This window comes from Nelumbo lutea, chromosome 1 (assembly GCF_056320005.1).
Source record: "Nelumbo lutea isolate HS-2025 chromosome 1, American lotus-T2T, whole genome shotgun sequence".
NCBI classification, from domain to species: Eukaryota; Viridiplantae; Streptophyta; class Magnoliopsida; order Proteales; family Nelumbonaceae; genus Nelumbo; species Nelumbo lutea.
Genome location: NC_142684.1, coordinates 217312480 through 217456658, shown reverse-complemented (window position 1 = coordinate 217456658; position 144179 = coordinate 217312480). Strand labels below are relative to the sequence as shown.

Here is a 144179-nt window from a genome sequence, read left to right as displayed (position 1 = left end):
GGCCGGTCGCAAGCATCGCAGGTAGGGGAGCGTGTAGGTTTGTCGGTACAACCGTTCATCTATTATGACATATTTGGCTGCCTGGCGCTGCACCCTCTTGGCTGCATTGCGGTCCGAAGGGAGGGTTCCGTCTAGCAGGAAGCTCGCGAGTGGGTCGATCCAGCTCGGTTCTGCTTTAGAGATGGGAGCAACCTCTTCTGCCCCACCGAGAATACTAGGTCGAGGAAAGTCCTCTATGTACACGGTTCTCATGGTGTTGTGACTCGTGCTGGCTAGTCGGGACAGGGCGTCGGCCTCAGTGTTCTCTGACCACGGGATTTGCTTGATGAAGTATGACTGGAAGTTGTGCAGAGCCTCTTTTACTTTTGCCAAGTAATGCAATCATAGTGAGCTCGCGTGCTTCATACTCGCCTGTAACTTGGTTGACCACAAGCTGGGAATCACTGCAGATAACTACGTGCTTTGCTCCGACCTTGTGCGCTAGGTTCAGCCCGGCTATCAGTGCCTCATACTCCGCCTCGTTGTTGGATGCCGTGAACTCAAAGCGTAGTGCGTATTCCAACTTTGTTCCGCTCGGGCCGCGTAGCACTATTCCAGCCCCGCTGCCCTGCTGGTTCAAGGAGCCATCTACGTGAAGGATCCATGACTCCTCATCCCAGTTCGCGCTTGGTCTAACCAGGAGAGATGCTACACTGGCTGCTACTTCACGGGGTTCAGACTCTATTGGCTTGGGAGCTCCGAGCTCGCCCAAACTGAGGATCTCGGGCTCGACCGGCTCAGGAGCTTCGAGGCTAAACGTGCACTCGGCGATAAAATCTGCCAAGGCTTGGGCCTTAATAGCAGTTCTTGGCTTGTACTGGAGGTCATACTCGCTGAGTTCGATGGCCCATTTCGTTAGTCGACCGGAAACCTCGGGTTTGAGTAAAACTTGTCTCAAAGGTTTGTCAGCCAGGACGATGACAGTGTGAGCCTGGAAGTACGGGCGGAGTTTCCGAGCTGCTATCACCAGTGCGTATGCTAGCTTTTCTATCTGCGGGTACCTTGTCTCTGCTCCCTGCAAAATTTTACTAACATAATAGATGGGTCGCTGGACCCGGTCTGTTTCTTTTATTAGTACCGAACTGACCACCTCGTCGCTTGCCGAGAGGTACAGTTCTAAGACCTCGCCCTCCTCGGGCCGGGCCAAGGTTGGCACACTAGCGAGGTAACCTTTTAGCTCGTCAAATGCGAGCTGGCAGTCCTGGGTCCACTCGAACCCTTTGCCTTTGATTGCTTTGAAGAAAGGTAGGCAGCGGTCTGCTGATTTGGACATGAAGCGGCTTAGAGCGGCTATGCGGCCGTTTAGCCTCTGAACTTCTTTTACTTTCTGAGGTGGTCTCATATCTAGAATGGCTTTTATATTGTCCGGGTTAGCCTCAATACCGAGCCGATTGACAATGTAGCCTAGGAATTTGCCCGAAGTGACGCCGAAGACACATTTGTTGGGGTTCAATTTCATGCTAAACTGACACAGGATTTGGAAGACAGAATCTAAGTCTTGTATTAATTCTTGTGAAAATTGTGTCTTGACAACCATGTCGTCCACATAGCACTCTATCTTCGTGCCAATCAGGAGTCGAAACAGCCTATTTACAAGTCTTTGGAAGGTCGCCCCGGCATTTTTTAATCCGAAGGGCATGACCTTGTAGCAATATAGGCCGAACTCGGTTATGAAGCTGGTTTTTTCCTCATCGGATTGGTCCATCCGGATTTGGTTGTAGCCCGAGTAGGCGTCCAAGAAGCTTAGCAACTCATGTCCCGAGGTCGCGTCCACTAGGCGGTCAATTCTGGGGAGGGGGAAGCAATCTTTCGGGCAAGCTCGGTTCAGGTAGGTGTAGTCGACGCAAATGCGCCACTTGTCGTTCGCCTTTTTTACCAGCACTAGGTTGGCCACCCAGCTCGGGTAATGGACTTCCCTTATGAAGTCTGCTGCGAGGAGCTTCTCAACCTCCTCGTCGACCGCCCTCCAGCGTTCAGGGGCTATTCTTCTGTCTAACGGGTCTGACTACAAGGTCAGTATTAAGTTTGTGAGTTATCAGGCTGGGGCTAATGTCGGGCATGTCAGCCGCGGACCAGGCAAAAATATCTACATTTTGAAATAAAAAACTCACCAGTTCAGTTCGTAGGGGTTCCTCGACGGAAGCACCGATCTGAAGTGTGCGAGCTGGGTCCGTAGCCGAAGTCGGGATTGCGACCGTTTCCTCTGTGGGCGAAGCTCGTTCCTCACCTAGCTCCACAGGCCGCTCTAGTTTGAGGTCGTCGGCCGCCTTGGTTTTTCCCTTCAAGGCGGCAACATAACACTTGCGAGACTCGAGCTGGTTGCCCCGCGCTACCCCCACACCGAAGTCCGTAGGGAACTTCATGGCCAAATAGTAGGTGGAGACCACCACCCGTAGGATATGCGTGATCGGCCGCCCTATTATGGCATTGTATGGGGAGGGGGTCGCGACCACCAGGAAATCATGGTTGAGTCTGACCGCACAAGGCCATGTGCCGACTTCCACAGGTACTGTTATTTTTCCGAGGGGCCTGACTTCCTCTCCGCTGAAACCCACCAGGGGAGTGTTCGCGGGCTTCAGCTCGCTCCTCTGTAACTGTAGCTGGTCAAATGCTGATTTAAAGAGGATGTCCGCTGAGCTGCCCGAATCTACGAGTACGCGTCTGACCTCGAAGTCACTGATCCTTAGTTTAATGACAAGCGCGTCATCATGGGGGTAGCGGACCCCTCGCGCGTCGTCCTCCGTGAAGAAGATTGGTTCTTCGGTCTTTGGTCTCTTTGGGGGGTTCCGTTCCTCGAGGGCCGCTTCGTGAACTGAAGTTCGGGCCGCTGCCGAGGTACACCCTGCTACCACCGAACCTCCCACAATTACATGGATGGTTCCCCGAACTGGCCTCTCTTCCGGAGGCTGTCGCTACAACGGTTCAGTAGGTCTGCTGCTAGACTCGGGGGCATCCTTTTCGTGCTCCCCTTGCCGACCTGCCTTAGTGTTATTATTGTTGTGCTGTACAAAGTTTCTCAAGTATCCGCGACGGATGAGCCCCTCTATCTCGTCCCGGAGATTATTACACTGCTCGGTACTATGACCATGGTCTCTATGGAAACTACAATATAAATTCTTATTTCTCTCATTCGGATTTCCCTTTAGGCGAGGTGGCCACTTCACGTATGGGGCGTCTTTGATCGTCATTAAGATCTCGGTCCGCCTTGTGTTTAACGGCGTGTAATCCTTCCGAACTGCTAGGGGAGCTCGGAACAACTGGTTCAGCTTTGGCTCCCGGGCCAGGTTTTTCCTGTCGATTGGGTTGGAGGGCTCGCCTTCCCTCTTTCTTTTATCGTTCCCGCCTTTGGTTCGTTGGTTGATTTCTTCCTCTGTGCTCATGAACTTGTCCGCAAGCTTGAGGAATTCAGCCACGGTTGCGAGCTGGTTAGCTACCATGTGCCATTTGAATTCTTTGTGCGTTACCCCTCTTCTGGCCGCCACGAGCTGCACCGCAGGGTCCAACCGCGGTATCTGCAAGCATGCTTCATTGAATCGCTTGATGTAGCCCCGGATGGATTCTCCTTCCCTTTGGACTACTCCGAAGATGCTTTCCTCTGTTCTGGGGCACCGTTTGCTGGTGACAAAGTGTGCGGTGAAGACCTGCACGAACTGGGCCCATCACTTTATCGACCCGGGGGCCAGGTTCCTGTACCAAATGCGGGCTACCCCCCTGAAGGTGGTGGTGAAGGCCACGCACATGCACAATTCGCTGGCCCTGGCGAGGTGCATTTGGGACTAGAAAGCGTCAACTTGGTCGTTGGGGTCGAAGGACCCATCGTACTTGTCTAGAGGTGGGAGCTTGAAATTTCTGGGTAAGGGGACTGCCAGGAGTTCTGAGGCGAGGGGGGAAGGAACCGAGAGAATCGGGGCAGCTCCTACCTCGTCCGAGCTCGTCTCTTCTTTGAATCTGAGCTCTAACAAGATGGGTGGCGGTTCGGCGACTTCGCCGGCGCCTTCGTTGTTGAGTGGGCCTTGTACTAGCGCTGCTAGCCTCCGTGTTGCCGAGCTCGATGGGCCCGGAATGCTGGTAGTCTGCCACCAGGGCGCCGAATCGATTTTCCGTGAGCGGGAACTCGGGCTTGGAGCGCCGAGGTGCCGATCTCGCAGGCGAGGTTCCCAACCCACCTGCGAGCTGCGAGGCGGGGATGATTTTTTTCTCTCTTCGGCCTGGGGACGAGGCCTGGCTGTTAGGGGGGTTCTGGGGCCGGGAGGCCTTTCCTTGGTGGGGACGTCCATCCTGTGGGGAGGCCTTGACCAGCCTCGGAGCGGGGTGGCGAGGTGAAAGTAGTGGTTGGTTCAATGGCAGTTGGGGGAACTGCTGTTGATAGTGATACTGGGAGATGTTGTGCAGCACTTGGTGCTGGTGAAGCTGGTGCTGCTGGAACTGTTGCATTTGGGCTTGCATTGCCCGCATGCACTGCATCAGGTCGTCCAACCGGTTTTGGCTGGCTGCCAGGGGGACGGCAGTCGGTTCAGTAAAGGTTGTCTCAATAGGGGGAGGAAAGGGGATGCTTGTGGTAGGAAGGTTTACGGGCGCCACTGCTTGTGGAACATTCAAGTTGGGGTTCTCATCCACCGAAAGGGGGATGGTGAACTGTCCAACGCACACCACGGGGACTTGAAGTTGTTCCCTGGTGGTGTTTGTCTCCGTGCCACATCCGGCGTTGCTGGAGGAGGCCATGAGTGTTGGGTTTTTTGAAGAAAAGGGGTTATGGAAGTTTGGAGGGAGGCTTTTTGAAGCGTTCCCACAGACGGTGCCAATTGATGATGCGCGATCCGGCCGGTCTTAGCTGTCAACGACCTTGCTTCTGAACTGAATAGCAGGGAACCTGAAACGGAGGAGATGAGGAAGCTCCGGGGGGAACCCGATGTAAAGTTTCCGAAGCTTAAGTTAGAATCCTTCAAAGGCAAGATAAAACCAGATAGCGCAAAGTTTGCATACCTCCTCTTTGGTGGAGTGGAAAGCCTTTTATAACCACCTCGCGCACTCACTCCTAGACTCCCCTCAGGTCGGGAATGAGTATTTCCGTGCTTCTGCCAATTCGGGCATCCTCGCCTCTGCTGGGGCAGAACCGTCACTGCTCTTTTTGTCGGAGCCGTCTCTGTAACTGGAGGTAGCGGTGACAGGTGACGGTGGCAGGTGGCCATTTGTAGTGCGGCCGTCAAGCGTCAGATCCCAAGTCAGTCAGGTGCGCCGCCCCTGGATACGGACTCCTTCGGTGTCAGGTACGGTGTGGTTCGTCCAGTTCAATGCTCTGGAAGCAAAGTGCCTGGAGCGGTACGTGAGGCGGTCTTGAGTTTGGATAAGGGGGAGGTTTCGAACTGTCATAAGACGGGCCAGTTAGGGTCTCTGCTTTGTGTGACGGGGCCAAAGGGAGAGTTCGGGCTCCTCGTAGGGAGTTCGGGCACCTTGCAGGGAGTTCAGGCTCCTCGTAGGGAGTTCGAGCTCTAAGTAGGGAGTTCGGGCACCTCGTAGGGAGTTCGGACCGCTGGTCTCTTCCCTTTGATGTTTGTACCCTCGGTACGCTGTTTTAAATGCCGAACTACTTGTTTTTTGCCACGTGGCATGATTTGCGAGGTCGGACCAAATCTTCCTTCATCACAATGGTTTATTTCTGCCTAGCTAGTAAGTTATTAATGATTATGAAGGTGGTAAGTTTCTTAATTGCGAGTTTACACTCGAATATTTTATTTGTAAAATTATTTTATCCACTAAAGACAGTAATAAATCATTACATTCAGTCACTTAAGCCAGTTCCATAGAAGTGAAGCCTAAAACGAGAGATTCCCGCATTTCATATTCAGATCCTAAAGCTTACACATCAGAGGTTTTACATCATAATACAGTACCGAGGTCGAGGTGCTTGAGTTCAATACCTTTGTACAATTCATGATTTCTGACTTCAAAATCATAGAATTGGTTTAATTGAAAGTATAAGAGGTCTCCAAACAACAGTTCGGCTTATTTTTTACTGTTTCCCGAATGTTTGCCGGTGGAAAATATAAGGGTCCTTATGGTAGTGGATGCTTGTTTATCAACTAGGAACATTTAATTCGACCAAATCTCATTCCAACCATATCGGATTAACAAGACAACTGTTCCACCATTCCACTTTCCACTGCTACAACTTTTGAGTGTCTTAAATATGTTGATTATACACAGGAGCACCCAATATTCAGAGGGTTGGTTTGTTTGATCTGAAGTATATTAGTATTTGTAAGTATAATAATTACATTAAGAGGTATATTAATATTTGTAAATTTTTCTTTCCTTTGAATTCTGAATGTAAAAAATGTTCTGAATTCTAAAAATTATCAAATATCTATTTTGACCGCATATATGAGAGTTTTTGTTTATCTATTTGGAAATATCATTGGAAAACAAAAGTTGTATGATTACACTTAAGAGATAAGAGATTAGAGAAAATAAACAACTATTTTTCTCTTAAACTTAAAAAATTCCACTTAGGATATAAGAGTTTAGAAGAAACGAACAAGCCATGAAGGCCCATTTGATTTGCAAGAATAAGAATCTGGAAGACCTTTCGGTTGGAGGGAATCAGAACCTCATTCCCATTAATGGCAGAATGGCATTCCCCTATTTGAGGGAATGGCCATCCCCTCCCCCTCCTTTGGCAATGATAATCCATTCCAGTTGATTTTGATCGAGGAATAGACCATTCCAATTCTGACTGTGAACTAAAAGGACCCTGAAACGATTAAATAAAGACCAGAATGGCAGGATTTCATATCTGTGAAATGATAAGATCCAACATATTGAAATTGTCTCTTCTATTACCAGTGATGGGCATTTCCTCCCCCGGAAAATACAAAATTGGCATGCCACAGATCCACCAGAACATTAAGTAGACTGTCTACCAGAACCAGTCCTCCAAGTTAATCCAAGTACACATTTGCTAATTGGGTTACTGAAAATTGGTAGATTATATCACAACACCATGTATGCAAGCCTCTCATCCCCAGTATGTTTGCGTTACAATTTTCTAGGGCTTTACGAACCAAGTGTGTTGATTCAGGGACCGGATATAGTAGGCACAACATAGTAAGCATCTGTCAAAACTCAAAAAATCGTTTTTAATCTTGGGGTATGTTAACGGAAAGGTATCAAAAAAATTTAATTCATTGAACGTGCTTACATTCTCTGCCTACCTGATCCGGATTGTCGTGGGTGTATTATTTATCTTGCCAAATAAAAAAAAAAAATAGCAATAACATAAAACAGGTGATACTTTATAACATAGGAAGAACTGAATAAGCATCCAAATAAATCTAATGAAAACAAAATAGTTAAGCTCTGCACACTAATTGAAATAATTAACAAACGAGAGTATCATCTGCACAGGAAAACCAATAAATGATGGAGAACAATGTGCATAATAATTTATATATGAAGTTTATTTTATGCAGCAGTGCTGAGGTGTAAAACGTATACATTTACAAGATATAGACATGTATGGAAATCTATGTCAACTTTATGTATATTACCAGGAAGGATTCAAATTCACAAAGAAAGAAAGGACAACATCCAAATTGCCAGAGACACTATACCAATAGTTGCAAAAGCTTGGCCTATTTCATATACAAAATTTTGTTGCTGAAGAGGTACGCTTTGCCAATCCGTCCGCCTAACAACAAGTTGAAGCACACATGGTTCCAGAAAGAACAAATACAATTCAAAACCATTGAAAGTTTTAACCAAAATGAATAAGAAATCAACTTAAGGGCACAATGACAATGAAATAATGTTTGACGAGAGAAGAGCATAGAGATCTAGAGTGAATTAAATAAAGTATATCTATTTTAACAAGGAAAACATTATCATCAAAAAGAAACCATTGGCAATACTCTCCTGCTTGGCATGGACTTGGAGAAATAATAGAAACCATCAATTAGTCACTAGCATAACCGCATAGCTGCATTTAGGGGCTTGCCTACACAACTGCCACCTGACTCCCTCACCGAGATGTTTAGTCACAAATGGGAATCCCAAGACCCCAAAAGGCAAAGATCAGTGCATAGAATAAATCCTGCTTTTACATGATATTAGCTCATTGGAGATAAAATATGCAAATATGATCTTCGCATTACCCCATTCCCATGGGCCAAGTTTTATTCTAAAAAGCCCCTGCCTTAAGAAGAAAAAGAGCCATTTCACCATTTAAATATGATGCTAACACTAATATTGACCAATCCAGAGGATTAGCAAGAAAAATCTTCTGTTACTTGGAAATGGGCCTTCTATATACATGCACATGTGAGCATGTGCACACATACAGAGACAAATTCTTGATTTTGGAAACAAGATTACAAATTTCCACATATGTGATCATAAAGCAGGTACATACCCCAAATCTGCTATGGCGATGCTAATATTATCTTGAGAGCGCCGATCCTGCAGAATGCATAAAATTGTAGGTCAGTCTATCTATCTAAGTTGCATTTCCATTGAACCACCCTCAAGCAAGCTGAAAACGGAAAGATAAAATCATCAAAAGGAGACCAAATATAGAATCAAGAAACATTGAAAAGAGAAACCATTACCAGAGCTGCTTGCACAAGTGCCTCGCAAGCTAGCTGAAAATAAAAGGAACAAAAAGTTAGACCTTGTTACGGATAATAAAAGGATCTGGAAGAAAACAGGAAAAGCTGAGACTAGTCTCTGGATATAATTTGGACCTGAACATCACCATGTTTCCGAAGTTGATTCCTAACAAATGTTATTGCATCTGAGCTGAAAATATAGCCATAAGCAATTAGTGATCCTTTTCTTGGTAACAATCAGCAGACAAATAAATAATTTCTTCTAAATCAAAATATAATAGACCAATATTAAATTTTGATAGCCCAACAAACCTGTTCATGTAATCCCATAAACCATCAGATGCTAATAATATAAATTCTGTGTCTTGTCCAAGAGCTACTTGATAAATATCTGGACAAGAAATAACCAAGTCTCCATTGAATTGCACTCTGAGACAAGAATAAATGCATTAAATCAAAGCCATCTTGGAGTTGTAGGCAGGTGCAGTTAGGAGTTGCATTGCAATGGAAGATTCTCTAGTTTGCACTACACAGCCAACACTTTTTACACTTAACTACAAAATCTAAAGCTACATCTCCAGGAGACATGACATTTTACTATGCATATTATATAATCAAAGGATATGACCTCTTCTTAATTGTTAAAAATTTGACTGATGGAAATGGTGGAGAAAAATTGCTCCTCTGATGTGGTAATGCCATAGCACCTTATGCCAGCCGGTTGAAGTTAGGAAATAGTAACTCCATAACAAGGTTTATGACATCAGCATTGGCATACCAAGTGCAAGTGGAACGATGGTATTATCACAAGTTTATGTTATCGCTTGCCATTGCCATGCTAGGTATATATCTATTCATTTAAGTTTGACAGAACTAACGAGTTTTGATGCAGCTTTGCATACAATCAGGTGATAAAGAGGCAATATTGAAAATGTAATTGATCATGAAACTGCATCTCCATTCATACTTTACACGAAAACTATAATACAAGTTTGACTCTCCCTAACGCAGTATCGGCTAACCAGGAAACTACATAGCTGATAAATGTATGATTTATTGAATTGATAGGATAAAAAAGATGCACATTATACCACTTCAACATGCATTGGATATAACCATAATTTTAACAAAGAAAAACAAGAATAAATAGAAGACTATACCGAGAGACAAATTTTTTGGACCATCTGCCCTCTTCAACTCCTTTCTCCAGCATCCTTTGCAGATAGATAACAGGCAGAGGATGTCAGGAAATGAATAAAGTTAATACCATAACCATGCAAGATTAAAAGTTCACCAATAAAGATGAATAACAAGTCCTAAGGATGCACAGGAAAAAGGAAAGTACAAGGGACGAACTCATTCTTCCTTGTCTTGAACCGCAGATCACCAAAAGCACGGGATACAGAGATGTCTCCACAAATCCTTCCATTTATAATCTGCACGCATTAAAACTCTACAGAAGTTCCTCAGAGAACTTTACCAATTTAGAATTAAATTCCAGTACCCAAGCTAGTGTTACAGACCAACATAGAAACAATAAAGCATGTTAACTTAATCCATCAATCTTGTCCACTGAAATTTGCCAAATCAAATATCAAATATGCTAGTAAGATGCAATGCATTAAGACAGCCTACTCTGTTATGTATGACTTTTTGTGATGAATTCGAAAGACCTAGAGTGATTTCAAAGCTCAGCCTCTAACAGCCATCAAGCACATGAGAAAAGCCACAAGGACCTTGAGTTTCCTAAAAGTTTTCCCCTTTTTGGAATTCTTGCCTTTTATGCAAAGAACATTTGAGAACCCCCTCCATTTTCTCAATGCCCCTCTTTAGTGCACAACACTAAAATCCTCCAAAATAATTTGAAGAAATACCATTCCAATCTCAAGATTTTTTTTTCTCTTCAAAAACTTCTGCACATTCCAGGAATTCCAGCTCCAAAAATAGCTTTAAAATCAAACCACACAACATTATAAATAGTTACCCGTCCACCCTTAGATTATAACAGTCTTATATTACTTGGTATCAAAACAGTTGATCCGAGATCACACAAGTTCTAAGAACATTACAAGAAAAACTTAGAACATACTAATGTTAGTTTAGCAAAGAAGATTAGGTGAACATACTAAAGGATAAAATGTATGGATTTTGTAATACAAAAGGGAAGAATTTTATATTGATTGCTCCAGCGTTGCAAAAGTAAAGGAAGCTGGCTATGATTGATCTCCCAAAGCACACAAAAAGGTTTGAAACCAATAGCAGAGTTTTTTTCAATGTCGACAAATTATTGATGACCTTTCGATGGCCTAAAAAACTAATGCCTGTTATGGACAGACAATTTTAATAGAAAGATAAAGAATTAATAAATTAAAACTAAGAAACTTTAATGTAGTTTTCCCCAAAACAAAGATGGAAAGTTACATGTTAATCATTTGAATGTGCAAAACATGGAAAAAAGTCCAGATATTTACAGCTAACACATCTCAAAGCATTGAAGAGGTGATGGGTCGTGGAGTGTCCAACAACTCAAATTATCTAGTCAGGGGACTGTCTAAATTTGTAATTATAAAATCCTTAAAGGAACTTAAGCCGATGATTCTAGCCAATAGATATCCCTTTGCAGAATGGGGAAGGCATATACAGATTTTAATTTTCACAATATTTGTGAATTTTACATGAAACTTCAAACCCCTCGAAACAAAATAGCTTCTTCACTTTGTGGATGACCATGTCAAGGTAATCAATCTCATGAGATGTGGATTCATATCTCAGAAGTTAAAGTTAAAGGAAGGAAATGTTGACCCACATGGTAATAAATTTATGCAAATAATGCGTGGAAAATACAATTGAAGCAAGAATAGAAAAACACACCCATCCACCTGCTTCTCTGATCCGCCTGATTTCTTGCAGAGAAACCTTATTGCTCCCATAAGGTCGATGAGAGCTGGTCAATACCTCTGCTTTTCCAGAACGTGATAGAACCTGCATTAGCAGTTTAGTTAAGCCATAATGGAAAATTGTTGAGCCCAAAAACTCATATTCCAAGTAATTAAAGAAGTGAAACTCTCTAGGATACAAAAAATTGAAATCACCGTCAACCACAAATAAAAAAAATGGATACATACCGCACAACAGTCCCCGACATGTGAAATGATAAGTGCATCATTTCCAACGAACATGACTGTAGCTGTTGAACCAGAGTCTACTTCCTCCCCAGTCACTTCAAGCCTTCAAAAATTGAAACAGGCAGCACAAATTCAAAATCACATAAAATTTACGAGTTTGAGTTGAGTTTACAATATTATGAGTAACGTTAGTTTGGAAAAGCTTGTGGGTTACCAATTCAACAATTTTGCATCAGCATTTAGGAAGGCCTTCTGCAGTGCTTCTTTAATGGCATTGAAATTCTTCCCAGTCAACAGCAAACCACCTTGTAAAGCCTCAACACACTCTTTGTACAACTCTTCCCTGAATTTCACATGCCGAATCAGCTCGTACAAACCAAAAATATGAACACAAGAGTCCAGTCCAAACAAGAAATTTCACGTTCAGGTTCCGAATTTTCAATAATATTCAGAAAATATATCCTGATAAAATGATTTTTCGCTAGGTACAGTTTGATCGAAGCAAAAAAGAAAAAAAAAGTGATTTCGCTAGAATGTAATATAAACATAAGCAAGGACAAGGAGGCAAGAATTGCGATTCAGTTATTTATATAAAAAAATGATAATATCCTGTGTACGAGAAATCGAAAATAATTGGCTCTCCTATCAGGTAGCTAGGCGTCCTCACCTAAGGAACTTGACGGATGAAAAACCTGCATGACCATCGAACACTGCAGCAAAAGAAAATCCGTCAAGGTTATCTGATCGAATGACGATATCGTCTTCCATCTCTTCACGAGGACCCTGTAACCGACTACATCCCCATCTGATCCCCGCAGCTCCTGCCAGTGATGACGGGGCATCAATGGCAATCGCAGAACAGGATCGGATTCTCTCCCTGAAGCTCTTCTTCCTAGCCTTCAAGCCGGAGCTGCAGATGATTCCGTTCAGTAGGAACCTCTGCAACTGCTGGCTCAGCAAAGCCATGGAGTTAATCGGGTATCTACTATCGTACACACTAACCGAACGTGTCCGGCTGCGGAGTGCTGAGAGGATAAGAGAACGAAGTTAGACCTCTAACATATTTAACGGATTAGATTAATAGATTTCAGATTCCCTCATTCGCCGCCATGAAAGTCCCAATTTCGCTTTTTCCCCCGAAATTATGTGGTATTGTAGTTGTACTGTCTGTAGTAAATAGGGGTGAGCAAATGGGAAGGTTATACTCGTAATCAAATGGAACCCAATTTTAAATCGGCCATGAACCAATCCTATCCTATCTCTTATAGCGTCGTTGTCCTTATTATTCTTTTTTTTTCTTTGTAAACTTGGTTAAGTCTAAGCCCCTTTTACCCTGAATCGAGTTAAGCCTCGAAAGTCGAAACACCTCTTTGCATGAGCGTATCGAGAGGCTCCTGATATGATACGTATCCGTCGATACAGTGTGGTATGGAAAAAACTATGATGTGGAAAAGATATGGTATAAGAAGAGTTTTTACTAATTAAAATCCATCCATGAATTTTGATAAGTAACACCTGATTGGCCATTATGTTTATGATTTCAATTGATTGGTGAGAAGTTTTTTAGATATCATATATTTTTCATATCATAGTCATATCTGTTTCATATATGTCAAAATTCCGTACCTTGACCCTCACTCATGCTGGTTCAGGGTCTATGGATTTATTCTACATGAATCAATCTGATGAAGTGGACTTGGTGGAATCAACCTTGTTGGAAGTTTGGAACTTGCCTTGAAACCGAATTTTCCTAAAATAAACCCCAGAATACATGGGATGTGAAGATTTGAACTCCAAGAATTCATGATTACAAACGCCATGGTCTTACTTGACCATTGAGTTACTCAAGTGATTTAATCATTTGTTTTCATTTTAATATTTGAATGTGTACAATAAGTAGTGTAAAAGGTAATATTTATAAAATTTAAATTTAATTTATATTTTTAACCATATAGTGATAATCTACATATTAAGTTATTCAATTTAAAAAATAACGATAATATAAGTTTTAAATTATATATTATATTTATTAAAAATCTTTTTTTTTGTGAAATGATGGATCGGGAGAGTGAAGAAAGTACAAGTTCCATGGGTTGGCCCTATAACCAACCTTCATGGGGTAGGTTTCGGTTCCAAAAATCTAGAACTGAACCAAACAGGCCCATGCTCACTCCTACATTTCTACAACAAGGAGCTCGGATTCTCTTCGTTTTGTGGGAAGTAATGCCAATGAGTCGGAGTTGTTTTAACCACAACCTGACCCGTAAACCCAACCCTGACTATGCAATTGGAATGCCAAATTCAACCCCAACCTATCAAATGACTAACCTATACTCAAGCCTATTTTAGGGGCTGCAAATGGATTGGATCTTTGTAGGATTTTTGTGTCGGATTCAGATCACCCTTTATCCAATCTGGAAGGATCCAATCCGACATTTATATACTTATAAAAAGACATGTATATATTAATATATATGTATATTTTAATAATATATTAAATTTTTCATAATTCAAATTAGATTGGATAAGATTCGGATATCTGACACCCTTAATAGATTCAAATTTGAATCAATATTTGTGAGATTGATCAGATCTTCGAATCGGATCAGATCTCGGATTTTGTTTGTTGGGCCGGATTCGAATGTACCATAATTCGAATTCGATCCGATCCATTTGCATCCCTATTATTTTTATGAATGTTCTGATGATGGGTTGGAGTTTGGCATGAGAGCAACCTCAATCTAAACCCAATTTAAACCATTGGTGTTTGTCGTTTCGGCCATTTGAACTGTGTTCCATCGTTGGCTACATGATTAGGAACGGGATCTACTCCTCACAAATGGGTGCCTCATAGGCACATCCACCGTGCATTGGGAACATCTCCCGTGAATAATAACTAATAAGTACGGGAGATGTTCCCAATACATGGTAGGATGTGCATGTGAGATCGGTGTGAGGCAACCTGTGTGAGGAGCAGATCTGGTCTCAAAAGATTATGGAATTTATGGGTATAGCTTTCCTAAAACCTAGACTTTGGTCAAAATTCAAAAACAATTGGTTTGGTCAAAAATCATCCATCCTGAGTGGTTGGACCATTGATCCATTCAATGCAGTGGCCGAGTCACAGGTTGCATATTAAATGTGTATGCAAATTTATCATGGCCATAACTTTTATGTTTGATGTCCAACTGGGGTGATTTTTTTTATGGTAAAAGTTAAAGACCCCCTTTTCTATGGGTTGGTTACCCCATGAACTTTCATTTGTGATAAAGACCCCCTAAACTTTCACTTTGCAACAAATACTTTCTTCTATAAGAGTTTTGTTAATTTATTTCAAAAAGATTCTCATTTAGTAGTTTAATTTTTTAAATCCCCAAACTACCCTTTTCTTATTTATTTAAATGACCAATGATTCAGTTAATTTTCTAAATATAATATTGGAATCCTCTCGGCTGCTCCAATAAACCCTTGTAGATTTCTGGCTGGATTTAATATTCAAATGAAAATGGTAAAGGTTTCTTTTTGATAGATATTAATTTAAGGTTTCATATGATTTTTCTTGATTTTATTGAAAAATAGTGTGGATAATCTTTGTATTTTAAGATGAAGAGAGGCATTCATAAACAAGAATTTAAGAAACTTGTTTTTCTATGTCAGTGAAATGATACTTGTCATTTTAACCGATTTTGTTTGGAGAAAACAAAATAGATATTTAAGGAAAAAATTAAAGAGTCATTTATTTGGGATTTTTTTTCTTTTTCTTATTTTGGTTTTAGTTATTTAGGCCCTGTTTGCTTTTTTGGTAAGTTATTTATCTGGGACTTACCCCGAGTAAGTTCATTTATCTATCTTCTTTTATTTTCAAGTAAATAAAATAATGACTTTTCTAGCCATAAAAATTTTATGATCAAAAAGGGCATTTTTGTCCCATCCAAGTGTTGGAAACTTTCCCAAGATGGGAAAGATAATTTACCCACCTAGAAGATGGGTATCAACTCTGGTCCCCACCCAAATCAGAAGAAAAAAAAAGAACATGGGTTTCTTGGTCAATGAGATTCACAATCCCATTGACCAACTTCCCCTCTCTCAAAATCTCAAAAAAGGAATGCCCCCTTAAAGGTAACAACTCCAATAACTTTACATTAGACGGAAAAAAACAATAGGATCTATGGACAAGTGTCCTTCCTTGAATGGGAGGACACGGAATTGGTACATAATCGATGGACAGAGGATCCAAGTCCGGCTTTACTTTAATAAAATGAGATTATTAAGTAAATTACATAAATTAATTAATTACTTATTTTATTGCAATTGCTATATAAAGACCCTAATTATGTTATACCCATTATACCATAATTATGTATCTCCCAATTGCAATAATTTAAATAATTAATTATATTCTTATCTAAATAGATTATTAAGTCACAATAATAATTAATGTATTATTAATTATAGTTAACTTCAATTGGTTTTAATTAATATGGGTAAAATACTTGGATTAATTATTGATTTTAATTAATTAACCGTGGATTGACCACAATATATTGCAGTTGAAAACACCATACTTGCACTGGCCGTTCGGTTGGTTTGTGGTGTGGATTGATCCATACTATCTTATGGGTTGTTCCACACCACAGGCCTACATATCGTCCATGGGTTTTATCGTGGACTGAGTAGCGCTACACCATTTTATGGTTTCAAGAGTGATCTCATGCTTCGCAAGAGATGTTCTACCCTTACTGTTGCAACATCCAGGTCTCACTAGTCATCGTTGTTATTCTTCTTCTCATGCTATTACTAATATCACACCACTTGCTGCTCGTAGCTACTCCTCTGACCACCACTGCATCGGATTGTCAGCGATCAATATTCCTTCTCCGTTTGATCTTACTTTTTTTATCATGTCTTCTGATACCAAATCTCTATTTCAATCGATACTTGTAGCTGCTATTCTGTCTTTGATGGGAAGCTTACGTCCTACCGCCAATGATACAACCATTATTGCCAGATACGGGTTTCAGACTTGTTTTTATTTTATTCTTTTTTTCTATTTCATTACTGTTATTCGAACTGGTGAAGCCATGTTTCATTTTCGTTATACAGGTGTGTTTGTAAAAAAGTTTATTCAAGTGAAACCCAAACCCCTGTTTCATATTCGTTCTACCCCTGTTTCATATTCGTTCTACCCCTGTTTCATATTCATTCTACATGTTTAAGTTTTGTGAAATACCAACTTGTTTTGCAATAGATTTTTATTGAAACGAATGTTGGTGTGGGATTTCGTTTGTTGCTAAGATTATAATTTCAGATCTCAATCCATGAAACCAAACTTTGTTTTCCCAGACATCAAATGAAAATAGATTTTTTTTCATTAACCATGTAAAAAATAACTATTGAAATGAAGGAAAATATTCACACAAACAATAGATTCATCATAAGAAAATTTTGATTTCCGACCCCCGGCCATAATCCCAGAATTCTGCCACCATAGTTCTGGGCACTATGCCAGAATGCCTTGTTTCCGCCAAGAAACTATTGCCCAAAAGTTAATCATCAACAGTGGCCAAACTATGTTTGACTATTTTTGTTTTCTATTCAACGATGAATTAAGGTTGAAAATTTGAATTTGTAATGCCACTTTCATCTTAACTTCTTAAGCAAGACAAATCATGATGAGAATGAAGCATTGAATGGTTCACTATAGCATATGGAAAGAATAACAGCGACAAGGGAGTAAACAAACAGATTCGCCAACGAATCCGTTACCTATTTGGAAGCGAGTGGTTGTGTTGAAGTTGAAGGAATGCTTTGGGGCCAATGAAGTTTGGACTTCGGGGAAGTTTCAATGATCTTCTTCACTACATGAGCATAGGAATCAATGTTATCTATGCGAAATGATCTAACAGAATTACAAAGCTTTGTGAATATAATGAATAGTGGCAACAATTCCCAGAGCTTTGGGGACTGGTGGTATCTTCAAAGACCATGCTAGAAATTAGTTAATACTAGCGGAGGGGCCCCTGCATTGCAGGGGCTAGTGGAATTGTGGAAGTAATTTAATAAAATGATAAAAACAAATACTATGTGCTTGGAAAAGGTGAGGGACAAATTTAGCAATTTCAATAAAATGATAAAAAATATCGAAGTTTTTATCAAAATCGGATTTAGTCGGTGTAAACCCCATTTGAACAGCTTTAATAACTTTGCTTTTTGGAAATCTCTCTCCATGAAATAAAGCATAAAAGTACGGAGATATTCTAATGCAAGGTTGTTCTAACGACTCTTGCACTAATTGGAGGCTAGTCTCATTTTTATCACTATTTTTGTAGTTAAAATTATTTTAAATAATTTTCATTTTATTAATTTTTATTTACCAATAAGATATTTGAATAAAATCAACCAAAATTAATTATACATTTAAAAAAATAGAAACATGACAGAAAGAGAAAGAATAGAGAAATGTACAAAAGAATAAAAAATGTAATACCAGAAAGATACCTAGTATTAATTACTAGTCAATATACCCTAGAAGGCGTTCACACAGGCTAAAGCAGACAAGGCGTTTTTACTTGAATCCCAATAAAGCCCCTGCTCGTTAAATCCCAATAGTCCAAAATTTTAATCACCCTGCTTCTTCCATGGTTTCTCTCCTTGCTTCCATACCTATATCATCTTCGTTTCTGATAATTACATGCAACTTACCTTGGACTATTAGAAAAATGGATGGGCATATATTTTTCTTTTTTATGAGAATTTAATTGCCCAAAAAAAACTGACTAAGAAATAAGCCAATGCACATAACCAATTCTGTGGTAGCTAAAAGTTTGGTTACAAGTTGGAAAGAGGTTCATGTATCAGCTGAGTAAAAACTTGCAACAACATAGCAATATTCCAATTAAACAATACATCAAGAACAAAGGCATTATATTTACAAGTGAGGATTGATACCAAAATAGTGATATGATAATATTACAGAAACATTAATTGCAAAAAAATTGCTACATGGCATGAAACAGTGGATAAAAGAAACAATCAATACCACATGCTGGTCAACAAAGGCCAATCATACAGAATCAGAATGCTAAAAAATCAAAATAGATTGGAAGAGAATAAAAATACAAAAATATAACTAAACAAATACAATAAAGAGAGAAAAAGGACACCTTAGAAATACCACAAAAATCACTACCTACCTTAAATGGAAAATTCATCACTACAACAATTTAAATGTAGTGAAAAGAATTGGTTAGTGGTAAAAAACAAATAATCTTGGTTGGTGAAGCAGGACTCATGTAGCCAACCCCATATAGTTCGGCTTAGATGATGATGATGAGTCCCACCATACTATATATAGAGAGATGTAGATGCAAATGCAATCCCTTTTTTTATCAGAATAAAAGGAATTTTATTAATGAAAGATTAGGAATTACAAGATCTGGGGTGTAAGTTCCATTCCAAATCAGCAAAAATTACAGATTTGCTAAAAACATATGCCGTCTCACAGCCCGTTGTTTGGCCAGAGAATCTGCCATTCCATTTGCTGTTCTTCTTACCCACTTAAAGGAAACATTTAGTTCTCTTGTTAGGCTTACAATCTCCCTGAATTTATACCTAAATACCCAAGGAATCTGGGTATTAACCCCTGCAGTAGACTAACCACTTCAGCTGTCAATGCATCGCTATGCTCCAAGGGTCTTGAATATTGAGCCACCACTCTGCCTTCTTTATCTCTGAAGACACCACCCCTACACCCCGCCATTCCATCACTTCCCTTGCCTTGTCTATAGCCGATAGTGCCACCTCTTTCCAGGTTCTCAAATTATCATTTAGTGAAAAGACTTTGAAATCATCCAAACTTTTCACCCAATGTGCAGCTTTCAGCTTAACTAACTCGAGGATTTCTACTTGGGTCCTACTCTTAAGTCTTATCATTGAAAATACTATCATCTCACTCTTAATATGCGGTTTATCTTAATGCAACAACATGTACCATTTCTTTTAATGGAAATTTATACCTATCAGATTGATATGTATCTTCTAAAGAGTTAACTTTTTAACCAATACCCATAAAATTAATCTCTACACACTTATATTCTTTTTCTAAATTAATACAATGTATGTGACAATTCTTCCCTTTCTTAAGCTTATCTAACAACTATGAAGCAATATACCCTTGACTTGTGATGGTTAGCCTCCCTGTAATGAAGCTAGGTAAATCTTTGATATCCATTTTCTTTTAATGCAGATGCAATCTTTTGAAACTGTTTTGATTTTTTTTTTCATTGATTAGCTGCAGTGCTAATTTTGAGCTATTAGGACCAATTACATGGTATTCTTTCTCTAACATAGAAATGTTCACTATCTCATCTATATCATAGAATTGTATAATCACAAGAAATTCATATATTAAAATAATAAGAAATTGAGGCAACAAATGGACTATTCAGATATCTTATGATCCAGAACCAGCCAAGAATTTCTACTGGCTGGTTAAAGTTGAGGAGCTATAAAAATCTGACTAAACTGTAGACTGATTAGTTGAAATGAAATTCTGAAACAAGTTCTGATTGTAACCAATAGGCCCTACAAACACACATTGCCATGTGCACATACCATGTATAGTGAAAAGAAATACGAGATAAATCATAAAATGACTCAAGTAGCTTTTTGAAAAACAATGCATACTTGCATAGAATAGTTGGATAAGTCCATTACGTAAAAAGGAATATAGTTTTACAATCCCACCAAGGGGGCAAAGATCTTTTGAACCAAAGTTTTGGCATTCATAAGGCGAAATCCATTGTAGCGTTGGGATGACAACTGAGTTTAGAATAAACAAGCTGCAACAGAGAGAAATTGAAAATTTTAAGTAAATTGGTTGAAACTGTGATTAACTTAACCAAGATACTTCATGTGCAATAAACTTTACATTCAACTGAATAATGACCAAAAGAATTAAAAATCTATACAAGTAATTGCATTTGTGCATAGGGTTCCAAAAGAAAACTGAATAGCATTCAGTAAAGGAAGAAAGGGAGTGTCGTGCCACGGGCTAGGCTGGTCCGTGGGCCAAGCCTTGGGCCAGGTCAGGCTGTGGACCGGGCCAAAGCTATTTATTTAAAAAAAACTTAAAATTTTAATTTTATATGAATTTTGATGTATATACAACAATTAAATAAATTAGTATAATAAAATTGAAAACAATTGTTTATTTTATTAATATATTACACTATATATTATTATATAATTATATTATATATTATATATTATATATAACATTTATATATATAATATAAATAATATATGGACCGTATCGGGCCGGACCACGGGCAGCATGACCCGCTCGCTCGTGCCATGCCAGCCCGGCCCGTGGACCTAAAACCCCAGGCCTGGCACGGCCCACAGGCCATCATGCTGGGCGACGGGTGGCACAGCCCCATTTACACCTGTAAATGGGAAGATGAAAGTAGGACCATGCTAAAATATATGTCAAATAAAATTAATAAATTTCTTAAACCATCACCAGTAAATTATTCAGTGAAGAGGAGAGGGCCATACCAGCAGATTTCCAGAAGAAGCAGACTGCGGAGCTTGCTGGAGCACATGCTCAAAGTTGGGTGTAGCCGCTGCAGAGTTCTTATCCTTCGTAGTATGACCAGAAAATGTGCTAGCAACTTGGCCCTTGTCTTAAACCGAGTTCAAATTCCTACTTGGTAAGCTTCCCTGCAATGGGTTCCCAAGAATAGTGGTTTCTGTCAGGGGCACAACATTGAGATTGTATGGCTTGGCCCCATAAAAAGATGCAGAGCCAGCAACTGTATACCAGAAAGGATTCGTCCTTGTAAACTACTGATGACAGTAGATGCTCCGAGCAATGTGGTAATGAGTTGCGCACCTCTTTGGCCGCTGTTGAAAGAGAAACAAATGTGGTACCTAATTTTTTTTTAACACCAGATCACCACAAGATCATTTGAGAACTTTTGGTACATCGCCCAAGTTGACACTACATAAAGAAAATGACACATACCTGGCCAGGCGTCGAAGATCCAGAACTCCCATCCATGGACACAAGGGCTTGAAGTGGTGGCATGTATCTGCTTATGAAGATGGGGGTAATTTCTTAGCTATGAAATATTTATTGTTACGGTTACAATGATAAATAACCAAAACATCTTGGGAAATATAACGAGGTAATCGGATTTGAACCCAGAGAAGTAAACCCGCCTGGCCAGCCCGCTATAGTCATCGGCAACGGAAAAGAGGTGAATTAAGCTAAAATAGAGAAGAAAGTTCCGAGAAAAAGCAAAGATGAGGAGAAAAAAAGGAAGCCACTCAATGCGATAACGTGGGGTCAATAAAACAGACACCCTGCATTGCAAAAATTGGAACTTCAAGTAGGTTTACCAGGTTTCTCCGCCTTCAAATCATTTCTTCTAGATTTTGGTCGGGTTGGCGGCGGAGGAGGTGGCTGCTGCTGTTGAACTTGCTGCGGTTGTTGCTGTTTGGTGCCACCAATACTACAACTTTCCCTATCAACCTTCTCTAAATCAAGCTACAGATCAAGAACCCTCTCCTTATTTCCAATAGGTTTCTGCCACAAAACCTGAAACATTTAGTGGACAATCTCCAGAGAGATTGAAAAAAAAAAAAAGCAAAAGATATGAACAAAATAAAGAGGAGAGATTGAAAAAAAAAAGCAAAAGATACGAACAAAATAAAGAGTAAAAAATTAGAAACTAACCATCTTCTTCCGAGCAGAAGCATTGGAAGATGACGGAGAGATCGGAGCCGGTGATGCCACTACAACACTTGGTCTCGCTGATGTTTCGCCGTTCTTGCATGTTAAAAAATATACCACATTTGCAGGCGGAAAGCTCTTCCGATCACCGCCATTGAGAGAGAGGGGGGGGAGAGAGAGAAAATCGTGAGAGAGAAGGCAAGGTTTGCCACTGTTACTGCTACTGCCGGAAGCAAGAGAAGGGAAAACCTAAAAAACCGAAATAGGGAGAGAGGGGGAGAGAGAGAAAGTGCGAGAGGGGTGATGTGGGGAGAGCAAAAAGACAAAAATAAAAAATAAAGATGATGGAGAGGTCAGAGCCGATGATGCTATTACAACACTTGGTCTCGCCGGTAATGTTGAAGCTTGCCGGTGAAACTGCTAGCATTTTCATTGACAGCCTCTCCTTCGGACAGCCATCGATCGGATCTACGCAAAGAGGAGATAGGCACAAAAGAGCTCTCCCTTCGAACTTGGGAAGAAGCATGTCGAAGAAATGGGAGAAGCATGCACACGCGTGTATCATGCAATGGATACACGCATGAAATATTTGCATGTGAAACCCCTAATCTACTCGTCCGTTTTTCTATAAAGGAGAAATCACCCATATATAAATTAATAATAATTTCTAAAATATTAAATTTAAATACTAATTTTCTTAATATTATTATTTTTATTAGTTATTAATATTCTTAGCAATTTATTAATATTTTTTCTTTATATATATTACTAAAATATAAAATATTATTATGCATACAATCAAAACGTAGGGTGTGGATTATTTTTAAAATATTGTTTATATTTTAAATTAAACGCCTTGTAAGCATACATTCAAATTTTTTTTGTGTGTTTTTAGTAGACTAGTTGTTTGCATTTCTTAAAGCATTTCCGATTTTACAAAAATCGGATCGCTTATGCAATGCCTCAAACAACCTCTTAATTTTTATGTTTAAATTATTAATTTTCATTTTTTCTTATTAATTTCGAATTTTTTTCTTTAAATATAAAAATAAATTTTGTAGAAAAAAGTGTATACCTCTAACAACATCATATTAAACAATGTAATAGAATGGAATAGAAGAGTCAAAACAAAATAGAATTAATATCTAACAAGTGACCTTAGTAATCAATCGCAATCCAATCCAGATCTCTTACCCAGAGTTATGATGCCCCATTGGTAGGGTTGAGAGTTTGTTTGATGTGCAGTTATGATGCCCCATTGGTAAGATTCTTGTGGGTTGGAGAGCTGAGCACAACCGATCAAATAGTTCAATCAACTGGACCATTGATTGAACGAATCCATGGCTTATAGCGAGCAAGCATTTTGGTGACGAAATGGGCCCAAAATCCTGATTAGGTGAGGGGTCAACTTATAAATTCAAGCACAAATTGAAAACAATGATAAAAAATAACATAAAAAAATTGGAATCAAATTTACTTTCAGAATTGATAAATCAATAATTCAAACATTCAAATAAAATAGAAAATAGGCATTTCTAATATTATCTGTTTCGATCTATTTCTATAGAGTCGAAGATCCGGTATATAGGAGGCCTCTCCAAGATCTTTTATGGAGGATTGCTGTGAAAGCCATACTTTTATCGTAGTCAACATTCCTACATCATTCCCAATGAGTAGAATGTCATCTACATACAGAACCAAGAAGGTAACCTTATCTCCACTGTACTTCCTGTAAACACAGGGTTCATCCGGATTCTGCTCGAAGTCAAACGATTTGATGGCAGAGTCAAAACGGATGTTCCAACTTCTAGAAGCTTGCTTAAGTCCATAAATTGATCTATTAAGTTTACATACCATGTTTTCCTGACCCGTAGCTATGAAGCCTTGCGGCTGCTGCATATAGATATCTTCAGTAAAATCTCCATTCAGGAATGCAGTTTTGACATCCATTTGCCAAATCTCATAATCATGGTATGCTGCTACAGCTAGCAGGATCCTAACGGATTTAAGCATGGCCACAGGCGAAAAGGTTTCCTCATAATCGATGCCCTCTTTTTGAGTGTACCCTTTCACCACCAGACGAGCTTTGAAGGTCTCAACCCTACCATCGAGGCCCTTCTTCCTCTTGTAAATCCATTTGCAACTAATTGCTTTTACCCTGGATGGTGGATCTACTAGAATCCAGACTCCATTGGTCTCCATTGAGTCCATCTCTGCTCTCATGGCCTCCACCCACTTCTGGGAATCTATGTCCAACATAACTTCCACGTAAGTCACGGGATCCTCCTCACTAGTCAAGGTTTCCACCAGGTAACTATCCTGGTCATAACCATAACGGACTGGTGGCCTGGATACCCAAGTGGATCTTCTAGGTTGGTCACTACCTAGAACTTGTGGGACATCTCCCACTGCTCCTGAGCTCTCCTCATCAAGAACAATTTCCTGACGATGGGTGTCCAAGATATAATCGGTCTCTAAGAACTGGGCATTTCGACTGCAGAACACTTTCTGCTCACTTGGGTCATAGAAAAGGTAACCTACAGAGCCTTTTGGGTAGCCTACAAATAGGCAACGACTGGTCTTGGATTCCAACTTGTCCGCACTCGTTCTTTTAATGTGTGCTGGACAACCCAAAATCTTCAAGTGTCTGACACTTGGTTTCTTTTCGATCCAAAGTTCATATGGAGTGTTCGGAATCGATTTGGTTGGAACCCGATTCAGCACGTAGATCGCAGTCTCTAATGCGTAACCCCAAAAGGATGTGGGTAACTCTGAGTGTATGAGAAGTGACCGGACCATATCCAATAAGGTCCTATTCCTCCTCTCTGAAACACCATTAAGTTGTGGTGTAGCAGGAGGAGCTAATTGTGATACTATCCCATTGTCATTTAAGTAGTCCCTGAACTCGTCAAAGAGATACTCGCCACCTCGATCAGATCGAAGGGCTTTAATTTCTCTCCCCAACTGTTTCTCGACCTCTTGTCTAAACTCTTTGAACTTTTCAAAAGATTCAGACTTGTGTCTCATTAGGTACACGTAACCATATCGTGAGAAATCATCTGTGAAGGTGATGAAATACACGTGTTGATTCCGTGTCCTAACACTTAGGGGACCACATACATCAGTATGTATTAGGTCAAGTGTGCCTGTACATCTTTTAGGATTACCGTCAAATGGCCGTTTTGTCATCTTGCCTTGTAGGCAAGGCTCATATATAGGAAGATCTTCTACAGTTAGAAAATCCAAAGGACCATCCTTTACCAACCTTGTGATTCGGTCAACACCGATGTGGCCAAGTCGGTAATGCCACAGACACGTGGGATTAACTGTATCACGGGCTCTCTTCTTGGGGATTTCAGCCGACGTAGTTTCGGTTATGTTAGTTTCTAGAGAAGGATGTAGAACATAGAGACCGTTCTCCAGTTCCCCGTATGCGATGAATCTGTTATTTCTTTTAATAGTAATCGTATTACTAAAGAAGACAGAATAACCATCTGCACACAGTTTTGAAACAGAAATCAAATTTCTTCTTAAGTTTTGTACATAAAGACAATCTTTGAGTACGACTTTTCCTTCTCTAAAAATTAACTCCACGGTTCCTATTGCCGCGGCTGCAACAGTTGTAGTAGTCCCCAAGTAGAGAATGACTTCTCCTTCACTCAGCCTTCTGCTTACCTTGAACCCCTGTAGTGAGTTACACGCATGAGTTGAAGCCACAGAGTCAATACACCAGGACGCATAAGCTACCAATAAATTGGTTTCTATAACACATTTTTCGAAATTACCTTTCTTGGATTCTAGGTAGGTAGGACAATTTCGTTTCCAGTGGCCGGTCTTCTTGCAGAAGTGACATGCATCTGATGCTTTGTCTTTCTTCTGCTTTTTGCCCTTGGTGGCTTTCTTCTGAGGCTTCTTTGCCTTTCTCTTTCTCTTGCCCGTTTTGCTAGCTTCAACAAGCATAGCTACAGGCTCTTCCTTTTTAATCAGTTCTTCAGCACTTTGCAACATATTGCTGAGCTCTTGCAATCTGACATTCAGCTTGTTCATGTTATAGTTCATGATGAACGGATTAAAGGAATGAGGCAAAGAATTAAGGATAGCGTCTATCTGGGTTGCGAGGTCTAGCACGCATCTAAGAGCCTCCAGTTCGTTGATGTAACCCATCATCCGAAGACAATAGTCGTGAACTTGTTGGCCCTTGGACATTTGAGTGGTCATGAACTGCTTCAAGACTTATTGCCGAGTAGAACGATTCTGCTCTTCATACATCATCCTTAGGCTGTCCAATATGTCCTTGGCAAGTTCGATCTGATCGAACTGCCTTTGTATTGGGTTGTCCAAGGAAGCGATGATGTAACACCGGGCTAGGGAGTTTTTCTCCTCCCATTCCTGATAGTCTCTCATTCGGGCCTCAGAAGCCTTGTCTCCCGGATGCTCCGGGGCAGGATTCTTTGCCACTTTGTCTAGCTTTTCTGAAGCTAGGACCAGCATAAGGTTCCTGTACCAGTCGGCGTAGTTTGGGCCCTTAAGCTTGTTGTCATCAAGAAGCTTTGCAAAAGATCCGTTTGCCATTTTCTGATAAAAGAGAAAACATCAATCCACAACCTAATTTGATTCATGTTCATTTCATAGATATGGATTTTAATCCATGATCCATTTCCATTTATTCATCTCTGAGATTTCCTCCTTTTTCAGTGACGGAGACTACGGGTTGTCTCTGGAAACGTGGGAAGTCACATAGGGTGCATGGAGCCAACTGTTTCAGCTGCATAACCCCACCACCTTTCTGTGAAGGATCATATCCACTCATCATATGAGTTTTCCCTTTGGCCTCTGTCAGACAAGGTTCAGAGCCGTTTTCAGGTAAATCTTTCTGTCCAGTGAGTGCTTACCCATCATATTCATGAACGCCAAGGTACCGTGAGAGAGTTCCCATTTTCTAGTGAAGCCCCTCCCGCATCGGTCTATGACGCCCCTATCATCTTATGAAACATTCAGACAAGCCCAACAGCAAATGGATAGCCCATTTTCTGGTGTGTTTCCTCATTACTGAAGGACCCATCCTCATGCTAATGATAGAAGGCCTTTAGAGAGTTCATCATATGAATCTCCCTATCACATGCACTCATATTAGCTGGAGGGAACAAAATTACGCCCTAGTTTGATAAAGCTAGATTTCGGTGGGCCTCTAATCGGCTAGGGTTCCGCACGTGACCTCTTGATGAGGTGTGGGGCCCATCACTGAGGGAAGTCATCCAATGACCAAAAGGGACACCATGGCAATGATGTGCATTCAGCCATGGTGTGCACAAGAGCCACTGTCAAATGAGCATGGGCCAAGTACTTATGGCCCATGTACGCAGCACATCACACATCCATACATCTTATGCAGGGATAAATTGATCCAATCAATTAATTATCTGTAAGGCCCGTTGGAAGCCCATTAAAATTCCATAATATTAACCATTAATATTATCTAGGTATATGGGCTGAATTAGGGTTACCCAGTTCGGCCCATATAGCTTTATCCTTTAAAATGGGCTTTTGTAGTTTTAACTATTTAAAACTGGGCCTTTACAGGCTGGGCCGAATTAACCATTTAATTAAATATCAATCCTTAGGCCCATTAGTGGGAAAATTAGGGCTGACTTTCAGCCTTGATTAAACCCTAGAATTGGTCCAAACAGTTTGAACCAATTTTGGTTCGAATGGGTCTAGGGTTTGATTTTTAATTAAATCCTTAATTCAAGAAAATAATCTGAAATTAAATAACTGATAAAAGAAAAACAAAAACAGTTAATCAGGGCTGTTCGCACACTCCATCCTACAAAACAGAGGTTAGATCACAGATTGCAGTTTCTCAAACTGCAAATCGCAAATAGCGAATCTCCCATCTGCGAAATCTCCTTCTCTGCGCCGCCATCTTCGATCCAAAATAAAAAATAAATAGAAATCCTATTTCTATTAATTATCACATCAGATCGAATGCCTATACATTGAGTCTAAAATTAAAAAAAAAATTATTTACAGACCAAATGTAATAAATTCAATTCAAAAACTGCAAATCTTGCAGTTCTCCCTACACAAATCAAGATTTCGATCTCCTCTTGTACGAACAACCCATAAATCCAGAAAATTATAAAGAACTATTCTAAATAATAATCAGATTTATTTAAAATTAATTTCAGATTATTTGCCCATCTGTTTTGGGAGCAAATTTCCCAAAACCCATATCTGCGCAAATTGGGTAGAACACCTTCTCCCTAATTGCGCAGGTTCAGATCTGAAACATAATGGTTCAAGATTTGAACCATGGCTCTGATACCACTGAAGGGATAGGAAACCATCATATGGACGCCCAAGATTGTGAAATAAAGGGGGGGCGAATTTCAAAAATTTTTCTTTCCCTTCAACTGGGAATCAAATTCCCTATTTAGAAAATCATATTTTCAATGATCATTCTTGAACCATAAACTGAACCAGATCTGAACCAAAAGGAGGAGAGAGAGATAATACATGATACAGAGAAATAATATCTCTCAACGGAGGTGTTCACGCCCAAGGTAGAAACCAAAATCTGCTCCCACTGAAGATGGCGCAGTGTAGGGTGGAGCAGAATCAACAGTGTCCTTCCTAAGAACTTGATTATTCACAAGAATCACCTGGGCGGCTAGTGAATACAACTCCTACCAATCTTTTCTCCAAAAGATTGGAATCAAGATCTGATCTTGATTTCTCCCAAGCAATGGAGATCGAACTACTATAGGCGGCGGCTGCAGGAAGGAGGCGGCTAGAGAGAATTTGCATGGTGCAGAATTCTCTCCTCTGTGATCTCAGCTCTGAAGACAAGATTGTTGCTGGTGATTGTGTGTCTAAAGGTTGCCGCCCCCTCTTCCTTTTATAGACTTAAAAGGATAAGCTCCTAATCCCATTAGGAGTTGCTAACCCAAATCATATCTGGATTAGAAGTCCCTTTAAGATAAGGGATAAACCTTATCTTATCTGCAGATTAGATCAGTCAGTTCCTAATCTAATTAGGAAGTTTCCAAATCTAAATCTCATTTAGATCTTGGACTCTCTGAGTGGATAGGGTGTGGGCCCAATCCTATCAGCTGATCTTATCTCAGAATTCGCCCCTTAAAAACTAATCAAATTAGCCCAGTTCAAAATGGGCTTAAGGCCCATTTAGGGTTATGTATTCATTAAACCTTCCAAACTACTGCCCAGTTGGGCTTCCTTATATGGCGTGGGACCCAAACATTGATCTACACATCAGCCACATGGGTTCAGCCCAGCCTTTGTTACAAGGCCTGGCCGAATACACTGTTATGGACAGTGCACCCCCTGAAACCCATCAGATGGGCTCTATGAGCCCAACACTTATCCTAAGTGGTCCCTGGGCCAAGCCACCTTGTAACACCCAGGGACTGTGGGCAGATGCAAGATTAGCCCATCAGGTATTATTTTCAATTGCCTTACACTTAACCTCTCAACCCATAATGATCATACACTGTCCGACAAGAGATGACCTCTCCCTCGGCTGCAAAGAACAGTGTTGCACTCTCTCAAGTATGGATCCCGGGAGTTAAAACCTTTTGCAAACATTTCAAAACCATAATATATATACTTTTTATATCTCATATAAAATATATTTTGCAAAACAAATCTCAACGATTGAAATCGGCTGTCGGCAGTCTTGGTTTCCATCAGTGAGAGTGCATCCCCGATCATTACCTTTGTCCAACAAAGGGGCCGATCCTATCACTATAATCACCCACTCAGATGAATTCTCAGACTGTCCCAACATACCCAGGTTTTGACCCCCGCTAAGGATCTCACTGATTGGTATATCAAAGACAGTCCAATCCGACACCTAGTGCAGTATCATAATCGAGTCTAGGGGTCGGGTGTAACTTTTCAGTCTTGCCCATCAATCTCCAAGGTCCAGGACAATATTGGAAATCTGGTCCAGTTCAAAGATTCAATTAATCCCACACTGTATGTGCCTAGGGTCTCACCCCGGTAGTTGAGACAAGCCACCCCAACCGACTTGGCGGTACCATAGTGTCAGCCTTGTTAGGATATGTCTCCCTAGACCGACCCACTGGCTGTGAACATTCTAAACTAACACGAGTCTTATTAAGTGTCCAGTTTAAGGGTATTACACAGAAACATACAAAGGGAACATGAATCAAATATGCACTTTTATTCATTTACAATAAACTCATAAAGTACATCAATTTGATTGAAGCTAAGGGCATACAAAACTGTCTAACAAACCGCTGAACTGATTAGTTAATCGTTCAAACGGTTTTGACTGTTTTTCAGTTTTTTTTGTCAGAACGGGCCGATTGTTCGAATTGGTAACTGGACCCCTGATCGGTTCAGTTTTAAAAAGCATGATGTAGAGTGTAAAACCTTACATTTTGTATTATTTTGTATGTATTTGCATTCCTTCCAAATTGAGCTTAAAATCAGTGTAAATAAAAAACAATGTAAAAATTTACGTCAATTTGATTTTATTAGTATTTTGGAAGGAATTTATAATCATGATGGATATAAAATTTCACTTCGGTTTGATTTTAGATGTATTTGGATGGAGAGGAATTTTACATTATAAATCGGTGTAAAAGCTTATCAAACTTAAAATTTTACATTAATCATCAATGTAAATACTATAATAATAAAATCGATATAAAACTTTACACCAATGATATCATGATTTTCAAAAAATGTAATAATCACTCTTCATAGTTGAGTGTAAAACATCGTCCGTATGCTTTTACACCAATTTCAAACGCAGCCTAATTAAACATTCATTCGGATTGCGTTCAACCGATCCATGAGTACCCGCACTTGCTTCGCATTCGAATATTGCTCGGGTCGGGAACCGGGGAATGTCACAATGTCTTGAATGACCCGCAGGGCATGCGACTCCACTCAAATTCTCTTTTCTTTGTTTTTGTTATTACAGATGAGAGCAGTAACAAACAGAAATAGAAAGTATACAAACCAATGAGTCCAAATTCTCTCGGGTCTCTCATCTTCTGTCGTGTTTTACACAGAAATAAATGTTACAGTGACGTTTTGTTTATTTAATTTGGATAGCATTTCTGCTGTAATAATACGTATATTTGAAACAATAATAAATTATAATCCTAATTCGGTGAATGTGGCCAGTGTTGTGGTTAAGAAATCCGGATTCATCTTTCGGACGTAACTAATCAGTTTGCACTATGATTATTGACACAAGCACATTTGCACCTTTGTTCTTCAGTAATTGGCACCAAAGCCGAAATTGGCCCATCAATTGGGCCATACGTGGACCTCGTTCGTTTATTGATGATTCACATCACATGTGGTTGTGGGTCTTAAGTCTTAACTGTTTCCTGATTGGTCTCCTTGTGGGTCCCTAGGCCTCAACTCACGTGTGGGTCCTATCTCATGGTCCCTGTGCGGGTCCCTTCTATCCCTGGTCCAGGGCAAAGAGCAAACGGTTAAACCGTAAAATTTCACGTAAACTTTTTTTTTCGTGAAAAAAAATAAGCAAACAATTAATAAACCAGAGTAGATGATGATTATTTATTAATTTTCTTTTCTTTTGTTTTTTTAACTTAATTAATAATAATTAAATATTCAGGCTGTCTGTGTCCGGTGATGAGAAGTCTATTGCAAGCAACTTTCGAATCTTTGAGAGCGGTAGCAAACAATAATCCCTAATTTCTCTCTTTTTACTCTTCACGCCCTCCACCTTCAACATCAAGGGCGTTTCTGCAACTTTCTCCCTCCCTTCCCTTCCCTTCCCTTGTCTTCAGCAAAACAACAGGATTTTGATAGCCAACTTCGAAGGATGCCTGGCCTGGCTTCGGTAAAGACGCCACCAGAAGCTACGCCGCTTCGAGTTTTTGTTACCGACGGCGATCATCAGTTCCAAAGCCATGAAGTGGAGTTGGAAAACCTAAACCCTAAGACTAGATCACCAATTCCGAAGAGAACCCCATCTCCATCCACATCTCGAGCTACACCCTCGCCGGGCCGGAGCTCCGGCAAGAAGAAGACACCGGAGAACCCGAAAATTGACGAGTCATCCCTCGACAATTCCGATCTCGGGCCCTTCCTTCTGAAACTCGCCCGAGATACGATTGCATCCGGAGACAGCCCAAACAAGGCGTTGGATTTTGCGGTCCGAGCTTCGAAATCCTTCGAGCGCTGCGCAGGGGAGGGCGAATCGAGCTTGGAGCTAGCAATGAGTTTGCACGTCGTTGCGGCGATTTACTGCAGTTTAGGAAGGTTCAATGATGCGATCCCAGTGCTTGAGCGGGCGATTGGGGTCCCGGATGTCGCGAGAGGACCAGATCACGCGCTTGCGGCGTTTTCGGGTTATATGCAGCTTGGTGACACACATTCTATGCTCGGACAACTCGACCGATCTATAGCCTGCTATACTGCAGGGTTGAAGATCCAGGTGGAGGCTTTAGGAGAGACAGATCCAAGAGTTGCAGAGACGTGCAGGTAAGGTGCCGTTCACTCCATGCCTCTTTTGCTTTTGGTGCACGTTAGCTTAGCATAGTGCACGTTAGCTTAGCATAATCCATGTTTTTTTTTGGGTAAGGAATAGCATAATCCATGTACCATGTTTACAGAAAACAATCAGCAACGCTGTTCATCGTTTAGCGGGAAAAAGAATTAGCCTTCCATTTTCAAGGCAGTCCGTTCTACCTTTACCCTTTTTCGTATTCTGTTCCTAGTGCCTACACATCGCGCAGATTAGCGCGGCCCCTGAATAAATTTGAGCTCTGGTTGCATTGTATGTATTTGTTATGTTAGAGGAAGAGGAAACGACGAACGTCGGCGGGGGATGGCCTGCGATTTGAGGTGAGTAGCCTTCTCCGGTGCCCAGTGGCAGTATCTCCATTCACCGGCTAGAGATGCCACTGCCGACTCTCGGGCGCATGTTAGTAAAGATCCCTCTTGAAATTTAACGTGCGCCCCTTCCGAATAACGTGATGCGATATATTGCATTTTTGGCTGGATGTGAGCACTGGCCCACTGGCGCGGTTTGTTCATGTCATGTTGGCAGATTCTTTGCCTCGTGATTTAGAATTTCGCTCATATATTTTCAGGAGTTCGGCTTCAGTCAGGGCGAAGCCGATTCGGGCACTTGCACTGAGAATATCTCCGCACTAAGAGATCGGCTTCTATCCGGGTAAATCTGTGCCACAACATTCTATCATTGGGAATATCTCCCATGAAATAAAGCACACAAATGCCGAAATATTCTCAATGCAAGACAATAAAAGTAGGGGTGGATTTGAGCCGAGCCGAGCTGAATAGTACTAGGCTCGAGCTTGGCTCGAAACTATTCTATAAGGCTCAAGCTCGGTTCGAGACTATTCTATAAGGCTCGAGCTTGGTTCGAGCCAGAACCTTGAGCTCGAGTTTGGCTTGAGTCAAGAGTTCATAAGCTCGAGTTCGGCTCGACTCGTTTTATATTTTATAAATATTTTAAAATAAAAATATTTAGAACAAATATTATAAAAATAAAAATTATATATAATTTCTTTTATTTTATATTTAAAAAATTAAGAATTATAATAATTAATAATTATAATATTTTTATTATATATATTATTTTCTATATATATATATATATATATATATATCTGGCTTGCGAGCCTCATGAGTCGAGCTCTACTATATATATATATATATATATATATATATATATATCTGGATTGCGAGCCTCATGAGTCGAGCTCTACTAGGCTTGAGCTCGGCTCGTTTAACAATCGAGCCACTGAATTGGGCTCGAGCTCGAGCTCGAGCAGCTCGACTCGTTGCCACCCCTAAGTAAAAGCTGCCCGAATGGGCTTTGCCCTAACTGAAGCCGAACTCCATATTGATGGGCCACTCGTATGGGCAAAATTTTGATCTTTGGTGTTTTCAACCCAATATTGATCCAGTCAATTGAACCATTCAAACCGTCGCCGGTCAAAATTCTGGGTCCTGTTTGCATGAAACCCATTGTTTGGTAAAAAAACGTTGACATAGTCAAAAACCATCCAATCCGGATGTTGGCATTCTCCGACTGAAAATAGGTCTATTGGCTTCTATCAGGGCAAATCTGTGCCTACACCATTCTAACAGCCTTTTGCAACCTTGTATTGGGAATATCTCCCCATGAAATAAAGCACACAAGTGTGGAGATATTCTCAATGCAAGGCAGTAAAAGCTGCCTGAGTGGGCTTTGCCCTGACTGAAGCGGAACTCCTTTTGGATACATTTCAGGGTTTGGGGAAGACAGGCCTTAAACCGACCCCCTGAACAGGTTTGAAAAAAATCTAAAAACGAAACACTGATCACAACAATTGCTGTATCTTTTGAACTGTTTAGAGAACAAGCTTCAATGTAAGCAGTTTTGATATATCACGTGGCCAAAAAGTTAGCCACGTCAGGCTACAGGTGATTAAATGGCTTTAATTAATGTAACATTTTTTGTGTTCTTGGAACAGAAAAGCAACTATTTTGTTCACGGGAGCCAACAAGCCAATGACTGGCCTAGCCTATATTATACTTGTGGACCTCTTGCCAAGAGAATACGTTTGAAATCTTTTGTTCACATAGACGGGATAAAAGATTTAAGCAGTACTGGTGGTTTGGTATATTTCATTATGACCGTTGTGAGCAGACGAAAGATTGGACTTGGTAATTCATCAAAAAATAAAAAAAGATTGGACTTGGTTTTACAGCAATAGGAATTGCAATAACAAGAACAATACCATCCTCATTAAGAACAACAGCAACAATGGCAATCATAATTTGTCTTATAACGGGGAATTTGATTCTCTACATACAATTTTTATACTGATACCTAATGACCATCGGTACAAAAGTAATAAGGTTAGGTTTCCCATATATTAAATAGCTTTGACAATTTAGCTGACGGAAGTCATGCTATGTAAAATTAATTAACTTATAATTGATGATATAAAGTTCCTTATTTGTAAGTAACTTAACATAAATCTACTGACGAGTGACAATTTGCTACAAATGAGTCACTTTTCTATTGATATACTGTATCAACCGACCATCAGTAGAAAAGTAATTGTTAACAGCATCAGCGTTTAGAATGTAAACTCTACACTTGAAGACAAGGCAATTTGGCATTAAAAAAATAATGCAATTGAACTCCATAAAATAGCATTTTTGTTAACCTTTGTGGAAAGGTTCAGGGAAAGCTTTATTAATGATGCATTGCTGTAGGTGGGCTCTAATTAAGGCTTATCAAATTGAATTTGTCTTTTGGCTTTACAAATGTGTTATCCTATTTGATGCATTTCTGATGAGAAGGCTATTATTTTTCAAGTGTGGTGCTGATAATTTTGTTCCATAAATTCATTACCAGGGAATTAATTTTGAAACTTGCAGGTACTTAGCTGAAGCTCATGTTCAATCAATGCAATTTGATGAGGCTGAAAGTCTGTGCAAGAAAACACTAGAGATCCACCATGAGCATAGTGCCCCAGCATCACTTGAAGAAGCAGCTGACCGCAGGTTGATGGCCCTCATCTGTGAGGCAAAGGGAGATTATGAATCTGCACTTGAGCACCTTGTTCTTGCCAGCATGGCCATGATTGCCAATGGGCAAGACAATGTGGTTGCTTCTATTGATGTTAGCATTGGTGATGTTTACCTGTCCTTAAGCCGCTTTGATGAAGCTGTCTTTTCCTACCAGAAGGCACTTACAGTATTCAAATCCACTAAGGGTGATAACCACCCTTCAGTTGCATCTGTTTTTATCCGCCTTGCTGACCTCTACTATAAGACAGGCAAGTTCCGGGAGTCTAAATCATACTGTGAGAGTGCACTTAGGATATACACAAAACCGGTGCCTGGAACCACAGCAGAGGAAATTTCTAGTGGACTGACAGAAATTTCTGCAATCTATGAAGCTGTTAATGAACCTGATGAGGCACTGAAGCTCTTGCAGAAGGCAATGAAATTGTTAGAGGATACACCAGGGCAGCGAAGCACAATTGCTGGGATAGAAGCACAGATGGGTGTGATGTTTTACATGGTTGGAAGATATGGAGAGGCTCGGAGCTCCTTTGAGAGTGCTATTGCCAAGCTTAGAGCCAGTGGAGAGAGAAAATCAGCATTTTTGGGGATTGTGTTGAACCAGATGGGACTGGCTTGTGTACAACTATACAAGATAGACGAGGCTGCCGAATTATTTCAAGAGGCAAGGAGGATACTAGAGCAGGAGTATGGTCCATATCATCCAGATACTCTTGGTGTATATAGCAATCTTGCAGCAGCATATGATGCCATGGGAAGGTAAGTGTATTTCATTCCAAGCTTTTCTGCACTATGTTTTCCTCGAAGTTATTTAGTTTATTTGTTAAAGAGAGAGAGAAGAAAAAGAGAAGGAAGTGAAAAGATGAGGGGATCTTTATTTGTTCCAAATTGCATTATATGAGGACAATTGCCATGACAGTGCTTTTTGTCATCTGTGATTAGGTGTGCAAGTCGGGTGGGCTGGGCCGGGTTTATGGTCAACCCAGGCCCGGCCCTAAAATTTGGGCTTAGGGCCCGAGCCCAAGGTCTAGCCCAATTTTCCCAACCCGAGCCCAGCCCGCCCTGTAATTTGATGCACTCGGGTTGGGCTCGGGCCTGGGCTAGGCTCGTGTTGGTCAATGAACCCACTCTAAAATTATACATATATAAATGTATTTATGCAAATATATATACATATATTTATGTATGTATGTAAATATGCATGCAAAATATCTATACAAATGTTATATATACAAATATGTATGTATATATATGTAAATATGTATGCAACATTTACATATATACACATATATATGTATAAATGTATATAATTGGGCTGGGTTTGGGCTACCTAAGAGCTAGGCCCTAGCACGGCCCGAAAAATAAAAAAACCCGACTTCTTGGGCCCAAGCCCAGCCTGATGACCAAAAATCCAAGCCCAGCCCATGTAAAATTACGGGTTGGGCTGGTTCGGGCTCGGGCTGGGCCCGCCCAACTTGCACCCCTATCTGTGATTCAAGCACTATGTAGCCAAAGTGTTCCCTAGGCATTCTGGACTTTGTTTCATGGACACTTCAAGATGGGTGCTAAATCTGTGTTAGACACTCCCAACTTTTTGTCTAAATTTTGTGTGGGATTTGGACATCTTGCCTAATCCTTGTCCTTGCTTTGTCCAAGCAACATAGGTTCTAGGTGAACAACTAAGTGGACAGTATGGATATAAACATACTAGCCTAAAATACTGTTTTGGTGGATTATAAATCAGGAAACTCGGCTGTATTCACGTTTAATCTTTCTGTTTTGGGGTTAGGTAGCAAATACTAGCCTAAAATCTTTTTTGGATACATGGCATTACATTTAGTTGTTCACCTAAATGTGGTAGCAAATACCACATTTAGTCATCATCATGTAAGCCTTATCCCAACTATAGGCATACAGGGTTGACTACATGAATCCTGTTATGCCATTTCGTTCTGTTTAATGCTATATCTACATGAATCCTGTTTTACCACACTAGTAAAAGGGACAAATTTCAAAGAAAAATTATTGCTTCAAAATTTGCTGGTTTAGAAGACAGTTCCTTTTTCCCAAGTCCAAGACTTTTTTATAGTATCCTGCTGCTTTGATTGGTCATCCGATGAAACCATACAGTGTAACTGAGCCTTTTTCTTTTTGCTGCTAGTGTCATCTTTGGCTTCCACTCCCATTGAATATCCCTGCCATTCTCTTGATATTGAATGATTTGCGAAATTTAGATTATGGCATTGTTTGATCTCTGTATTTCATTCACTGCAGTTTATATATTCTGTTCCTTTGTTAAGCTTACAAGCTTAAAAGAAAAATAAGAAAGAAAGAGAATGATAAGGTTAAAAAAAGGTTTCAGTGTTGTGTATAACTTGTAAACAAGTACAGACAGAAAATGAGAACCATATGGATGGACGGAAGAGGATGATTCAACAAACAACATGGCGATCTTTTTTGGTCCCATAAGCTAATGGAACTCTACAAGGGCTGAACTATTGGCTATTTAAGAAGGGTTAAGACCAGCCAAAATGCTTGAGTTTAGGGATTTCCAAGGGGACTGCAGGACAGTTGTAGGTTGGTTTCAAGACAACTAATTGGAGTCTTGGATGTATAGGTACACCGTAAGAGAAGCATTATAGCTGGAATGGGAACTAAAAGCAACATCCAACAACCTAGTTGTTGCCTTTGCTAAGCAAGATGTGTCTAGAAGAAATCTGTATTGGAGAATCATTCCCCATGGTTCATGAATGTATAAATTGAATCATTCCCCATGGTTCAAGATGTGACTAGGACTGCCCTATCATTTAAAGTGGTGTGAAGCATATTTTTATGGGAGATTGACAGTTCAGCCCAAGGTCAGAATTTTTAGGCCCAAAGTACAGTTGAGGTAGGTGCCAGCTCGGAATTGATGCCAATTCATGGGCGGGCGTTGGTGTATAGAGTGGAGGTTTTTGACATTTTGAATGTTTATAGATCTGCAGTGGGCCTGTCTGTACTTCTCCGTATTTTTATTCTACTGTAAATCATTCTTTTTGACATATTTACAACATCCCAAGTTATCAATCAAAAAGCAAAAAATAAAAAATAAGTAACTTGAGACAAGATTCCATCAACTGGAATGCATAAACAACTATGATTGGTAAACAAGAACCTTATAGCTGGTTAGACCTGTTCATAAAGATTTCAATTGTAAGCAGATGCCACATTTTTTGCATGTTGAGTATTTATGTTAAAACCATCCTTGTTCAAATCATGCCTTGGAAAACCTAATGGAGAGTTGGCTAACAATGTACGCATTACTTTTATTTGACTTTAATCATGTTGGACCTCACACTTCAAATCTGTAATTCTTTCAAAATGGGTTGTGATCTTCAATTGTAACCAGATGCCACATTTTTTCATGTCAAAGTATTTTAATTAAATCCAACCTTATTATTAAGTCACACCTCGAAACACCTTATAGAATGTTAGCTAACAATTTACAAATTACTTTTGACCTAATCATGTGGACATCATAGTTGGGCATACATTCCTTTCAGATTATCACTTTGGTTGTTGGTACTTGTGATGATCAGGGCTTGTCAATGGAACATGTTCTTATATTTTAGTGTTTGAAAACCCAATTTCTTACACACACACCACACAAAAGGAGGTCTGGGAACTCGATATTGCTGAAACCAAAAGCTTACAGTGCACCTATTTGATCTACTTTGTTAAACGTTTCATGGTTGCGTTATTACAGGGTAGAAGACGCAATTGAGATCTTGGAATATATTCTTAAGGCGAGGGAAGAGAAGCTTGGGACAGCAAACCCCGATGTTGATGATGAGAAGAAAAGGCTAGCTGAGCTCTTGAAAGAAGCAGGCAGGGCCCGAAATAGAAAGGCAAAATCACTTGAAAACCTCCTTGATTCTAACTCTCAGAGGATGAAGAAGGAGGTAACAAAGAGGTGGCCCAGCTTGGGTTTCAGAACTTGACAAAGATCTTTAAGATGTTTTCTAGAAAGAAGCTAAGATGTGGAATGAATAAAATATTTACGATTGAGGATTAATACTTTCGCCATGGTTCATTTCTGTTATTAAAAATACCCTTATACTATGTGGGCTTAGTGACAAATACCCCCCTGTACTTCAATTTGCAATAGAAGTTCCCTGAATAATAAAGTCCCCCTGGCCGATTGTAAAGTCAGTTAATAGAAGGTGCTAAATTACCAAAATACCTTCTTCATAATTCAAGGGGCATGAAATGAAAATTTCAAAAATAATGAGAATGGACAAAGAAATTTTCCTCTTTTGTCTATTCTTTGTCCATTTTCTAATTTTCGTCTAAACCCAAACTTACACAAATGTACCACCGGAGAACCATTTGATGAGTACCCTACATTGTTCTTCGTTGAAAGTTCTTGTGACTATCTCACCGATGAAGAGCTAGCTATCTGGTATTGTTATTGAATATAGAAAGGTCTGGCAATACCAAAAAGAATCAATCTCATCTTTTATGTCATTGTCAAAAAGGTATTTTTACTGCCATCATAGGAGAATAACTTATCTACACGCATGCTACACCAGCCAAGAGAACCATCATTTTAAGGAATTTTGGGTTATTAAAGTGCAAGTGAGGGAGTAGTGCTGTTCACGGATCGGGTTGGGTTGGTTTACTGGCATTTTCCAACCGATCCGACCTGGTTGATTTACCTAAAAATGAAATCGAAATCGACCCAGTATTAAGTAAAACCGACCTGATCGGTTTGAATCGGTTTGTGTCGGTTTTGTGAATGATTCTCTCGGTGTGAATGGTAAAGGATTCAAGTCTAAGAAAGAAAAGGTTGGATGCCTGGAAATTAAAATGATTTGATGGATTAAAATTGATATTTTATATATCAGAAATTTTATATATAATATGTATATTTCTGAAATAAAGCTGAAATATATATATATATATATATATTTCCACAAATATATATCTGAAATATATATTAAAACTGAAATATATCAGATATATATATTGATATATATATATATATAATATCTGAAATATATTATATATATCTAAGTTGGTTCGGGTCGATTCGGTTTCGATTTTCACACATGAAAATCGAAACCAAACCGAACCATTGATTTATATTTTTTATAACCTAAAACCGACCAGTGCTGAAGAAAAGCCAGCCAACTCGGGTTGGATCGGACCGGATTGGTCGGTTTGATCGATTTGGGTCTTGTTATGAACAACTTTATGAGGGAGCAAAATTGTCTGAACAATAATACAAGGGAAATTTTTGGATTTAAAATTGCTTCTTTTGCCAGGACATGCTAAGCTGGCGTTTTCCCCACAGTCGAAAGTGTTGGACAACTACTTGATTTTCACATTTAAACCCTAAAGCCTACATCCTAAACCCTAACACTAAACACTACACTAAATCCCTAAATTCTATATGTAAAATGTATTTATTACGATGCATTTCCTCCAATCAAATAGGAGTCAAATATTTTCTACGATGCGGCAGGGGTTGTGCACTTGTGCTGATCGGTGTTTTCGAATTGTCGTTGATTCAGAGGGTTAGACTGTTCTGTTCAAGAATCGCCTAAGGGTTTCATTTTATCCTAAATCTTGTCATTGGCAAAAAACCGTTGAATTGGTCAGTGACCTGCTGAACCGGGCAGTCAAACCGTCGATCCATTCAATAGTTTTGGCCTTTTTATTTTAATTATTTATTTTTTAAGTTGAAATGGGTCATTCGTTTAAACCAGATGATCGAACTATTGACCTGGAAACCAGTGGCAAGAGGTTTTGGTTCCGGGTCAGTTTTTAAAACCTTGGTGCTGATTAGGGGTGCAAGTCGGGTGGGTTGGGCCGGGTTTATGGTCAATTCGGGCTCAACCCTAAAATTTGGGCTTAAGGCCCGATGTCAAGCTCGATTTTCCCAACCCGAGCCTGGACTGAACTGTAATATGATGCACTTAGACCTAGGCTAGGCTCAGGTTGGCCAATGAACCCACTCAAATTATACATATACTAGTGGGGATCTGATGGGAAAATCTGAAAGATTGAATAATTTTATTTAGTTTTAATTAATTGATAAATTAATAATCAAAATTTGTTGTTAATTAACTAAAAGTCTTTAAAGTTATTGTTAATATTTAAAATTTTAATAATTGTATTTTCATTTAATGTCGATTTACAAAAAAAATTATTGTTAATTTAATATGAACAAATATTTTTTAATAAATTTAGTTTTATTAATCATTTGTAGTAATTTTAATAACTGCTATTATTTCCATTATTTTTAAATGAAATTTTCATTGGCTTTAAATAATTACAAAAGCTAACATTTTTATTAATTTCACTAATAATTAATAATTATATAGAAATAGCAATGGGGCGAATTCGAGGCGGGGCACCCTATCCCTGTCCCACGGCTCCCACCCCGTAATCAAGATACCCAACACCATCCCTAGTGTTAGGTGGGCTCAGGCCAAGGCACCCACTCCACGTTAGGGATAGGGAATCCTTGAATTTCCCCACCTCGTCCTCAATGTCAGGAGAGTTCAGGGCAAGGCACCCACTCCTCATCAAGGATGCGGAATCCTCAAATTTTCCCCACCCCGTCCCTAGTGTCAAGGGGTTCAAAACAAGGCACCCACTTCCCATCAACCCAATATTCAATTTGATGACAAAAATGATCAAACAGATATATTCAAATTTATTTTTAAATTGTTATTAAATGATTTGTTTTCTTTTTGAATAGTTAACTTACAAAATTACACTAATTTAGCTTATATTTTCTAATATAAACTAATCAATAATTTCCATTTTCCAATATTATACTAATTTATCTTAATAATTTGAGTAATTATATATTCAAATTATAGTTTTCTCTTTCCCACACTCATTTATCATTAATAATTTTCAATAATTTACAATAAAAATTACATATTTTTTCAATAAATTTTTGAAGTCTATCAAATGTAACAAATTTTCCTAAAATTTCCAAAACATTCCAAAATTTTGAAAATATTTCAACAATTTGAAATAAACTTTCAAAAATTTTATATCTTTTAATTCCCAAAATGTGATTTTACGAAAATTTTGAAAAAAAAAATATTTGTGTGATTATGGAGATTTATTGAAAATTATTTTAAATTGTTAATAAATATTTATTTTTCTTAGGTAGTTTACTAACAAAATTATACTAATTTATCTTTTATTTTCCAATATAAATTAATTAATAATTTTATTTTCTAACATTATAATTATTTGTTACCCTATCTGCCTTCGGTTATTAACTATAATAGTATCAATAACTAAAATTTTATACTTTTTGGTAATTGTTAAATATAATTCTCAATTTTATAGAAATTAGTTAAAGAGTTTTCAATTTCTATAAAATGTTGTTAATTAACATGAATATAACATCATTTACCCAAAATACTTTAAAAAGTCATGATGAGGTAATTAATAACAACAATATTTAATAATTTTTTGTAGTTTACTAACTGTATTTATTAACTTTTGATAATAACACTACTTAATACTCATTGAATATGGGTTGGATTAAATATTAACCGCATTTAACTATTTATTAATTAATATAAATATTTTAAATGAGAGAGAGTGGATATAGATTGGGGGAGAGAGCTTTTAGGAATTGATTGGGGAGTGTGGTAACATGATACGTTCCAAAAGTTTTAGGGGAGATACCTTAAGAGAGAGATTCTAAGAATATTTTTAGGTAGTTGGGTTGGGAATAGTGACTTGACTTAATGAGAGTGGTGCAATGCACGAGAAAATCTGAAAGATTTAATAATTTTATTTACTATTAATTAATATTAAATTAATAATCAAAGTTTGTTATTAATTAACTAAAAGTATTCAAAGTTATTGTTAATATCTAAAATTTTAATAATTGTATTTTCATTTAATGTTGGTTTACAGAAAATAATTATTGTTAATTTAATATGAATAAATATTTTTTAATAAATTTAGTTTTATTAATAATTTGTCATGATTTTAATAATTTTTATTATTTTTAAATGCAATTTTGATTAACTTTAAATAAATAAAATAATTACAAAAGTTAACATTTTTATTAATTTCACTAATAATTAACAATTATATAGGAATGACAACGACATGGGTTTAGGGCAGGGCACCCCATCTCTGTCCTTGTCCCATAATCAAGACACTCTACCCCATCCCCTCCTCGTCCCTAGTGTCAAGCAAGTTGAAGGCAAGGCAATCACTCCTCAATGTCAGGTGAGTTCAGGGGCAAGGCACCCCACTCCTCATCGAGGATGGGGAATCCTCGAATTTCCCCACCCCATCCCCAGAATTGAGTGGGTTCAAGTAGAGGTGTAAATCAAGTCGTGTTGGGCTGGCACGACATAACCCACGTGTAGTGTGGGCCGTGCCGTGCTAGCCCACGGGGCATCTCGAGCTATGCCTCCCTCCCCGGGGATAATTTAGGGGGTCGGTTTAGCATAGCCCACGACCCAAGCCTGCACGAGCCCGTGCCATGCCATGGGCCAGGCTAGGCTACGGACCGAGCCAAGCTATGAGAGGTCCATTTTTAAAAAAGAAAATTAAAAAAGATGTTTCAATTTTTATTTCATATGATTTTTGATGCATACAATTGTTTATATATACAATTAGACCTATTCATGGGTCGGGTAGCTTAACAGCCCAACCCAGTCTGACCCATTATTTTTCATTCTTTGACAAAATTTTAGGCCCATGGCTTGAGCTCGAGCTTTCTCAAATAAGCTCGGCCCAGGCCCGAGTCTGGCCTGATACTATTACATATATAAAAAAGTACTTATATCAAATATGCTTCTTAAATTATTAATAAATATCAATTTACTATTAGGAAATATAAATTAGTTTATTAATTTATTAAATTATTAGTTTATTAGTTTATAAAAGTATATTGAAAATAAGACATTTTGTATACAAATTGAGCTTTGGGCTTTATATAAGGGTTGGGCTCAGGTTCAAGATCTAGGCCTGATGGTTGGGTCGGGCTTGGTTCAGGCTCGAGCTCCGGCTTGCATAGTTTCTATTGATAGAGTCATGTGTTAATTATAAAGCAATGATTCTTTACAAATTAAAATTTTTATTTAATTCTAGTCTAGTATGAATATGTGTGTATATATATATATATTAATATAAAATTTTTTATTTAAATATTGTATAATAATATTTACCATATATGCATATAACTTTCAAGTTGAGCTTATTAGGGTTTGTTCAGCTCGGGCCTATCGACTAAAGCCATCATTGGACTCCAAAAGTTTGATGCCCTATTAGACTTCGAATTTGATTATCCCTGATAATGTGTGGGCATGGTGCATATCTCAACTAGACCTAACTTAAAAGAAAATAGTTGCTTGAGCCTGCAAATTTATAGATCTAATCAGGTTAGGTTAAGTTATAAACGATTTATTAATTTTTATTATTAATTATTAAAATATTCTTCATTATTAAAATATTGTAATTATTAAATTACTATATTAATTTTAAATATAGTAATTTTTGAAAATTATCGTATTTTTAGAAATAATGATAATTTCATGGCTAAAACTAATTAAATATAATTTTTAGGAAATTAAATATAACCTTTTGGTAATTAAATGTGATTTTCTACTATTTATATCTTAAATTATAATTACTATTAATTACAATTTAAAAATAATTATTGTTAATTATATTACTATTAATAATTAAAATACATTATTATTTAGTATTTTTTGTAATAAAATACAATTAATTTAATTTTAATTATTTTTAGTATTTTAATAAATCTTTAGGTTTTTCATAATTTTCAGATTTTTAATTTTTTTTTGTGTTTTTTCATTATAATTCAATAACTTTTGTATATGAGTATTTTTCAATAATTTTCAGTGTTTTCAACATTTATTTTTGCATATTAGTCATTACAAAATTAATTTGCATTTACTTTCAATAAAAATAAAATAAATAAATAAATAAATATCATAGTTAATAAAAAATATAGCTATTTTTCAATATTTTTTAATAATTTCTGGCTTGGGTATTGTTTTAATAATAAATACTATTAATTGTACATTTTAATTATTTTCAAGAAACACCCTTATTAATATAAAAGATAGTTAATTTTCAATATTTGTTAATTATTTTTAGTATTTTAATTATGTTTTGGTTTTTCAAAATTTTCTCAAATTTTAATTAATTATTGGTATTTTTTCATTATTATTCAGTAATTTTTGTAATAAAATACTATTAATAAAATAGGCTCTGCATTTTAAATTTTCATTGATTTTTATTATTTTTAATGAGTTCATTATGCACAATAAACGTCTCAACTAATAAATATTATTAATCAATTAAAAATGTATTAACACAAAGTTATCTAATAATATTATTAAAACTATCAATTAATATTTTATATTTAAATTTCTTATTTTTAATTAATTGTTAGTATTTCTTCATTTATATTCAGTAATTTTTGCAATAAAATACTGCTAATAAAATGGGTTCTGTATTTTAAATTTTGATTAACCTTATCATTTTTAATGAGTTCATTATGCACAATAAAGGTCTTAACTTATAAATTATCTGATAATATTATTAAAACTATCAATTAATATTTTTATATTTAAGTTTTTTTTTTATTAGTGTTTATTAAGTTTTATTTTTAAGTGGAATTGAAACACATTTTTAATATTTACTAAGTTTTGTTAATATTTATTTTTAGTGGATTTTTAAATTAATAATTTTTTATTATTTAACGTCAACCTATTTATATTATTACTCTCTTTCTCTCTCTCTCTCTCTCTCTCTTAAATGTCTTTTTTAAATGTAACAATAACATGCATTAAAATAAGAGGCTTTGGAAAAACCAAAGGTCTCTCTAATAGTGTGCAGCTTTATTAATCTAATCAAAATAAGCAATAATTATTGTTTTATATTTTTAAAACAAAAAAAATAAGAATAAATGCAAAAAATGGAGAAAATAAATAAATAGCTTCTCTCAAAGGAGTGACATGCTGACATGGATAGACCAATGTCAAAAGTGAGTGATTGTTCATTGGAACTATATACTCATAAGGTTGGTTCGACACTCGCCCCCCGCCCTAACTATGCTTGCAAGTTTCCCCACACTATTCTTCTTTAGTTACGCCCTTTCTCAAAGACCATAAGACCCTGATGGAATTTAAGGCATACAAACATTAGGGGACTGTTCCTCACCCTGCAAATGGAGGAGCAAGTTCAGGTGCCCGCTAGATTGCTCCTCCATTTGCAAGGTGAGAAACAGTCCTTGTTGTTTGTAGGCCTTTAATTCCACTAGAGTCTTTCATTCTCTTAGAAAGGGTCTAACTAAAGAATAATAGTGCTCTTTCTAAGTTTGGGGGAGGTGGGCGTTGACCCAAACTGCAAATGGGCCGGGGAAACTTGCAAGTTTCCTTGCAAAAAGCTCTTCACGCCTACTCTTAGAAAGAACAACATTCTTCTTTAGTTAGGCCCTTTCTTAGAGACTATAAGACCTTGGTGGAATCGAAAGCCTACAGACAATAGCAAACCGTTTCTCACCCTGCAAACGGAGGAGCAAGTTCAGGTGTCTACTAGTACACACACGCACACACACTAGCGAGGACCTGTGTGATGCACGGGCTTTGTTAAGCGAAAGCTAAACAATACAAAAACATAAGAGTATACAATTGTTTTATATTTTAATTTTTAAATAGTTAATAATTATTTATATTTTATATAATACTTTTAATAATTTTTTGGAAATACAAAAAATAACAATAATTAATTTATCTAGTATGGTTCATCAAACTAATGAAACTGGTGATACTGACCAACCCGACCTAACTTCACTTGAATTAAGTCACTTTTACTAATGGTCAGTTGGTTTTGGGTAGACTTGTACACAGGTAGGCCCAAGCTGAGCTTTTCCTCTTTATAAACAAAAAATCACCAAGTCTGAAACCAAGCCTGGCCCGACCATTAGGCCTATCTTGAGCCCAAGCTTGAAGACTGATCTAGACAAATATTTTATATCATATTCATTATACATTATATTTTATAATATTCTATCTATATATTATAATGTGTAATACCTTTTTCATTACTATTTTTATTATTATATAATATATATTTTATGTATTATTAATTTATATTATATTTTTTACTATATATAATATTATTGGGTCAGGCTAGGGACAAGCTTATTTGGGAAAGCTCGAGCCTGGCCCCATGTTTAAAGCCTGAGCCTGAGCCCATGGACTTAAAACATTGTCCAAGCTCGATTTTGAATGGGCCAAGCCAGGCCAACCCGTTGGTCTACCCAACCCATGAACATCTAGTTTCGGGTGACCAACTCCCCAATCCAACTAAATTGGTTTAGTTCACCAAATAGCCTTCAACCAAACCGAAATTACTCATAAATACTCCTAATTTTAGATAAATTAATAGTCTAACCTCTAAATAAATAATAATAGTTTAATCTCCAATAATTATCAAGAATTTATAGCGAAAATACACAACTATTGAAAATAAATTTATAGTGAAAATACAATAAATATTATAAATATATTAAATTAGTTAATAAATAGTGAAATATACGATAATAGTTTAATCTCTAATAAATATTAATCAATAAGTTATAACAAAAATTCAATAAGTATAATAAATACAAAAAATTAAATTTAAAACTTAAATAATAATATTTTAATCTCCAATAAATTATAATTTATACTATTATTATATAACTTCGTAATATTATTAATTCAAATATTATGAAATCTATTATAATTACTTTTCTACTTGTTAAAAAAACTTAAAATTTGTTACATAATTTCGTTATTTTAACTATTTAAAATTTAGTGATGTTAAGTATTTAGTTATTTAAATATTTAAATAATATGTAAAATATTTAGTTTTGAATTTTTATTATGTGAATAACGTTTAAATAATTTGATCATTTAAAAATTTAAAATATTATTTAGTTATTAAATTGAATAATCCATAAAAAATATTATTATTGTGTTTATAATAAATATTAAATATTTAGTTATTGATATATTTAAATAATCTTTTTAGTTTAAAATTTTTATTATGTGAATAACATTTAAATATTTTTGTCATTTAAAATATTATTTATTTATTAAATTGAATAATCCATAAAAATATTATTTTTGTATTTATAATAAATATTATAAAATCATTATATAATTTTATTATAATATTTAAATAATTCTTAAATTTTTTAATTCAAACTTTCTTTAGATAGATATAAATCAAAAGTGTGAGAGGATAAATAGGAATTAGAGATAATTCAGGGAAAGGTGGGGGATAGTGTTGACACTTGCCACATGGCTTAATGAGTGGGCTAGGTAGGGATGAAGAAGAAAGAGAGAGCTAGAAAGGGGTAAGGGAGAAAGGAGAGAGGTTTAAGGGGAGAAGAGAGAAGAAGGAGATGGCCGACCTAATCGCTTTATAATATAGTGTTCATACATACTTACATACATACATCTATCTATCTATCTATTCTATCTATTTATCTATCTATATATGCAAAATTTACATATTTATATATATGTTTGTATAAATGTGTATAGCTGGGCCAGACTCGAGCTACCTAAGGTATAGGCCTAGGCCTGACCCAAAAAATAAAAAAGCTCGACTTCTTGAACTCGATCCCTGCTCGAGGACCATAAATCCAAACTCATCCTGTGTAAATTTTTGAGATGGGCCAGTTTAGACTCAGGTTGGGCCCGCCCAAATTGTACTCCTATTGCTGATTAGGCTCAACTATGTCTGTAATCGAGCTCAATTCATATTAGATCCAGTTTCATCCCAATCTAGTCCAATTATCCAAACCCAAATTCAATTAGATATAGTGGTCTATAATTGCATTTGGATTGAATCTACGTTCGTTTCGTTGTATTTTAGTTAAGAAAAAAAAAACTAAACACACAAAAGAAATCATTTTTTATTTATACATATTGAATAAACATATGTTATATAAAGTTTAATTAGACTTGTATAGAGCAATTTTTAAGGGTAAATTACAAGAATCCTCTATACTATGGGCTTAGTGCCAAATACCCCCTTTTCATTGAGCCCTAAAATTTTATCTTGCAATAAAGAACCCCCCCTTAACATTCAGTAAGATTCTTCTATATCTTACTGAATTGCCTTTTTATTATTTGCTCAAACGATTTTACCTTTCACTTATACTTTAATCCAATAATTTCTGAAAATATTGATTTTTCGTATGGTTAAATATAGGTTTTTCTTCTCCCATGATGGCAATAAAAATGCATTTTTCTTCTATATCTGGCAACGACGTAGTTGTCAACAGCTTCTGACGAGCAACGTAGAGTTCTCATCAAATGGTTTTCCGACGGTATGTGTACGTTATGGTTTAAGAGAAAATTAGAAAATAGGCGAGAAACAAACAAACGGGGGAATGAGAATGACTTTGTCCATTTTTGTTATTTTAAAATTTTGTTTCACACCCCATGTAACTTTGGTAATTTAGTGCCTTTCATAATCAGACTTGACGGGCGGGTAGGAGTCTTTGTCACAAATAAAAGCCCAGGGTTATTTGTCATTGATCCATAGTACAAAGCGGTTTATGTACATATTGAATAAATATGTCATATAAAATTTAATTAGACTTCGGTAGTGTTTGTTCCACATCCAATCTTATTATATAAATAGATTATTCGAATCTAAAATAACTGGATTTTTTAGTAACCTGGGTTCAGCTTGTCAAGTTATTTTTCATGGTATATATGTATTCACTACAAATTATGATACAAGGCAAATATCACTTGAATTAAAAAGAAAATTCTAACAAACAGTTGCATAGTTAGTAAATGCTCTATAGAGTAGGCAACCAAGAAGAAAAAACAAGTGCAATAGAAATGTGTATTCCCTGGTGGATGAGGAATAAGTAGAAAAAAATACAGACAGTTAGAAACGTAGGAATAGTTTCAATAGGTAATAGGTAAATTTATGAGAGACAATAGGTTAATTATAGGTGTTTGGCATCGGTGCTGGGAACATCACACCGTTTTCTCATAAAAATAGTACTGGGCATCTTTGAGTTGTAAGCATCGCTTTCATAGAAAACGGTGCGTATTTTTTATTTGGAAGTCATGCTGCCACATAGGTTGTTTTCTAGAAAATAACACTGGTTTTGTTTGGTACTAGTGCTGTAGAATCATTTTCAAACAACCAAGATGATTATGCGACATCATTGCACTACTGGCAACAACGGGCTATTTTCTTTTTCTGATGTGACATCATTTTCTCAGAAAACGGCATCGATGCCAAACATCTACTAAAATGTCTTGGTCACTTGAATAGAAGACCCATCTGCAGCACTACAAATTTTGTAGGTATTTGGCATTGGTGCTGGAAACATTGCACCGTTTTCTCATAAAAACAGTGCTGGATGGAAAAATGGTGCTTATTGTTTATTTGAAACCGGTGCTGCCACATAAACGTTTTCTAAAGGTCATACATTACATAAAGGTCCATGTTTCCATCTCTTCTAAGCAGTCAGATGCACGTTGATTTCTGATTCCCACTAGTAATTAGTTGTGTCAAATGGAAATCTTATAGATGCACGTTGATTTCTCATTCCCACTTGTAATTAGTTGTGTCAAATCGAAGGTAAGGCATAAAATTGGAATAGATCCATGTTTATTGTTTAATGGTATGGTCTTGATTACTCCTTTAGTGTTCAACGCGAGAGATTGGACCATAACTTGTTAATTAAAACTTATAAATATGGTTTTCAAAATTTTACCAGATGGTCGGATCAAAAAAATCAGAGAAGTACGGATACATACGATGCAGAATTCTGAATTCCAGCCCCCTACTACTAGCCCTCTCTCCCCTATAAATCACATCCTGCCCGTGAATTTGGCATCAATTCACGGTCAGGATGCATTCCCCCTGTACTTTGCGGCTATAAAATTATGATCTGGGCTGATTAGTCATTCTCTCCGAAAAATTGGGAACCAGTTCATTTACCTCAAAATCGTTATTTTGTCAAAAATCATTGGTTTGGTCAATAAACCGTTGATTTGGGCAATCAAATCGTTTGAATCATTCGAACCATCTGACAATTTTAACCGTTATTTATTTATTTTTATCAAAATAGATCGTCTGTTCAATTCGAATCAGACCATTCAACCCAAGAACTGGAATCTTGACCCATTCATTGCTTGATTCAATTTTAAAAACCTTATTTATAAAAGACATTAATTGTCCTATTAATTAAAACTGACAAGAGAAGGATAATCGTCTCAGTCTTTTCAGAGAATTGCTTTCTAAAAGGTATAGTTAATGGTGTGCGATCTGACTATTCCTAGCAGGAAGGCAATCCGAACTCCAATTGGGCGGTGAGCTGGACCGGTCTGCAAAACAGTGAATCAGAGAACCCGAGGTAGCTAACCCAGCAAGGTTGCTCTGATGCTTAAGTTAGTACTTATGCTGCGAATGTGATCTGGATGCTTGAGAGCTTGAGTGCTAGTGAGTAGAATAATCACGCGTACCTTTGCCTTGAGGTTTCATGTCTTTATATACTGGAGTAGTCGTGGGCCTTACAAAAGAGCTCCGGGATCTCCGGGTTGTGGAGATAAGGTTTTGTTCCATTTTTTAAGGAGAATAATATGTTGATAAGGTTTATCGTTTACCTCCGATTCAGGACGAGTTCTCATCATGATCTCGGGAAATTCAGGATCTGTTGGCCCATCGTGATCTCGAGAAATTCGTGATCTGTTGGGGAGACCTTTGGAGTCGGTTATGTAGCATTTCAGCTCATTATCTTTGAGCTGGAACTTCGATTCTTTAGTCCCGAACTGGATTGGGTGTCGAGGTGCCTCTACACCGAGGTGGATTTTGGGACGAGGTGGCTGAATACCCGAGTTCCGAATATTGCAAACTAGGTTCGCTTGGTTGAGTTGTCACCCCTCGATCAGATCGTGCCCACGTGTCCCCTTCTTGCTAGGTCGTGCCAAATCACCCTTCATCAATTGCCCCCCACTCCTCATGCCAGGGGTCTCAACCCGGTGCGGGGAGTTCATGACGAGTCCAGGTGGATTTGGCACAAAGTCTAGATGACTTGAAGGGCAAACTGTTGGTCGGGCCTGTTCAACCACTTGGTTCAACCATGAAATGACCCAGGTCGCGTTTCAGCCACGCGCGGACGTCACACTGTTTATAGACTCCATGGACATCAAAACACGCGCTAAATCGATTTCAACCTCGAGGGGCATGCAACCGGTTTCCTTAGGAGCCGTCGGATCATGTTGATCTTGACCGTTGATTTTCGGATATACTGACTATAAATAGGGGCCAAAGGGCTCATTTTCCTTGCCACAAGTCCGCAAATCCGCAATCTATGAGGCCGCGCTCAAGTCTTCGAGTTCACTATCAACCTTTTCTGGGTCCGAGGTCGCATTCTTTTCTTCGGTCTTCCTTTTGGTAAGTCCCCCTTCCTTTGCTTTTTCCTTTTGATTCCGTTGTCTTTTCCTTTAGTATGTCTAGCCTTAGCTCATATAGTCTTTTAGACGGGAGCGGTGAGTCCGTTAGGGCCGATCTAGGTACCTCGACTCAGACCGTGGACCCCTTGACCTCGACGTCTTTTCTTCAAATATTTCCATTAAGAAAAATTTGTCCTGTGTTCTGCCCAAGCATAGGCGAACTTACTACTTGTCACCTCGTCCTGGATACAAATTGTTGCACGAGCTCCCTAATAAGGTCCCATCCTAGAAGAGGCGTTACTTCGTGGTCCGCAACACCAAGGGGTGGCCCTTCCTGACTCATTAGAGGGCAGCCATTCAAGACCCCGGCGTTAAACTAGACCTGAAGACAAGGGAGGAGGTCCGATCTTGGGCGGAACTCGGCCTGAAGTTCGAAGACTTCGTGACCGAGGAGAAGCTCGTGTAGGCTGGCCTGAGTCCTCATAGTAGGTCGCTATTTGTTATACTTTTTCTATTCGTTTTACTTTGGTACTATATCTGACTTAGCTCGTTTCATCGCAACTACCATGGATGACATCCCTGCCGATGAGCTCTTCGGGAGCATGAAGAAGGGGAAGAACAAGAAGCGAGCCTCAAAAAGGCTCGCATCGAGAGTGAAGCAATCAGAACTGAGGCTGCCGTTCCTGAGCCCGAGCAGCCTTCCGTGATCGATCTGGTCGAGGAGGACTCGAGCAAGCCCACCCCACCCCGCATACCAGAGGAGGCTACGTCTTTAGAGCCCGTCCTGGTGGCCGCCACTTCTTTGGGCAGTGATGCTCCAGTTCGGAGCATTTTGACTCCAAATTTCGGCCTTCTCAAGAGCAAGGATGTGGTGTTCGCTGAGGAGGTCGCTCGTTGGGCTGACTTGCCAATCGCTCAGCTCAGGACTCGTGCGGCTATGCACTGTATGGTGGTACGTTCTTGAACTTGTCTTTCAAATTGTCTCATGCTTACATTTTTTATATACTGATACTCGTTTTCTTCTCTTGGCAGGTGAAATTCTCCATCCATGCCTTGGCTTATCAGTCTGAGGTGAACCTAAAGTGGGCTCTCAAAGCCAAGGAATCTTCCCAAAATGCCCACGCCGAACTAAACTTAGCTCGCAACGAAATCAACCAACTGAAGAACTGTGCACGAGCTAAGAATAAGTTGCTCTGCTGATGTCAGAGAAGAAGGAGCTCGGGGAGCATGAAACGACATTGAAAATGGAGGTCGAGAACCTCGAGGCCCACGTGAAGGAACAAACCGAGCTACTGCTTCAGGCAATGGAGGAGGCCAAGGTTAAGGCTGTTGAGGAGTACAATTCCTCAATGGAGCTTCAGAAAAGGCTGGTTGAGGTAGGGACAATGGGTTACCGCAAGGGATTCAAACTCAGCAGGTGGTTGACCAGACGTGAATTTCCCCACATCGACCTCAACGCCATAACCACATTGAAGATCACAAAGGAGATGGCCATCGAAGCTGCCAAAGATCTAGACTCCGAAGCGGAGAGTGATGACGACCTGCTTAATGAGGGAGAGGAGACTGGTGCTGGTGAGGGTCGTATGGAGACAGATCCTCTTGCCGAAGTCTCCAGTAAGGATGAAGAGCCCCAAAGTGATTGAAGCCTCTTTTCTTGGACCCCCCTCCTTTGTAATGCTCAATGTTCCAATCCTCCGAGCTTGGTCAATTGTAATTTTTTTTTTTGTACTTGAAGTTCTATATCAATGAAATACAAGTGTTTTGCAATCTTTTTGTGCAAATTTTTCCTAATTATAGATTACTTTCAAGCTGGCGAACTAAACCAAATAGGAGTGAACTTTTTTCTAAGTATAGGTTACTCCCGAGCTGGTAAGCTAAGTGTCGGTTATCCCTAAGTGCCAAGCTAACGAGGTTGACTCTAGGTGGGATTAACCTTACGTTGTTGTACGCCGAGGTGAATTAGACACCATAGGATTTGCACCGAGTTGCCCATGCCTCATAGGCGACTAGGACTTGTTCGCCTATGCCAAAGAGGCGACTAGGACTTATCCTAATGGCGAGGTTTTTTGTCAATTCGGCACCATAGCCCTTAGGCTCTTGGGACTCGTAGTCATCTCTCCAGTCGGTCATCTTTTTTGACCAGTTCGGTATTCACATAGACTTAGAGAAAATTTGCCCTAAAATCATGGGTTCATAAATAATACCTTCTTAGATTATCGATATTCCATGCTTGAGGTACTTGCTTCCCTTCCAAAGTCTCGAGCTCATATGTGTCTTCCCCAAATACCCGTTTTACTCGGTATGGACCTTCCCAATTCGGTTCGAGCTTACCAACGCCGGGCTCAGGTACCATAACCTTCCGAAGAACCAGGTCACCGATGCGGAAGTGTCATTTTCTTACCTGGGCGTTATAGTACCGAGCTACTCTTTGTTGGTAAGCTATGGTTCGAATGTAAGCCAGGTCTCGTACCTCTTCTATCAGATCTAGGTTGGTACGAAGCTCGTCATTGTTCGTTTCCTCATCATAAGCCTCCAATTGTAATGTGGGCATCTCTATTTCTGTTGGGATCACCACTTTTGTACCATATGTGAGGTTGAAAGGGATCTCTCTTATCGCGGTCTTAATAGTAGTTCGGTAGGCCCAAAGGACACTAGGCAGTTTGTCCACCCACAATCCCTTGGCTAGAGCTAAGCGAGTTTTCAATCTACGAAGTATCACTCTATTAGTTACTTTTGCGTGCCCGTTCGCCTGGGGGTATGCCACCGAGGTAAAATTTTGTTGAATCCCCATTTTGGCACACCAATTTTGAAACTTAACATCTTCGAACTGCTTACCATTGTCGGATATCAGCACTCGAGGTAGTCCAAAGCAACATACTATATTTTTCCAGAAGAAATTCTGTATGTTGCGGGTTGTGATCCTTACTAAGGGTTCGGCTTCCACCCATTTCGTAAAATAATCTACTGCTACGACCAAGAACCTCCTCTACCCTGTTACTAGTAGGAAAGGACCAAGGATGTCGATTCTTTACTACGCAAAAGGCCACAGGCTGTTGAGGTATTTCAAATCAGCAGCAGGTTGATGATGAATGTTGGCATGCCCTTGACACTTGTCCTATTAATTAAAACTGACAAGAGAAAAATAGTCATCTCGGTCTTTTAGAGAATTGCTTTCAAAAAGGTATAGTCGTCTAAGATGAAATAGGTTCCCATGATGAACATACCTTTTATTATTTTTTTTTTCTTTCTCGTAAAATAATAAAGTTAAGACATTTCGAATAATCTTTAATTCAAAGGCGAATTGTGTCAGAGAATAAAAACACATTTAGGATATGATATCATCTTTTTTAAGGCTTAATTAAGTGTTCGATTCTGGTTGCCCCCTTATAATTAATTAAATTTTTGGACAAATTGAACCAGCACTTGTGGATGCTTCAAGTCTACTATGATTTCTTATAATTATGCTATTTTTTATTTTTATTTTGCATTTACTGTCTTATACTTTTATGTTTGTTTCGTAAATGTTTATTGACGGTAACATATAGGTACTCTCTCAACAAATGTCTCATTAATTGCATGTGTGTATTGAATTTTGCAAAATGAGGATGCATTTCCTTCAATCAAATAGGAGTCAAATATTTTCTATGATGCGGTTGGAGTTGTGCATTTGTGCTGATCAATGTTTTCGAATTATCGTTGACCCAGAGGGTCGGATCGTTCTGCTCAAGAATTGCCTAAGGGTTCTATTTTACACTAAATCCGGTTCTTGGAAAAAAACCATTGAATTGATCAGTGATCCACTCGAACTGTTGACCTAGAAACCAGTAGTGGATAGAGGTTTTGGTTCCAGGTCAGTTTTTAAAACCTTGGTGCTAATTAGTGGTGCAAGTCGTGTGGGTTGGGCTGGGTTTATGGTCAACCCGGGCTCAACCCTAAAATTTGGGCTTAATGCCCGAGGTCAAGCTCGACTTTCCCAACCCGAGCCTGGACTGCTGCATTGTAATATGATGCACTTATGCCTGGGCTAGGCTCAAGTTGGTCAATGAACCCACTCTAAAATTATACATATACTAACACGGATTCGATGGGAAAATCTAAAAGATTGAATAATTTTATTTAGTATTAATTAATTGGTAAATTAATAATCAAAATTTGTTGTTAATTAACTAAAAGTTTTTAAAGTTATTGTTAATATTTAAAATTTTAATAATTGTATTTTCATTTAATGTTGATTTATGAAAAATAATTATAATTAATTTAAAATGAACAAATATTTTTTAACAAATTTAATTTTATTAATCATTTGTAGTAATTTTAACAACTGTTGTTATTTCCATTATTTTTAAATGAAATTTTGATTGGCTTTAAATAATTACAAAAGCTAATTTTAACAGGGACAGGCACCCCATCCCTGTCCCGCCCTATAGTCAAGACACTCTACCCCATCCCCAGTGTTAGGTGGGTTCAAGGCAAGGCACCCACTCCTCGTTAGGGACAGGGTATCCTCGAATTTCCCCACCTCGTCCTTAATGTCAGGAGAGTTTAGGGCAAGGCACCCACTCCTCATCAATGATAGGGAATCCTCGAATTTTTCCCGCCCCATCCTCAGTGTCAAGGGGTTCAAGACATGGCACCCACTTCCCATCAACCCAATATTCAATTTGATGACTACATTCAAATTTATTTTTAAATTGTTATTAAATTATTTAATTTCTTTTTAAATAGTTTACATACAAACTACACTAATTTAGCTTATATTTTCTAATATAAACTAATCAATAACTTCCTTTTTTCCAATATTATACTAATTTATCTTAATAATTTGAGTAATTATTGGTTCAAATTATAGTTTTTTTCTTTCCCACATTCATTTATCTTTAATAATTTTCAATAATTTATAATAAAAATTACACATTTTTTCAATAATTTTCTGAAATGTATCAAATGTAACAAATTTCTAAAATTTCCAAAATTTTGAAAATATTTCAATAATTTTAAATAAACTTTCAAAAATTTTATATCTTTTAAATCCCAAATGTGATTTTACAAAAAAAAATTGAAAAAAATACTTGTGTTATTATGGAGATTTATTGAAATTTATTTTAAATTGTTATTAAATATTTATTTTTATTAGGTAGTTTACTAACAAAGATTATACTAATTTATCTTTTATTTTTCAATATAAATTAATTAATAATTTCATTTTCCAACATTATAATATTTTATTAGCCTATCTTCCTTCGATTATTAACTACAATAGTATCAATAATTAAAATTTTGTATATTTTGGTAATTTTTAAATATAATTCTCAATTTTATAGAAATTAGTTAAAGAGTTTTCAATTTCTATAAAATGTTGTTAATTAACATGAATATAACAGTATTTACCCAAAATACTTTAAAAAGTCATGATGAGGTAATTAAAAACAATATATATTACTTTTTTGTAGTTTACTAACTGTATTTATTTACTTTTGGTAATATAGTATTTAATACTCTTTGAATATGGGTTGGATTAAATATTAACCATATTTATCTATTTATTCTTTGATATGAATATTTTAAATGAGAGAGAGTGGATATAGATTGGGGGGGAGATTTTAGGAATTGATTGGGGAGTGTGATAACATGATACATTCCTAATGTTTTAGGGCTGATACCTTAGGAGAGAGATTTTATGAATAATTTTAGGTAGTTGGGTCGGGAATAGTGACTTGGCTAAATGGGAGCTGTGAAAAGGGCAAAAGAGAGAGAATCAAGGAGAATGTAGGGTGGGTTAATGGAGCAAGGAGAGACATGCTGATGGGACTGTCTTGATATATATATATATATATATATATACTAGTGGGAAGTAGGGTAAAATACAAAAACCTCCCCTGAGTTTTTTGATAATCATAAAAACCTCTCCTATAATCTCATTTTAGCAAAAACCTCCCATTTCTTTTTTGAAAAAATCAACAAATACCTCTCTTACGTCAATGACCAAGATGAAAAACGTTAAAGAGATGATTTTTTTTTCAAAATACCTATTTTACCCTTTTACAGATTGCATCTGTTTTTACTAAAATAGCACTGTCGCAACTTAAACACTATTCATCTTCTTCCTAAAGACACCTAGCGACAGAATAGCGGTGCACTCCATAATCCACTCGAGAAATCTGTAGGTTCTCACGGAAAAGTAGTAGAAAAGGTTATCCCTTCCTCTTTAAAACCTTTGCAGACCCTTCTCGTCAAACCAGAGTTTCCTCCCTCCTTGGGTTTCTCTTTATCTCTTCTCTCTCTGCTTTGTTTTTCAGAGATGGAGATGATGAAGAGCTTCGACGGATCTATAGTCCTTGGTTCTCTGCTTGAACATTCTCTTGTGTCGGCTCTAACAATGCTTGGCTTTTAGCTCTTCACCTGAACGTTCTCTTGTGCCGAATCCGCCGATTGATGGAAGCCGAGACCCCACCTACCCGCTGTCGGTAATGTGGGGTGGTAGGATTTCTGAAAGATCAGGCCGGTGCCAAACCTAAAACAAAAGTTCTGCTAGAATTATGCCTGGTAGAATGCAATGGCAACGTGGTCGTGGAGGCGGGAGCGGTTGTAGAGGTGGTGGAGACAGTGGCGGAGCTAGAAGGATTGGCGGCAGAGATGGTAACAAGATCGATGTCAGAGGCGGGAGCAGTTGCAGAGGTGGTGGAGACAGTGGTGGATCTAGAAGGATCGGCGGCAGAGGCAAGAGCGGTTATCGAGGTGGTGGAGACAGTGGCAGAGCTAGAAGGATCGACGGCACAGGCGGGAGCAGTTGTAGAGGTGGTGAAGACAGTGGCGGAACTAGAAGGATTGGCGATAGAGATGTAACGAGATGGTAACGAGATCGACACAGAGGCGGGAGCGGTTGTAGAGATGGTTACAAAGATGGCAGGAAGAGGGAAAGAGCATGGGAAGTGATTTTTGGAGGGGTTGGCTCCGCCGGAGGAGGTTGCTTGAGCAGTGGTGCTAGTGCTGCAGGGAGAGTGCAGGGCAAAGGCGAGGAGGAAGGGGCCCCAAATTCGGTGCTTCAAGAGAATGGACGGCTGGATCTGACGGAGGACAGGCGCTGATGAATGTTGTGGGACTTTTGCTTCTTTTGGCATAGGCAGACTGTAGACGTAGAGTAGAGAGAGAGAGAGAGAGAGAGGGAGTGGTCCGAGTGGAGAGAAGAAAAAGAAAAGAAAACCCCGCATTTTTTTGGGTAAAATACAAAAATAGATGCAAATTAATTCATAAAAGGGTAAAATAGGTATTTTGAAAAAAAATGTTCATCTCTTTAACGTTTTCCGTTTTGGTTATTGACAGAAGGGAGGTATTTGTTAAATTTTTCAAAAATAAAGTGGAGGTTTTTGCTAAAATGAAACTATAGGAGAGGTTTTTATGATTGCTAAAAACTTTAGGGGAGGTTTTTGTATTTTACCCTTAATATTAATTAATATTAAATTAATAATCAAAATTTGTTATTAATTAACTAAAAATATTCAAAGTTATTGTTAATATCTAAAATTTTAATAATTGTATTTTCATTTAATGTTGATTTATATAAAATAATTATTGTTAATTTAATATGAATAAATATTTTTTTTAATAATTTTAGTGTTTTTAATAATTTATAGTAATTTTAATAACTTTTATTATTTTTACATGCAATTTTGAATAACTTTAAATAAATAAAATAATTATCAAAGCTACATTTTTATTAATTTCACTAATATTTAACAATTATATAGGAATGGCAACGGGGGTGGGTTCAGGGCGAGGCACCTCATCCCTGTCCCTACCCCATAGTCAAGACACTACCCCATTCCCGCCCTGTCCCCAATCAGGCAAGTTAAAGGCAAGGCAACCACTCCTTAATTTCGGGTGAGTTCAGGGGCAAGGCACCCCACTCCTCATCGAGGATGGGGAATCCTCGAATTTCCCCCACATGATCCCTATTATTGGGTGGGTTCAGGTAGAGGTGTAAATTGGGTCGTGTTGGGCTGGCACAATTCGACCCACATGCGATGTGGGCCATGTCGTGCTGGTCCACAGGACATCCCAAGCTGTGCCTCCCTCCCCTGGGATAATTTAGGGGGTCGGTTCAGCATAGCCCACAGCCCGAGCCTACATGGGCCCGAGCCTTAGGCTAGGCCAGACTGCAGACTGGGCCAAGCTATGAGAGGTCCATTTAAAAAAAAAAATTGAAAAAGATGTTTAAATTTGTATTTCATATGATTTTTTATGTATACAATGGTTTATATATACAATTAGACCTATTCATTGGTCGGGTAGCTTGACGGCCTAGCCCGGCTTGTCCTTTTATTTTTCATTCTTGGACAAAATTTCTGGCCTGTGGGCTTGAGCTCGGGCTTTCTCAAATAATCCCGACCCAGTCCCGAGCCTGGCCCGATACTATTACATATATGTAAAAGTACTTATATCAAATATGCTTCTTAAATTATTAATAAATATCAATTTACTATTAGAAAATATAAATTAGTTTATTAATTTATTAAATTATTAATAAATTAATATAATATTAGTTTATAAAAGTATACTGAAAAGAAGACATTCTGTGTACAGATCAAGGTTCAGGCTTTATATAAGGGTTGGGTTCATGCTCAAGATCTAGGCCTGATAGTCGAGCCAGGCTTGGGCTTGCATAGTTTGTATTGATAAAGAGGCTCGTGTTAATTATAAATCTATGATTTTTTACAAATTAAATTTTGTATTTTATTCTAGTATAGTATAAATATATATATATATATATATATATATATATATATATATATATATAATTTGTTATTTAAATATTATATAATAATATTTACCATATATGCATATAGCTTTCAAGTTGAGCTTATTAGGGATTGTTTAGCTCGGGCCCTATCCGCTAAAGCCATCATTGGAGTCCAAAAGTTTCACACCCAATTAGACTTCGAATTTGATTATCCCTGATAGTGTGGGCATGGTGCATATCTCAGCTAGACCTAAATCAAAAGAAAAGAGTTGCTTGAGCCTGCAAATTTATAGATCTAATCGGGTTAGGTTAAGTTATTAACAATTTGTTACTTTTTATTATTAATTATTAAAATATTGTTATCTATTAAAATATTATAATTATTAAACTACTATATTTATTTAAAATACAATAATTTTTGGAAATGATCATATTTTAAAAAATATTGCTAATTTCATGGCTAAAACTAATTAAGTGTTATTTTTTTGTAATTAAATATAATTTTTTTATAATTAAATGTGATTTTTTACTATTTATAACTTAAATTATAATTACTGTTAATTACAGTCCCCTGTGGCATTCGATTCCACTAGGGACTTGCAATCTCTGAGAAAGGGCCTAACTAAAGAAGAATAGTGCTCTTTCTAAGTTTTGGGGGAGGTGGGAGTCGACCCAAACTGCAAACGGGAAACTTGCAAGTTTTCCTGCAAAAAATTCTCCACACCTACTCTTATAAAGAGCAACATTCTTCTTTAGTTAGGCCCTTTCTTAGAGAATGTAAGAGTGACAATCACTGTGATCGTTACATGTCTGATACTAAATATAGTTGGAATAATCACATTAATAGTTGCATTCACAGTTATCTTTATCTTCATTCTGAAATCTGTATTGATGATAGTTACGTTTCAAGTGATAGCAACAATTATAGTGACAGTTACATTTATACTTACATTTGTAGCCAAAGTGTAAATAGTAGTCGTAGTGACAGTGAGAGTTCCAGTATAACAACTAGGTCGAATGTTAGTGATTTCAATAAAAGAAGAAGAAACAAGGATCTCGAAAAAAAAAACGATATTTTGTGGGTTCAACGAAAATTGTTATGAATTAAATTATAAAAAACTTTTGATGTGGATATCATTTGAAAATGAGTAGTTTAGGTAGAGTCGAACATTCGATTGATCCGGGCACTTGGGATCCCATGGATGAAGACACGATCTCTATAGACCCCATTAATTTTCATTCGGGGGAGGAACATTATAAGAAACATATTGATTTTAATCAAAGAAGTACAGGTTAGCTGAGGTTGTTCAAACAGGCATAGGTCAACTAAATGGGATTCCCGTAGCAATTGGGGTTATGGATTTTAAGTTCCAAGGGGGGTAGTATGGGATCCATAGTAGGCGACAAAATCACTCGTTTGATCTTGTGAGTTTATTTGCCATTTAGACTGGAAATTGAGTCATCAGGATATGAAGGTGATAGGACCTCCGAGAATGGCATTAAAATCATTTTGGTTCAATAGTGATTCTTGTAGTCCAAGGCACCGATCTAAGTAATCTGAGTAAGACTTGGAAGGGAGAGGAAAGGGATTAAGCACCCTTCTCCCGGGTCTAATAGATTGGGCCCACATAGAGTCCAGAAAAGCATAAACACAATGTACACTTAGTCACTCAACATGATAATGAGAAAACAGATAACAAGGTTAAACCAATACGAAAGTAAACTCTATAAATTTTTATTTTATTATTTTTATCTATTTCTCACTTCAGCTTTTTTAATTATTATTTTTTTAGTTTTTATCTCCCATCCCAGGTTTGGTGGGGGTAGGCCCAGCATGTTTCTAGGCCTGAGTGCATCCATCCTATATGGCCGAAGCTTCCATTCAAACATTATAGTCCATACATGAACTACGACAGTAGGAGAATTTACTCTGAATAAAACCAGTGATCATCCCAATTTCAAAACAGGATACGAATTTCAGCATTCCCTTTTTTTATCATATCTTGATCTCCAAAGACAGAATTATCATTATCGAACAACCTAACATATTAACGGGTGGAAATGAAATAAAAATAAGAGAAATGTTGAGCTAAACGAATAACTAGAACATCACCATGCATAAGAAAGATCTATTCTCAGGGATAAGGAACTATGCAGAAAGAACAGTTAAACTCCCCTGAAGCAACTATGGAATCTAATTAAACATTGAGCAGGCAATAGATTTTAGATCGGATTGGGTTGTGATGAGGGCGGATTTGGCCCTCCAATGACATTATGACACCTGATACCTCATGCCAATTAAGTGCAGCCTCTTGACAACTAGACAGCTCGAGCTCGCCACAGGCAGTTCGCGATAGGCAGCTCGCCACAGGCAGTTCACCCTCTTATAGCTTGGGAACTTAGATAACTTGGCACTACACAAGCAGCTCGCCACAAGCAGCTCACCCTCATGTAGTCTGGCACCTCAGAACAACTAGGTGACACTCAGGATCACTTTGGCAACAACTTGCCTTTGCTAAGTTGATGGTGTCCCACTAGGCGTAGCCTGGCACACCCGCCGACCTGGCGCAAGCGCAACCTGGTGGCATGGCCCTGGCGCGACCTAGCCTTGGCACGAGCTGGCAACCTGGTCATGGTGCGACCTGGCCTTGGCACGAGCTGGTGGCTTGGCACAGGTGCGACCTGGCGGCTTGGCCCACGCGCCAACCTGACAACCCCGGCGAGCTCACCACCATACCCCACATTTTACGGATTTGTGATTTGTAACGGCTATATTAGCTCACCCACTCCCCGAGTTAGGCGGAAATGGGCAACCTTACCGGTTGGTGGCTTTATCCCCACCTAACACGAAAGCAGGTCCCACCACAGCAGGAATCCAGGAACTGCTCCACCAAACCCATGAGGACTCCAGTATATAAAAGACCTCACCCCCCAGGGGCAAAGGAATGCGAAAAAAAAGAGGTGGTAACCTCTGCTCTCTAGCTCTCTCATTCTCTTATATCATTTTCAACTCACTACTAAGTGCTAACTTAGCCATCGGAGTGACCTCGCCTGGTAAACACCCCCGGGTTGTCTGACTTAGCTCTCGCAGGTCCCTCAGTTCTTGCTGCCTACAAAGACGAGCATATCATCACCAGCAGGGAGTAGCTAGTTCAGCTCTCGTCGTTGCTGGTAGTCAGATCATCTCCTACAGGGAGCAGCTGGGTTGCGCTATGCCAGGGAGCTCCACTTCAGCCCCTGAGTCACAGGCCACTTGAGAGCTGACGAGGTGACGAGGTACTTAGCCAAAAAATTGATACGTGACAGGAAACGGTTACATCAATTGGCATCGTCTATGGGAACACGCTACAAAAAGCTAAGTTCTCATCCTACAAAAGCTAAGTCCTCACCTTTTAGAAGCAGAAACTCTCACTTTATAGTTTCCATTTTTTATGAACTCAAAGAAACTGAAGCTCTTGCATTATGAGGTGGATGTAGCGCAATCATAGCTCTAAGGCGCGGCCTAGCAGTTTGGCACACGCGCCGACCTGGCGCAACCTGGCGTGGGCGCCGACCTGATGGTCTGGCCCAAGCGCGAACTGACGAACTGATAAAAGACTTCCTCACCCCCAGAAGACCAAAGGCCAAGCTAACAATTGATCTTAGCACCTGCATAAGACCCATTCGCCTCTTCTGCATGGGCAAAGTCTAGGAGTGGACTACGAGTCGCTCCCCGAAGCCTAAGGGTCACACTGCTGCTTAAGACCCATTCGCCTCTTCGACATGGGCAAAGTTCAGGAGTGGACTACGATTCGCTCCCCGAAACCTAAGGGACACACTACTGCTTAAGACCCATTCGCCTCTTCGGCATGGGCAAAGTCTAGGAGTGGACTACGAGTCGCTCCCCGAAGCCTAAGGGCCACACTGCTGCTTAATACCCATTCGCCTCTTTGGAATGGGCAAAGTTCAAGAGTGGACTACGAGTCGCTCCCCGAAGCCTAAGGGCCACACTGCTGCCTGCTTAAGACCCAGTCGCCTCTACGGCATGGGCAAAGTCCAAGAGTGGAATACGAGTCGCTCCCCGAAGCCTAAGGGCCACACTGCTGCTTAAGACCCATTCGCCTCTTCGGCATGGGCAAAGTCCAGGAGTGGACTACGAGTCGCTCCTCGAAGCCTAAGGGCCACACTGCTGCTTAAGACCCATTCACCTCTTCAGCATGGGCAAAGTTCAGGAGTGGACTACGAGTCACTCCCTGAAGCCTAAGGGCCACAATACTGCATAAGACCCAGTCGCCTCTTCGGCATGGGCAATGTCCAGGACTACAAGTCGCTCCCAGAGCCTAAGGGCTAAAGTGCTGAATTGGCAGAGACCTCGACGCCTCACAGGCAGCTCGCTTCCAATGACATTATGACACCTGGCACCTCATGCCAACTAAGTGCAGCTTCTTGACAGCTAGACAGCTCAAGCTCGCCTCAGGCAGCTCGCCACAGGCAGTTTGCCACGGGCAGCTCACCCTCTTATAGCCTGGCAACTTAGACAACTCGACACTACACAGGCAGCTCACCATTAGGCAGTTCGCCACATGCAGCTCACCCTCATGTAGCCTGGCACCTCAGAACAACTAGGTGACACCCGAGACCACTTTGGCAACAACTTGCCTTTGCTAAGTTGATGGTGTCCCACTAGGCATAGCCTGGCACACGTGCCGACCTAGCGTAACCTGGCGCAGGCGTGACCTGGTGGCATGGCCCTGGCGCGACCTGGCCCTAGCACAACCTGGCCCTGGCGTAAGCTCTCGGCCTGTGCTCTCTAGCTCTCTCATTCTCTTATATCATTTTCAGCTCGCTACTAAGTGTTGGCTTAGTCATCGGAGTGACATCGCCGGGTAAACACCACTGGGTTGTCTGACTCAGCTCTCGTAGGTCCCTCAGCTCCTGCTGCCTACAAAGACGAGCAGATCATCACCAGTAGGGAGTAGCCGGTTCAGCTCCCGTCATTATTGTTAGTCAGATCATCTTCTGCAGGGAGCAGCTGGGTTGCGCTACGTCAGGGAGCTCCACTTCAGCCCCTGAGTCACAGGCCACTTGGGAGCCGGCGAGCTAACGAAATACTTGGCCAAAAAATTGATACTTGACCGGAAACAGTTACATCAGGTTGGGAATAAGGCGTACTGGAGTGAATCTTGTGAAATCTACTCCATCGGTCTACACCCCAACATCGAATCCTCCCTCTCAAAGCAAACACAGAAGGAGTTCGGTCTTAGCTTACTTGAATGATGTGTTGGCCGATGTTCGATGCTGCGAATATGAACTCCAAGCAAGTTCGATGTGTACCGGAGGTCGAAATTAAAGATTATGGCAAATCAGATGATCCCGCTTACTCCTCCTAAATCGGAGCAAGCTGGGGCTACCCACTGCAATTTGCCTGACTCAAGCTCGCAGACAGGGGAGGTCTCGGTGTGCTATCGAATGCCAAGAGCGGGATAAGAGAAGAAACCACCGGAAAATGGTGGAGAAATGAGAGGCAACGCCAAAAATGCCGAAGCCTTTACCGGATCTGGTAGAAGACGATGCTTCCGCCGATGATTTTGTGCTCTGTTCTTCCCAGCAAGAGGTAACGACGGCCGGAGCAAGGAGGGGCGACTTCGCTGAATGAAGAAAATAATAGAAAAAAAAAAAAGAAACGAAAAGGATGAGGAGATTAAAATGGAGGGTCTCTGGGAGAGGGAAAGAGTGTCGCTGCTGTTCAACAGAGATGACGATGAACAGTGGCGGGAAGCTTTCGATCCAGGGAAGAAAAAAAACGAAGAAGAAGAAGAAGAAGAAGAAGAAGAGAGAGGAAGGCCAGAGATGGGGGTTGCTGCCGCTCCGCCGCTCTGGTCCAGCGTTCGAATGGGAGAGACGGTGAATAGTGGATTCTGCCACTCTTCTGGGTTGGGTTCGAATGAAGGGGATGGCTATAGTCGATTCGGGCAAATGAAAGTTCAAATTGAATTTATATGGGGCAGGGGTATTTTCGTAATTTTTAAAATTTGAGGGTATTTTTGTAATTTTGGAAAAGCTACATCAAACCGGGTCTAAAGGGTTAGGCTGGGTTTTTGGTTCAGTGGTGGGGATTTTTGGGTCAAAAAATTGAGGGTTCTGATGGTTGAGAAGGGTTTTGATGCGTGAGGACTAGTGAGATTGGTCGAAATGGAATATTTTTTTATGAAGAGGCAAATGGGGGTAGTTTTGAATGAAAATTCATTTGGTGGGGCTTTTGGACATTCTGGTTGATTGGATGGGTCAGATTGGCTCGATTGGGCCCGGATTGGGCAGATCTGGAGAGGGTTAGATTTGGTTAATCTAGGGGCTCGAAATGGAATCGTTGTGTGATGAAGGGGACAATAAAGGCAATTTTGGGTGAAATTTCTCATGGTAGGGTTTTTGGATATGACAGATTTGTAATTCAGTCAATCTAGAACCTTGAAATGAAATCTTGATATGATTAAGGATAAATGGAGGTGTTTTGGGCTGAAATTTCATACATAGGGGTTTTTTGGTATTATGGGGTGATTGGAAAATTTTGATTGGCTTAGATGTGTTTGAATCAAGTGGGTATGGGTTGTGGGTACAATAATTATCAAAATGGAATCTTTGTTTGATAAACTGGTGAATGAAGGAATCTTGAGTTCAAATTTCATGGATAGGTGTTTTGGGATGTTCCGGGTCTGTTGGTTGTGTCTGATCTAATGGTTAAGGTGTAAGTGAGGGCCGATCGAGGCCATCAGATAGGTATCAAATAAGTTTAACAATGGATCCGAGGGCTCTTGGGGTAAAATTTGAGTTTTCTGGATTTTTTAGTATTTCAGAGGAATCGAAAGGATCTGATCGGGTGTTTGAGGTGAATTGAAGGCTCAGGCGATGAACCAAACAAAAATTAAATGCTGGCATGAATCTTTACCTTTTATTATATTAGTGTGTGATTCCGGAGGAGTGTACATGCAATAAGGAAATTTGAGCTTGATGCAAATGGCTAAAATATCTTCCGCTTCATATAATTATCAATCAAATAAAAAGTTATTCTATGTATCAATCCTTACATCTCCTACAACGGGTGGCGTGACAGCTAGTTTTGGTATGTTGAGAAATATCATTATTGTCGAACCCAAGGCCTACATTGCATTTTCGGGTAAAAGAGTAGTTGAACAATCACTAAAGAATACAATACCTAATAATTCACAAGCGGCTGATTATTCATTCCATAAGGGCTTATTCGATCCAATCGTACCCCGTAATCTCTTAAAAGACGTTATGAGTGAGTTATTTCAGCTCCACGATTTTTTTCCCCTTGAATCAAAATTCAATCAAGTAGAGCATTAAGTTCAATTATTTTTTTTTTTGTGGCGAACAAGTATTTAGTTTATCGGAATCCAAATAAAAATAAGAAAAGAAGAAAGAAAATAGCTTTCTTTGGTGACGTAAGATCCAATTGTAGGTAGAATGAAAAGTTTCGAAGAATTACTTTTTTTCTCCTGATCCATTTTTTTTACATATTTTGATGATTATTAATCATGAACCCTCTATCAACAAAATAAAAGAGTGAATCCTTTGTTCCATGAAATTAGGAAAATAAAAAAATTCATGCTCCCTTCTTATCTTGTCTTACGCATTTTATCTGTATATATAATTCTTATAATTCTAATTCAAATATAGATATAGAATAATCCAATAGAAGTCTTGTATATTTTTATATATGCTGAAAATCCTCATTTTTACTAAGAATCCCTATCGGATTGGATTCCAACGAATCCTTCTGGTATTCGTAAAAAACTCTTTCTTTACTAGAAAATAAAGACAAGAAAACAAGAATAATAAAGTGGATTATTATATATATGTTGTCGTACAAAGAAAATTAAAAAAATTAAAAATAATAAAAAAATGGCCAAAAACTATTGAATATGTTGATGATTCGACCACTCGGGTCAATAGGTTGTTGACTTTTTCATCAGTTTTTGGTCAAATACTGGGTTTGAGATAAAACAGAACCAGTTGCCTAGATAGTTTCCGATTCGAATGGTCCGACCGTCTGGATCAACGATGATTAAAAAACCATAACTTTGAGAAACGATCTGTTTATAAATAAGATTGTTTTGATTTGTTTTTGGTATCGGAAACAAGAAAAACAATTCATATGGTAGCCCATAGGCTTCCCTGTCTTTTGAAACAAAGAATTTAAAAAATGAAATGCACAAATTATACCCCATTTTTGGATGTTTGTAATATTTTGGAAAATACAAAATCATAGGACCATCAATTATAGCCAAGCTCTGAAGGTCATACATTACATAAAGGTCCATGTAGGACCATCAATTAAGCACTTCCATATCTTGTAAGCACGTCTGAGAAATCTTACAGATGCACGTTGGTTTCAGATTCCCACTTGTAATTAGTTGTGTCAAATCGAAGGTAAGGCATAGAATTATAATAGATCCATGTTTATTGTTTAATGGTATGGTCTTGATTACTCCTTTAGTGTTCAACGGGAGAGGTTGGACCAAAACTTGTTGATTATAACTTATAAATATGGTTTTCAAAGCTGGACCGGATGGTTAGATCGAAAAAACTGGGAATCGGTTTATTTACCTGAAAATCGTTATTTTGCTAAAATCATTGATTTGATCAATAAATCAATAATTCGGGCAGTCAAACTGTTTGAATCATTTGAACCGTCTAACAGTTTTAACCATTTTTTATTTTTTAAAATTTTAATTTTTAATTTTTATTTTTTTATAAAAATAGACCGTCTGTTCAATTCAAATCAATTCAACCCAAGAACCAGAATCTTGACCCATTTATTGTCCGATTCAATTTTAAAAACTTTATTTATAAAAGACGTTAATTGCTTTCTAAAAGATATCGCCGTGTAGGATGAGATAGGTTCCCATGATGAACATACCTTTTATTTCTTTTTGGTTAAATAATGAAGTTAAGACATTTGGAATAATCTTTAATTCAAAGGCGAATTGTGTCAGAGAATAAAAACACATTTAGGGGTATGATATCATCTTTTATAAGGCTTAATAATTTTGATCATGTACGACTCTTGTCGCCCCTTTATAATTAATTAAATTTTTGGACAAGGTATAAAATATAAATTAACCAGCACTTGTGAATGCTTCGACTCTACTATGATTTATTATCATTATGCTATTTTTATTTTTATTTGGCATTTACTGTCTTAGACTTTCTGTCCATTCAAGTTTCACTCATGTATCTTGGTAGACGTGTTTATAGAAGATCTAAAAAATACATTAAATTAATAAAATATATGTTTGATTCCGTTTATGTTTACTTACAGTGCCATATAGGCGTTCTATTAGCAAATGCAGTTTGCAAAAGCAAACTTCGGTTTATGTGGTGCTTATTAACGCCTCTTTAGGCATTTATGGATATTTTGCTGATGTGGTGACTATCCTCGTTAAATATATTTCTTAGTTTTACAGTCACACAACTACCAAACATTTATTAAGTAAACAAAACCAAACACCCTGATAATCGGTTAATCGAATTGATAGATTTGACACTTTTGAAAAATCGAAACAAAATAATTTGAAAGAAGAGGCTACACCCTACATATTTGTTTACTCCTTTCCAAACTTTTGCCTTAGAGACGAATATAAGTCAAAGTGTAAGACCCATGATATATAATCACTCTATTGCTTATCGTTTACGGAAAGGTTTAGCAAAATAATTAACCTGATCATTGCATTGCAACATTATCATCAATATTCTCAAATGAAATGAACAATTAATGCTAGTCTGTGTCACATTGGAATCGTCAAAAGATATATTGGCCTATATCAATAATTCTGATAAACCCATCATTTTCGCTATCAAGGAAAATAATTTTATTTTGCCTTTTCAGTCCCATAGCATATGATTTTCACATAAAATCATTTGCCTTTCCAGCTGGGACATGTATGCGTTCATATTATGAATGATCAGATCAACTACAGAAATTTGCTAAACGACATGGCCTATTTTTGTCAGCTGTGGCACCGGGACGAATACCTAGTCTGCATGCGTACGATACAGTGTCTTCTCTCTCTCTCTCTCTCTCTCTGACCGATATCGATGATGGGGACTCTCTTTACCAGTCGTCCAGTCCACATTAGTTAACCCTCCCTCACCCTCAGACAGACTGACCGTCAAATCTGCAGGCTCCAACGCATGCAATTTTGGATGCTTACTCAGGCTGTCACGCATACGGCATATTGCATGGCAGATGCGGCAGGCGCCCGTCGAACTTTTGTGTTTTGTGCAGATGACCGCTTCTGTATCAGAATTATTGATCTCTCCTACCTACAACACTACTTCAGCAAAAAACCCTTTCCAATGAAACACAGAGAGAGAGAAATGTGGCAAAACTGATGGATGTGCAAGGCAAAACCAAAATGGCATTGTCCATGTTTAAGATGCTGCCATGGCCAACCCAAATGAAATTAAACAAGAGGGTTATAGAGAAAACAATGGAATGATCAAGGGGATCGTTTGGTGCACACAGGATACTCCTCATGTGTATGCCAAAATATCATTATTATTTTCTGTGTTCTTAAAGTTTTTCTCACTGTACATGGTTGCATGTAAGTCAAGAATTGCACGAATAATAATTTCTAGAAAGTATAAATCTACCGTGTCGGGTTGCATGAAACTGTTGAAAATGAATGCTTTTCCTTTTTGCTTAAGCGAGAAAATGCTATTCACTTGTCACTTCTGATCCGATTCATTTAACATGTTAATCGAAGAAACAGCTGCGGAGAGCCAGAAAATAATTGGGTTTTAAATTGAATACCATGTTTTGAATAAAACTTTCTTTCTTTCTTTCTTCTTTCTTTCTTTTTTACTGCAGCCATAGATTCGGGATAAGCTCAACTTAAATACAGTGACGAACTGATTCCCCGACAGATTCTACTTGCCCCATTAAATGCTAGCTAGCTAGCTAGTATTCTATTGGAGTTATTGCTTCAACTCTCAAGCAACCGTCGAAGATCTATCACCGCAACCTGTACGCTAGGATTTTGAGAATCTTGGATTTAAGCCCATTGGTCATATTAACTCCTCTCCAGAGCTCCATGTGTTGTACTCATTCCCCACAAGCCAAGCAGGTGACCAACCAGATTCTATTTTTAAAACTGCAGGTAGAGGGGCTTATGAACTGCAAACCTACTCAATATATATAACCGTTTCTCCGATCCTATCACCACAAAGTCAGAGACGAGATCGCTGTTCTGTTCTCATTTTCCTTCAAAATCTTTCTGCCTTCTCCGTCGACCAACCATGGTTTCTGCAGATGCTGTTCGAACCGCAGTTGGCATTTTAGGTGCGCAACCTCTGAATGTCTGACTCTGTTGCACTAGAGAAATGTTGTTCCTTGTTATTGTTTGATGCCTTCATTGCTTGTCGCTTACTACAGTTGAGAATTAACATAGACTTTTTGCTTATCTACAGGAAACGGTATTTCACTTGCCTTGTTCTTGTCACCAGTGTAAGCTTAGAACCCAAATTTTTACTGTCAAACATCTTGTGTGAAGTTGGTCATCAAAACACAATCTGAATTTTGACATAAAAGAATGAGTGGTTTTCGTGAATTATTTCAGGCCAACTTTTGTTCAGATATGGAAGAAGGGATCAGTTGAGCAATTCTCGCCAGTTCCATATCTAGCGACCCTTCTTAATTGCATGCTCTGGATCGTGTATGGGCTTCCACCTGTGCATCCCCATAGCATACTAGTCATAACCATTAATGGCGCCGGCTTCATTATCGAGCTGGCGTACGTGTTCCTCTTCCTACTCTACTCTGATAGAAGAAAGAGGATTAGAATTCTAGCAATGATGCTTGTGGAGTTCTTATTCGTTGGTGCCATAGCTGTTCTGGTTTTGACGCTAGCTCACACTCATGATCGTCGATCTCTGATTGTCGGGAGCTTCTGTGTATTCTTCGGGACTCTGATGTATGCTGCACCTTTGTCGATCATGGTTAGTACCATGGGAACTGAGGCAGTAAGGGTAGAAAGTAGAAATAAAATAAAAGCAAAGAATTTCGAGTTGACTGGGTTGCCATCTGGTGCGACCAGTATCACCATGCTTGGTCATAGCAAAATTTTGGGTCCATCCAATCAAAACTGACGACATATATGTTGTTAGTGATCCGATCACAAACACTGTTCTAAGTTGAATCATATATAAAATAAACAAGGATCATGGGATTTTTATTGGTGGTCTGAGAAGATGGTTGGGTGTCAGTGTCAGAGTTCCCTTCGTTCTGTTTTTCTTCCACCCATTAATTCAACGACTTCCATAGAAAATTTCATCATCTTCAGGTGGCATTGCTATCATTCATCAATTTTTGTCTTTCAATTTCCTTCATTTTTGGCCTATTGACTCAGTCATCTTTGGATGTTACTGGTCCCTTTGAGGCTTTGACTTCGAGTCCTAGATAGAGATGCAAACAAGATATCGATCAGTTGGTCTTTCATTTGATTTGAAGGCCAGAAACCATTTTTTGGGGGGTTTTCAATTTCACAGAGTGGCTAGCTATTCTATAAGCTTCGTGATCAGTTAGTTTCAGGGAGTTGCTCACTTAATTTGTCTGTGTGATGGTGATGCAGAAACTAGTCATTACGACTAAGAGCGTGGAATACATGCCATTTTTCCTGTCCCTGGCCTCCTTTGCCAATGGTGTTTGCTGGACCATTTATGCTCTCGTCCGTTTCGACCTTTTTATCATAGTAATTAACTCTCCCTCTCTCTCTCTCTCTCTCTCTCTCTCTGCAATGAATTTCTACGCTATCTAGACATCTTAATTGTATTATATGGATTATTTGTGGTTGATGCATATACTAGATTCCTAATGGTCTGGGGACATTGCTGGGGCTGGCTCAACTTATATTGTACGCCACGTTCTACAAGTCTACTCAGAGATTGAAGGAGGCAAGGAAAAGCAAAGAAGACGAGTTGGGCTTGACAGAATTGGTTGTCATTAATGGAGACTCTAAGCAGATTGTCACTGCACCTCACACTGATCAGAATGCTCCCGCTTCTGATATCCGGGAGATGTGATCGATCTACCACCAGCCATCTGATCCCCATATGGGTCCTACATACACTAGTACATTAATGATTAATTACAGTCATGTTACTGTTTCTTTTCTTTTCTTCTGTTTTTTACCTATACCCTGATCTGGGAGTTCTTCCCTGCTGCTGCACTCTCTGTCTTGTCGCCTTCATTTTTTGCTGGGGTTCTTGTGAGGGCGACCTAAGCTTACATTTTCTGCCACCACGTACGAGTGCAGAAAAATTTCAACCGCCCAATAAAAACTGATATGATCCTAGTTGATTTTACAAGACATAGGGTAATCTATTTTTCGGTTTGGATTGCTACTTGCTAGTGTGTTCATGTTTCACAGCTGAGAGATTGCAAAGTTTTGCATGTTTTAAGTTTCAATTGACAATCGGCCAATTAAGCTTAGGATAGGGAATTAATGTTGAATTATATTGAACCCAGCATTTGTACTATTTACTGAATGGGTTATGGGCTTTAGTATTAGACCATCTAGCCAGCTAGATTCTAGAGTCCATGACCATAACTCGAATAACACCCGTGAATTTGTTGAAGATGATTGAGTTGCACGAACCCAGAAAATGGGGATACAGAAGAACAGAAACCCATAACTGGAACGACTGCATGGGTCTCCATAACTTGTCATTGTCGTATATTAAAATAATGATCAGGACTGACCATTCAATGCGTCCTGCTCCAACCATGAAAATTAATGGGATGAAAAATCTCTCAGATCCGTAAACTTGCAAAATGGATTGAAATTTCCTCTGCTAGGCTAGCTGCTAGCTTGAGCATGACAAATGAACTAATGAAAACAACTGGGCTTATTAACGAGGTGGGTTCAGGCATCCAGCATTATTTATTTATTTATCTACCCAACCCTTAGGCTCAGTTTGGAAGGAGTATAAATGCAAATACGTAGACCTTGCATTTTTTATGTATTCGTACCCTTTCCAGACTGAGTCTTAATTACAAGATCAAATGTCTGTGGAGCAAACTCAGCTCTCACGTGCAGTGAACTAAAAGAAAAACTATCTAACCCGGCGGTCTTAGTGGCCGCCGCTATAGTTAGGGCTAAGGTGGCGGTCCTAGAACGATCGCTGCCTCAAAACCTTAGTATGTAAGAAAAATAAAAAAAAGCGGCGGTTTTTTTAAACAGAATGACGGTTCTAATCATGAACCGGGTTTGGACCAACCTAAATATATTCAACCGGTGAGAGAGAGGGGAGAAAAGTTAGACAAAACTCAAAATGGTTTTGCTCCCGTGTCCTCTGTTATTCAACCGGTGAGGAGTATTTTTGTTGCAGAACTCCACTTAGAAGCATGCATGAAATCGTTGTTCATTCTTTGACTGAGAATGCAGGAAAGGTTTGAGGAGGCATAGAATCTCGAAATCGTGGAAATACAAGTTCAGAGACGCATGGGAAAGCTCCTTGCATGCACAAATCACTTAAGAAGGCTCCTTGCATGCATGAATCGATCGATTAGGAGAGGGGAGGATTCTTTTCATCGATTGGGAGATCTCTGTACCAGCATCTATCTTTTTCTCTCAATCCACTAAAAGCTGGTTGAAAAGGGGTTTTGGATAGGAGGTCGAAGGGTAAAAGGGTTCTCGATAGGAGGCCAAAGGGTAAGTGGTTCTATTACATCTTATACCACAAAATACAGCAACGAAGTGGAGATTGCCATCAAGGGTCTCTCTAGGGTCTAGCTAACAAAAGATGAAGAGAGGGAGATTGGAGATGTAGGACGGAAGCAATTATTGGATTATCTCATTGTATCAAAGGGTTTTCTTCTTCTTGGTTTATGCATATTTGCACAAACTGCTTTTGTTGCTCTTCAGATGGCCGCTTCCTATTGGCTGGCAATAGTTCCTGATATTCCTCAAAACAACAATAGCCTCTTAGTTGAAAGGATTTTAACCCGGGTAAGACTTCCTTGTTTTAATTAATGAACCATTTGATTATGATATTTAGATAGTCTTTCCTGGACAAACAACTAAAGAGATATTGATGTATACTAGGTATTTGAGCATAGGTGTCTAGTTACATACTTTCAGAATTAACCTTATCCCATTTAGTTAGAGTTGGTAAATTGACCCTTGTTCTGCTATTCCTATCTATTAATGGCCATATAACATGTCAAATTATAGGTTTAATGTTTCCTTAGTTGACTTGTTCCATCTTATCCTTTACTGCCTCTGGTTCCCATGAACTCGATGATATTTTGTTTTGTCCTTTATTGATGCACTACTTTTGAGTTGCCCAATATTTGTTTTCTAACAGATTCCTTGTCCAACAACTCATCTTAGAAAAATTTCCTTTTTATATAATTAAAATAAATGATATTTTGGGATAATTAACATTTAACTTGTTAGGTGCAATATGCCTACCATTTGGATCCTAGAGCTGACATTACATCAATAATATTGACCTATTTTTTCAGTACATAGAATTTTTTTTAGGATTCATGATCACCCACATGGCTACTCATGGAAATGTTTATTTTTATAGGCATCTTCAGATACGAGTGTCGTGGATTTCGACATACCTTTCTCTATTTGTTTTGTAACAGCAACTGCAATTGAGGTTCTATCAATTGTAGGTATCATGGCTTTTGTCACATGGCAAGTTCTATTTGTAGCAATTATCGCCCTGCAATCTACATAGTGCATTCAGGTGGAACTCTTTTTTCCTTTTTCACCTCTACTTTTTTTGCCTGTATTTTATTTGCCTTTAATTAGGGGTCCTTGTTTTTTTTTTTTTTATTTGAAGAGATACCATCTAGCCTCTACAAGAGAGCTAATAAGAATTAATGGAACAACAAAGGCACCTGTTATGAATTATGCAGCTGAAACATCACTTGGAGTAGTCACAATATGAGATTTTTGGCATGACAAAGAGTCTCTTCCACAACTACTTAAATCTCATTGATACAAACGCAATTCTATTCTTTCATTCCAATGCTGCTTTGGAGTGGTTAATCATGAGAGTGGAAGCAATCCAGAATCTGGCCCTAATTACCAGTGCTCTTCTCCTTGTTTTGCTCCCTCAGGGTACCATTCCTCTAGGTATTTTTCATCGTGGGAGACTCTGTAATCATCTTTTTTCATAAGCTTTAGTTCTTAGAGAAAAGGTATGACACTCAACTTAAAACTTTTTACCTCAAACCATTCATGGTTAAGATCCCTCAGCTAAAAAGAGAATTCACGGTTGATCCCTTTTCTGCAAATATCATGACACTCAACTTATATTGAGGAAATGAGTATGATGGACAGTTGAAGTTGAAAATTTATTCATTCACTTTAAAAGGACTAAGCTACTAATATGATCTAGACTGATAGGTGTTGGGAATACAATCAAGACAGAACTTTCTATTCTCTGAGGACAGATTGGAGGTGAAAAGGGACTCGCATCTGGTCATAGGTTAGCTAGAAAGGGTGAAAAGCACCATGGAGGTTCAGAGTTTAGATATACAATTAGATAAGCAAGACTTCTGGCTGATAGAATGAATACCTAGTTCAGATGAATTAGGAGACCAACCAATTCACAAGCAAATGAATTAGCTAGACATAGGACAGAGGCAGTGGACCTATATCAGGGGCTTACAATTACCCAATAGGCGATCTTTATTTGGGATGGGGAGCTAAAGGGTTCATTTGTAAGATTTATGGAGTATGATGGCTTTTATATAGTTGTAATTCTTTCTATTAATTCTTTATAATAAAATTTTTCAGATCAATCAACAATCAAATAAAAAAAATTTGTGGGACTTGAATGCAGTAACAATTTCATATTTATGGTGAAGAACAATAACTGGAGTCACTGTAGTTACTTGCGTATATCTGTTTTTCTTCTCTTTGATGCAGCATTTTAGCATATTTTCTTTCTCTAGAATTCTCTTTCTTAAATCCCAAAATTCTCTAACAATTCTAAATCATTCCTCAGACATACCCCATCTTCATAGCCCTGAATCCTAGCTTTAAACCCTATCATTGCCCTAGTTTTCTTTGTTTTTTCTGTCCTTTTACATCTGTCACCTATTTTCAGCACATGTCAAAGTGTTCTTAAGAAGGTTCAATATCCATCTGAATAACAGTTATATACCCAGAGGTCTCAAATACCTGTCAGACACTTCAATTTTTAGTACAAATTTGGTATCCTATACCATCTCCAGCTCTGTCCTCTCCATATCAGGGTAACATAGCATAATAATACATTTCAAAATCACACATTGATACATGCAAGCTAACTTAACTGAATTTTACACAGCCCTTTGTCTTAGGGACTGCAGACTGCAGTTCTGATATTCTATGCATGCAGAACCTTAGGAGCATTAATGAAGCCAGAACTGCTTGGTCAAAGAAGGTATTACAATCAAATGCCACCGTAGACACCACGTTTCCCAAGTTTTCTTTTTATTTCTCACCACCTTATAAAAATTAAACTGTCTTTAAGTAGATGAAATAATTAAATAATAAAACATTACTAAAAATACAATAAATATTAATTTGAGGATAGATAAATATATAATAAATATAGATTAAGATTTTAAAATTATTACTAATAAATATTAATATTTTTGAAAGCTATTTTCTAGAATTATTAATTGATATAAGTGAAATTCTTTATTTATAATATTATTTAGTTATATAAAAGAATATCATTATTTAAATTTAAAAATATTAATTATTTATTGAATTTAATAGTCCATAAAATAATATTTTATAATATTATTATATAATTTCGTTATTAATTCTGTAAAATATTAAATTATTATTATTTGAATATTTTTTGTAATTATTCTTTGACTAAGAATTTTTTTTTAAATTTATTACATAATTTCATTATTTTAACTATTTAAAATCTAGTTATGTTAAATATTTTGCTATTTAAAATATTTTGTTATTTAAATATTCAAATAATATATAAAATATTTAAATTTTTTGTTATTCAAATTTTATTTATTTTAAAACTATCACCTAATATTAAATATTTTGTTTTTAAGATATATAGTTATTGAAATATTCAAATAATATTTGTTTGAATACCATTTAAATTGAATAATCCAAAAATCATAATTTATATTGTTACTACATAATTTCGTGATGAACTTTGTAAAATATAAACGTATTAATAATATGAATATTATTAAATCTATTATAATTATTTTTTGTTTTTAATAAATATTTTAAAGTTATTGTATAATTTTGTTAGAATATTTAAATAATTTTTAAGATTTTTAATTCAAATTTCTTTAGGTAGATATAGATAAACAGTGGGGGAGAGGATAAATAGGAATTAGAGATAATTCAGGAGATAAATAGGAATTAGAGATAATTTAGGAGAAAGTGGGGGAGGTAGTTTGGAAGAAATTTTAGGAGAGGATGTTATTTAGGTTATTTAGAACGTGAGAGAGAGAGAGAGAGTAATCTTAAAGATTGAATAATTTTATTTACTATGAATTAGTTAATAAATTAATAATCAAAATTTGTTGTTAATTAACTAAAAGTATTCAAAGTTATTGTTAATATTTTAAAATTTAATAATTATATTTTTTCATTTAATGTTGATTGACAGAAAATGATTATTGTTAATTTAATATGAATAAATATTTTGTAATAAATTTAATTTTATTAATCATTTGTAATAATTTTAATAACTGTTATTATTTTTAAATGAAATTTTGATTGACTTTAATTAAATAAAAATAATTACAAAAGCTAACATTTTTATTAGTTTCACTAATAATTAACAAATATATAGGAATGGCAATGGGGCGGGATCGGGGTGGGGCACCTTATCCTTGTTCCTGCCCCATAGTCAAGACACTCTACCCCATCCTCACCCTGTCCCTAATATCAAGTGGGTTAAAGGCAAGGCACTCACTCCCTATTAGGGATGGGGAATCCTCAAATTTCCCTACCTCACCTCAATGTCGGGCGAGTCACAATAAGAAAAAACATCTTTAGCGGCGGTTTTCGACTTGACTATTTGGCGACTACCGTTGGAAATCGATATTTCTTGTGGTAGTCGTTTAAAACCGCATGTCTCTCCCCGCCATCTCTCAGTCGCCCCTCTTGTCCTCTCTTTCTCAGCGTCCCTCTCTCGCTCTCTCTTAGTCGTCTCTCTCCTCTCTCTCTCTCCCTCTTTCTCTCAGTCGTCCTTCTCTCGCTCAATCGTTATCTCCTTCTCTCTCTCTCCCTCTCTCTCTCTCTCGCGCTCGCGCGCGCCTGCGCGTGCACTCTTTGTCGTTATCTCTGTCACACACATGGTCGCATATCAGCAAATCTCTCTCTTGCGGTCTCTCTCTCAGGCACATCCGCAGCATTCAATTCACAAGTAAATATCTCTCTCTTCCTTCTTTGTGATTGATGATATATGCTCTCTTTTTCTCTATTTGTTAGGGTTTTGCGTATCTACATATTACTATTCACTCTTCTGATCATCTTTAGAAATTTTCTTGTTGGTGATATTGTAGATGGGAGGTTGTGGGCAGTTTCAAAAATTACATTCTTCTGATCATCTCCACTCTATAAATATTAATGCAGAATTTATTGCATCGCGCGCGCCTGCACGTGCACTCTCTAGCGTTATCTCTCTCACACACATGGTCGCATATCAGCAAATCTCTCTCTTGCGGTCTCTCTCTCAGGCACATCCGTAGCATTCAATTCACAGGTAAATATCTCTCTCTTCCTTCTTTGTGATTGATGATATATGCTGTCTCTTTTTCTCTATTTGTTAGGGTTTTGCGTATCTACATATTACTATTCACTCTTCTGATCATCTTCAGAAATTTTCTTGTTGGTGATATTGTAGATGGGAGGTTGTGGGCAGTTTCAAAAATTACATTCTTCTGATCATCTCCACTCTATAAATATTAATGCAGAATTTATTGCTATCGATTTTTGACTTCCCCATGGAAATACTAGCAAAATTAAGTAGCAGATATTTTCTATACTTTCTCGTTAAGTTGTATGTCAGTTTTTTCTTATAATTTTTTTTTTCTAGGCAATAGTGTGACTGTAAACCAGAGATCAGAGAGATCAGACACACCAGGGGAGCATTAGAGCTTGGCTCTCAAAGAAGTATAGTAAACAAATTAAGCAGTGTTTATCGAAGTGCACGAATTTCTGTAAAAATTCAACAATGAACCGAGGTTTTGCGATGAAGGTTGTTTTACTAATTTAGGGGAGAGAGAGAAGTGGGGTAGCTAGGGGGTGGCCACAATTATGTGGTTATGTCAACCGGCCATTAATTGCAGAGATTCAAATTTCAAACAAGGAAAAGTAGAAATAGGAATGGTTGTATTCGTGGATGAGGAAATGTTTCCATCGTCAATAGGCGAATCGCTTGAAACGGCACTATTGGTTCAACAGTCTATTTGATTGAAAGTTTTATTATCAGGAAATAATATTTTATAAAATTATTTTCCCTCATTTGGGTTTAAAAAATATAGGTTTTCCTATTTATTTTCAGGTAAAAACTGTCTACTGTTGCTGTAGGCTTCAGAGCAAGTAGCAAAGGCATTTTCTGACATATGGAGGGCTGGCTTAGGAGGAGATCCAGATAATTCATTTTAAAAAGGACCTTCTGAATTGTCATGGACATATTTACCCTGTTAAGATGAACTTCATACTCCCACTTGGATAATTTTCCCTTAGTTTTCTTAATTTTCATTTGTAATTGTAGAGAACACTGATGTGGGCCCCACTGCAGTGGTCCCCACTATGTTCGTAGGACAGCAGTATTTGTTTCAGTTATAGTAGTGTCAGTTTGAGTCAGTTTGCTAATTCAGCTGTTATTTATTTCAGTTTTATTTACTTTCTTTATTATGTAAGTACCAAGGGCAGATGTGTCCTTTCATCATGTACTAAACATAAACCTATAAATATTAAGAGAGTGACGGCGGCAGATCTGTTAGAATCTGTCCCTCATTTCAGCAACTTGTGTTCTCTTGCTTCTCTTCTATTCTCTCCCTTTCTCTCATCTTCTTTTCTGTTTTACAAACCTAAAACCTTTTAGGATTCAAGACTGATTACAGTCTTGATCTTCTACTTGGTATCAGAGCCTATCTAGGGCTTCTCATGTGTATCTAGTCCAGCCGATCACATGAGAACTAGCTAGGGCTGGAAGCCTTGAAGAAGTTTTTTGGCGGCTGAATCTTGGAGATTACCAGGAGAGGTTCGCAGCAGTTGAAGACTTGCCGCAGCCTGCAGAGAGTTGGTAATCAGGAAGAGGCAACGAAGGTTAGGGTTCAGGTAACCCTAGAAGACAGTACACCGAAGGCAGGTAATCAGTAAGTAAGTTTGTTTCTTTACTGATTTTTAGAGATTGCAATCAACCGAGATAGGTTGGACCTATCTAGAAAGAGGGGCCGAACTGTGTTCAAGTTTGCTCTAGGGTTTGGCTTGCCGAACTGTGATTAAGTTTGTGTCTAGGGTTTGATTGTTGGACCGAACCCTCCTCTTCAAAGGGGATTAGTTTTTAGGGTTTCACAGTGCCCTACGACAAGTCCCACTGGTGCGGACTGCTTGGAGAGTGCAACTGAGCACTTTAGTGATTTCAGATCACTAATTTTCTTCAAACCTACAGTTGAAACCCTATTTTTGCTCTCACAGTAGTGGGCCCCACAGTAGTGGTTTCAGAGAACAGCATCTCAGATTGATAGGCGATTGATTTCATATCAGTTTTGTGTTGGTATTCCTGATCGGATCAGACCAGTTTCAGATCATATCGGTTTTGTGTTGGTATTTCTGATCGGATCAGATCAGTTTCAGATCAGATCAGTTTCGGATCAGCTTTCAGACTTACTTCCTTGACTGTTTTCTGGTATAATTGCTCTAACAGTTTGTATCCACTGAATCTTGATCAAAGATGGAGTTCAAGGGTCAGGGAGATAGTAGTTTTGGAAACCACAGTTATGGTAATGTATCTGAAACCGGGTTTCAGATTACAACTATGAGATTTGATGGGTCAAATTATTTGGAGTGGGCACAATCAGCCATGATGGCTATTGGAGGAAGGGGAAAACTGGGTTACCTCTTGGGAGATGTGAAAGAACCTTCCAAGGAGGACCCAATATACACCAAGTGGGTTCAAGAGTACTATTTAGTTATGGCATGGCTGTGTAATTCCATGCAGTCACATATCAGCCGAAATTACTTGTGGGCAAATATAGCCAAAGAAATATGGGATGTTGTGAAAGAAACCTATTCCCAACCCCTTAATGTTGTCAGAGCCTATGAACTGAAGTGTGAGGTGAACAACCTTAAACAAGGAGAGAAGCTAGTTTCTGTCTACTTCTCTACCTTGAAATCCTTGTGGCATGAGATTGACCATCTGGAGACCCTTGAGTGGGAGAGTCCCAAGGATGCACAGACTCACAGAAAACAAGTTGAGATGAATAGGGTATTTGAGTTTCTGGCTGGTTTGAATTCAAAATATGACATTGTGCGACAACAGATATTGACAAGAGATTGTGTGACCCTTTCTCAAGCATACTCCTTGGTGCATAGTGAAGAGACCAGGAGGAAAGTTATGATGCAGCCTCAGCCTTCTTTCCCAACCTTGACAGCTATTAAATCCAAGCCAGGGGGTGATTCAGAAAGGGACCGGAAGAAGGAAGGTAAACGGGATCTGGTATGTGAACATTGCAAGAAACCCAAGCACACAAAAGATACTTGTTGGAAGCTACATCCTCACTTGGTCCCAGCAAAACTGAGAAATAAGAAGGGTAATGCTCATATGGCAGTGAACACTGATTCAACATCCTCATCAGGTACATCCCTGGAGACTTTAGCTGTTGTTCGGGCTGCCCTCATATAGTTGGAAAAGGAAGTTGGAAGTTCAGCTCAGCCATTCCAGTCCCCATCAGCTCCTGCTACATCTGCATTTGCACATTCAGGTACTCGAGCCTCAGCTTACCATGCTTCAGCTCCAGGTAATATTGATCACTGTTGGGTAATAGATTCAGGTGCATCTGACCATGTGACTAGCTTGCCATCTTTGTTTACTTCTTATCACTTGTCCTCTGGCCGAGATAGAGTATCCATTGCTGATGGCTCTCTTGTTCCCATTTCGGGCAAGGGGGACATTAAGTTATCGGACACTATCTCTTTATCTTCTATTTTGCATGTTCCTAAGCTTGATACCAACTTCCTTTTAGTTAGTAGTATTACCAAACACATGAACTGTTCAATAACCTTTTTCCTTGACCGATGTGTTTTTTCAGGATTTGGAAACGAGAAAGGTGATTGGAACTGGCCGTGAGACGAACGGAATCTATCTGCTTGGAGAGAGTACCCGACGGGAAGAGTCAGTGGATAAGAAGTCTTGTTTCCCAGTTTGTGAGTTTGGTTATGCTTTGGCATATCCGATTAGGTCATTTGTCTTTTATGTTTGTTGAGCTATCAGAGTTGAGGTATGAGAGTTGTGAGCTTGCCAAACATTGTAGAACCTCTTATTCTTTAAGTAATAAAATGAGTAATTTCCCTTTTGATATTGTGCATACTGATGTTTGGGGGCCATATCATATCTCTTCTATGGGTGGGTACAGATATTTTCTACTGTTTGTTGATGACCATACCCGTTTTTCTTGGGTCTATCTTATGCGTTCTCGGGATGAGGTTCCTGCTCTGACCCAAAACTTCCATCGGATGGTTCTCACTCAGTTTGGGACCAAAATCAAAGTCCTCAGATCTGATAATGCAAAGGAATACTTTGCTCAGCCATTGACCTCCTACCTTCGTAGCCATGGAGTTATTCACCAGAGCACTTGCCCTTATACACCACAGCAGAACGGCGTTGCCGAAAGGAAGAATAGGCATATCTTGGAGGTGGCCAGAAGCATTATGTTTACCTCCAATGTACCTATTCGCTTCTGGGGTGATGCTATCCTCACGGCAGTTTATCTCATTAATCGAGTTCCTTCCCGGGTCCTTGATATGAAAACCCCCTTTTCCCTTCTTTACCCAGACAAGGAGTTGTTCATTGTTCCCCTTAAAACCTTTGGTTGTACCTGTTTTGTCCAGCTTCTCGGGCCTCATCATTCCAAGTTTGACCCTAAGGCCTCCAAATGCATTTTCCTTGGTTATGCACAAACTCAAAAGGGTTATTGCTGCTATGATCCGGTTTCAGGGAAACGGTTTGTCTTTATGGATGTCACCTTCTTTGAGGAGACACCCTATTATCATAGGGTTTCTCCTCAGGGGGAGAGCAATGAGAGTGGAAGTGGGGCTGTTTTGAGTTTCTTTCCTCAGGGGGAGAGCAGTGAGAGTGGAAGTGGGGCTGTTTTGAGCAGTGAGAGTGGAAGTGGGGCTGTTCCTTTACCTATTCCATTGGGTAATGAAGGTTGTAGTGGTGAGGGTGGTCAGAGGGAGCCGGAGTTGAGAGTCTATCACAGGTGATGCAGGCAGGTTGATCCTAGTCTTCGACAGTCCCGGCCAGATCCAGTTCCTTCTGCGGCTCCAGATCCAGAGCCTACTGAGATACCTCTCGCTGTTGCCACTTCCCCTCCTGTGAATGACCTTGATCTCCCTATTGCCATTCGCAAAGGGAAACGACATTGCACCACTTCTGCAGCCCACAGCATCTCACAGTTCCTATCCTATGATCGTCTATCACCATCTTACCGGTCCTATCTCACTTCCATTGCCAATGTCCCTATTCCAAGAACAGTGCAAGAAGCCTTATCGGTTCCAGAATGGAAAGATGCAATGCAAGTCGAAATGGATGCCCTGTTGAAGAATAATACCTGGACACTGGTTGACCCACTAAAAGGAAAGAAACCGATGGGATGCAGATGGGTATTCACTGTGAAGCATAATGCTGATGGCTCTATTGAAAGGTACAAAGCCCGGCTGGTTGCAAAGGGATTCACCCAGACTTATGGTATAGACTACTTGGAGACCTTTGCCCCAGTAGCCAAGATGACCACCATTCGAGTTTTGTTATCCCTTGCAGCAAATCATTCTTGGCCCCTGTTTCAGATGGATGTTAAAAATGCCTTTCTGAATGGAGACTTACAAGAAGAGGTTTACATGCAGTTGCCTCCTGGATTCTATGATACAGAGACAGGTAAGAAGGTTTGCCGACTGAACAAGGCATTGTATGGTTTGAAGCAGTCACCTAGAGCCTGGTTTGATAGGTTCAGATTAGCCCTTGGAAGGTTTGGTTATGTACAGGCCCGGTCAGATCATACACTATTCATCAAAAGGATGGAGTCCTCTCTGACACTACTGGCAGTATATGTAGATAATATTGTGGTGACAGGAAATGACAGTCATGAGATTGAGTCTCTCAAGCAGCTCCTTCATCAAGAGTTTGAGGTAAAAGATCTTGGTGCACTACGGTATTTTTTGGGTATTGAGGTTGCTAGAACCAAACAGGGGATTTTTATCTCTTAGAGAAAATATGTTCTAGACCTGTTGGCGGAAACTGGAAAGCTGGGTGTTAAGCCGGCCGATACACCCATCGAACAAAATCACAAGATTAGTGCAGAGGGTGGGGACCCTCTTGAGGACAAAGTTATGTTCCAACGGTTGGTTGGAAAGCTTCTATATCTCTGTCTCACTCGGCTGGATATCAGCTATGCAGTTAGTGTTGTCAACCAGTACATGCACTCCCCTAGAACTTCTCATCTTCTTGCGGTAGAACGAATATTAGCATACTTGAAGAGATGCCCGGGTAGAGGTATATTACTCAAGAACAATAATCACATGAGGGTGGAAGTCTATACAGATGCCGATTGGGCTGGAAGTGTTGATGACAGAAGGTCTACTTCTGGATATTGTGCCCTTGTGGGAGATAACCTTGTCTCTTGGAGGAGTAAGAAGCAGAGTGTTGTTTCCCGCTCCTGTGCTGAAGCGGAATACAGGTCAATGGATAATGGAGTGGCTGAAATCTTATGGCTGAGGTCACTACTTGAAGAGTTGGGTATTGACTATGAAAAGCCCTTAATGTTGTATTGTGATAATTAGGTAGCTATTAATATAGTCCACAACCCAATGCAGCATGACAGAACTAAACATATCGAAGTTGATCGACATTTTGTGCGAGAAAGAGTTATATCACAAGAAGTGTGTCTTCCGTACATCACATCCAATATGTAGCTCGCGGATATCCTCACCAAGGCTGTACCAAGGAAGAAGTTAGAGACAGACCTATCCAAGTTGGGTATGATAGATATCTACTCCCAACTTGAGGGGGAGTGTAGAGAACACTGATGTGGGCCCCACTGCAGTGGTCCCCACTGTGTTCGTAGGACAGCAGTATTTGTTTCAGTTATAGTAGTGTCAGTTTGCTAATTCAACTGTTGTTTACTTTCTTTATTATGTAAGTACCAAGGGCAGATGTGTCCTTTCATCATGTACTAAACATAAACCTATAAATATTAAGAGAGTGGCGGCAGCAGATCTGTTAGAATCTATCCCTCCTTTTAGCAACTTGTGTTCTCTTGCTTCTCTTCTATTCTCTCCCTTTCTCTCATCTTCTTTTCTGTTTTACAAACCTAAAACCTTTTAGGATTCAAGACTGATTACAGTCTTGATCTTCTACTGTAATAAGGACCAGAAGTATGATCATTTATATGACATGATAAAAGACTATTTGCTTCAAGTTTACTACATGGAAGGAGCATAATTATGAAAACCATATTGACCCAATTTAAGTTTCCACCTCAGTTGCCACTAGTAAAAGATGTGTATGAACAGTTTCCTGAACAGAAATATGTAAGGAAGATAGAAGGATCTAATTTCATCTAAGAACTTCCAAAGAACAATTATGCTAATTAATAACTTTATTTTTTATTGAGCAAGTGTAAGTGGTTAAAACAGTTTGTTGTTAGTGGCTGAAAGCATAATTTGATGCTGGGTCTGGATCTGAGGTTCCCCCTCCCCCCAAAAAGTGTTGAACCTAGGAAGTCTCATGTTTTAAATCTTGTTATAATCAATTATAGTGAGAGGTAAATTCTTTAACAGCATTTGATGCATGGGATACCTGAGGTGGAACTACCAATTCAAGAAAAAGGGGACCCAAGATGAAGCCGCCTCCAAGACCAAGTAATCTGCCAACTATACCAGCAACTATCCCACAGAAGCAATAAAGGAAAAGCAGGGGCACTTTCCAGTTTGTCTTAATTCTTTACCCTTGGATGCATTTACTCTCTTTCCTCTGTACAAGCACCATAATAATTAAAAAAAGGCAGGGAGGCAATAAAACATGTGAAACACTGATATCATGTACAATGATTTTTTTTTTTTTTATTTCTTGACCATACCTCATTATAAAGCTCCATAGCTTCTGAATGAACGACACAGCACTCCTAGCCTGAGTTTCTAATCTGCTTCTCTCCTCCATCAATGACTGATAAAAGAAACCTTTCCATTCCTCTTTTTTAATCTGCTTTTGTTCTTGAGAGGAACTCTCCCTCTTTTTTAATGAAATTCACCATTTATCAAAAGAAAAAGGTTCTATTTTTAATACACGGCAAGGTCTTCTGGGGCAAACTCTTTTGCAGGTATAAAGGGCAGTTTAGAGGAATTTAAAGATCTCTTTTAAGCTGCAAACCCAGTTGCCACATAGAAGATTCCTAGGTCATTTATGGAAGCTCACATAGTGACCTAACTAGCAAATCCTTTTCCCAATATATTGGTTTTAATTTGATTAATTTTTGCATTTTCTTTAATGGCAATAATCTTTAAAAGACCATACCATTTATTATTCCTTGCTATCTTATTCACAATTTCCATCTCATTGATGATTTTGACTGCTTTTCCTGTACATTCATTCCTGTTTTCAGCTGAATTGAAGAAGAGTACCAAGGCAAAACCGCCATCAATTAAGACACTTTTTGGTAGATTTTTCCTCTATCTCTTTCCTTGTACTTGCTTGAAATATCTATTTATTTCTTTCTGAAATTTCTCTCAGGTATGGTAGTTTATAATTAATTAATTGGTAGATTTGGCTCTGCTGACATGCATCATTTGCCTACTAGCTAGGAATATTACATAATATTCTGCTCTAAAATAGATTAATATTTAAATATATTAAATTAGTAACAGTAATTAATTAATTAATTAAATCAAGATAAATGCAGTTGATATTGTTTCTTAAAAAAGTCTACATTCTTCTAGAAAAGCAACAAATCACCTTCATGGAAGTGTAGAAAGGAAAGTAAAGGAAGCAAGACATGAAAAGGATTCCAAAGTCACTACCCCATTGAAGATGAGAGGGAATGAAATCATCTGTGAAGAAGGAAAAACTAAAGAAAGTTGAAGGAATTTTATGCAAATTGCCTTTCTTAATCCATACTTCACATGAATAATTTAATAGGTTAATCTGATTTGCTGAAGAGTGATTAAGACTAACACCCTTAAGTGGGCATACACAAATAAACAGAGGGAATTTGAGATATTTGAGGCGTCTGTTAATTAATATAAGATCATTTGGGGCTTTGTAATTTATATTAAATTATTAATCACAATCAATATCTGATATTCGGTGAGATTTGATGCATCTACAATTTGCTTGATCTTTGTCTCAAGCAACCAAAAGAATTAATGATTGGGTAAGGATTCTGATTAGTTAAGGATATCAGTGTACTGATTGCCTTAAGCAGCAAGAAGCAATCAAGGAAATATGAAGCTCAGCTAAAATCAGTGCATGTTTTATGGCGAGATTTTAGAGTCTAGACAAATATGGGGTCATTGAAATCTGGGACATGAATCACACTGATGTTTCTTGTAGGGCTGCACTGTCCCTACTGATGAAGAGGATTATCTGCGGTGGGACTGAGTTTCTGTCCTTCACAATTAAGGAAACAGTGACCCAGAAGTGGGACTTCAGTGTCAATTTTGCCTAAAGTTGTGGCAGAAAAAACCAGAAACCCAGTAACCAGTGACATTTCAAGGTGGTGTCTCTTGTGTTCTTGGAGAGATATCAATGTCATCTGGTTGTCGGAACAGGTCACATAGACCCCATGAATTGAGACATTCTGCCAACAAAAAATATTGCAACAGAAAACATGGATATCAGGCTACAAAACCCAGGTTTTCTGTTTGGGTTAGCATGGGTATCAGACTACAAAATAGCCTCAAATCTGAAGGAAAAGTAAACTAGTTTTTACACAGTCCATTTGCACTCTTATATATTTACACCAGTGCAAAAGAAATTCGCACTGCAACCAAATGAAGCCTAAAGATCTGGCATTAGAAGTGTCAATAGCCAGTACCCTGTTATGGACGCCTTCCTCGGGAAGACGTACTGTCGCCGCCGGCAGCAACAGGCCCCGGGCCCACCGCCAGCAGCAGCAAGGATTCAGTGATGCTCATCCTACCCAGTTCAGCAACAGCAGCCTTATCTAGATTAGATTAGCTCATTTTGCTTGTTCTTATCTTATTGTTCTTATCTCTTATCTTATCTTGTTAATAGCTTATCAGATTAGGATTAACTTATTTTATCTTATGTTAGTAGCTTATCAGATTAGGATTAGCTTATCTTATTCTTAGCAAGATAGAACTGGAAGTCTCCCTATTCAGCAAGGAGACTCCCCTTGATTAGGACTCTTGTAATCTCCTATTTAAGGAGACCCCATTATTGAATGAGATATCAATTTATTCAGTCAAGAATGAGTTAGGAGAGTTGGTGATCTCTTGGACAAATCACCAAAGGTGCCAAGATAGGTTCATCATGAGCAGGAAGGAACAAGGGAAAACAGGAGGTTTTCCCCGTGGACCGACCCGTGATGAGATCCTATTCCCGGGCCCTTAACAACTTGGTATCAGAGCAAGGCATCATGGGAGATCTGGAGCAACTACCTTTCAGGGTCCACGACCTCGAGCACCAACTCGTGGAGGCCAACTCCGAAGTTCGTGAGATCAAAGGTGAAGTGCGAGAACTGCGGCGACTAATGGGGATGTTTCTTTCCAGCAGGGAAAGGAACTCTGACGGAGGGACAGCAGCTAACGACTGCCAGCCAGATCTGCCGGAGTCTTCCGGCGAACAGCAGTCTGTCGTCCATGGAGCATCCATTATCCCCAAGTACAGCAGGCTAGAGTTCCCCTCGTACAACGGCAACGGAGACCCCCTAGGCTGGCTGTATCGCTGCGAGCAGTTCTTTCGGAATCAACAGACAAATGACCAGGACAAGGTAAGCCTAGCCGCCTTTCATTTAACAGAAGAAGCACAACTTTGGTTTTATCGGTTAGAGCAAGAAGAACCCGAGCTCAGTTGGCCCCGGTTTAAATCCTATTGCCTTCTTCGGTTCGGACCCCCATTGACCAGCAACCCACTGGACGAGCTAATTAACCTTAAATAGACTGGAACAGTTGCTGAATACCAGCGACAGTTCCAAACCCTCCTCGCGAGGGCATCCTCCGTGCGACCAGACCAGCAAGTAGATATGTTCACAGCAAGGTTAGCAGAACCCCTGCGAGTGGATGTCGAGATGCAGAATCCCCCAAATTTGGTCACAGCCATGAACTTAGCCCGCGCATTTGAGAGCAAGCTGCAGCTCAGTCGTAGAATTTTTAATGTGGGTCATCCACCGAACTCGTGGGTGCCCCCAAGACCAGCAGCAACGACCCCCTCTTCTGCTACCAGCCGGGAAATGAAGCCTCCCACGACCACCACCTCTAGAGTAGTGACAAGTATAGGCAGTAACATGGTCACTCCTCCCATCAAGCGCTTGACCAGGGCAGAAATGGCAGAGCGCCGAGTGAGAGGTCAATGTTTCAGCTGTGATGACCTCTACTCGGCAGGACATAGATGCAAGAGGCTTTTTTGCCTTCTCATAGATGAGCAAGAGGAGGAGGAAGGGGAACCCGTCACATTCGAACCAGAGATCTCTCTCCATGCGATCACCGGTATTAAAACCTCTCAGACCATGCAGTTACAAGCATAGATCGTAGGTCAGCCGGCGCGCATTCTCATCGATTCAGGGAGCACACAAAACTTCATAAGTGAACATGCAGCCCTGTAGTTAAAACTACCAATGGAACTCTGGCCGCGACTACAAGTAGCCGCCGCAAATGGTGAAAAAGTTCATAGTCTAGGGATTTGTAAGGATGTTCCAGTACAAGTCAATTCTGAACTAATTCTTGTTGATTTATTTGTACTCTCATTGGATGGGTTCGATATTGTTCTCGGGGTCAAGTGGTTAATTACCCTAGGCCCGATTTTGTGGGACTTCAGCGCACTCACCATGACCTTCCACCTGAATGACGAGCAAGTTTCATGGCACGGTTGCAGGGTTAAAGAAAAGACACCGCAAGTTCATGCACTTCAGACAGAACCGGCAACCATAGAAAAACTTCTCGCCGAGTTTTCAAATCTGTTCCAGGAACCAAAGGGCCTTCCCCCTTCCCGAGCTTGCGACCATCGTATTCCTTTGGTGGCGGGTTCAGCACCAGTCGTTGTCAGGCCTTATCACTACCCTCACTTGCAGAAGGATGAGATAGAAAAACAATGTACAACGATGCTGAACCAAGGGATCATACGCAAAAGTCACTCCCCCTTCTCTTCGCCGGTTCTGTTGGTGGCGAAGCAGGATGGAACATGGAGGTTCTGTGTTGACTATAGAGAACTCAATGACCGGATGATCAAAGATAAGTTCCCTATTCCCGTTGTGGACGAACTGTTGGACGAGCTGCATGGTGCCTAGTATTTCTCTAAGCTCGACCTCAGGTCCGGATATTTCCAAGTTCGCATGGCTCCGGTGACGTGAAGAAGACTGCTTTTCACACCCACCATGGTCACTTTGAATTTTTAGTCATGCCATTCGGACTCTCCAATGCACCATCTACATTTCAGGCACTAATGAACGAGGTATTCCGGCCCCATCTGCGCAAATTTGTTTTAGTTTTCTTTGATGATATCCTTGTCTACAGCAAATCATGGGTGGAGCATGTCCACCATTTGAGGACCGTTTTCGTACTCCTACGCCAACACAGCTTATTCCTGAAACGGTCCAAGTGCTCCTTCGGGGAACGACAGGTTCTTTACCTCAGCCACATCATCCATGGGTAGGGTGTCACAGTTGATAGTTCCAAGATTCAGGCTATAACAGAATGGTCCAAACCTCAATCCGCAAGGCCTTACGCGGGTTCCTCGGTTTAACAGGTTACTACCGCAAATTTGTACAGAACTATGGAGTGTTGGCAGCCTCGTTAACCAACTTGTTGAAGAGAAACTCCTTCCGGTGGGACGACGCAACTGATGAAGCTTTTCTATCACTGCGAAATGCACTGTCTTCAACCCCTGTCTTGCAATTACCTAATTTTGCCCTCGAATTTACAGTCGAGTGCGATGCTTCCGGAGTGGGTATCGGGGCCGTACTACAGTAGCAAGGGCACCCGATCGCTTTCTTCAGCCGCAGATTGGCCGACCGGCATCTGAAGCTTCCAGCCTATGAGCGCGAACTAATCGGCCTTGCCCGAGCTATCCAGCACTGGAGGCCGTATTTGTGGGGGCGGTCGTTCATCGTCAAAACTGATCATTATAGCCTCAAATACCTATTAGAGAAGCGTCTCACCACTTCCCCTCAGCAGCATTGGGTTAGCAAACTGCTCAGGTTTGACTTCCGGGTGGAATATAAGGCATGATCCTCTAATCGCACAGCTGATGCCTTGTCTAGGCGAGAAGAAAACGCGATGGTTCTATGTAGCATTTCCCAACCTCGGATCTCTCTGTTTGACGACATTAAGAAGGCATCACCACAGTCCCCGGAATGATCGCTCTTACTGCAGAAGAGCTAGACCGGCACGGCCGACCTCGATTGGTCACTTCACGACAGGTTGGTACTATATAAGGGACGAGTCCATCTTCCATCAGACTGCCCGTTAATTCCCACCATCATCACCAGCATCCATAACTCCACCCATGAGGGCATTCAAAAAACACTACACCACGTCCGGACTGATTTCCATTGGCGAGGTATGAAAACTTCTATTCGAGATTTTGTCCAAAATTGCTCCACATGCCAACAGCACAAATGGGAAATCTACACCCGACAAGCCTCCTTCATCCCCTTTCCATCCCATCGCAGATCTGGGCCGACATCTCCATGGACTTCATTGAGGGACTTCCCAAGGTAGGGGGCAAATCAGTTCTCTTTGTGGTAGTCGACCCCCTAAGTTCTATGGGCCCTACAAGGTTCTGCGACGGATTGGCAGTGTGGCCTACCAGCTGGAATTGCCAGAGACTAGCCGAATTCATGATGTCTTCCACATCTCCTTGCTGAAACCATTTACGGGTGTTCCCCCGGACCAAGTTCCCTCCCTACCACCCTTGAAAGATGGCAAGCTGGTCCCCCAGCCTAAAACTGTCACCCGCTCTCGTTTCAATCGTGGAATCCTTTAAGTCTTGGTGGAATGGTGTGATCTACCACCAACAGAAGCCACATGGATCCCATTGGCAGAGTTCCAAGCCACATATCCAACTTTCGAGCTTGAGGACAAGCTCGTAGTCCAGGAGGGGAGTAATGTTATGGACGCCTTCATCGGGAAGACGTACTGTCGCCGCCGGGAGCAACAGGCCCCGGGCCCACCGCCAGCAGCAGCAAGGATTCAGTGATGCTCATCCTACCCAGTTCGGCAACAACAGCCTTATCTAGATGAGATTAGCTCATTTTGCTTGTTCTTATCTTATTGTTCTTATCTCTTATCTTATCTTGTTAATAGCTTATCAGATTATGATTAGCTTAGCTTATCTTATCTTGTTAGTAGCTTATCAGATTAGGATTAGCTTATCTTATCCTTAGCAAGATAGAACTGGAAGTCTCCCTATTCAGCAAGGAGACTCCCCTTGATTAGGACTCTTGTAATCTCCTATTTAAGGAGACCCCATTATTGAATGAGATACCAAATTATTCAGTCAAGAGTGAGTTAGGAGAGTTGGTGATTTCTTGGACAAATCACCAAAGGCGCCAAGATAGGTTCATCACGATCAGGAAGGAACAAGGGAAAACAGGAGTTTTTTCCCGTGGACCGACCCGTGACGAGATCCTATTCCCGGGCCCTCAACATACCCTAACAGAAAATAGCTCATAGGGTTATGATGGATCAACTGGGATCAAGTTGGATTAGGCTAGGTTTGACTTTAAGATACACTAGGGCTCAATCCAAGCCAACCCAAGTGGTGGGTAGGCTTGATGACTTTCTGGAGTAGATCCAATACAATACCCCAAATCAAAGCACACTTGTTTCTAATTCCTTTTTTTAATCTACAATGCAATGAGTTCAAGTTAGGTCCACCAAAGTTGTACCTCTAGCTGATAAGGAAGAAGACAAGATCCTATTTTAGCTCATTATTTCCGGTTCTGATTATGATATGGACACTCTACTACAAAAGCCACACCATCACTCTAATCTAAGTAACCTTGAGAGTAGACAAGACCTTTGCATTTATTGCTTGGAAAAGAATCATAAAGGAAGAACAACTAATAAGAAGTTGAAGAAGTGCATGTAGAACTTTGAAAGTCAAAGACATGACAAAATGCAATGTTATAACTACAAATAGCATAGGTACATGAAAAGGACTTGTCCATGTATAATGAGCTACCCAGAGTTACTTTAAAATGAGCCAAAAAGTTGCTTTGGGCTGTGGGAAATAAAAATGAGCCAAAAAGTGCTTTTAAAAACATAATAATCTAAAGCCAAAACACTTTTAAGCCCCAAACAATGAAACCTAAAATTGGGGATTGTGATTTTATGCTTCTGGGTAAAACTTAGTTACTCACACGTACAGGTCTTTAAACACATTATTGCTTAGTTTCAGAAGTATAGGCTTAGTTTGGAAAGAACACAAATACAAATATGTGCAGTGCAAATACATACAAATACAAATTTGATCCACCAGTCTCATGGATCAAATACTATGTGTTTGATCCCATTTTTAAACAACTAGGCAAATGCCTAGTGAAAAGTCAAGGAATCAAAGGATGGAGGAGAAATCTGTTAAAGGAGTCACAAAACCGGTACTCCAAGGCTGTAAAGGACTGGGGATGGCGCGAGTTTATCACACTTACTAGTCTCTTTAATCAGGACTCTGGGATTCTTGTTCAAGATACTGTCGTGTTCTCAACGGAGGTTCTTATCTTGAAGGAAACATCAATAATGCGGGATTTCACTGATCAAGACATGGGGTCAAACAATGCAGGTTCTCAAATTGATGGAGTTGGGAAAAGAGGATCGTTTACATGGAAGGTTGAGAATTTCTTATCCTTCAAGGAAATAATGGAAACCCAAAAAATATTTAGCAAATTCTTTCAATCTGGTGGATGTGAACTTCGGATTGGTACATGGATATTATTTATTTATTGCTTAATATGCAGTTGTAGATTTCCTATTTGATGACAGTCTTATCTCAAGTTGATGCCATCTTGGTTGATTATAGTGCAGGTGTGTATGAGTCTTTTGACACTATATGTATATATCTGGAGAGTGATCAATCAGTTGGAAGTGATCCAGACAAGAATTTTTGGGTCAGATACAGGATGGTAGTGGTTAATCAAAAGAACCCTGCAAAAACAGTGTGGAAGGAGTCCTCTATCTGTACAAAGACATGGAATAATTTTGTTCTCCAATTCATGAAGGTTTCTGATATGCTGGAACCAGATGCAGGATTCCTTGTACGCGATATAGTTGTTATTATCTGCGAGATCATTGATTGTTACTCTTGGTTAGAGTTTTCAGTTCTGGAGATGAATCTATATCTATATCAATTTTGTTTATGATAGAATCATGTCATCCATGTAATTATTGTAGCTTATAAAGTTTCACTAATAGAACTTTTTTTCTTCTGGATTAGCAAGGAGAAAATAAAGCCATATAAAGACATTTTAGAGAAGCTGTAAAGCAAAATGGCAACATGAAAAAGTAAAACTGCTATGACTATCACAGATAGGTAGAACCACATTGATCAAATCCAATTGTATACAATGGCTTCCTCAATCCCACCCACCCCAGATTTTGCTAGAGCATCTGCCACACTATTCAGCTCTCTCTGGATCCACCTGAAATAACAAGTCATCCGAGACAAGATTTCCATGATTTCACTAAACAGATGAGTGAATCCCCAAGGTCCATCCCATAAATCCTTCATCCAGCTGATAACAATCATAGAATCTCTTTCCACCAGCACTGAAGAAATGATTAGAGACACCACAGTCCTCAGACCCTCCAGCAAGAAACGTCAGCTTCAACAGTTTCTGCCTCTAATTGGTCCACTGACAGCCCATACCAAATCCCCAGTAGAATTTAGAATTCTGCCCCCAATACCTGCCTGACCCCCATGGCTTAACAGACTGACACAACTGCCATCAAACTAAAGAATGTATTCAGTTGGGGGTCTTGGAGCCAATGAAGCACTATGAGCAGAAGCCATGCATAAAGAACTCAGGACCTGCCCCAATTCTAATATATCGTATCAATATTTTTATTTCTATTTGGAACACTTAATAAACATTGATAAAATATCTTTTTACAAAAAATAGTTGTTTAAATCCTGATACTTTGAAATATACCAACCACTTGAATATTGCCAAAGCTGTGATGTATTCCAAAACTTACTATTTCAAATACATCACGGTTGACCGAATGGCTAGAAAACACCACACTTGTTTGTAACCACAGTACCAATCACCCACTTAATTACAGTTGTTCTGAATTCATAATTTGACCTGATTCTGTCCCAAAATGGACCCGTAGGTAAAATGGGTTGGTGACTATTTAATTTATTTGGCCCTCTTGGATCTGGAACAGCATGTAGCACAGTAGTATATTCTGCTCTATCTAAACCAGCTCAATGTCCCACCACTCTCTTTCTCTCTCTCAAATAATAACTACTAATTAAATAGAAATCTCCTGGCAAGAATCGTGTAGGACTAAAAGTGGTAGTGGTTCTGTTGAGTCAAACAAGTGTGGTAGTTTGAAGCCCACCTAGACCCATGCCATGAGTCCCAAGGAATCCAGCCGATAAGTGTATGATCCATAGCTTACTGTGAAGTCCATGTCAATGTGTGTAATTTTCTCATGATGTCCCCTTTCCAAGTGTGGAAGAATAGTTCAAAATTTTCCAATTTTTGCAGCCAGACTTAACAAACCAAATCTAATGTGGAAATCTTCAAGTATTTTTCAGCTACTCATGCAAATCTTGGAGATATGGAATGTTGTCTTTGACTTGGTTGAGCACCTTTCACTCTTTCAGGCAAAGCCATCCATTTCATGGATGTATATATCATGGACATTGGATCTCTACTTAATATGTTTAATGCATTTTGCCTTCATATATCCATAGGGTGGATATAAGAAAATTTTCTGCATTATTACTGAAAAATAAATTAAAATAAACTTTTTTGTATGCGATAGATTTGGTAATTAACCATCTGGTCGGATAGTTGTAGGGGGAATTAGTGCAAATAAAATGTAGGGTTTGTTTGATAAATTGATTTCAATCAATGCCAAAAACCAAACCTTCATGTGACTGATCCCTCATTGTTTAAAATCATGAAATGTATCAACAATTCAATGAAGAAACCCTTGCATGCTATGTTGGTGAATTATTCTGTACCTTCTAAATAAAATTATATAGTTTTTTTGTCTTTTATTAAAGCATTATTTACAAAATGAGTAGATGGGCATCAACCTATTTAGTGGTTCTACATTGCTCTTGGCCTTACCATTACATGTTGGGAACAAAAAAATAATATTTTAGGAAGTATTAAATGGGTGTACTGTTACATTAAACTGATACAACTAGTGTTAATAAATTATTTCATTGATACAACCTGACCTTGCTCAAGTTGCACCCCCTAATCCTCGTATGTTAACCATTTATTGCTTAAGTTGCTCAAGTTGAATTATTGGATTAGGAAACATTTATTGTTCTTTATCACTTCCTTTGTTAACCATCATTTTTCTTTTCATTTTGTTCAGAGACATTTCATGGCCACAGAAAACACGGTTCGTATTTGAGTCTTTATCCAATAATTTATGGAAGAACAAAGCTCATAGATCGGAAACACGAGGTTGCTGCCACAAGAGCTCCGTGGGCAAGTTAGCCAGTACGATCAGAACAAGTGGTTGGAAACACGAGGGGTGGAAGAAGAGAGCTTGGTTCAGACCCTATTGAATTCCTGTACAAACAAGAATTTGTCAAATTGAAATTAAGATGTATTTGTAATTCAAATATTTTGAATGGAGAATGGTTTTTTATACCGGCAGCCACGAAAACTGCCGTTAGAATGTCTAGTGACATTGTTTCAGTAGCAATTTGCCGGCTGCTGGTAAAATCTCTAACGACAGTTTTGGGGATTTTTAGCGGCAGTCAAAACTGTCGTTAAGAGTCATTTTTCTTGTAGTGAGTTCAGGGCAAGGTATTCACTCTTCATCCAGGATGGGGAATCTTTGAATTTTCCCCACCTTGTCCCTAGTGTTGGGTAGGTTCAAGGCAAGGCACTTGCTCATCGTCAACCCAATATTCAATTTGATGACAAAATTATCAAAAGAATATCTCGAGTATTAGCCACAAGGTAAATTTCTAAAAGTACACTAGATTGTCTTTAATTTTCAAAAATATAATTTTATGAAAATTTATTACATTTGTGTAATTGTGAAAATTTATTTTTAAATTGTTATTAAATAATTTATTTTATTTTGAAATGGTTTCCTTATAGAATTACACTAATTTATCTTATATTTTCTAATATAAACCATTCATTCATTTCCTTTTTCCAATATTATGCTAATATCTTAATAATTTGTGTAATTATTGGTTCAAACTACAGTTTTCCCATTCTCATACTCGTTGATCTTTAATAAATTTTAATGAAAATTACATAATTTTCAATAGTTTTTCAAAATTTATCAAATGTAATAATTCTTTCTAAAATTTTCAAAATACTCCAATAATTTTCAGTAATTATTTAATACATTTTAAATAAACTTTCAAAATTTATATCTTTTAATTTTCAAAATGTAGTTTTATGATTTTTTTTTTAAATTTAGTACATTTGTGTAATTATGGAGATTTATTAAAAATTATTTTAAATTGTTATTAAATATTTTTCATTAGTTAGTTTACTAACAAAATTGCACTGATTTATCTTATACTTTCTAATATAAATTAATTAATAAATTAAATTTTCTACATTATAATATTTTATTCCTCCATTTGCATTTGGTTATTAACTATAATAATAGCAATAACTAAAATTTTATACTTTTTGAGAATTGTTAAATATAATTCTCAATTTTATAAAAATTAGTTAAAGAGTTTTTGATTTCTATAAAATGTTGTTAATTAACATCAATATAACAATATTTATAATTTTATGAATATTTTAAATGAGAGAACTTAGGGCAGAGAGAGAAATTTTAGGAATTGATTGGGGAGTGGATAACCTTAGGGGGTCCAGGGGGGGGGGGAGAGAGAGAGAGAGATTTTATACACTTGTAATGTATATTTTATTTATATATCTATATTACTTTAAAAAGCAAATAATGTCATCAATTATGATATTAAATGAGTTTAAAAGGTAATTTTAAGATATTTATTGCTTTCAATTCCCTCCCCTTAAATCCAAAATTTAAGTTATTAACTTTGCATTCACCTTCATTGAATTATATATTTAAGGCATTTTTGTTTCTTTTCATCATTAAATTTTATTAATTAAATTCATACATAATAAATTAATAATTACAATAAAATAGAAAAGTTATACTATAAAAATCTACCTCGAAAAAATAGTGTTGGTAGTAATAAATTAAACCATTTTGGGTCAAATGAACCAGTCTATGCTGTCACAATTAAATAATAAATTCAAAAAATAGATAAAATGTAAATAGAAATTAAAAATATGGAAACATTTTTAACATCATATATTTGACATATTAAAAATAATAAGTAATCCACAAAAAAGTAATAATAATAAGTATGATAAATAAGAAATGTTTTTATTAATGATGGAAATGGAATGTAAAATTTAAAACCAATTGGAAATAAAACTATTTCCCTATTCTCTCTCATTAAATCTCATATATAGTATATATTCTCTCACTAAATCCTATATTTAAGATATATTTTTTCTATCACTAAATTCTACTAAATAAATCCACAATATTAGTTTTAATAGTATAAAAATAAATACTTTGAAAAGTAATTTGAAAATAAAACCATTTTCTTCTCTTCCGGTGGTGGGTAAGCAATTCAATCATTTGGGGTCAAATAGGTTAATAAATAATAATATAATTAAATAATAAAAATTAAAATATATAACATAAAAAATAAAAAGAATTAGGCAAATCTTTAATATTGTATATTCATTATATTAAATGAAAATAAGTATGAATTGCAAGAAGTATTTTTATTAATGATGAAAATTGAATGTCAAATTTAAAATCAATCTAGAAATGAAAAGATGTCATAATCAAATAATAAAATTTTAAAAAATAGAAAATACAAAGAATTACAAAAATAAAAACGTTAGAGAAAAATTTGGGCACATCTTATATTATATAGTTATAGAAAATAAAATATTGGATACATCTATAATATTATATGTTCGTTATATTTAACAAAAATAAGTATTATACATAATAAATAATTTTATCAATAATGGAAATGTAATACAAAATTTAATGTCAATCTAGAAATCAAACTTATTTTCTTCTTGGGTGATGAGTTGATTTCAATATATCCATCCTCCTCCTTTGTCCAAACCTTCTTCAATGCATTGTAAATTATCATGATGAAAACCCTAAAACTACCCTTGCTGCTTAGTTAATTAAGTAATTCTACCCTTACTATTTAACTATTGTCTTAGACAATTGGCTAAAACTTCTTTGTCATTAATGTCGTTAACGGAAAGATGAAAAAGACTACTTTACTCATTATTTTCCTTCAAATTTTCATACTTCATTAGTTTTCTTGTAAGAGAGTGATAAAACTCTTACAATGCATCCAAACAGTCAAAACTTCCTTAGGTGGTCACCGATAGAGTAACGACATGGAACCCTATGTAGATGGAGAAGGTGTGCTAGATGCAATAGAATAAGCCTTTCCATATCTATTGTGGACTGCCTCAACACTTAGGCAAGCTCATTCTAGTCGGGCCTCCAGGGCCTCTATGTTACCCTACATTTTATACTTCTCCTACTTGGACAAGGGGACCTGATTTAACAAGACCTAGCCCATAGTATTTGCCTACAAGAAAGGAAAAATAAACAAGGCCCAGAAGGAAAGAAAAGCAGAGCATCAAAAATAGAGATCAAACTTGGAGGATGCACCAAGTCTTCCTCGTACTGACATTAGAAGGATCCAGCCCACTACAAAACTACAAGTCCTCAAGAAGAAGAATTCCTCTCCCCATTCACAGAGCAACTAGAGGATCGATGAGGTGAGATGGTCGATGATTGAAATATTGATGTTGAGGATGAAATGAGGTATGTAAGAGTGATAGGGGCTGATAGCATGCCCTTCTTGGGCAACCTGAAGGGATTAGGCAATCGGGTTTGTGGCGGTCTGTGTGGGCTCTACAGACATTGGGTCGCTGCCCCCTTCTAGGTTGACAACTTCGGGCATATGTGCAGAAGACCACTCCTCTACACCAGCCGACGAACCCTCTACCGATGAGCAGGTTGATGAGTTAGCCACCCTCACTTCTTCCTTGAAGGTCTCTTGGTTGCGGCTAGGAGAGAAGCTATACTTGCCATCTCTGAGAAGACAAAAGAAAAGTTAGTCGAGCTAGAGGTTAACTTCCAATATAAAAATAAAGGACGATTCGGTCGACCTACCTACAGGACTCAGGCCAGCCTGAATGAGCATAGACTTAGCTAGGAACTAGTCTACTAGTAGCCGCTTACGTACGAGGTGTTGAACTTCAACACTCAACTCTTCATTGAACTTGACCTCAGAGATCCTTTTCGCCCTATGTCGCCAGACGGTATCCATAGGCCAGTTGACCTCTCGAGAAAGGAAGAAATACCTACTCTTCCAATCCTTAATCTTTGTGGAGAAGCCCCTAGAAGCTTGTAACCTTGGCAGAAAGATAAGTAAAAATAGTAGGGCACGTTTGAAACTGTCTTTATACTGCATAGCCTTGAGAAGACATTTATGCCAAGAGGAAAATCAAGATGATAGCTAAAAGAAATCGTTCCCACGAGGATTCAAATGGCATTCAGATAGAGTTGCCCCAAAGAAGTAGCATAGAGGGAGAACAACTCAACAATAAATGCGTCCAAAGGGAATTGGAGGCTGATGATCAATGCCTCCTCATAGACACAGGCTTCGCCTCGGCCGTGGATTAATGTTGATACTAAGCCAATGATCTCTTCCCCTCTTAGCTCACTACGGCTGAATTGGGAGCTGGCCTTTGACTCCTATTGAGACATCAAGGCCCCGATGTGGGAACCTCGCCGAGGTCCCTTCCTTAACCCAAGTAGAAAAAGAAGACCCCCTTCTAACTCACTTGAGGACATGACTAAAAAGGGAAAGAACTCACCAACTTTTAGGAAAAAAATCGACCTCGCTTAATCAAATCTTGCTTGTTGATCTAACAACGATCTTCTAGTAGAATTCTCCTCCAATCGATCACCCCACTCTCTCGCCGATATCTCAAAATAGTACGAATGGGACCTACACAAGGACCCCCCTATTTATAGCTTTGGGCGCAGAAAATTGATAGATGAGGCGACGTGGCATCATATCAACGGTCGAGAAGGTTGCACCGTTTGTGGGCAAATTGGAATTTTAAAATTTACGTATCCAACTTGCACGACCAACTTGAAATTTGAAGTTTGAATCTTGTCGCGCACTAGCCCGCCCCTTGAGCCAAGTTGGGTGAACAAGTCGAATGAGTCACCACAGCCTAAAGAACTAATGATGGGCGATTTGGTGCTCTAGTGACATGAAGACATGTGGCACCTCAACACAATCAAACGACATCTTAGCACCACACAAGTAGACCTATTCATGGGCCAGGAGCCCGATGGCCCGACTCGGCCTGGCCCGCACCTCGGCCAGGCTTGGTCATGTAATTAGGCCCGCGGGCCTGACCTTGGGCCTAACACAGTAAGCCCGACTGTGTTTCGGGCCGGGCTCGGGATTTGTCAAAAAAGCCTAGCCTGGCCCGACTCATCATTATATATTTTATAAAATATATAATATGTATTTTATATATTATATAAAATATATAAATAATATAATATTTATTAAAATATATATTTATAATTTAATATATACATTTTTTATTCTTTTCTTTATAATCTCTCTCTCTCTCTCTCTCTCTCTCTCTCTCTCTCTCTTTATTCAACCACTAATAGTATGGGCTAAATTTCGGCCTCGGGCCCAGGCCCGGGCTTCGGGCTTTTTATGAGGGCTGGGCTCGGGCTTGGGCCTTAGAAAATTCTGTTAATACAAAGTGAAAGCCCGGCCCGAGCCCGACCCATGAACATGTCAACACACAAGTAAGCCACGGAAGCACCTTGGACACCTCAAACCCGCCTAACGACCTCGAAACCACCTCGATAGACCAAACAGCGAACAACCCATGCAAGACATCAAATTGGCATGAGAGGCCTCCTACTTTGGTATAAGTGGGTTGGTGACCTTCTCCTTAGGTGGGCTATCGTCTCTAACTTCCCCGAGATCACAACGCCATGTCGAAAGAGCCAGTTATCACCCTTCCTGCTTTGGGCGCAACTAGATAAGCACTACCCCCACTTACGTGAAGTCCATCTCTGAGTGTGAAAACCACCTCTGAACCAGACGAGCCAGAGATCTCATGATTTGTGAGCCTCATAGCAACTTGCTTATGTAAAGGCGTCCCCTCCCTTTGAAAAGGTATGCACGACTTAGCTCTCAAGTACTCTAGTTCTCTTGCATTCTTGTAATCACATTCCTAGTTCATTGACTTAAGCATCAGAGTGCCTTCCCCGGATAAAGCAACCCGGACACTCTGATCTATCTCTCTTGCAGCTCAACCACGCAACCTACTTAGTCCAGCATCCGAGCTGTCCGCCAGCAGGGAGCACCACATCGTGCATCATCACAAATGATGAACGATAGCATTCACTCTCTCTTGATTGTTGCATCTCCATTCTCCGTTGTTAGCTAGCTTTTGATATGTCTTTTCAAGAGATTGACCAGTCTTATTACGTCTCTAGCTTCTGCTCTATTGGAGTAACTGGTCCTCGTGAATGCACCATCCCTTGAACTGGACAAGATTCACATGGCACCTCTGTTCTGAAAAACCACTCCCCTTTCTCTACCATGCACTTAACTCCAAACATAGTTCCATCACTGACCGAAACTGCCACTCCCAAGAACCTAACCCTTGCTAAACCCATTAGACCCTATGTAGTGCTCTTTATAACTAAAAATTCTTGGATTGTCACTACCAACCTTGTTTGATGGTACAACCCCAACCATATCCTAAAAATCACAAGTACTAGAGTATTACTTTTCTTTTCATAACACTAATGGGATGAGAATCATTACTGAAATGGCAAAGCAATTGGGCATGAACTGGAATATTCCACCCCACTGTATATGCCATCGATGGGTGGCTTTTGATGGTTTAGGCTTCAACAATCCAAAGCCATCAGCTCTACTGTTGTCAATGACACTTTCAGATGTCATCCCTAGAAAACAGATCTAAAGTAATATTTTAGGCCTTGGGATTATAATAAATAAGGGCAACTTTTAGGCCCTAATATCAATAAAAGTAATATTTTAATAAAATTTCAAAAATAGGTTAACTTTTTAAAAATAATTAATATCAAATAAGGGCAAAAGTATTGTTCATCTTCTTCCTCTTGCAGATTATTCATCAGTGTTGCCGCCTACCGTCGCCTCCGGCAACCTTCGGCAATGCCTCCACCCACCTCTTCCTCCTCATTTTCCCAAAACCGCCACCTCTACCTCCACTTTCGCCTCTGCCCAACACCGCCACCTCCGCCCAAGTGGCTTGAGAGGATAACCTTGACTTTATGATCCATCAAATACTTGATGGTAGGAACAACAACCCTGACCTTAGTATCATTTGTGATCATGAGGTTTTCATCCAAAGGAACATTGAGATCTACCCTAACAAAAACCTTCTTCCCCTTCAAATCAGCCTCCTTGATATCGTCAACACCCCTCTTAGTTGCCATTATCAACCCAAAAAGCAATGCAACAGAGGATTGAGGTAGAACCAATAGAGACAGATCAAAGATCAATAGATTTGTCAAACTTACAAGACGAAGGCGGTGGAGATTTTTCACACAGGAGTGAACGAAACAAAGGTGATCTAAGGCTTAAATAGAGAAAGAAATGTCTTTAAACATTTAGGGCTAGATTTAGGGCAGAGGTGGTGGTGTTGGGCAAAGGCGGAGGTAGAGGCGTTGCCGGAGGCAACGGTGGGCGACGACGCTAATGAATGATCAGTAAGAGGAAGAAAATTAATAGTACTTTTGCCCTTATTTGATATTATTTTTAAAAATTTAACTTATTTTTGAAATATTATTAAAAAGATTACTTTTATTGATATTAGGGCCCAAAAGTTGCCCTTATCTATTATAATTCCTAATATCTTCACCAAAAAGTTGAAGGGAAGTGTGAGAGAGAGGGAGAAGGTGAGAGAGAAAGGGTAATGTTGGATTTAAAAAAATCTAGGTCACGTATATTACTTAAACGGAATATCAACGAATGCTAACAATATTAACGAATGCTAACAACAGGGATAAAGTTAGTCAATTGTCAGAAAGAATAGGATAACCTAAGACAATTGCTAGTAAAGATAGAATTTTTTTTTTTATATAAGAAACAAGAAATCAATAAAAAAAAGAAGAAGAGGCTACACAAGAAATACATTTTAAAGAGAAAGGTAAAGAAGAAAGAGAAGAAAGGTTGGAATGAGCACAATTTGCAAGCCAATCAGCAACATGATTCCCTTCTTGATAAGTGTGCTCGTATTCAATGATGCCGTCTATCATCTCGATCAAAGTCTTGCAGTCTTCAATGATCCTTCTCAGTCTCCATGGAGGGTCCACTTGGTTCTTCAAACTGTTAATAACTAACTTGGAATCACCCTCAATGATGATGGATTTTCCATTGAAATTGAGAGCGAGATTGTGGGCTTCCCAAGTAGCCCACACTTCAGCAAGATTAATAGTTGTAACTCCTATTCCATAGGCTTCGAAATCCAAAATCTGGCCAAAGTGGTTTTCAACCACACAAACAATGGTGCATCGATTGTTAATGCACGAAGCATCAAAATTTATTTTAATAACATCCTCTTTTGGATTATCCAGGGATGATTTGTTTACTAGGTTCAAACATTGAGTCCCATTCAAAACTTGAAATTGATTCCACAAAGGAGTTTTTAGCTCTCTCAATGATTATTGGAGGGGGGGTTGCTTTATTATTGAAAGTCTTGTTATTTATGTTTTTCTAAATATGCCACAGAAAAACAACAAATTTTTCTTTTACAATTAGACTCTTATGACAATCAGCATTAGCATTCAAAGAAGTCCACCAATCAATAATCATTGCTATTTTCCAAAGGGTTTAGAATAGTATCTCTCATGATAAGCCATATTTGTCTAGTAAAATGGCATGTATTGAAAATATGGACAGAATCCTCTTCATCCCCACATAACCCACATGAGCCATCAGTATTAAATCCTCTTTTTCTAAGCACTACCCTAGAGGGAAGTTTGTTGTTGAGCAAAAGGTATAAAAAGACTTTAATCTTAGGGGCAATTTTCAGACTCCGCACCTTATTGATTTCCTTTGTCACCCTATTGGGGGTACCATGTATCCGGCAAACCTCATTGCATGTCGATTTGATTGAGAAGTTTCCATTTGGGTTAGGTCTCCAAACTAGCCTATCCTCATGATCACCAGAAGGTATGAAAATAGTTTTAATTTTTTCCCATGCACTTATAGGAACTAGGTTCTTTATCAATTCCTCCTTCCAAGTTCTAGTCTCGTTATTGATGACATCACTAACATGAAGGTCTAAATTATTAATTTTTGCTTTAATAACCAAGTTGATAAGGGGAGTTTCATCTGACCACTCACCAAACCAGAAATTTTTTGTTGTTGCCTTTGCCAATAATCATTCCTATACCTCTCTTAATCAAATCACGGGAGTCAAGGATACCTTTCCAAGCCCATGAATTATTCTTTTTTGGTTTAGTTTCCCAAAAATTTTCTCTCGGAAGGTATTGTTATTTACAATTTGAACCCATAAGTTGTCTTTTTCATTCAACACTTTCCAACCTAATTTTGCAAAGCAAGCTTTATTCATCCAACCTAGATTCTTCAGGCCAAGACCACCTCATTGCTTAGAAGTGCAAACCCAATTCCAATTGATGAGATGGAGGGGTTTCCTCTCTTTGCTATTTGTTCATAAGAAATCCTTTTGCTTTTTTCTAAACTTTAAAAGACCTCACAATATATTGATGAATCATGTTACTAGAGGCCTTAATGAGAGTAATTTTACTAGCAAGGGAGAGACAGTTCCTCTTCCAACCTGCCAATTTATTCTCCATCTTCTCACCTAGAAATTTGAAAGTGTCCTTATTAAATTTGTTATTAAAAACAAAGCACCAAAATATTTTTCATTTTTTGTCTGTAAGGGAATCTTGAGGATTTTAGCATGATTTTCTTGAGTTTTGGGTTGATGTTCTTTGAGAAGAGTAAAGTTGACTTGGCAAAATTAGGGGCCTGGCCTGATGCTTTGGCAAACTTGGCCAAAATGTTTTTAATGGTACAACAAGCTTGGATGTCAGCTTTGGAAATATAATGCAATCATCTGCAAATTGTAAGATAGGAATGGAAGTCCCTTGTCTAGACACCCGACAACCAATGGGACTCATGGGGGTAAAAGCTTCCCTCACGAGGTTAGGAGAGAGAGACTCCGCAAAGAACAAAGACATATGGGGATAGAGGGTCTACCTGCCTAATCCCCCTAGAAGGTATGATATCCCGAGTAAGAACACCATTTATCCAAATTTTGTAGGTCACCGTCCTAATACACTCCATGGCCCAGTTAACCCAAGTATTGTAAACACCCAATCTTCTGAAAACCTTTTCTATGAAGTCTCAGTCGAATCTATCATATGCTTTCTCTATGATTTCATGGGCAATAAGAACATTATCTGTTATTTGTCTTGATGGCACTAAGGCACTCTGAAAAGGGGAGACAATATCATTGAGAAATGGCTTAATTCTATTGACTAAGATTTTTTAGATAATTTTATAAATGACATTGCACAAGCTAATAGGCCTATAACTATTAGTTGTTTCTGGATTGGGAATTTTAGGGATAAGTGTGATAAAGATTTTGTTAATGATTTTATTCATCTTTCCTAAGTGGAAAAGAACTTTCACCACACTACAAATGGAATTACCAACTATACTCCAATATTTTTTAAAGAATAGAGCATTAAGTCCATCAGGGCTCAGAGCCTTGACGTCCTTCATAGAAAAAAAATGTCTTTATTTTCTTCATCAGTCACTTCCCTAATAATGGACAAATTTTGTTCACTAGATATGGAAGGACTAATGACCTCAATAAACTCTTCAGCATCAACTGGGTCTTCGGCTTTAGATCTATTTTTAAAGTTTTTGCTTAAAAATTCAACAATGTTATTTTGGTCATATATACAATCTCTCTCATTATTTCTGATCGTTGAAATCCTATTCCTGTTCTTCCTTGTGGTGGCCGTAGTATGGAAGAAATGTTATTTCTGTTTCCAAGTTTGATCCAATTAATTCTAGCTTTTTGGGTCTAATATGTTTCCTCTTTAATAAGGATAGAGTTGGGGTGTTTTTGGAGCGTAGATTTTAAATTTAAAAGGGGGAGGGGTATTTTGATTATCATTCAATCGATTAGCTTGAACTTCCCTTAAAGCTGCTTTTGGAAACAATGCAAATAAGTGTGAATGCAAATATGTAGAGTATAAAACGGTTTATATAAGTTGTAAAGTTGGGTTAGTTTTGCACCGTCAAATTTACCTTTTTACAAAATAGACTTTTAGCTGTAATGGATGAAAACATTCATTCCAATAAAGCATATGCTTTTTTTTTTTATCAAAAGCCCACTTAAATGCAAATTTACTTCTTTTTTATTGATGTACTTTTACATCTTATTATCAATGTAAATATGCATTGATCTGTCATTTGTCATTGCATAAATGTAATGTTGCCAAACAGTCAAAAGTGAACCCGAGTGCAAATTTACCTTGAAGCAAGATTTACACTGCATTTGCATCGTTTCCAAATGCAACTTAAGGTCGAGTTTGGAAGGAGTACAAATGCAAATAAGTAGAGTGCAAAACCTTATATTTTGTATTATTTTGCATGTATTTACGTTGTACATATTTGCATTTGTACTCTTTCCAAATTGAGCCTAATTGTTTCATGATTTTCGTTTTTAATTTAAAAATATTACCAAAATTTTCCTTGTTCCAAATTCTTAATTTTTTAATAGGCATATTTCTCTTCTTAATGAATTGGGTGGCTTTTGAACCCTGAAAGGAATAACACCATGAGTTTTGGATAACCTCCACAAGCCTAGGATCAAGGCACCACATGGCCTCAAATCTAAACGGATTGTGTCCAAGGTTTAGCTTAAAATCTGTTTGAAAGAAAAGAGGAGAGTGATCCGAAGCTAGGAAGGGGAGATTGGTGAGGATAGCATCTGGATGGTTAGTTCTCCACATTCCATTAGAAAATACCTAGTCAATCCTTTCTTTGACATTACGGTTTCTCCAATATATTGCAAACCTTGCATTTCCATTTCTATTAAGTTGCAAGAATTGATGAAATCATTACAAGTTACATTTCGACCACCCCATTTATTATCACTATTTCTAAGGGAGTTAAAATCCCCCATAACACACCAAGGTTGATCAACGTTCTCAGATATTTCCTTAAGCCAAGACCACACTGTTCTTTGTTTAATGCGATTAGGGGGGGGGGGGGGGGCGAGGGAAGAATAAATAAAAGTACAAAACCAAGATTTACTTTACATTAGATCCTCAATTAGAATATCAACAATTCTATCATTTGAAAATATCAATTTCAGATTAGTGAATTTTATAGAATTAGTCAATGGAGTTTAAGAAATTTGCCCTAACAAAATTCATTAATCACTAGATTGTCACAATAACCAAATTCGAACTCAGTTCTCAAATATCCAGCGAATCAAATGTGATATACCCCAATCCAAATTTGATCTGATTTGCAGATTCCAGCCCAAAAATCCAAGGTAAGTAGAAACGGTGGGATAGTTTAATTGTTTAACAATTTACACTCGTGCTCAGACTTTGTAATTCGGACTTATTAAGTGAATATTAATACGTTAAATTTCTTAAACTATCCTTATGATTTAGCTGATTGACTGAGAGTACACTTATTGTTTGAAAATTGAGTATCCCTATTCTTTTCTGGCAATTGACTACTGTTCCGTCAAAACCTGTTTAAAATTCTTTTAAAACCCAATATTACCCCTACCTTCCCCCAAATTCATTTTGGAGAGAATGGAAAAAACACTATTCATCGTCTCTTTCAACTCTATGCACAGCGGCAGCGGTCCAACATCGACCCTCTCCACCTCCGGCCAGGTCTCTTCCCCGATCTCTCTCTCCTCTTCCCCATTTTCCATCTCCGAACTCCCTTGTAATAACATCTAGCCTAATATCCAGATAAAAACAGAGCCAAACCACCCTAGTTTGACCACCACCACAGAAATACAAAAGGCCAACAACCACTTCTATTAAAACAAGCACAAACGGAGAGAACACCGTCTTGGTTAACCTCTGACTGGTCTCTAGATATATTGGCTTCCCATGTTGCCGAAGACCAGAAATGGGAAGGGAGGCAGGAAAGCAAGGATCAAAAGGTTAGGTTTTGTGTCAGCAACAAAGTTTTCAACAAAGCATTAAAATCCTTTCTTCGTTTAAGGCAGTGAAGGAGAGAGACAGAGGCCTATCTCAATTCTGATTTCTTCCTATGCTTTCCTTTCATTTAGAAAAGATTGAGACAACGGGAACCCTCGGTGGGTTTCATAGAGCAGAGAGGAGAGGAGAGGATGTTGGAGGACAAAGCTCTAATTGGCACAAACCGGGATCAATCAATCTAGAGAGATTGAATGATCTTAGATCGATGGAAACGACTCTCCTAGTTCGGTTTTCGCAGGCGATTCCGGTCCAGTTGCTACATTGAACTCAACCCACCTCACCAAACTTTGCTTTGGATCGCTAATGGAGGATCTAAACCTGAGAAGCGAACCTCTGTCTTCAACTCAGGCCCAACATAGAAGCTTGTCTGAAAACATGAACATCGGAGATTCAACGATTCAAGATAGAATAAGTTGAAGCACGATTTGGGGATGAATTTCTTCATCTACTGCTACAAAGTTGAAGACCGAAGCACAAGAAAACCCAGAAAGCTTCCATATTATCTCTTGAAACCTGCCTGCTCGTGTTCGTTGACATTCACCATCGGTGGAGAAGTAGGTGTCGTTGGGTTATTCAGCATGAGCCTTCGATGAGGAACAAATTGTTGTTATTATTGTTGTATAGGTATAGTACATGTCAGAATTGTTGTTGACTAGAAAAATCTCTTTGAGAACCTCCGCACTGATCTACGGAACACTGGTCGAAGAGGGGTACCGCTGGTTCGCACCCCTTCCCTCATTTATTTTTGCATTTTGGATTATTGTGCAACTGCTGAAATCATCGAGTTCAGTGTTCCTTTTCCTTTTTTTTTTTGTTTTATTTTGAAAGTTTTAAAAAATAAAGAGTGAAATAGTCTTTTTATCTTTTTATTAACGACGTTAACGGTAAGAGAAGAGTTCAAATGTAAGAATAGACTTGGTCAATTAGCTAAATCATAAGGGGTAATTTAAGAAATTTAACCATATTAATATTCTTATCTAACCGCGTCTGACAAACTCCTCAAACTGGTTGGACTGGACAGCTGCGATGGCAATTTCTCTGCGTCTCCCTTCACCTGCTTGTGTCAACGGGTACTACCCATATTCCCATCTCCCTCCTTTCCCTTGCAACCTCTACTTCTTGAAGTGTAATCTCTTTCTCCCTTGTTTCACTTATCTGTGATCATTATTTCAAATTCTTTTCGGTTTTCCTTTTTCTTTTTTGTTTTTTTTCCTGAAACCGATTTGCCTCCTCGAAATGATTCCGTTTTGTTTTCTTTTTTACTACTTCCTTTATTCGTTTAATTTGGGCGCATGAATTTATCATCTCCGATTGAGTTGTCTACCTACATGTTACCAAATGGAAATGAGGTTTACTTTCGGACTTGTAGGTACATGAATTCATTTTTTTTTTTCGTTTGATGCATATTATGCTCATTGATATTCTCTTTAATGTGTTTCAGAAAGGACCTTTTGTTGCACTCTAACCATGATAGACAGAAGGCTGTGATGCATTTCTATGTTCATCGTCGAAATAAGAATTTGAATGTCAATCTGTATGCAGTGCCTCGTAGAAGTATTTCCAATATTCGTGTCGTAAGATGCTTCAAAACAGATGGCTTAGCAGAATTTAAAAGAGCTCGCGGAGAAGATTATGTTTCTTCTACCGCTATGGCCCCAAATCACTCCCAAAGGTGGGGAACACTTTTTTATACAATTAAGTATTTGTGATTATGAGTTCTACTCCGTAGCTTATATTTGTGCTTAATTGCTAATATTGTCAAATTTAAGACCCTACCTGACATGGTACAGTACAATTAAGAGCAAAGAATTACCCTCACTGTCAAAATAAGCGTCGTAGTCAACCTACGACTGCTCGCACCTTTAGCAAACTTATTTCCTTGCATAGATAAGGTAGGATGTGTAGAAAAGAACTCAAATTGACATGACTAGGATTTTTCACACACGTACGCTCAATATTGTTGCTGCATGCCATCCCTACTTGTAACCATTTAAAATTTTTTGACGTTGGAATCTTTCAAGGATTATTTGTGACATTTTATTAATAGATTTAGTGGAAAACACTTTGATTTGCAATTGTATCTTGTAATGGTAATTCTTGATGTGTTTAATGTTTGCAGGTCTAAGACATTGCTGGATAGGTCAAGTAAACCCATGGATGGTATGAATGATTTTGAGAGGCAGTTGCAGGAATTCTTTGCTGAAGTTAAATCCATGCTTAAGTTGGGAAACAAAGATGATGCTATTACTCTGCTTCAAGCAAATTATGAAGCAGTAAAAGAACAGATAGATGCAGGAGTGAAAGACATGGAACAAGCTGCTATACTTGACATCATTGCATTGGGATACATGGGTCTTGGGGACTTTGTACTTGTTGAATCCTTGTTAGATATGGTAACTTCTTTTGCTAGTTTTTAATTCTAGTGATGTGCAATAAGATGGAACTCGTTTATGCACATATAAGTATACGTATGTTCATGCATACATATATCTATAGATCATATGTGTTTTTAATAATAAGAGTGGAAATCAGGGAACACTTAGGATTGGAGACCAAGAGGTATCTAAATGTGACCTATTTGCTTACTTTGGTTTGATAATTGATAACAAAGGAGAGATTGAGGAGGATGTTGCTTATAGAATTAGAGCAGGATTGGCAAAGTGGAGGGGTGCATCCGAAGTCTTAAGTTATAGGAGAATATTACTTGTGCTAAGAGGAATATTTTGACAAAAACATTTAGAAGGCCAGCAATGTTGTATGGAGCAGCGTGTTGCGAAATCAAGAAACAATATGTCCAGAAAATGAGTTTGGCAGGATGTAAATGTTAAGATATTAGATTTGAACCTAGTAGACAAAGCAAGAGAAGTTCAGGAGGCTCAGTGAGAGAGCCAAAGAAGATACAGGTTTCAGACTGAGAACCTTGCTTTGAACAGGAAGTTCCTGCCTAAGTTCTCTTGCTTGTGGCCGTCTTATTTCCTATTAGCCTTCCCAAAAGTGTGAAGACTCTAAGTTCTCTTTTTTTCCTATGATGTACCATTCCTTCTCTTTATGGGTATTCCTGTATTATCTTTAAAATAGATTATTACCTTTACCATGTAATGAATTATTATGCTTATCAAAATAAGATTTCAAGTATAATACTTTTAGTGGTGGTGATAAAAATCTGTCTGTCTTTTCTTATTGCCCATTTTAATTTTTTATTATGAACAACAGATGAATGAGATTGTTTGCAGCGTAAAGAATAGTGAGCCACTTCTAGATTCACTGCTGATGCATATGGGATCTATGTATACAGCTTTGGGGAAGTTTGATAATGCTATGCTTGTCTATAGGAGGGGCCTAGAAATCCTAGAGAATTTATATGGTAAGTTTACTTTTACTTTTTTTATTTATCCTATCAAGTTGCATGATTGTATCTTCTTTATGGAGACTTAATTAAGGTATTCAATTGGTCCTTCCTTTCTGATCTACTAGATTGGTTATCACATTACCTTCTATTTAGGCATGTGTGCAGTTATGATATGATAGGAAAATATCATGAATACCTTCTATTTAGGCAAGGTACATCATAGATTTTCTAGTTTACATGTTTTAACTTTCCTTCTGTAAATACTCTTTAAGTCTTAATAGCATTTGTTTCCCTTTGTTAATTGTTATTACTTATTACCTGCTTTTTCCCCAAAGTTTTGCAAGGCAAATGCAATGCTTAAATGTTTTCCATTTTTATATTTAGTTTGTGAAACTGTGTCAGGATCATCATTTGTGTTGAAGCAAAATCTTATGCTCAACTTCCAAATCTTTTCTTCTGTTGTATCCTCACTTGATATTACCTTCTTCTTGCTTTTGCGTATATAATAATTATATGCTTAGGCAAGAATTAGTTTTATTTACTACAGCAATAAAAAAGATTGATCATATAATGAGTATCTCACCATTGTATTTTTTCCCTTTTAGAACCTTGTTGGCTGAGTGTTTCTTTATTATTTCTTCTGCTCTATTCAGATATCTGAGGGTGGGCCTTGGCGCAATGGTTGGTTTCTCCATTGTGACCTGGGTGACCGGGGTTCAAATCTTGGGAACAGCCTCTTTGTATGTGCAGGGGTAAGGTTGCGTACATCTGCCTCTCCTCAGACCCCGCATTAGTTGAGCCTTGTGCACTGGACTGCCCTTTGCTCTATTCAGATATCTATGCTTATATTAGGGCCATTTTTGTCCTTCAGAGGACTATGTTAGGCAAAAGGTTTTTCTTTCTTTTAATAGTTTAGATGGTTCCCCTTTGCTTTAGCTCCTATTGTGCCGGTGCATCTTTGTTCAGAAATCTTTGTAATGTTTAGGAGTTCGTTGAAAGTGGAAAATGTGTGATAGGATAAAATTATCTTTTATTGCAGGAAAAGATAGTCCTTTTCTTGTTATACCACTTCTGGGGATAGGAAAAGTGTTTGGTGCAATTGGGAGGGCTACAAAAGCAGTAGAGATCTATAAGCGGGCATTGAATATATTGGAAACAAGCAGAGGTGCTGACAGTGAAGATGTTGTGCTACCTTCCCTCCTCAGACCCCACATTAGTTGAGCCTTGTGCACTGGACTGCCCTTTGCTCTATTCAGATATCTATGCTTATATTAGGGCCATTTTTGTCCTTCAGAGGACTATGTTAGTCAAAAGGTTTTTCTTTCTTTTAATAGTTTAGATGGTTCCCCTTTGCTTTAGCTTCTATTGTGCCGGTGCATCTTTGTTCAGAAATTTTTGTAATGTTTAGGAGTTCGTTGAAAGTGGAAAATGTGTGATAGGATAAAATTATCTTTTATTGCAGGAAAAGATAGTCCTTTTCTTGTTATACCACTTCTGGGGATAGGAAAAGTGTTTGGTGCAATTGGGAGGGCTACAAAAGCAGTAGAGATCTATAAGCGGGCATTGAATATATTAGAAACAAGCAGAGGTGCTGACAGTGAAGATGTTGTGCTACCTTTATTTAATCTCGGCAATCTCCTAATCAAGGAAGGAAGGGCTTCAGATGCTGAAATTTATTTTAAGAGGTTATTTTGTCCTACATGATTATTGATATTGTCTTGACAATTTTACTGGTATTTAGTATCTTCATCTTCCTTTTCTCTTTTCAGAATTTCAAGCATATATATGAAGATTTATGGAGAACATGATGGAAGAGTAGGAATGGCTATGTGTTCCCTAGCCCATGCCCTGTGTGCAAAAGGTAGTTCTTTTAGGTTCTTGTTTTTCATGCTTGTAGTTTCTCTCCTATAAATGGTACTTTCTCGTAATGTGAAAGTTGATGCGTTTGTTCTGCTGTTATTATGTTATTATTAACCATTGTTGCATGAGCTCTACTAAATGGATGACCTCTCCATTTTGGGCATGCATCGGATTCTGATGCTCCACAGATTCCTGATGATGTTTCTATGTGGCATTTTCTTTCTATATCATAGATTATTTAAGATATCTCTCATATCAAATATTACTTTGTACTATAAAGGAACATTTTTTGCAGGTAGATATTTTTGAAACTCGAAGGTAAACTATTTTATTTATATACCAAAAAATACAAAAGATAAACCCTGTACAATGAGATGATACAACCAAATAACCCTTTTTAGAAAGCCCAAATACATTCAATTTCTATTTCCTTACAAAAAGAAAGTCCCAATTAAAAGAAATATTAGTGTCGTAGTTTTCAAGGCACCGAGGCAAGGCTAGGTGATAGGGAAGTGCCTTGTCACCTAGTAGCCTAGGCAATGGGATGTTTTGAATAAAAACCATGAATCCTAGTGTTATTCCCTAGGTTCCAACAAGCGGCAACCATCTTTCACTATTAATTATCTATAATCTTCTTAAAAATGTATAAACTTTATTTTAAACATAGAAAATCTTAATATTCATGAAAGAAAATGGAAGAAAGAAAAGAAATTTCAGAAAATAAAGGGGTTGAGCCTCTGTTTTTGTCCTAGGAAAAGAAGGAAAAAAGAAATGAAGAAGAAAATTAATATGTGTTGAATTCATAAAAAAAAATCAATGTGTTGATTGACAAAATATCAAGTCTGTTGGTTGGACAAAAAGAAGAAAATTAGTATGTCTTTGAGGGTTCAGGACAGTTTACATCTTGATTGAACAAACTAGCAAATGCAAGAGCCAGAACAAATCTGATCTCTAAACTCAGGCACAATGGCAGGAAGATAGACATGTTAGGCTGCCTTGGCATTTCTTGATCGTCATAGTAAGGTAATAGACCTTAGAGGTAGTTTTTATTTTTTTCATACGTTAATGGGTTATTTTTATATCATTTGGGGTATGAAAAAGGCATGCACTTATTAGGCGAGTTGATTTTTCATTTGATTGTTAGCATGTTTGTGTCCTTTCATAGAGTTGCAAAAAAGTGTTGTGATCATGTGAATTCATCGAAACCAAATCACCCAAGCATGTACTCATTTAGTGACTTGGTTTTTCATTGAATTAATAGCATGGTTGTGTTTCATCGGAGGGTTGCATGAAAGCGTTGTGGTCGTGTTAGTTCATCATTCAACATATTAGGCTACCCTAATATTTCTAAATTGTCATATTAGGGTAGTAGACCCTAGAGGCAATCTCTATTTTTTCATATGTTAGTGTCATTTGGGGTAACAATAATAGGATGCACTCATTGGATAATTTGACTTTTCACTTTATTAATAGCATGTTTGTGTTTTAAGTAGAGCGTTGCAAAAGTATTATGACCATGTGGAAAGCTATTTATGTGTTTCTGCAACTCTTAAGGATTTGTTCCCTTCCCTTTACTTAGTTTCCTTGTACAAAAACAAGTGTGTCTCGGATTTTATTGTTCCTCCAACCCTTCTATTGAATCATAATTGGGATTTTGGTTTCTGAAGAGTTAAGGGATGCTGAAATGGTAGAGTTGAATGGGCTTTTGCAACTTCTTGACTCTGTTTGCTTGGACCCTACCAAACCGGATAGATGAGTGGTCGATCAAGACTACAATCAGTCTTGAATTTGAAAGTAAAAGAAAAGGATTTCAGAAGAAGAAAAGAAGAAGAAGAGAGGGAGAAGTAGAAAAACACGAAGGGTTTTTTTAGAAAAGAGAGAGAGGGTCGAATTATTCAGATCTGCCAACCCACTCTTAATATTTATATGTTGACTAATTGTAAAAGGGCTGAATTGCCCTTATTGCTTACATGGCAAATAAACTAATAATAAAGCTGAAATAACAAGCTGTAACAACAAACTGAAATAACTACCAACTAACACTGACATAACTAACAAATATATATATATATATATATATATATATATATATATATATATATATATATATATATATATATATATATGCTGTGCTGCCATACGAATACAGTGGGGACCACAGTAGTGGGGTCCACATCAGTGTTCTCTACACTCCCCCTCAAGTTGGGAATAGATATTTGTCATTCCCAACTTGCATAGGTCTGCCTCTAATTTCTTCCTTGGAACAACCTTGGTGAGAAGATCTGTGAGCTGCATGCTGGAGGTGATATACGGGAGACATACTTCTTGAGATGCAACCCTTTCTCTGACAAAATGTCGATCGACTTCGATATGCTTAGTTCTGTCATGCTGTACCGGATTATGAGCTATATTAATAGCAGCTTGATTATCACAATACAACATTAAGGGCTTCTCATAATCAATACCCAACTCTTCAAATAATGATTTCAGCCACACCATTAGCCATAGATCTATATTCAACTTCAGCACTAGAACGAGAAACAACACTTTGTTTCTTACTCCTCCAGGAGACAAGGTTACCTCCTACAAAGGCACAATATCCAGAGGTAGACCTTCTGTCATCAGCACTCCCAACTCAATCAGCATCTGTATAGACCTCTATCTTCATGTGATCATTATTCTTGAATAATATACCTCTACCTGGACATCTCTTCAAGTATGCTAATATCCTCTCAATTGCGAGGAGGTGAGTAGTTCTAGGAGAGTGCATGTATTGACTGACAATGCTGACTGCATAACTAATGTCCGGTCGTGTGAGACAAAGATAGATGAGTTTTCCAACCAACCGTTGGAACATTACTTTCTCTTCAAGAGGCTCTCCACCCTCTACACTGATCTTGTGATTCTGTTCAATGGGTGTGTATCTGCAGGCTTAACACCCAACTTTCCAGTTTCTGCTAATAGATCTAGAACATACTTCCTTTGAGAAATAAAGATCCCGTGTTTAGATCTAGCAACCTCAATACCCAAGAAGTACCGTAGCTCTCCCAGATCTTTCACTTCAAACTCTTGATGAAGAAGTTGTTTAAGAGACTTAATCTCACTGTTATCATTCCCTATCACCACAATATCATCCACATATACAGCAAACAAGGTCAAGGAAGAGTCTACTCTTTTAATGAACAATGTATGGTCTGACTGGGCCTGTACATAACCGAATTTTTCAAGGGCTTGTCTGAATCTCTCAAACCAAGCTCTAGGGGACTGCTTTAGTCCATACAAGGTTTTATTCAACCGGCAAACCTTCTTACCTGTCTCTGCATCATAAAATCCAGGAGGTAACTGCATGTAGGCTTCTTCCTGTAAGTCTCCATTGAGGAAGGCATTTTTAACATCCATTTGGAACAAGGGCCAAGAATAACTGGCTGCAAGGGATAACAAAACTCAAATAGTGGTCATCTTTGCTACTAGAGCAAAAGTCTCCAAGTAGTCTATATCATAAGTCTGAGTAAATCCCTTTGCAACTAACGGGCCTTATACCTTTCAATGGAACCATCAGCATTATGTTTCACAGTTATCTACATCCAACCGGTTTCTTTCCTTTAGGCTGGTCAACTAGCTCCCAAGTATTATTCCTCAGAAGGGCATCCATTTCAACCTTCATTGCATCTTTCCACTCAAGAACTGACAAGGTTTCCTGCACTGTTCTGGGAATAGGAGTATTAGTAAGGGATGCGAGAAAGGACCTGTAAAAGGGAGGCAGGCGATCATAGGACAAAAACTGGGAAATGCAGTGAGCTGTGGGTGTGGTGCAACATCGTTTGCCTTTACGAACTGCAATAGGGAAGTCAAGGTCATCCAAAGAAGGCAAAGTAACAACAGTGGAAGGTATCTCAGTGGGACCTGGATCTGATAAAGGGACTGTAGTACCTAGATCTGGATCCACAGAAGGAATACAGAACTGCAATAGGGAGGTCAAGGTCATCCAAAGAAGGCAAAGTAACAACAATGGAAGGTATCTCAGCAATAGTGGAAGGTATCTCAGTGGGACTTGGATCTGATAAAGGGATTGTAGTACTTGGATCTGGATCCGCAGAAGGAATTGGGGCTGGCCTGGACTGCTGATGACCGAAATCAACCTGCCTCCACCGCCTGTGATAGACTCTCAAATCCTGACACCTCTGACAACCTTCCCCATTACATCCCTTGTCACTCAATGGAATGGGTAAAGGAACTTCAGATGAGTTAACCCCACTCTCACAAACCCCATTCTCACTACTCTCCCCCTGAGGAGAAACCCTAGGGTAATAGGGTACCTCCTCAAAGAAAGTAACATCCATCGAGACAAATCTCCTCCCGGAAGTAGGTTCATAGCAACAATAACCCTTTTGAGTTTGTGCATAACCGAGAAAAATGCATTTGGAGGCTTTAGGATCAAATTTGGAACGATGAGGTCCAAGAATCTGAACAAAGCAAGTGCAACCAAAGGTTTTAAGGGGAATAGTAAATAATTCTTCATCGGGGTATAGAAGGGTAAACAGAGGCTTCATGTCAATAACCTGTGAAGGAACTCGATTAATGAGGTACACTGTTGTAAGAATAGCATCGCCCCAGAAACGGATAGGCACATTGGAGGTAAACATAATGCTTCTAGCCACCTTCAATATGTGCCTATTCTTCCTCTTGGCAACCCCATTTTGCTGTGGTGTATAAGGACAAGTACTCTGGTGAATAATCCCATGATCAAGTAGATAAGAGGCCAGTGGCTTGGTAAAGTATTCTTTCACATTATCGGATCTGAGAATTTTGATTTTGGCCCCAAACTAGGTTAAAATCATCTGATGAAAGGTCTGGGTCAAAGTAGGAACCTCATCTCGAGAACGCATAAGGTAAACCCACAAAAAACGGTTATAGTCATCAACAAACAACAAGAAATATCTATACCCCCCCCATAGAAGGGATGTGATACGGGCCCCAAACATCGGTGTGCACAACATCAAAAGAATTACTACTTCTTTTATTACTCAAGGAATAAGATGTTCTACAATGTTTTGCAAGCTCACAACTCTCACATCTCAAATTTGACATCTGAACATACTCAAACAAATTAGGAAACAAACTCTTCAAAGACCGAAAGGATAAATGACCTAACTGATTATGCCAAAGCATAACCGGACTAATAGACTGAGAAACAAAAGACTTCCTATCTTCATGATCTTTCCAATGAGAACTCTCTCCAAGCAGATAGATCCCATTCGTTTCACGGCCAGTCTCAATCACCTTCCTTGTCTCCAAGTCCTGAAAAATACATCGGTCAGGAAAGAAGGTTACTGAACAATTCTGATGTTTTGTAATACTATTGACTGAAAGTAAGTTGGTAATAAGCTTAGGAACATGCAAAACTGAAGATAAGGAAATGGTATTAGACAACTTGATGTCTCCCTTGCCAGAAATGGGAACAAGGGAACCATCAACAATTGATACTTTATCTCTACCAGAAGATAAGTGATAGGTAGTGAACAGTGATGGCAAGCTAGTCATATGGTCAGATGCACCTGAGTCTATTACCCAACAATATTCAGTGTTACCTGGAGCTGAAGCATGGTAAGCTAAGGTCCGAGTACCTGAATGAGCAAAGGCTGATGTGGAAGGAGCTGATGATGACCGAGATGATTGAGTTGAATTCCCAACTTCCTTTTCCAACTGTGTTAGGGCAGCCCGAACATCAGCTAAGGTGCCTAGAGGCATGCCTTTTGTGCCCGATGAGGATGCATAATCGGTCATATGGGCATTACTCCTTTTGTTCCTCAGTTTTGCTGGGACTAAATGAGGGTGGAGCTTCCAACATGTGTCTTTGGTATGCTTAGGTTTCTTGCAAAGTTCACACACTAGATCCCGCTTATCTTCCTTCTTCATATCCCTTTCTATATCACCCCTAGACTTAGGTTTAACTGCTGCCAAGGCTGGTGGGAAGGGCTGATGCTACATCATAACCTTTATCCTAGTCTCTTCACTATGCACCAATGAGTAGGCTTGAGATAAGGTCACACTGTCCCTTGTTAGTATTTGCTGTCTCACAATATCATAATCAGAATTCAGACCAGCTAGGAATTCAAAAGCCCTATTAGTCTCAACCTGCTTTCTATGAGTCTGTGCATCCTTCTGACTTTCCCACTCAAGTGTTTCTAGGTGGTCAATTTCATGCCACAAAGATTTGAAAGTAGAAAAGTAAACGGAGACTGGTTTCTCTCCTTGTTTAAGGTTATTAACCTCACACTTCAATTCATAGGCCCTAGCAACATTAAGGGGTTGGGAGTAGGTCTCTTTCATGACATCCCAAATTTCCTTGGCTGTTTTTGCCCACAAATAGTTTCGGCTGATATGTGGCTGCATAGAGTTGCACAGCCATGTCATAACCAAATAGTTCTCCTGAACCCATTTGGTATACATTTAGTCCTCCTTAGATGGTTCTTTCACAATCTCCCAATAGGTAGCTAAGTTTTCCTCTACCCCCAATAGCCATCATGGCCGATTGGGCCCATTTTAAGTAGTTGGATCCATCAAACCTCACAGTTGTAATCTGAAATGCATTCTCAGACATATTACTAGAATTGCTAGTCCCAAAAGCACCTTCCCCCTGATTCTTGAACTTCATTCTTGGTTAAGAATTAGCAATAAAAACTTTTGAAGCTGCTGTAATAGAAAACAACACCTAAACAACTGATAACAGCTGGCCTAGGTCTTCCACAAACAAGGGAAAAACAGAATTCTGTATGAACCCAGTTCAGATCTGATCTGAAACCAACGACAGTTCTGAATTTTAGGGTTTTCTCTCAAAACCCTGAAGAGAAAAAAAAAGGTTTTCCAGCCACACCTCTCAGAATAGACCAAGATGGTTCTTTCAAGGTTATTCTCAAGCAGAAAAAACTTACTTTATGAAAGAAGATCTCTGGCCGCCACCTTCTGTCTGATGCAGAACCCTAATCTTGGGGATCCGAAGCCCTTTTTAATTCTTCCTGACTACTGGAACTCTCCCAGCCTTCTACAATCTTCTTAGTAGTAGCCGCACACTACCAATAGCCTCCAAGAATCAGCCGATCCTCCTTCTTAGTCTTCCAGCCCTAGGCAACTCTCATGTGGTTGGCTGGATCAGACTCACATGAGAAACCCTAATCCTTGCTCTGATACCAAGTAGTCGATCAAGACTACAATCAGTCTTGAATTTGAAAGTAAAAGAAAAGGATTTCAGAAGAAGAAAAGAAGAAGAGAGGGAGAAGCAGAAACACACGAAGGGTTTTTTTAGAAAAGAGAGAGAGGGTCGAATTATTCAGATCTGCCGACCCACTCTTAATATTTATATGTTGACTAATTGTAAAAGGGCTGAATTGCCCTTATTGCTTACATGGCAAATAAACTAATAATAAAGCTGGAATAACAAGCTGTAACAACAAACTGAAATAACTACCAACTAACACTGACATAACTAACAAAAAAAATATATGCTGTGCTGCCATACGAACACAGTGGGGACCACAGCAGTGGGGTCCACATCAGTGTTCTCTACAAGATGTATCTTGGTTCCTCACCCTGAAGGTCTTTTTTCTTCTGCCTCTCTTTTCAAGTCTCTTTGTTTGTCTTCTCCTCCTCAACCTTTCCCCGTGAAGGAAGTGTTGTGTCAGCCTATCCCTACAAAAATTGGAGCCTTTTTGTTGACTACGGGAAGATCAACACTATGGACATGCTACAAAAAAGAAGACCCTTCTTATGCTTATCTCCAAACTGGTGCACCCTTTGTAAAGGAGAGATGCATAGAAGTGGTGAGAGATTGCATACTGGTAAGGGTGATACATTGACTAAGGACCACTGGTTTTTTCTCGTCTTGGTCTTTTGGTGATATTTGTAGAAATTGGGGGTCAGTGGCCATAAGTTCTTTCAAAAAAGAAAAAGAAAAGACTTGTGGAGAACCCCAATTGCAGACTTCATAAAATTAAATTTTGATGAGAACAATCAAGATAACCCGGGTCCTTCAGTCATGGGAGTGCTGAGAAATAAAGAAGGGATTATCGTTGCACCATTTTCCGGTCCTGTGGGAGTGGGGATTCCATTAGGGCAGAATTGTTTGCTGCTGTGAGAGGGCTACAGATTGCAAGTGAGATGGGCCTAACAAATTTGGAGATTGAAGGGGACTCAAAACTGGTGATAGGGTGGTTGAAGGATCAAGAGTCTATTATTTGGTATTTTATGGATGAAATGAGAAAGTTTACATGGATAACTAGAAACATGAACTTGAAAATCTCTTGGGTTAGGAGAACAATTAATGTCATGGCAGATGGGTTAGCTAAACAAGGGGTCAATAGGGGCAGTTTGTATTGGGCTCAGCTGTAATTGTTTTTGCTACTTTCTTTTATTAAGTTTGTGTGAGAGGTAACACCTCAGGCCTCTCTATGGGATACTTGTAATGCTTTTTCTCTTGATATTTAGTAAATACTTGTTTACTTATAAAAAAAAAAGTATTATGACCATGTGAACACATCAGAACCAAATCACCCAGACCCAGGCAAGCACTCACTGGGCCTGGGTGATTTGGTTTTTGTCAAAGTAAGGCAGTGGACCCTGGAGGCATAATTTTCAAGGTGTCAAGGTGAGGCTAAGTGATGGTTTTTTTTTTTTTTTTTGAATAAAACCCATCTTTCACTATTAATTGTCACCTACTCATCTAGGTGATGGTTTTTTTTTTTTGAATAAAAAAACATGAATCCTAGGGTAATTACTTAGATTCCATAGCATGCAGCAACCATCTTTTGCTATTAAATTTCTATAATCTTTATAAAAAAAATGTATAAGCTTCACTTTTTTTTTTTGAGAGAAGATAACTGATTTCGTTGATATCAAAAAATGGGAGGGGAAAAACAAAAACAAAAGACAAAGCCCACTAAATTGGCAATGTATGAGCACTATACAAAAAATCCCTTCCCAGCTCAGATTTAGCTAGACTATCAGCCACTTGATTTAATTCTCGAGGAATCCATCTAAAGCTGCAGTATAAACAAGAGGCAACCTCCTTGATTTCTAACAGCAGATGGGATAGCTTCCACAGGTCCAGAGTCTGCCCTGAAGCCCAATTTATAACATTCCTCGAATCTCCTTCCACTGCAATGAAACAGAGCTGATGTGATTTGGTGATTCTGAGGCCTTCCAGGAGGGCCCTAGCCTCTGCTTCAGAAGCATTAGCAGCCTTGGAAGGGCCACTATAGGCCCAAATCGGTTCTCCATTTGCTCTTTGAATCAGACCTCCTATTCCAGCATTTGAGCTGTCCTCTGCAAATCTCCTAAAGCTGCTATCAAAGTTCAGAGTATGCTCATAATCTTGTCTTGGGGTGATTTTAAGGAAAGGCTGAGGGTGAAAAGGGGAGACTAACAATAGGGCAGGCCAATTCCATTGTATTTCATTCTGGTTGATACTCTCAAAAACTTTACTATTCACCACCCAGCTGCTAATGTTAGTCAGGATACGTTCTCGAAGAGTCTCCTAGGAGGAGTAGCTCTCCTAAAATAATCTCTTATTTCTTTCCTCCCAGATATTCCACATGACGGCATGAACAATTGCTTTCCAGAAGCAGCTTCCTCTCTTGCCCGGAATCGTCTTTAGCCCTTGCTAAGAGTTGATAAACTCCATAACAGAATTAGGGGGAGTCCAGCTGAGCTTGCCTCTAGCTAAGGAACCGAGAAAGAACTGCCAAAGACTTCTGGCCACAGTACAGTTAATAAGAAGGTGCCCAATAGATTCCTTATCATTATAACACATCAGACAAATAGAAGGAGAAATATAGCAATGTCCTGAAACTTCTTTTGGAGGTTGTCGCAAGTATTCAGCTTTGAGCAAGATGTCTCCCAAACCATGAAGGAAACTCTAGAGGGGACTTTTGGGGGAGCTGTAGTTCGGCAGATCTAGAAGAGGAGGGAGAAGAGAGGAGAAAAGAGAGGAGAGAAGAGAGAAAAGAGAGATTTACTCCCAAGAAGTATAGCTGGCGGTGCCTAAGTTAATATTTATACTTAGGGCGACAACTCATAAATAATACACTGAGGAAAAGACAAAAAAAGCCCTTAGTAGGCCACAGGCTTCTACATACACATTACAACACTCCCCCTCAAGTTGGAGCATATATGTCAATCATGCCTAACTTGTCACACAGTTCATTATGTCACAAATAGAGAAGACCCTTTGTAAGGACATTAGTTGGTTGTTCCTTGGAACTAATGTAAGGAGTACAAACTTCCCCCTTTTCAAGTTTCTCCCTTATGAAATGCTTGTCGACTTCAATGTGCTTGGTCCTGTCATGAAGAACTGGATTGGCTGCAATATTAATGGCTGCCTTGTTGTCACAATAGAGAGACATTGTGCCATAACCTGAGAGACCTAACTCTCCAATCAAGTTCTTCACCCATAGTACTTCAGCAACTTCATGTGCCATGGCCTTATACTCGGCCTCAACACTAGATCTGGCCACCACACTTTGCTTTTTGCTTCTCCAAGTGACCAAGTTTCTACCAACAAAAGTACAATATCCACTGGTTGATTTCCTATCATCAACTGCTCCAACCTAATTTGCATTTGTGTAGACTTCCACTTTCATATGATCATGTTTCTTGAAAAGTAACCCAGTTCCTGGATACTTCTTTAGATACTTGAGTACCCTCTCAACTGCCTCTAGATGGGAGGATGTTGGTGCATTTATAAATTGATTGAGGACACCAACAACATAAGCTATATTCGGTCGAGTCATTGATAGGTAAAGGAGTCTTTCTACCAACCTCTGAAATTTCCTAATATCTATCACTGGTTCTCCGGTACAATTACCAAGCTGATGGTTTTCTTCAATAGGAGAGTCTACAGGTTTTTCTCCTAACTTTCCTGTGTCCTGCAAAAGATCTAGGACATACTTCGGGAAATGTAGATGCCCCTTTTTGAGCGGGCAATCTCAATACCAAGGAAATAACATAGTTGTTCCAGATCTTTCACCTCAAACTGCATAGCAAGGGATTCTTTGACCTTTTTAATCTCAGAGTCCCAATTCTTTGTAATCACAATGTCATCAACATAGACAACTAATACCACAACATTCTTCTGGTTTCTCTTGACAAATAGAGTATGGCCAGATTGGCACTACTTGAACCCAATTTGCTGTAAAGCCAAGTGAAATCTACTAAACCAGGCCCTTGGGGATTGTTTCAAACCATATAAAGATTTTTTTAGTTTGCAAACTTTCCCTTCACACCCTTGTGCTACAAACCTAGGAGGCTGAATCATGTAAACTTCTTCTGCCATATCCCCATTTAAGAAAACATTTTTGATGTCCAGTTGGTGGAGCTCCCAATCAAAGTTAACAACCAAGGATAGTATGATCCAGATAGTGTTCATTTTAGCAACTAGGGAAAAAGTCTCTGCATAGTTAACCCCATACACCTGAGTATGCCCTTTTGCAACTAGCTTGGCTTTATACCTTTCAACCAACCCATTTGCTCTATGCTTTACTGTGAATACCCACTTGCATCCCACTGGCTCCTTGCCTTTGGGAAGATTCACCAACTCCCAGGTATTGTTTTTGTGAAGAGCACTAATTTCTTCCTTCATTGCCTCTGTCCATTCAGGTATAGATAAGGCTTTTGCAACACTTTTGGGAATAGAGACGGAATCAATGGCAGTCAAAAGGCATGAAATGCGGGAGCAATGTTTTCATAGGATAAAAAATGAGCAATAGGATGCTTAGTAGTACATGATCGAACCCCTTTTTATGAGCAATTGGGGCATCAAGATCATTAGTAGGATCATCAATAGCAATAGGTTCAGTCATATCAAAGGGAACAAGGGTACCTGGATTTTCCTTCAAGGAGTTAGAAGGTGTTGGATGTATAGTCTCAAGTTGCTCCATAGCCTTCGAATTCAGCAGCCCCTTATGGCGTCTTAAGAAGACACGGAATGGAGAGGAGTCAGGAATAGGGGGAAGAGGGATTTGAGGAGCCGGAGCTTGCCTCTCCTCCTTCACATTATTCTCCCCCTAAGGAGAGGCTTGAAAGAAGGGTTCTGACTCAAAAAAGGATATATCCATAGAGACAAAGTACTTAGAGGTGACTGGATTGAAGCATTTGTAGTCCTTCTGGGAAGAGGGATAACCCAAGAAAACACACGGAACAGATTTGGGGTCCATTTTACCCCGGTTGGGAGATAGATCATGAATAAAGCATTTACACCCAAATGCACGTAGAGGAATGGAAAATAAAGGGGATTGAGAGAAGAGAAGTTGATGTGGGGCCTTGTATTGCAGGAGGCGTGATGGCATATGATTAATAACATAAGCTGCAGCCATCGCAGTCTCAACCCAAAACCGTTTTGGAACATGCATGTGAAGCATCATACCACAGGCAACTTCGAGGAGATGGCGGTTCTTCCTTTCGGCTACTCGATTCTGTTGTGGTGTTTTGGCACATGAGCTTTTGTGAAGAGATCCATGTGAAGAGAAAAACTCAGCTAAGTCATGATGGAAATACTCCTTTGCATTATCCGATTGGAAAATTTGGACTTCAACATTAAATTGAGTGAAAACCATGCGATAGAAATCTTGCACAATCTTGGGTACCTCTTTTCTCGAGTGCATAGGATATAGCCACGTGTATCTTGAATAGTCATCAATAAAGTTGATAAAGTACTTGTACCCACCCTCATAGATATGTTAACAGGGCCCCAAACATTAGAAAAGACAATATGGAAAGGCAAAGTAGATCTTTTATTATTTGATGGAAAAGTTGTTCTACAATGCTTACTCAACTGGCATGTTTCACAATGCAAACTAGTAAGAGACACTGACTTGAACAATTTAGGAAACATAACTTTCAAGGACTCAAAGGACAAATGCCCAAGGTGATTATGTCATAAGACTATTTGTAGGCTGACTCATAAGACTCACAGATGCTGATGCTACAGGGCCAACTTTATTCTCCAAGATGTAGAGACCATCAACCATATGTCCTTTACCAATCGTCCTCCCTGAGGTTAAATCCCGGAAAACACAAGAATGAGGAAAAAAAGGTTACACAACAGTTTAAAGACTGAGTAATAGTACTTATAGATAACAAATTGATAGGAAGTTTGGGAACATGAAGGGTATGGGATAAGACAAGGCCATCAGGAAGAGATATAGATCCCTGACCAACAATGGTGGATAGAGACCCATCAGCCAGTCTCACTTTATCCTTTCCAGAAAGAAGAGTGTAGGTCTGAAAGACTTACTGGTCATATGGTTTGATGCCCTTGAGTCAATGACCCAAGGTGACTCGGGAGCAAAGGTACACACATGAAATGCAGAAGCACTTTTAACTGATGCAGAAGCAAATGAGGTAGAAGGGGTAGGAACCGACCTGTCCAACTGCCCGAGTATCCTACCATACAATTCCAAATGATCTCTGAAAGAGTTGATGATGTCTTCCTTGGGATCAAAACCACTAGGATGCTCTTGAGAAAACACTGTAGTTTGATTACTTTGCTGATAGTCTTGAGTGGCTAGATTTGCAGAACTAAATTTCTTCTGAGGAGGCTTCTTTGAAGTGTCTTGATTTTTGGTTGCCCACTTGGGCTTACCTACTAATTCCCAACAGGTTTCTCGAGTGTGTCTAGGCTTCTGGCAGTGAGTACACCACAGTTTGTCCTTATCTTCACTTTTCCTTGGTTCCCCCTTTTTCATTCCCGTGTTATCCCCTCAGAAACGTTCATGAGATTTTTCCTGGTCTCTTCAGATTGGACTAGAGCATGCATTTCCTGAGCTGAAGGAAGTCCCCTACTTCCCAAAATCTGCACCCAGAGAGCCTCATAAGCCGGGTTCAGCCCATGTAAGAAAGCAAAAACCCACTGTTGGGAGACAAGTTTTTTATAGTCCTGGGCATCTTCATCATTCCTCCAGTCAATGGTCTGATAATAGTCTAGTTCCTTCCAGACAGATGTAAGGGCTGAGTAGTATATAGATGCTACGGTCACCTTGTCTACACATAGATGATTCTGCTTGAAGTTGATAAATCTTGGCAAAATGCCTCTGTTCAGAATAGGTGTCCTTGGCTTGTTCCCAAATTTCACAAGTTGTGTCAGCCCATATGAAAATTTTCTGTACATGAGGTAACATGGAGCCTAACAGCCATGACATAACTATGCTGTTCTCTTGATCCCATCGATCATGTTCAGCAGTACCAGACTTTGGTTCTTTTATTTTTCCACTTATATAACTGGCCTTCCCCCTAGCTGTAACATAAAGTTTGATGCCTTTGGACCATTCTAGATAGTTCAGGCCATCAAATGGGGTAATAGACAGAGAAAAATTCATGCTGTCCATTCCCCCAATTAGGTTTCCTTGCTGTGAAGTAATGCCAGCGGTTGTTGAATCCTCAGTAGCCATTTCCACAGAAATATTACTGCTGTTTTTTAAAAAACCAATCTGATATAGAAGGTTTTTTTTCCCTGAACAATAAGTAGGCTCCAAAAACACAGGTTTGACAGTACTGTAGGTCAAAGATTCTTAGTTGAAACACTTCAGTTTGCAAAAAAAGGATACAGCTAGTCTATGACTTCAGAACTGTGACATTCACAGTGGTCAAAATTTACTTATGAGTGTAACAGTACGTACCTTCCACGACCCACAGCACATAATAAAAAACCTCAGAAAGGACAATTTTCAATGCATTCGGCTGCCACCACAAACTCAAAAAAACCTTATACTGCATTCGGTTGCCACCACAGATCCAGATATCATTTTTTTAATGCATTTGGCTGCCACCACACCCTTCTTCTTGGTACAGCGATCAAGAGAGAAGAAGAAAATAAAATAAATAGTCTGAAAGTTGCACCCAGAAGAAGCACACGATGGAGTCTTTCAATCAGAATAGCTTTTCCAGAAAAGGAAAGAGAACCAGGTCTAAAAAAGTTGCGCCCAGATCAGAGCTCTGATACCATGTAGTTCGGCAGATCTAGAAGAGAGGAGGGAGAAGAGAGAAGATAGAAGAGAGGAGGGAGAAGAGAGAAAAGAGAGATCTATTCCCAAGAAGTATAGCTGGTGGTGCTTAAGTTAATATTTATACTTAGGGCAGCAGCTCATAACTAATACACTGAGGAAAAGATAAAAAAAAACCTTAGTAGGCCGCAGGCCTCTACATACACATTACAATAGGAGCCAAACCTTTTTTGCCCGGAAAAGGAGAGGGGGGTGGGTTGGTAGTTAGTGCTGAAAGAAGGAAGAGGTAGTGAAGGATCCATGTGGGGTTAAAGACATATAAGCTTGTCCTCAGAGGAGTGAAGATGAACACTTCTGAGAGTAAAGAATGTAAAGAGGTGATTTCAGATAATTCTGAGTCTCTAGCTCTCTACGAAAATTGAGATTAAAGGAAAGGCCTTCTGAACCTCTTATCAAGGTTGCAGAAATGAGAGCTTGCTTATCACGCACTAGCCTAAAAAGTGAGGGGAAGGCTTCACAGAAGGGATTATTTCCCCACCAAAGGTCTGTCCAGAATTTAACAGTGTTCCCTTTTCCTACTTTCAGTCTAATAAAGGGAGAGAAGGAAGCAAATGAATGAAGAATACCTTTCCAATAAGCTTCACTTGAAAATATAAAATCAACATATTCATTAAAAAAATTGAAGAAAGACAATAAAATTCAAGTCTGTCTTGGCTGCCTAACAACCAACTACCGGCACTCTGCCTACCTAACAAATTATAATTATTTCATGGTAAAGGTGAACCATAGAAAGAATGCTCATTAGCTGTTTAGGGTTCTGCTGATGTATAAAGTCAACTGTTTAGTGAATATTTTTCAACTTGTATACCAAAAAAAAAAAGTTGTTACATTATAAAGATATCAGGGCCATCAAATGTTTTTTTCTTTTTTCTTTCTAAAAATTTTCCATGCTATAACTATTCACAGGAAAAAGATCCTCCACGACATGCTAAATGGTTCCATCTTCTTTTATATGTCATATTCAGGAAATGTGGATGAAGCCATCTCTTCTTACAGAAATGGTCTTAAGGTTATTAGGGATTCAAAGTACATGGCTTTAGATGATGACATTATGGAGAAGATGAGGATAGATTTGGCAGAATTACTTCATGTCGCAGGAAGGTAAAGATTTCATGTTATATCTCATGAAAATTGTTCTGTAAGAAAATAGAAGCTCTTGATCTTTTAATGAATGCCATATTTCTTCTTTTTTCCATTTGTTTTATTTGTAGACATACAGCACCATTTTTTCTTATTTCAGTATAGGATCATTTCTTGAAATCAAATCATATAATATTACGAGTTGATTGCTTGTTTGGATCTTACTGCCGAGAACTTTTTTATAAGGGCATCCACGTAAAGTACAAATGCAATTCAACATTCAAAATTATGAATTGTATTTGACCCACAATCCGAAAAATCATGTAATATATCATTTGTTCCTCTTAATATATGTTCCTGTAGCAAACTTTTACTTGTGATATAATGGTCTTCCTTTTTATTGTTATGCTCTTAAGTACTCATGTAAAAGACTAGAAGGCTTGGTGCACATCAATTTGTTTCCTCCCCCTGTGGAATGATGTAATTTTAAATGTGCATTAAGACCTTTAGAGAGGGTCATGTATCTCTCCTCATTTCTACCCCTCTCTCCTATATAATGACTTAATTTGGTAACTTGTGTTACTTCTATATCTCTGGATGTATTAAACTCATTATATGCATGTTGGATTGTTTGGTAGATGTGGAGATGTGGTGAATTGGCTAAAAATCATGTACTAAGCTTATTTACCTCTATGCCTAACTGGCCAACCAAAAGAGCCAAGATCATGTGGAAATGTGGTAGGGCTGCGGTATGTTGGACTGTTTGGGAGGAGAGGAACACAAGGATATTCTTAAATAAGGAGAGAAGATTGGAAAAAATCATGGAGATTATCCACATTAAGATGATACATTGGTTGAGAACATTGGAATTGTTTAAAGTTTTCTCAGTTGATGAGATGACAAGGATCTGGAAGGAGATTGCAGATTCAGGCTCAAGTAGAATGAATTTAAACTCTTGCTAGACTCCACTTCATGGGTTTACCAAACTGAATTTTGATGGTAGCAGCATAGGCAATCTGGGGCCTTCTGGAGTAGGGGGAGTGATAAGGGATGAAATAGGGAATTTGTTAGCTATGTACTCTGGTCCGATTGGGGTGGGAGGTTCCTTGAGGGCTGAGATTCTAGGAGCTATTGAAGGGATACAAAGGGTCAAGGAAATGAATATTAAAAAGTTGATTATAGAAGGTGATTCTGAAATTGTGGTGAATTGGCTAAAAGAGAACGGTTCAATGCTCTGGAAATACAGCAATGAAACGAGGAAGCTCAAGTGGCTCACCAAGGACATGAAATTCATTGTACATGGATAAAGAGAAGTGAAAATGCATTGGTAGATGGTCTAGCTAGGCAAGGGGTAAACAGAAACACTATATTTTGGGCTGTTTTGTAATTGCTGTAATTGCTGCATCGTCAGGATGTTCCTTGGGTAGTTGGGAATTAAGATTCTTTAGTTCCTTCCCTTGTAATTCTGATTCTCTCAATCATTAATAAAATTTCATTGTTATTGATCAAAAAAAAAAAAAAAACTCATTATATGCATGTATGCATAGACATATGCACACAGATGTCAGTGGTCCAAAGCTTTGAATATTTAAGTTCGGAAACTGACACTCCCACTCATTTTTTGTACTTCATGGTGCAATAAAAACTTGGGACAAAACCTCTCAGCATGAGCTTTCTCTTGTTTTCGTTTTTTTATATACATGGATAAAGAGAAGTGCAAATGCATTGGCAGATGGTCTAGCTAGGCAAGGGGTAAACAGAAACACTATATTTTGGGCTGTTTTGTAATTGCCGCATGGTCAGGATGTTCCTTGGGTAGTTGGGAGTTAAGATTCTTTAGCTCCTTCCCTTGTAATTCTGATTCTCTCAATCATTAATAAAATTTCATTGTTATTGATCAAAAAAAAAAAAAAACTCATTATATGCATGTATGCATAGAGATATGCACACATATGTCAGTGGTCCAAAACTTTGAATATTTTAAGTTTAGAAACTGACACTCCCACTCATTTTTGGTACTTCATGGTGCAATAAAAATTTGGGACAACCTCTTAGAATGAGTTTTTCTCTTGTTTTTGTTTTTTTTTGTTTTTATATATGTTTTGTTGGTTCTTTCATTTGTTTAGAGGTGGCATAGGAGATAAAACCTCCCAGGGAGAGTTTTCTAGAAGCATTTCAAGAAGCATATATATACAAGGAGGGTCACCAAATGAATGAGATTAAGAAGCAAGATGTGCAGGACGAACCCTTGGAGGCAGAGACCTTGTACTCGTTTGTATTGTATTCACTTTTTATAGTTGAAGGAAAATGCAATGTCTTGTGTACAATTACAAGGAAAAAATTACTTGTTGTATGTATAACCATGAGAAATTGGCTAAATGGATTATCCAAAAATCATTTTAATTGAACATAATAGAAACTTATCCCAATTACATTGGATTTACTATATAACTCCTGCTCTCCATTCAAGTTCAACTTGATCAGGGCTCAGGGGCCATATGTTCTAGTTATCATAAGCATAATTTTCATCTTCATTCTTTTTTAATTTGCACTCCTTATGTTCTCATCATCTATATATCTTTTTCCTTAGGGAAAATGAAGGCCGAGAGCTATTGGAGGAGTGTTTGCTGGTGAGTGAGAAGTATGAAGGGAATGAGCATCCGAGTACAGTGACCCATCTTCTAAATCTTGCAACCTCTTATTCACGCTCGAAGAATTTTGTGGAGGCTGAGCGCTTATTGAGGACAAGTCTGCGAATAATAACAAAGAGCATGGGACCTGAAGATCCATCAATTACCATCCCAATGTTACATCTTGCTATTACACTCTATCATATGAAACAGTTTGAAGAGGCAGAATATCTGGCTCTGGAAGCTGTGCACATACGTGAGGAGGCATTTGGAAAAGAGTCTCTTCCAGTTGGTGAGTGTTTTTTTTCTACATTTTGCCTTGTTAGTAATTTGGTTTCTTGGCCTAGTATTGCACCCTCTATTTGAAGAATCAGCTGATTTGACTTCTCTTTTAATTTTTTTTAATTAGTGGAAGTCATAATAATTTTTCCTGAAATGACATTTTTACTTCTATGAGAGATTAAAAGAAGAGGGAGAATTGAACTTTTGACAGATAATATTATGAGTTTCAAGTTTCTACATCTACCTCGAGCACCATTGGGAATATGATGTCAAACCTCAAATCTTTAAACAGAACTCAAGACTGTATATAGGTATATTTTTTTGTTCTGGCAGTATATGCAAATAGTAAAGTATTTGTTCTACAAATACTGATATAAATATTTGTTCTATAATAATTAGTTATAAATTAACATATCTCATTAATTGTATCAGATACCTATAGGCCAGGACAAAAATAGATGCAAGAGTAGATTGTAACTTGACATATATCAGATGTTCACTGTAATTTTCTTTTGCCCCATTTTCAGTCATGCATCATTAATAAAATCTTCTTGATTGTGTTGGTGACTCAAAAATAGTTCAACAAAGGTCATACTTTATCCCTCTGAGCTAATTCTAACTGATATTAATAATGTAATTATCCTAAATGTGGTTGCTATAGCTCTTTATTTGAATTTCTTGACAGAAGTAAATGTGCTTCATCTCCAATAATATTATCTCTATTTGCATGGCAGGGGAAGCCCTTGATTGTTTAGTATCTATTCAGACCAGAATAGGGACAGATGATAGTAAGATATTGATGCTGCTGAAGAGGGTATTGAGCATTCAGGAGAAAGAGTTGGGATATGAGAGCGAAGATGCCATGATTACACTGAAGAAGGTAGTTTTCTATTTGGATAACTTGGGGAGGAAAGATGAGAAATTACCTTTACAAAGAAGATTATCCATGTATAGAACAAAGCATAAGCAAAGTGTTCGATGGTAATGCTTTTTAATCCATAGATGCTTTGTAAATTTCGAAAAGCTGGTTCTAGGTGGAGCACAATTCCATTAGTGTATATGGACAGTGCTAGTTGCAGAAAGCTTCATGGCAGCAATGCTTTGGAACACCCACACAAGACACATCAGGTACAGGGGTAAGTTGGGCCATAACACGATGTTTCTCGTATCCATTATGACATTGGTATATGGTATCCAATACAAGAATCTTATAGTCTGTAAATGACTCTATCTCTGGCTAGTTATGGCAGAGACTTGGGATCAAATCCTGCCACCAAGGTTCGGGGGTTATGGGTATGGGGGGATGGGTTGGGTTACCACCCGTTGGAGACCCGGTCTGGATGGTGACTGCTGGAACCAGAAATTGGCAGTCAAAACAGGTTTTCTTTATTGCTCCATTCTTTAAAATTACTTCTGTAGTCAGAACCACTGCCATCTCTCCTCATCTACTTTTTTTTTTCTCATCGAGTCTAAATTAGGGGTATTCATGGTCTGGTTCGGTGCGGTTTGGAGAATCTCTGACCAAATTGGTAAATTACGGTTTGAGAAAATTCTAACTGAATTAAACCATTTTGGTATGGAAATCAAACCAAACCAAACCGTTTTATTAAGGTTTGGCGCGGTTTTTAATATGGTTTGAGGACTTTAGATCATTTTACGATTCTTTTGGGTTTAACCAAATTCGAAAGCCCAAACAGCTCTCCTATATATATATATATATATATATATATATTTTGGTTTACGGTTTATGGTTTAGTTTGGTTTGGTTTATAAAATTCAATAAACCAAATCGATACCCTAAATCGTAATTCAGAAAATTTTCAAATCGAATCAAACTGTTCATAGTTATAAACCAAATTAAACCGCAAAATTGATTTGATTTGATTCGGTTTTGTGATTTGAACCGTATAATGAACACCCCTGGTATAAGTTAAATGTAACATTTAATTTTGATGTACAATATTTTACGGGGAGAATTTAGCGTAATCTGTCACGAATGTGTGATGAAGGTAAAACAAAGAAAAATGGATAAAGATGTGGAGAGGAGAGGATCACCATTAGCTTGCCAATTGAAACCATTTTTGGTCAAGCTCCCAGATTCTGGTCGCCGTTGGTTTGTTGTGTTATTTTAACCTTGGAAGTTGGAATACTTGGACGACTCCAACTCATCAGCACCTGTATAAGGATGACAAATGAAATGATTCATGACGAATTCGGATGGGGTAGGCACATCATTATAAGCACATTAGTGAGCATTTACAATATATATATTTTTTTGATACTTGTCTCTTAAAATACTTCCAACCTATCGTTGAAAAAGATTAAGACAACTTTAAAGTGCCCAATTAATGTGCTTTCCATGTTGTCTACTACATCCAATGAATTGGTCATTTGCAGGGTGTAATGGGAGCATATATTTCTATCCAAACGATTCACCCGTCTTGGGTTGGCTTTTGCCCGTTTTACTGTGCCGTCTCTGATTTTACATCTGTCTAATCAAACTCCAAGGCTCCTTTTCAAGAAACTAAGGTGTGTGTCAATGGAAGAGACGAATGTCAGAAAAATGTCAACAGAAGAGTCATGTATCATTCATTAAATCTCGAGTCTCGACCACTAGTTTGTCTGGTTCGGATATGGGGGATGTAGAAGGACGGAGTGTTGCACCTTCAAGAATCAAAGACTTAAACTAGTTGTTTGTTTGTTTATGTTAATTTCTCCATAGAATTTGGAAGCTTCTTCTATGTGTAAAATCACTAATGATCCTTTCTTTTAATTGGTTTAGTTAAAGCTTCCTTGTATTATATGCATCAAAAAAGAATAGTCACTGCACGCGCTTGAAAAAGGTTGGAAACCTGATGCTTCTATTCTATGGCGCGCATTGTTGGTCCTTCATTTTCTTTGTGGCTTGGAATAATTCCCGGCCATTTGTTAGACCATTAGATTCCACAGTTTCCTCTCTGTGGAAACCCCAGAAGCAAAGCTTGTTTCTGGGTGGAGAAATTCATTATTAGACATGTAATGTGCACCCTTTACCAAAAATGCATAATGTGCGCGAATGGACACCAACTTTTCACAATTCCTTATGAAAAGCCCAGGGCCAGAACCTTGCATCGAGTTCCAAGATATAATGGGTTTTTTTTTTTCCTCAAACTAGAACTTGTATAAATCTTTGAAAAAATCTACGTCCTTTTTACCAAAAAAAAAAACAAAAACAGAAAAAATATCTACGCCCCTCCTACACAAGGTAAAGAAAGAGTAGAATTCAGGGGTGCTGAAGACAAAGACATGGTAAATCCAAGACCATTTTCTAATAAAAAATGGTTTGATGACATGACTGAATTAGGTATTCTATCCATCTGAAGAAACTGTTACACTAACCCATCATACTTGATTATTTATTTATTTATATTTTGCTGGAAACGTCAATCCATTGGATAAAGGACAAAACACAGGTACAGATAGGATAGAGAGGGACCACTTAAAGAAAGAGTCTTTTAACCCCATCCATTTTTCATTTGATCATTTAAATGGGTAAGTGCGTTTCTCTATCTTCTTTTGTTTCTTAGGTAAATAATTCCAAATGCATTAGCTATTATCAAAAGGGACAGTTTTGTTTCTTAGGTAATTTTCCCCCTCTCGATATATGGTATCATTTACCAAGGGAAAATAATTTTATCATAAACCTCACATGAATATGAAAAAGGAACATATCCAAAATCACATTAACCAACTACCCTAGCCTCTTTAAAATCCAAAAAATGAAAAGATTCTTAGAGGATAACAATAGCATAGTGTTTGTTATTCATGGGCCACTCAGATTTTTGTTAAAACACCAAAATTGTCCTAGTCGTGCTTCCTTAAATTTTATTTATTTTTCTCTCAAATTTATAATTTTCTAATGATACTGGACAAAGGTTATGATGCATGGCGCCTTTCTTTGTACCAAAAAAATTAAGATAATCGATTAAAATCTTGATTTAACATGTAGCAAATATCAGTGAATATGCATATAAGACTTTTGATAGGGACTCCATTCCAGAGACACATGGCGTAAAATATAAGCCCCCTCAATTTTGTACTCTCCCATGTCTAGAGTAAAAGTGGAAACCTTTCATTCTATGGGTCCCATAGGTGTAGATCGTCTCTTTAAATCGGATCATTCCGATGTTGGGTACCACTACTAGTTATTAGGTCCCCAGGGTTGCTGTGTTCGTGGACTTGTGGGGACAAGTGTTGTGCTTCCTCGGTCTATGCTTACCAGGTGTGCCTACCAAATTCAAAGTCTTATCAAACAGCCCCTTGGTTTACTTTCTCTCTTCAACCTCTAGTGACAAGAAAGGCAGATGGGAGCTACAATAAACTCGGATTTAACCAAAACGTACCAGATGTTTAGTCAAAGGCTTTCGAGTTGGTTGGGCCTCCTGGGGTTTTATCCAAGGATAATATATAATTAGGCTATGTTTGATTTGAAGGAAAAGATAGAGAAAGAAAAGTAAAGATGAAGAAATTTATGTAAAGTTTATAAAGGTTTTCCTATTTTTTCCTTCATTTCCTTATTTTTTTCTTCAAACCAAACACAATCTTAGTGAATGACCCTGTATTAAGTATGGGAAATCAGTAATGTTAAATTTATATTTATTAATATTTTAAATAATTATTAAAACTTTAAAAAATATTTATTTCAAAAAATAATTTTTAATAATTATTAGAATATTGATAGTTTGATTTTATTATGATACATATAGGGTTAATGATTAAATGAGATTGATAGAATGTAGACAGAAGTTGTAGATAACCATTTTTGCAATTTTTTAGGAATGAATTGAAAATGGTGATAGTGGATTGTGGGATTTAGCAACAATTTCTCAAAAAATGTCATGTGTCTAGTTTTAGAGAAAAAATGAGAAGACCATGTGTCTAAATGATAGGGGTTATAACCCGATAGTGAATTGTGAACTTTAGTAGAAAATTTTCAGAAATTATTATATATCTAGCTTTTTATTAAATAAGATCACTTATCTAAATGGTGATAGTGGGTTATGAGCTTTGATAGCAATTTCTCAGTGAGATCCTTTGTAGTTTCATCACGATCATTTGGGGTGGGGTAAAAGAGTGAAAATACCCAAATTAGTGTATAATATATACAGTGGCTACCATAAAAGAAAAGTGTACAGTGTGTATACAGTAGAAGACACTGGCCACTGGCCACCGGGGTGCTATCGTACCCCGTCTTTATGTGGCCACCACGCCAACCTCCTTGTATTTAACGTTGAATTTCTTAATACCCGGTAGAAAATGGGCTCCCCCGATCGATCAATGCCTGATATTGAAATTTTTTCTCCCTCTTGGCTCTGCTAGTGTATATATATGTCTATATCTTGCATATATATACACAAACCCGTCCTAGCTCAAGTTATATTTATGGATGTTATCAAAAGAATGGCGCCAGTCGGAGCGAAGATTAATCATCCCTGTGCTGCTTGCAGGATGCTTCGTCGGAGATGCGGTGACAACTGTTTGTTAGCGCCATATTTTCCAACCCAAGAAGCTGATAACTTTGCTGGTGTGCACAAAGTGTTTGGTGCTAGCAATGTTGTTAAAATGCTTCAGGTGCTGTGGAGGAGGATGCCTGGTTCATTTCCTCTTTTAATTCTTCTTTTTTTCTTAATTTGTTTGGTCTCAAGTCGTCAAATTTATAATGAATTTAGCAATTCGGTTACTGAGAAATTTAAATATTGCATTCTGTATCTGTTGTGGATTCAGACGGTGAAGGAGACGGAAAGAGAGGATACTGTGAAGAGCATGGTGTATGAAGCAAGTGCGAGGCTCAGGGACCCCGTGTATGGGAGTGCTGGTGCTATTTTTCACTTGCAGAAACTAGTAAAAGAACTCGAATCGGAATTGGATCTGATTAGAGCCCGAGTATTAGAGTCCCAAGAACAGCAAAATCAACTACTGAGGATTCTGATGGATGCTCACCACCTCCCTCCCATTTCACCCTTCGAGGATATTATGTTCGATTGTGAAAATTTGATCTAGCTTGTTAGGCGCTCATGGGAAGGCCGACGATGGACTATGACCCTGATCAAGTTCTAGTACGTAGATTTTTACTGCAGCTTTTAAAAGAAAAAAGAAGTGAAGAAAATGGGGGAAAAAAAGAGAAAAGAAAAGAAAAGAAACTCCAATTTCTAGTTTTTATGTATGATATATATATTTTTTTCAGTAACATAATAACAAGCTAATTTAGATTATTGTATCAGTTGGATAAACTTTGAAATGAAAAGCTTCATTTGCAATTTGTAACTAAAATTGGGTGTCTTATCATTAGTATTTTAAATTCTTATAGCACGAGCAACCAGATGGTCACAAACAGTTGCTTAAAACAACTTAGCCATGGGATTCAAGAAGAATTGTTGCCGTTCAAGTTTCAAGTTTCAACTTGCGTAGAGATTAGAGAATGACCAACAACGTTTTAACCCTCACCCCCACCAAAAAAAAAAAACAAAAACCTTTTTAACCCAATGAGACTTGTTTTAGTGTCTTCATGAATCGTGAATATGATCTTGGCGACTATTAACTCTTCCATGGCT

The 144179-nt window shown here is 38.5% G+C and overlaps 5 protein-coding genes and 1 long non-coding RNA gene across 20 annotated transcripts; 4 read left to right on the top strand and 2 right to left on the bottom strand.

Annotated features, from left to right (window-relative positions):
• Window positions 1-7456: 7456 nt before the first annotated feature.
• TAP38 (thylakoid-associated phosphatase 38) lies at window positions 7457-12970 on the bottom strand. The gene is made up of 11 exons (XM_088963227.1): window positions 12435-12970; window positions 11982-12110; window positions 11768-11870; window positions 11514-11624; window positions 9999-10078; window positions 9803-9856; window positions 8955-9071; window positions 8778-8832; window positions 8643-8675; window positions 8447-8493; window positions 7457-7726 (listed from the first exon to the last, which is right to left on the bottom strand). The coding sequence occupies exons 1-11, from the start codon at window positions 12731-12733 to the stop codon at window positions 7603-7605; spliced, it is 1152 nt and encodes a 383-aa protein (XP_088819353.1). The 5' UTR covers window positions 12734-12970; the 3' UTR covers window positions 7457-7602.
• A 7312-nt stretch (window positions 12971-20282) lies between these two features.
• On the bottom strand, window positions 20283-23824 carry LOC148881019 (uncharacterized). Its single transcript, XR_016104725.1, has 6 exons — window positions 22509-23824; window positions 22172-22358; window positions 21795-21861; window positions 21591-21700; window positions 21326-21490; window positions 20283-20607 (listed from the first exon to the last, which is right to left on the bottom strand). It is a non-coding gene; the product is annotated as an uncharacterized LOC148881019 (long non-coding RNA).
• Window positions 23825-32089: 8265 nt separating this feature from the next.
• On the top strand, window positions 32090-40137 carry LOC148881018 (protein KINESIN LIGHT CHAIN-RELATED 1-like). Its single transcript, XM_088963225.1, has 3 exons — window positions 32090-33017; window positions 35934-36842; window positions 39829-40137. The coding sequence occupies exons 1-3, from the start codon at window positions 32356-32358 to the stop codon at window positions 40061-40063; spliced, it is 1806 nt and encodes a 601-aa protein (XP_088819351.1). The 5' UTR covers window positions 32090-32355; the 3' UTR covers window positions 40064-40137.
• A 32505-nt stretch (window positions 40138-72642) lies between these two features.
• Window positions 72643-75707, top strand: LOC148881017 (bidirectional sugar transporter SWEET4-like). 4 transcript variants are annotated; one of them, XM_088963222.1, is made up of 7 exons: window positions 72674-72845; window positions 73177-73372; window positions 73466-73647; window positions 73776-73812; window positions 73925-74303; window positions 74936-75055; window positions 75171-75707. In XM_088963222.1, the coding sequence occupies exons 3-7, from the start codon at window positions 73605-73607 to the stop codon at window positions 75384-75386; spliced, it is 795 nt and encodes a 264-aa protein (XP_088819348.1). In that variant the 5' UTR covers window positions 72674-72845; window positions 73177-73372; window positions 73466-73604; the 3' UTR covers window positions 75387-75707. The 4 variants fall into 4 exon arrangements, with proteins under 4 accessions (XP_088819346.1, XP_088819349.1, XP_088819348.1 ...); XM_088963220.1 differs by having other exon boundaries at window positions 72643-72845; window positions 73177-73647; XM_088963223.1 differs by lacking the exon at window positions 73177-73372 and having other exon boundaries at window positions 72667-72845.
• Window positions 75708-78056: 2349 nt separating this feature from the next.
• LOC148881016 (ubiquitin C-terminal hydrolase 13-like) lies at window positions 78057-98210 on the top strand. The gene is made up of 5 exons (XM_088963224.1): window positions 78057-78065; window positions 81938-82067; window positions 90190-90243; window positions 97545-97682; window positions 97787-98210. The coding sequence occupies exons 4-5, from the start codon at window positions 97622-97624 to the stop codon at window positions 98119-98121; spliced, it is 396 nt and encodes a 131-aa protein (XP_088819350.1). The 5' UTR covers window positions 78057-78065; window positions 81938-82067; window positions 90190-90243; window positions 97545-97621; the 3' UTR covers window positions 98122-98210.
• Window positions 98211-112911: 14701 nt separating this feature from the next.
• Window positions 112912-139063, top strand: LOC148881015 (Tetratricopeptide repeat (TPR)-like superfamily protein). 12 transcript variants are annotated; one of them, XM_088963214.1, is made up of 12 exons: window positions 113957-114057; window positions 114360-114464; window positions 114780-115010; window positions 115458-115731; window positions 116552-116702; window positions 117727-117903; window positions 118150-118372; window positions 118457-118548; window positions 134563-134698; window positions 137268-137599; window positions 137801-137900; window positions 138324-139063. In XM_088963214.1, the coding sequence occupies exons 1-11, from the start codon at window positions 113972-113974 to the stop codon at window positions 137854-137856; spliced, it is 1863 nt and encodes a 620-aa protein (XP_088819340.1). In that variant the 5' UTR covers window positions 113957-113971; the 3' UTR covers window positions 137857-137900; window positions 138324-139063. The 12 variants fall into 12 exon arrangements, with proteins under 12 accessions (XP_088819342.1, XP_088819344.1, XP_088819345.1 ...); XM_088963218.1 differs by lacking the exon at window positions 137801-137900 and having other exon boundaries at window positions 112913-114057; window positions 114360-114408; window positions 114881-115010; XM_088963209.1 differs by lacking the exon at window positions 137801-137900 and having other exon boundaries at window positions 113810-113962.
• Window positions 139064-144179: the final 5116 nt, after the last annotated feature.

Coding starts and splice junctions, on each gene's coding strand:
- LOC148881018 (XM_088963225.1), top strand. CDS start 32,356: ATGCCTGGCCTGGCTTCGGTAAAGACGCCACCAGAAGCTACGCCGCTT. Junction 33,018..35,933: donor AGAGTTGCAGAGACGTGCAG/GTAAGGTGCCGT, acceptor TGAAACTTGCAG/GTACTTAGCTGAAGCTCATG. Junction 36,843..39,828: donor GCATATGATGCCATGGGAAG/GTAAGTGTATTT, acceptor GCGTTATTACAG/GGTAGAAGACGCAATTGAGA.
- LOC148881016 (XM_088963224.1), top strand. CDS start 97,622: ATGGAAACCCAAAAAATATTTAGCAAATTCTTTCAATCTGGTGGATGT. Junction 97,683..97,786: donor TGGATGTGAACTTCGGATTG/GTACATGGATAT, acceptor ATTATAGTGCAG/GTGTGTATGAGTCTTTTGAC.
- LOC148881017 (XM_088963220.1), top strand. CDS start 73,605: ATGGTTTCTGCAGATGCTGTTCGAACCGCAGTTGGCATTTTAG. Junction 73,648..73,775: donor AACCGCAGTTGGCATTTTAG/GTGCGCAACCTC, acceptor GCTTATCTACAG/GAAACGGTATTTCACTTGCC. Junction 73,813..73,924: donor GCCTTGTTCTTGTCACCAGT/GTAAGCTTAGAA, acceptor GAATTATTTCAG/GCCAACTTTTGTTCAGATAT.
- TAP38 (XM_088963227.1), bottom strand. CDS start 12,733: ATGGCTTTGCTGAGCCAGCAGTTGCAGAGGTTCCTACTGAACGGAATC. Junction 12,111..12,434: donor TCATCCGTCAAGTTCCTTAG/GTGAGGACGCCT, acceptor TGTGAAATTCAG/GGAAGAGTTGTACAAAGAGT. Junction 8,833..8,954: donor TTATGGGATTACATGAACAG/GTTTGTTGGGCT, acceptor CTATATTTTCAG/CTCAGATGCAATAACATTTG.
- LOC148881015 (XM_088963208.1), top strand. CDS start 113,972: ATGTCAGAATTGTTGTTGACTAGAAAAATCTCTTTGAGAACCTCCGCA. Junction 114,465..114,779: donor CAACCTCTACTTCTTGAAGT/GTAATCTCTTTC, acceptor AATGTGTTTCAG/AAAGGACCTTTTGTTGCACT. Junction 118,549..134,562: donor CCATGCCCTGTGTGCAAAAG/GTAGTTCTTTTA, acceptor TGTCATATTCAG/GAAATGTGGATGAAGCCATC.